This window comes from Odontesthes bonariensis, chromosome 15 (genome assembly GCF_027942865.1).
Source record: "Odontesthes bonariensis isolate fOdoBon6 chromosome 15, fOdoBon6.hap1, whole genome shotgun sequence".
NCBI classification, from domain to species: domain Eukaryota; kingdom Metazoa; phylum Chordata; class Actinopteri; order Atheriniformes; family Atherinopsidae; genus Odontesthes; species Odontesthes bonariensis.
The window spans coordinates 16782517-16910684 of NC_134520.1; the positions used below are offsets into that span (position 1 = coordinate 16782517).

Below are 128168 nucleotides of genomic sequence, written 5' to 3' on the forward strand. Positions count from 1 at the left end.
GAGTCTGCAGCACAACAACAGTGCAATCTAGAAACTAGTCATCTATTTTATCAGTCTAATCATCACTAACTCCAGTTTTTTTTTCATATTCAACAAAACTAATGATTGAACAAGTGACTGTGGGATTGTGCAATGTTGCAGTAAATGGCTAAACTGTTCAAAATATCCTGTAAACATGAATCATATCTCTGCTTAATTCATCGATGCTCCAATGATGATTACGGTCTGTGATTTGAGTGGCGTCGTAATGGTCCTCAGTCTGCGCTACTCCGGGGCTCATCATATTGATTGTGTGCAAAGCCCCTGATACGCAGACATGGACATCAGATTAAGAGGCTAACCTGATATGTCAGTGGAACGGTTTATGGAGCTTTTGAGTGAAATAGATTAGGGTTTTGGTCGCATTGTTCCGGAATCCGTTATAATACGTGCCCGCTATTTATCTAAAACACAACATCCGTGTTGATTCTGTGACACATAGTGACAACTCAATCATGATTTGTAACGTTTAAATCATAATCAACTGAATAATGGACAATAGCAAAATCCATCCATTTTCTATACCCCGCTGAATCCGTCGGTTGGGTCACGGGGGGGGGGCTGGAGCCTATCCCGGCAGTCATCGGGCGAAAGGCGGGGTACACCCTGGACAGGCCGCCTGTCCATCACAGGGCCACACAGAGACAAACAACCACACATGCTCACACTCACTCCTAAGGACAATTTTAGAGACACCAATTAACCTAACATGCATGTTTTTGGACAGTGGGAGGAAGCCAGAGTACCCGGAGAGAACCCACGCATACACAGGGAGAACATGCAAACTCCACACATAGCCCCAATAGCAAAATCACTATATGTAATTATTTACAGCATTGTATAAATCATGACAGCAGTTTTAGAATCTGGGACCTTTAAATGGCGTTTCCACACAAGTTTGTGTCATTTAGATATGATGAAATGTGTTCAGTGGTTATTTCAGGCAGATTAAGCAATCAAAATTGAAAGAGGTGATATTTGTTTGACTATTATGATATTTGAACACACATATATTCTCATAAAAAGTTTGTCCATTATCTATAAACATCAAATGACTTGAAACAACGAAAACACCTTATCTAAAACCAGTTGTAACATAGCTTTGATCTAGCTTTGATCTCCTTTTATCTCCTTTTAACCCTTTTATTTCCATTTTCTATTAGTTTTTACTAGCTTAAGATGATTGAAAGTTTTACTGGATATTTGCGAGTCAAGATGAAATTACGCGTTGTTGTTCGCCAGAATCAAACTCTGCGGTTACAAATAGGCTTTTGCTTGCAAATTGCTCAGAAGCTTTAACTTCACAGGGTTATCTTGTTAAAACTGCATTGCTGAAAGTGAACTGATAAAGAAATTGAAAACCCCACTGCTTTGGCAAGCAGTGAACAAAGACTAAAAAAAGCCCCATGCTGGTCATGGGACAATATAAACGTAATTAGGCACAGAGGAGGAGAAACAAAGGGTAAATGATGTCATTCATGTGACACAGAGATTTTAAGTCATGTTAAATAGACTGAGGCTTCTTATCCCTTTACTTCAAGACACTTTGGTGGACTGACAGCTTGCTAAGTTGATTGTCGGGATACCTGTTTGGTTTCATTATGCCGGTTCAATTGTGCACTGGTGTTTTAAGACGCAGCTTACGGGCACCCACTATTTTCATCATACGTGGCCACATAATGGCGAGGAATTTCTTGGTGAACCACAAACCGTGAAAAGGAGCAAGAGAGTTGGAAGGCAAGCTCCCGATCAGCAAAGAGAAACCGCTTTGCAAAGGGGAGCTCGAGCCACATTTCATCTTTTGTGTGCTAGATTGATGACCTATGAGATGGATGATGTTCTGTAGTGTTGTGTGGCATTGTCTTATCCCAGCCTGCACAAAGAGGCACAACACTTATCATCTCAGGCTTATGTATAGAGCAGGGGGCAGGGGTTGTCAGAGTGCTGAAGAGGGTCCAGGAGGGTGGGGGGTGGTGGAGCTCCCTCTGATAAAGCGTGATGGAGATGGGTTAATGACACTGGAGGCAGATGGAAGAGCCATCTCTGTGAGGACGCTGCCTGAGCCTCCGTCCTGAAGCTGGAGAAGGACTGTTATATGTGTGTTTACACCCAGGTGCACTTAGCATTACAGCATGTAACATGGTGTTTTAAAGCGACTTAAAACAGGTTGTTTGATAGTTTTTTTGTTGGACTTTTAGCTGCATTGTGTTTTGATAGCAGGTGGCCTTTTGGTTTGTTGAGCTTGGTTTAGGATTAGGCTTTAGGACAGTGTTTGGGGGGGAATAGGGCTGTGAAGACAAAGGGATTAGTGCAAAGGGTTGCATCTCTGACTGTGAGTTTGTGTGTGTTCTGGAGAGAGAGAAGGGGGGCGCCATCTGAAGCTGATGGATTGATGCACCAAAATGAAAAGATTTGCTTTAATGAGGCAAAGGAAATGAACTTTTAAATGAAAAACAAGGGTAATGTTATGAAAACATTAGGTAGAAATTAAAAAAGAAAAAAAATGTGATTAAAGGAATTTGGGCTGCAAATGTTTTTTTTTACTCATCTCAGATAGCATGAAAAATTTCACACAGATTATTGAGTTTGGACAAGTAATTTTTTCTGCTTGTTACTGAGAAACAACCAACAGTTCCTCCAGTTCCCACGTCCCATCCTAATGCTCAGCAGTAAAGAAAAAAAAAATCCAGCCAAAATCATCTCAATGCCTTGAACCATGTGCCACCATTAGGAACACACAAAGAAAGATCTGACAAATGGCCATTTTAATGTCCCTCTTTGACATTAATGAATTTATACGTTATCTGGCCCTAATGGAGGCTGCTGCGTAGGGGCTGGCGCGAGGCCATAACAAATGAAAAGCTCTGATTAGTGTAGAATGAGCTGAGAAAAAAAGTGCCATTCATCTTGGTTAGCATCCTCCTGTGCTCTTTTATGGGTCGCTGTTACAAGGACGGTGAAGCCGGGGGTGCTTGTCCCATTAGCGGGGCCCGCTGAGTGGTCAGCGGCGCGGCGTTGACGGAGCGTCTGCCCGCTCTGCGGTTCAAGACTGTGAATGCCTCAGTGCGGCGTGACTCCTGCATAACCTTCTGAGGTACCGGGAGCTTCACCCCTACATGACCCCGCACTCTGAACAGGGGTGTGTGTGTGTGTGTGTGTGTGTGTGTGTGTGGGGTGGGGTGGGGGGGGGGGGGTACTCAGACCAGAATGTAGGCCTACTCAGACCAGAACTCGCACTAACAATTAGGTAAACTAGTGGTTTCCTTCTATTTTGCCTATTGTTAGCTTTGATGTTAGCTGTAATGTTTCAATTGCAAGTCGCTTTGGATAAATGCATAAACATAAACATAGGTAAACACAGGGGACCCCCCCCCCCTCCCAGGAGAAAGACGACAGGAGATGAAAAACAGTGTTTTGCATTAGAAATGTTCATTTCAGTTTGAATTGGTGTAAAGCCAGGCCATATCAGATGCTTTTTTTTTTTATAAATTAAACAGATTATTAGCGGACAATTTGGGAATTGGAAATGTGGTGGGGTGCTGCAAAGGTAGCACCATCCCGATCTGAACAGACTGTGAGATTAAATGGGGCATAAATGACGATTCTTGCATCAAAATTGTAAGTTCAAAATGATTGCCACGTACATCACTGATGTGATCCTCACGTTTTCTCATTTGATGGGAACAGACGGTCATTGAAGGGAGTTGTTATGAAAAAATAAAGAGACTTGGCAAAGGCAAGCGTGTTTCTCCGTGTCACGAAAGTAACATTTTACTGTGAAAATATTGCAACACAGTGTCACTGCAGGAGAGATGTTTCGTCATGATCGCGCTGGAGCTTGATATCGACCACTGTTGTCATTGGGAGAAGCCCTGTTTTACCGCCCCCTCCCTCGCTGGGCCCCCGTGTTGAGCCGCCTTGCAGAGTTCAGTCTGGCTGGGAGAGGAATGCGCTGGGATGCGGAGCGGCACCGACTGTAGGAAATCGACGCAACAACTCGCACACTATGGACAGTAATGATCCGTATTTACACCTTAGTAAGTACGCTTTATCGATTCCTTAGCAACGCAGACCAACTGTTGGGCTTTTCGCGAAGCTGCTGCGTTTTGTTTTGACTTGGAAGTGGGGGGGGGGGAGTTGTTTCATGGCGTCTTCTCTACAGTCTGGGCTGTGCGCTAAAGTGCTGGCGGACTTAAACCACCAACTCCTGCCCGCGAATCCGGCTGTTATGTTTATCCACCAACTAATAATTTTTCAAGTGTTCGAACTGAAACGAGAGCTGTGGCCATTGCGTAAGTCAGGTGATCGCGGTTGTGCCGGTCCGGCAAGGTCAGAGGTTGGCACTTTAATTGCGCTTATGTAATTTATGGTGCTTGTCGCGCGTCTATGGCTAAACTGTTTGAGACAGAAACACAATTTATTGGTCTGGGATGGCCGTTGGATCCGAAGAGCACTGCATGTAACAGCGCGGAGGAATGGCGGATGACTGCTGATAAACAAACTTAAAGGCTCTTTGAGGTAGAGAGGAGTGCTTGACGCGCCCTGATCAGCGCTGTGACTTTACTTATGTGTAACATGATGTGATTTTTGCTCTGTAAAGCAGCCGCCAAGTCAGGCTTGTCGACTTTGCTCTTGAACAAGCCGGGGGCTTTCTCTGTTATCCTTTTTAGTGACCGCTTACAATGCGCAGAGACAGGGAAGCCCAGGAGTTTGCAACATGTGGAGCACCCAACTACATACTTTAAATGCCTGGCTGTGTTTTGTAAAGCAAATATCAAATCAAAACGGCACATGGAGTGAGTCTTAGGCTTTTTCAGCCTCACTGAGTCATACACTATATGCATGCATCACTTATCATGTGCTTTTTTTTTGCTCCCTGGATGACACACTGATTGTTAAACCACTGCAGTAAAAACTGCCTCTAAGCCAGTCCTCAGTGGGACAAATTAAAGATGATTGTGGGCTATTACTGGGGAAACAAATAAAGCCACGCTTTGAAGACAAAACGTGCTGCCCCATTGTGTTATCAAAGATATCTCGGAACTGTTTAGAGAGGCTGAAAATTGTTTCCATAATGAGTGGAGCTCCTAGGAGAGTACCAGAAACATCTGGATGGGAATGCATGTTAAGGGAGGCTTGCGGTATTCAAAAGTAACAGAGCAGACACACCAGGGCCAAACTGTCTTTCTTATCTGTCTGATTAGGCAGTAATGGCATCCCAGGATGTATGCAGATATGTTCAACTGTTCAGCTAATCTATAATAACGTATCGATATGTATATTTACTCATTGTAGATATACAAATAAAGTTCTTGTGAAATCATAGGAATTAATTTAATCTTCAAGTTTTGGCTGCTCTTTTCCTCAAAGAAAGATTAATTGGTTTTGAATGGAGACTTTCACCATCCCAAAGGGGTTCGACAGCAATGCTGCTGCAGCTCACTGAGGCTGCCACAAAAACTCACGGTCTGGGTTCAAGACTGGAATGTTTGTACTGATTTTGTATGAAAATAGTCCACAAATGTCAAAATATGAAGAAATCTCATAGTTTTTGAAAGTGGTGGTTGTAAACCAGCAGCGGTTGAATGCTGACCTTATAACCGATTTACTTTATTTCACTGAGCTCAGTGAAAGCCACAACCGCTGAAGGATCATTCCAAGCCTTGTTTTGGCTTTCCATTGGCTCACAGCTATGATTTGTGATGTGTTTTAGCATCAGCAGCCCACACACTGAAGCATGTATGAAAATGTGGCCATAAATTGTACTCATTTCTCCACTCTGAAATGGTCAGCCTTTTGTAATCTGTCGTAAGCGTGAAGCCGAGGCGTGTGGAGTCAAGAAACAAGCTGGGGATTATGTACGGATTGTTTCGTGATCCTCCTCAGCTTTTCCCAGACATGTTGTGTTTCAGCAGGTTTCATGCAGGCCTGCCCGGGGCTTAAGAGTAGAATCAGCATTTTTTTTTCTTCCCCTCAGCACTTCAGCATTTTTTATTTCCCATCAGTGGAAGTGATTCTAGATGAGCTGATGAATACCCACTTGCTACTTTTGACAGTGATAACTTTTTTTTTAGCTCTCAGACCAGGAAAGTCATGTTAGAAAGAAGAACAGGATTGGAGAGTGAAGGCGGCATAAGAAAGGGGAAGTGGAAGTGGAGGGGGGATGGGAGGTGGTCTGAACTCTCATCACTTGCCAGGGGTCACTGATTCACCTCTCAGTGCACACACAGGCAGAGACAGAAAGAGACGCACACCCGTGCGTATTCTACAAAGCTACAAATATGCAGGCTTCCAATATGCCTATTTCTTTGTACAACTGTGATAGGACCATGTGACCATGTGTCAAGAATGCGGGTAGTACTATTAGAATGTGAAGTCCCTGCAGCATTAAAACCTGCTCCCCAAAGCCGATCCCTGCACAGATCATTTCCCGCCTGCTCCCGCAGAATTAAATAAACCACAAAGGTAGAGAGGGTGTGGCTCCCGGCAGGTATTTGCTCAAGGATTCTCTAGCTTCAGACCTGCAATGCCTCAGTGCCGACAAATTACATTAGCACACAATTCAAACAATGGGTCTGTTTTGTTGTGCTTTTGATTGGGTGTGTGTATCTGTAAGCCAGTGTAAAACAGCTGGTCTTGATTGTGTGTGAGTAGGTGCTGATTGTGAGAAAAGAACGAGGGAATAGAAGGGGCGTAAGGAGGCCAGTCTCTGGGCTAATTGCCAGTAATTAGTCATTAGTGAAGAAGGTCAAAGCCTTGATTTAATTCCAGCTTTAATCAAGCAGAGAATCTTGAAAAGCCCACAGGCTGCAGCAGTACTTGGTCATGAGACACATTAAGCTATTTCTTTGCTAATTGTGCAAAAACAACATGCATGTCCACGCACGGTTACACATGTTTTCCATGCACTGAACATTTGCTTGCTTTAAGTATCACACAGCCCTCTGATCTCATCTGTTTTAAGCTTTTAATTCACTGACCAGTTCCGTTACAGTTCAATTAATAGCCCCATTTTACATGTAATGTTGAGTAGCAGCTGCAGCTACATGCACCCTGCTGCAGACCCACCTGAAAAACTATCTCCAGAGGGAACAGCACTAGTTACCAAATAAATATACCAGTGTAGAGTTTCATTGTGTCCTAATATAGCTAGAAAATGCTGGACTTACTGTAATGCTGCACGATCCTGGAAAAAAGCAACATCTGACACTGTGATATTTAGATTTACATTGCTAGATATAGAAATATAAAGAACTTGTGTTTGGAAAGACTTGGTCATCGAAATGATTGTAGAAATGTTTCTGAAGAGTGCCTAAGCAGAAACAATAGAAATTAAATAAATAAAAAGCAGGAAAGTGATGTTTTACTTTCAAGAAGGAGCAAGTATGAACCTTGCTTTCTTGTATAGAGTACTACGTAATAAACGTGTTGCTTAAAACTGTGTTTTGTATCTGCAACCATAATTTTGGGAACCGGTTCTCTGTAGTGTGTGACTGTAAGTGTAGCGTCTTCGTCTTGCATTGTTCTGCTTGCAGAAAGGCTGTGAATATTTACACTCAGGGAACCTCGCAAACCTATCTATAGACGCACGCAGACCAGCTCACATGAGTCTGGCATGCTCACAGCATGTATTCTTTTGTAATGAGAGTATCACTAAAGAAATGGGCTGCTTGCAAGGCAGAGAAGGCGTGATCTCCGGCTTCTGACGAATCAGTGTTTGTTAGAGAGTGACAGCAAACAATAAGGCGGTAGCATGGTTGCCGCGTCTGTCACGGTGGTGTCGCACCGTGACGTTAAAATGACGTTTCAGGCATGGCGCTTCCCTTGAAAAGACGGTGCAGCGCGTTGTCGTGCACCAGTCGATTTTTGTAACTTGGCGGCGCCGAGCACAACGAACCGGATGGACCGATGTGAGACCAGGCTCAGTCAGGAGGTGCGTTTGTACAGGCAGCTGTACGACACTTCTGTAAAACAGCACAGGGAGCACGTAAACTCCTAAAACTGGTGCACAGAGATGTGCAGAACTTTGGGGAAAGAGGGAGAGTTCTGTAAGAATGTGGAAGAAGCTACGGGACAGATACGTGAAGGCAAAGAAGAGGGCAGAGACTCTGTTGATGCCGGGGGCTTCAGACCTTCACCTCTTTTAACTGAATTAAAAAATTAAAATGATCCGAAAACTGCAGCAGTATCATTAATTACAGTATTCTTGCTCTTGACAGCGGCATTGTTTTCTTCTCCACTTTCCTGGTTGTAGAGTAGAGGTAACCTTCACGTAGCAGCGCCACCTCTGTGACGGAGAAAATTGCAACTACTGGCGCGCAACGACTTGCGCCACTATATAGGGTCCTATGGCGGGCACGAACTCGTGACGTCATCAACACCGCTCGCGCGAGCAGACGCGGCAACCATGCTAGAGCCTATACTCTTGGCTGTTTCATCACTGTCAGTCAGCCTTTATCACCCTCTCGGAATCAACTCATCTGGCCCTGAAAAATGGAATCCACGACTCCATAAACATGTGTCTAACGTAGCAGTGTGACAAACCTGTTCATTTATGCTACCAACATGGACTGGCTGGAGTTCATGCTTCCCGGACACCAGTTAGGTGGTAGGCTTACTTTCGCTTCATTACTTTTGTATACAAATTTTCTAGTTTTACCTTTCCTAAAAAATTCTATCTGTACTTTTAATGCTAAACTGGTTTCTACCCACTAAAGACTGGAAAAAAATGTGGCCCTCTGTGCCTCTGACTGAGGAAATTATATTTTATATTTTATTATATTATATACATTATATTTTATACTGCCAGAGCTTTTGAAAACATTTGCTTAAAGGTAAGGTTAAGGCGGGTGAGTCATCCGTTTTTGAGGTGGGCTGTGAAATACTGCACAGGCCGGAGAAACTATCGAAAAAGCCAACTGCAGAATAGGAAACCAAGAGATTCCCCATAACCACCAAAAATAATTGTGCACGAGAGAAAGGGCTGCATTTTTTTCGTGAAAGCACGTGCATCTGTATTCACAGTTGCAACAGGGGAAAAATCCCCTCAGCAGATCTCGAGAACCACAGGGCACAACAATCCAGCGAACACGCAGCAATTGAAAGAAGAGTCGAAGAGGCAGAGTGAGTTTTAAAAATAATCGTGGTTTATAAAACCCAGATATGACAGGATCACCAAAGTGTATACAGAAATACAAATACCATCAGAAAAACCATCAGGGAACATTGTTATGCTCGACATGTACAAACTACTCTGTAAAAGGGACTCATGGGAGAGGATGGTTCAGACTGTAAGACATTTTCCTTTCTCTGAAAATCACATTTAATCAAGAATTTTATCAAAGCAGTTTATTTTCTTTCCCAGAGAAAAGTTAACGGTTAAATGCATGAATTAAAAATAAATAAATAAATAAAAATCACAGGTTATAGGTCCATAGGTTGTTTTTGGAAGCTGCTATTGTGGCCCGGGTTTGTGTGGTTCAAGTATACGCAACCTTTAGTGGCCATGTCAGTAAGTGCATGTTCAATCGCTGGTGGATGCACCACCCAAGCACCCCTGAAAACAGAGCAATCTACTAAGATGTAAATATTGTGATACAAAGCATTTTTCGCTGAATCGTAATATTTTTTTCTAATCCTAAGGGGGGGGGAGCTGGAGTTTGTCTGTACAGGGAACATCCTGTACAGGTCACAATTTCTTCACGGGGCCAAGACGGAAACAAACAGTGCACGCTCACACTCACACGGTCAATTAAGGATCCCCAATTAATCAGGCACTGGGAAAACATAAACTCCACGCACTGAGGCAGAGTGATAGATGATAGCGTAAACCAACACACTACCATGTCACCACTAAAATCATCTAGTTTTGATTCCCATACCTCACCAAATTGTTTAATTTCTAAACTTAACAAAAAAAGTTGTTGGAAATAAAGACAAATTCTACAGACTAAACAAGATTTCGGAAACATGTTTCGAAAAACACGTTTCAGAAATGCTGACGTGGGTTAGGGTTTGATATCTCAGCATGGACTATTACCCTACCTTTAATCTAAATGACCATGTGTATGCTGTCATTTAGATTGAAGGACGTGTTGGATCCGTCTTTTTGACTGAGACCATGCTGCCACAGTTTTGAATCTCTGCATCATCAGCCAGTGATTTTTTTTCATTCCGTTTTGTCTCCTTTGCTCTCGGTTTAAATAGCAACACTGACTAAGTGGGTGGCATGTCAAAACTGTCTCAGTCTCTGGCATCGGCCTTTTCAGCGTGGAATTAGTTTTTTTTTTTCCATCGATGTCTAATGTGCCAAATACACAAGTGCACATTACTGTTTGAGATATTTCTATTATCTGCTTTTAAACATCCTTCTTCCACGAAGGACCAAGCATGCAGCAAAATATGTTTAGTGACTGTTTTATACCCTTCATGCTGGGCACGGAGAGAAGGAAGTAAGGAGAAACTTTTCTCCTGGGATGGCAATATGCTGATTAGATTATTAGAAACTCAGATTAAACATGTAAGGTGCACCCTAAATTTAGGAGTGCCAATTATCTTCCTACCATATGTTCACAATCCACGATACATGTATGATCGCAAAAGAGGGCTCTCGGGGTTAATTTGATGTGTTTTATGTGGGCCCTGACACACTATCACTACACAGCATGCTTTTAAGAAGGACGGCATTATTTTAATTTCTCGCCATGGGATTTGTTTAATCAAAAGGAGAAGCAAGTGTTTCTTCTCGTTCCCTGGCTTCCCTTCCTCATTTGTTGGGCTGTCGAGTCTCTTGCCAAGCTACTGTCACTTGGGGGATACGGTTACCACTGGCTCTCCTTCAAGGACTATTCGGACAGTTGATCCAGTGTCATGCAGGTGCCTTGCACAAGAAAACTCTGTTGAGTCATGTCAGTAAAATAGATGCAGACATGCCAGGGAAGGCTTGTCAAGTAGGGCAGCATTTCAGGGCATAGGATGAACATTTGATAGGTCGGCTGAGTGAATTAAAAGGAGCAGCTGCAGACTGAGAGCAGTGTCCATTTCACATTCATTTGCTTTGGTCATTTGGATTAGTAAATGGCAAATAATTTGTGCTGATTCTTTCTTTATTTCCTTAAAACATAGCTGATCTTCTTGGTTTAAAAAAAATATATATATATCATAACATGGCATTACTCTTCCTCTGAGCCTGTTCTGATACTGCACGTCCTTAAACAAGGACCGTACTGCACACTGCTGCTCCTGTGGTTTATTTAGGTTCCCTCAGGATTTGTCAGGTATTGTTCGTCGTTGCCTTTAGGGTATATTTTTGGCCTCTGTTTGCATCTGGGTTTTCACTTTGCTATGTTTTCTTGGCTATCCATACAGCATCTACAAAAAGACAATTCCTGGCATCCTGGAGAAGCTTAGCGCTCGTTAAACACACAAAACATGCGAATACGGCACACGAGCAACCCAACATGTCATTACCAATGCCATTCAGCATGCACGCTGTAGCGTTTATTTCTTTGTATGAGGGGGGATTACGGATGCTTGGGGGAAGATAAAAGAGATTTCTTTAGTCCGTCCCACCCAGCTTTGCAAATACTTTCTCGTCTCACATCCCATTAATACCGTCTGCCCCAAAAAAAAAAGAAAAAAGTGGAAAAAAATGTCATTGACATATGTAAACCACTGGGGGCCACATCAGTATTTACATTATCCATTTATCCATTGTCGTCAGTCTTCATCCGTTGTACGAGGAAGGAATCAGGAGCTTCTGGTTGTTCTGCACTTTTTTTAAGTGTCCCCCCCCCACCACCACCATAACCCACCCCACGCCCTGTATGCCCGACACTCTGGTTGTGCCGCTACAACAGGTGTCTCTGTGCAGATACAGAAGGATACACAGAGAGAGAGAGAGAGAGACACGAGCTGAGTGGGCGGTGGAAGAGCTGATTTGTGCAGCAGTCGGACAGCAAACTGTTCTTGTGGGATTGATCTCCGAGGAAGGATAATCTAGGTAATCCTATAACCAGTGGACTCCGCCTCTTTTGCTCTTCATTGACACCCCCCCCCCCCCTCACCCCCCCTCCCTCTCTACACCGACCCTTCCATGCCCGTCCTCTCCTGAAAAGTGGTTCATTGAGTATCCACTGAGTCAACACTTGAGTTTGACTTCTAGTCCCCAGTGAATGGCGTTCTGCCAGCACCACACTTGAAACTGAAGGCATGTGGTTCCCCGTGACATCACCTGCAACTGGAGGCAGCCCTGCGAGGGAGATAAGTTTTGGTCACTGTGAGTAGCTTGGTTTTGTCTTATCTCTATGTGTGTGCCTCTTGTTTGGAATGGAGCTGGCCGACTGCAACAGTGTTGTTCTGAGATTTTCCACAGAAGTGAGGCTTGAGCATGAAAGCCTTGTGCTGCACAGATGCATGGCTGTAATGCCTCTGATCCCTGTTCATTCTTTGATCAAGTTACATTCATCATATTTATCCATGGGCCGTCTTTGAATCTGCATTGTTCCATATGGAAGTTTGATCATCCCTGTGATACATTTCTAAATGTCAAGGCTTTATGCTGCAAGGGGCTGCAACTCTAAGTCCAGATAGTCATCATTCCTACATGTAACGGCTCAGTAATGGCTTTTAAAATCATTGCATCATTTTAACCGGCTGTGACAGGTACAAGGCTTTGCTGTTTCGCGTTAGAACTGAGAGCTTGTGACTCACTTGAAGTCTCAGATGTGTTCAGCAGGGACGCCACTCAACCTAAAAGGATGCTTCCAGCTCTCTCTGCCTCGTCCTTCACTATCTGTTTGACACTCAACACTTGTCCCTTCTTATTAGCCCTCTCCATCCCGCTTTCCCTCTCTGTTTGTCTCTGCTGTCTGTCACCCTGCATCCTTACGTCCACTGATGAGCTACTGTCTTTTCCTCCTTTCTGAGGAGGAGTGGGAAGTGTTAATGTGAGCTCACTTGAATGAATGCTTCAGCCAGCCTATTAAGGGGCTTCGCTGTGCGTGAATGTGTGGCATTATTTCTGTGTTAAGAGTAGATAATAGAGCAGTGTTGTATTCTCTAGTGTCCTTGAGAGTAATGTGTGTAGCTCTCCTGTTTACAAGTGGAGTTTGTCCTCTCTGAAAGCCACAAGGATGTTCAGCCAGGGTTGAAAAAAGAATTGAAAACAGTGGAAGTAGCTCTTGTATCGCTCCAAGAGCGCCATTCACGGCAAACAGTGTTGAGGTAGATGATGGGAGGGCAGCTTGTTCGGTCCAGTAAGAGCACAGCTGGACATTTGACACAGCTATTTAATCCATAGTATTCTGAGCTCCAGCAATATGGATGAGAGGAAATCTACCTGTGAGTTAATATTGAGTAATCTGAAAAATGACGGTATGTTTGCAGTTGCAAATGATCAATTTTCTTTCTTTGTCCCTGTTGAAATTCACTCCATTAAAAAACAAAAATGTGCCAGCAAATTACAAATTGAAATAAAAAAGACAAAGGTAAGGCAAGTAAGTTGCTCATTCATATGTGATGCGTCAGCAGTGGAGATGAGGACACAGTTGCCGTTAAATGCCGATGAATCCTCTGCATTTCAGCCACGCTCATCTGAGGATGAACGTGATGAAACTTTGAATCACGGGTCGCAGTTTTATGACCTTTGTGACAATCTCAAACAGGGGAAAGGTGACTGCCATGCTTATGTAAAGTTTACTTTATCTATCAAACAATGTGGTGATAATGACATACAGTACAATGCCAGCTGCATGGCATGTGCAATGCTAGAGTGGAGGGGGGTGGGTTCTAAGCAAAAAGTACACTGATAAAACATTTATTGGTCATCGTGCTCACATCAGCAGCATATGCTTGTCATTGGTTCAGTGTGTCGACAATATGTCACAGAAATTATGATGAAGATGATGATTTTCTTTTGATTTTGTCAGTTGTCATTCGAGGGGGTATTTGTTCCTATATTACTGTATAGCTGTAGGTGTAGCAGAAACCGGATGGGTTGAAAGAAGTTAAATATAATTTTTTTTGGCGATTATTTCTCACTACTTGAGCGAGGATTCAAATTTCCTGTGACAGCTGCACGTTTACGACCGGTCGACTCTACAGTCTTCACTTTTTGAATCCCGCTGGATTTCGAAACCACCTCTCTAACCCAAGGGTGAAAAACAAAGAAGGGAACTGCGTAACATTTAACTAAACACATTTTGACTAAGTTTATCCTTCTTTTCTTCCGAATACAGTTTTTACTCATGTCTTTTACCTTGAGTACCACTGTGAGAATTCCTTTGCAGTATTAACACGACTCTTCACCGCTCTTAAACAGACAGTAGTGTAAAAGTCTTGGTGTAAAAGTTTAAAGCCTTCTATTTTTATAATGTCAAATTATTTACTCATGGGATATTTTTAACATTCTCTGAAAAGTATTAAATCTATTGATGAGATCATGATTTGACAGCAGCGGATTTATCATTAGGCAACATGTGCATCATATCTCTCCTTTAAACCACAGCAGTGTCTTCTTGGTTATTGGGGGCAGCTTAAAAAAATGAAAAACCGCTCAGAAAAAATGGAGTTTTCTGTCTGTCTTTTGTCTGTTTTAAAGCGATGCGTCCTTGTACCAGCAGATGTTTTTTCCCTCCGTTTCAGAGATAAGCTCCTCCCTTATTTCTTTTCACCAAGGACAAGATTCAAGTTGGGTGTTTAAAAAGTCACCCTGACTGCACATTGGCTTCACCTCTGCCCATCACTTATTTTAGAAGTATTAACACTAGTTTGGAAATGTTTATTGAACAACACAAGGACTTGCAGCCAACTCCAACTCTTCACCGTGCAGTGAAGTTGCCTTTTCTGTTGACTCAACCCGCTGCTCGTGGTGTTGTCATATTTAAGTTGGCACGAGTTTTGTTTTTTTATTAATTATTTATAGCAAATTATTTTCTAGACTTTGGTCTGTTGCTAATTCAGTTAGTTTTGTTAATATGATATCAATGTTCTTCACAAGATAGAATCCTTAAAATGCTTGCAAACAGCATTGAAATACAATGTTATATTCTTTTTTTTCAGTTTAGCGGCAAATGTCAGCTGGCATTCAACAGATTTTCTCCTGACTTTATACGGCAGACCAAGCGCTGAATGTAGTGGTGGAAGTAAATCATTTATGTGCTGATGATGATGTGCAACATCAGTACTGCAAATCGCATGTACAAGCAATTTGCTGCCATGTAAATTTTAAATGTGCAAAGATTATGTCAGATAACCCTTTTAAAGTCTCCTGCACTCTACTTTATGCAGATGGTTTTTACTGATGCACTTAGAATCTTGGCCAATCTCCTTAGAGGGACAAAAGCAAGACATATGTTTGTAAATAATAATATTCCCATGTCACGCTGAGTTGAAAAACAATTCCTCTTGTTTTGTTTTGTTTTTTAAAAATTCCTGTATTTTGCTTGAAGTTGTCTTTCTTATGATGATATAAACCTATTTGTCTGAATGAAACACATCTAGAAATGCATATTTCTACTTTCTGTCCTTCTGTCTGTTCAAGGTTGGTAGCAATGGTGATCACTATGTCTGATTCAAGCATTCATTTTAAAGCACAAGCTCAGAAAGCTAGATCGGCTTTTTTTTCCCCCATCCGCATTGTACGGCTATATTCAGCCTCGCTCTAATAACTTATTTGTCCAGTAGGGGGGTTTCCATTGTATTCACTATCTTGTACTTGGTCCTTTTTTTTTTTTTTTTTAGCAACATCTTGGTCAAGGTTCCAGATGAGCAAAGCTGATACTAACAAGTGACTCGAAAACATTGCAAGACACTGATTAGTCAGAGAGAATCAGATCAAAAATGTCTCTGCAGAAGTGCTTAACTCTGGCCAACACTGTTATCTCTTGTTCTCTGAAAAGGAAGCTGCTCTCAAATCGGTGCACATGGACTTCAAATCTGTGGATTTGCTAAGATTTGCGATCCACAGCACTCTGATTTATGAACCAAGAGTAAGGCTTTACACGTGGTGCGTATTCTTTTTTCTCTCAGCTGACCTAAAGTGAGCTTCATAGCACACAGTTGTTAATGCTTACTCAGAAAAGAAGCTGTTGCTATGCTTACACCTGGTCACAACACTCCGCAGTGCAGTTGTCAAACACACACACACACACACACACACACACACACACACACACACACACACAAACACACACACACACTCAAATTATTTGTGTGTTGTGTCTCTGTAATGGCAGTTTATTTTTGCGATGCTTTCATATCCAGATCATTCTGGTACCGTCGCCCTAGAAAATGAAGTCAAGAAAAGTATCTGGTTCCACAGACGGGTGGAGTGAAATTGAGCCATATCATGCCCTTTAATAACACCGTTTGTCTTGTTACTGCCTCAGACATTGTCTGTTTATTGCTTCTCATTTCCACTTTGGTCCTAATTCTGATGAAAAATGTTTTTAATTTCTCAAATTTTACAGTAGCCCAGAACTAAGGGCCAGGAAATTAAGCTGGTTGTAAAGCCTGGCTGTTTTTCCATGGTCTGAGTCCAGCAGTCAGGTTGCCCTGGTCACACTCAGTGGGTCACTGCATGGGATGAGGTTTTTATCAGTATAACCCCCCCCTCCTCACCTTAACATGGAAAGACTACTTCCAGGAACCAAGATGAGTTGCCTCATCAGGCAGAGCCAAAAGGGTGGATGCCTCGATTTGCTTTGGGGCCTTTCTGTCCAGCTGTGTGTTTGCTTTCCAGGACTGCTTGGTCAGCCTGTTCTGTGTTAGCTCTTGTTGTTTAAGCTCCAAATTTTTTTATCACTTGCAAAACACATTTTATCTTGTCCCTGTCTCAGTCCTGGCCTCCCCATCGATCGTATCTGCCGCTGTGAAAAAGTCTCCCTCGGGAAGGTTTGCATTTGTAGATTTAATGATGCGGGTGTCCTACATGTGGAAAAATACGATATGCGCTTTATATGAACAGATGAAACTGTTTATTTCTCTTGTTTGAATCTCAGCTGTAGACAAGTGGGGTGGGGGCAGGGGTTCATTCCTCTTTTTTTCAGGGGAACATGTGTGTGAGTTCGCCAAAGGGCGAATTTTAGGGTCAGGGGAGTTCACAAGCTAGACTCCTTGTGTTTTCACAGCCGTATCCATTTATGGAGAAACCTTTTTTTTTTTAATGTTTTCAACAGGAGACTTATGATACACAACTTTATTTTCTGTTCAATCGGTAGTGTGAGCAACATTCCGTTTGGCTGCTAAACTCAGACAAAGGATTCCAACAATGGAACAGGTGTCCCCATAACTGCTTTGAACAGTTTGCTGTTTATGTAACAATATAGAAAATCCTCATTTTGATCTCCTAAATCACAGCTGCAAAGAAAAAAAAACGATGACTCCTCTCAATTATGATCTCGATGAGTTTAAGTTTTCAACCAGTCAGAGATTATAAGTGCATGGTGGTGGGGATCACGTGAGCGTGGGGAGGGGAAGCGGGACAGTGCCCTCCTCCATCCAGCCATCCACGGTCCCTTCCTTTCTTTTTGCATCTGTTCAGCTCTCCGTCCCCTCATCTCTGGCCTCCCACCTTCTTGACAGCTGGCCTGCTGAGCTGTAGATACTTAGCCGGGGGTTAAGAGGATTTGGTGACACAATTGATCAAACATCAACCTCATTTAGCAAAAAAAGAGAAAAAAATCATGTTTAAAGGGTGGTGATTTTGTGCTAATGTACACTGAGGAATTGTATGCTTTTTTTCTCGTTTCATGCGGGGTTGTCTGTGTGCATGCAGGCAGTGTACGTGAGCGCTCAGAGCCAGCACTATGGAACTGGACTGGCAGTGAGGAGATTTCTTAATTACATGTCTGCTGCATCTAATGAGCTCCGCAGGCTGTCCGTCTGATTACTTTAGGAAGCGCTCTGTTCTTTGTCATTTGGTTGCAACGCTGTCAGCTGCAGACATGAACAATAGAGCATGCGCCCATTTTGCAAAAGCACACCGAGTCGACTCTGAATGCAGATACCCTCATAAGTTTGTCTAATACCTGCAGGACGGGTATCAAACAAACTTGCGCATGCCAACGGTTATTGGTCGTCATAGGGGCTGATCTCAAATGCATTGAGGCTTGTTCAAGAGTAGATTTGCTGCTCCCCACCCCTGTCACTCCACACTCCCTGCTCACTCCCACAAATATACACTCCCAGAGAGAGATATTATTGATGCCTTGAGAACTGTGGTGGTTATTATTGTGCAGGCGCTGTTTACTGCCTTGATTTTACACGCCCAAGTCGGACTCCCAGAGGAATGGCGTGACAATTTCGCATGTTCCGGTCCTCACTCCTGTCGCTGTCGGAATTATTACGTCGTCATATCGAGGGGCAGTCCACTGTCATGCGATCACCTGTCAGTGTGCTCAAAAAAGTTGCGTGCACACTTTATTATTTAGCTGACGAGGGCAGATTGCGCAAAACAGCAAATGCATTTGGGTTGTCAAGACAGGTGAAAACGCAGATGTTCGGTTATGTGTGGAAGGTGTTTTTTTCGAAAACGAGGTAATGTGGATACAAATTATTTTATAAACGGAGGGGGGGAAATATTCTGTTTTAAAAATACCCGGCTACGTGTGTACATAGCCTTAGTCTGTAGCTGGCAATAATTTTCAATATGATCTACTGATCTGTTAAGTTGGTTAGTCTATAAATGACCAGGAATTAAGGAGAAATGGCAAGCAGCTTCCCAAAGATAAAGACTTTAAGTGGTACGTATTGTTTACGCCTGAGGCCAAATCCCATTAATCCAAAGCAGAAAAGGCAGCACATTGTGAAAAATGAAGTGAAGCCGGTTTGATTTAAACAATTGTTCAAATAATTGTTTTTTTTTTAATATAGTTTCATATTGCTATAGACATTTCATGTTAGGACTGAGTAATAAATCAAATCAATCAAACTAGCAGTTATTATTATTATGTACTGCTGCACTACATTCAACATAAATCCAACTATCTAACAATACAATAAGGAATGTGTAAAACGACAAGCACGTCAAAGGCCAGTCAACCACAAAATACTCCTGTAAATGAAAAAAAAAGCCTGCATTTGTTATTTGCTTTATGATGTCACTGGCTGGTCCCCTGGTGCTGTCATTTCTGGGAACGATCAGCGCAACAAGGCTGCTGCGGGTAGAAAACTTTGTTGAACTTGGTTCAGGAGTTTGGCAACAGGCGACCTTTGACTGGCGACGCCAGCGGTCAAAGGTGCCCTTCACTGCTCTGTCTGTTTGTTTGCTCCCGGATAGATGCTTCAATTCCTGAAGCAGTGCATTGGTTTAAACAAAGACAGACGGAAAACATCGTGTGACTTGCGCTTGTTTCTCATGGTAATGTTTATATTAGTGATTGGCAATTGAGGACTTTTCCCTTCTTGCTAACATTCCTCTATCGTGAAATATGTGGCAGGCTTGAGTAATTGTTATTTTGTGTTAACTGGCATCAGATTATCATTTCATCGGGGCCTGTAAACAATGACAGTGTCGCAGCTATGGGCTGTTTTTGATTACCAGTCAAAATCTTTTTAAATGATACATTTTTAAAGTCTGAAATAAGCGCAATGCTTTCAGAGTGCATATTAAAGTGTGCTCTTACCACTTCCATATATTCCCAGTCCTCTTTTGGAGGTGATTTACATTTCATGATGATGGAAGAGCCTTTTGGGGCAGGTCAGTCGAGGAAATGCTTCTTTGAGGTGCACTGGACCAATTTTTGCTTCCTCGCCCCTTCTTTAACGTGTACATACTCAGACACACACACACACACACACACACACACACACACACACACGCACACACACACACACACACACACACACACACACACACACACACACACACACACACACACACACACACAGACACATTCCCTTCAAAAAGCATGCTCACCTCTCTGGTTATTTCCTTACAGGCATCTCATCAGGTGACCATCCATATGTTTCTGTTCCACCCTGTGCATGGCTGCCTTGAGGACTGCCAGTATTTGTCTTTGATGTTGCTTCCAACATTCAGGTTGTGTTTTAGGCAGGTACTTACTTTAGTCGTACAGGAAATTTAAACATTCCTCTTGCAAAGAGGACTGCAACATGTTTGATGTGTGTGCATTAATTATTCTAAACAGGGCTTTTAGCGCTGGTTGGGAGAGTCCGATTGTCTTGATGCGAAGATTATTATTAAGTCAGAAATTGTTGACAAATTCCTTTGTAGTATTTAGTTTGAAGTAGGACGTAGATATCATGAGGTTGAGAGCAGGATTGTGCTGCCAAGGAGAGGCTGTTTATTTGCAGCTTAAAAGCATGCAGGCAGCCAGTGAAAGTGTCAGTCAGTAGTCCATAGTCTTGCAACCAAAGAGAAGTTTTAAAAGTTAAATGTGATACAAAGTCTCAGTGCAATCAAATAAACCCAGACACAGAGGAGGGGTTGTGCGAAAACACGATGTTGTCTTGCACAAGAACAATTCGACAGGTGGTCCAGGGAAGCCGGGGATTGAACCACCTACCTTCTGATTGACAAACAATTGCTCTTCCTCACGACTTACCATCCCTGCCAGATTTCGTAAGAGGTTTTGAGTTCGGCCAACCTAAACGGTTACACAACAGCCATGGGAGAAAAATAACAGGCTCGTCGCTTCGTGTCTGTAGCTAACCACAGAAAGAGTTAGCATCTGGATTTTTTTTTCACATTTTTAAAAGGATATTTTATGTTGATGCAGACTTGTTTGTGGAAGGACATGTTGAGTAATATTGGCTGGAGATTACATTTGGGACATGTCTATTCAATATGTTGAGTAGCTATGTACTCGTCTTTGGGCTGCTAATGCTCATTAGTGCTGAGAGGTTAGTGCTTAGTTACATTTAGATGTGGACAAAAATGGTAATAGTATAGTAGCAAAGTATAGCAAAATGTGTGACATATTTTGTTAATCCTTCCTGTAAGGCTGTTAACCAGCTGAGTAAATCACCATCCTTAGATCTCGTTGTCCAAAGTTTAAAATGCAAAAAAATTATGTAGGTTTAATTTACATTTTCCCTATTTTATTACCAATTAATTATTCTTTATTAGGTCTATGTGCATTATTAAACTATTATCAGGTTTATAAATTAGCCCAATGAAAAAAATAATGAAATCATTAATTGCAGGTGATTTTATTACAATAAATATGAACTGAAATATTGCGATAGCCCCAATTCATCTCTGGCAACCTGACTTGACGACTATTACACCAACCTGTCATGTCCTTTTTGATACCCTCAACATTTCAACATGTAGGTCTCGATGTCTACATAAGCATGCTGCCAACCTCTTGGTGTGACGATAGCCCCATCAGCCAACTCAGCACTAGTATAAATCTTTAGGAAACTCAAAGGAAGTTTGCTTTGCATTTAAAGAAAGGGATCAGTGCCAGAATCAGAGAGTACATGGTGTACAGAGGTCATTTCTTACACAAACTTGTTCACTGGACAAGCATGCACTCCAAAAACTTTGGGAACACTCCGACTTTTGTTCAGTTCAAATCTTGGTAGCACCTTAAATTCAGTTTGGGCCTGTGTACAGTTGTACAGTTTGAAATGTTGAATAATTTTAGGCTGTATTTTAATTAAGTCCAGTCAGCTCTATGGGACAGAGAGGGAGGCCCCGATACATTTTTTGCCTGCGAGGGATCACACAAAGTGGGCTTGGAGAGTGGGAGGGCAAAAAGGGGGTGGGGGCTAAAGTCTCATTGCTAAACAGGAAGTTGCACAAGATCTGTTCCTTGGCATACAGAGCTGGACTGAATGTCCAGCTGTGTTTTCAAGTGTCATGCAGAAAGTGCTCTATACAGACTGGCAGACAGTATGACATTCCTCACTGTTTGCCTATCATTAGAAAACTGAACACAACTGTTATGACTAGATGTTTCCTTTTCAAAGAATTTCCTTTAAAGACAGTTTATGCCTGTGATAGCAAGTGATGTAGAAATAGCGTTGGCTGCAGTGCTGTCAGAGGTTAAGTATCAGAGCAACATGTTCAAACTATTGTACAATTTTTAGCAAGATCGTCTGTATGATTCTCAGAAAGCCTGAACACTGAAGTCACCTTGACACTTGGCATTTTAAACTGTCCAAACACTGTTTGTGAACATTTCTCAGAAATGCACAAAGAAGAAACACATCTTTGTAAGTGGTTCCTGTGTCAACTGCTGCCTCTGGGTGAGAGAAGATCATTATTTAATGATTTAACTATTTAATGGTAGCATGTAGCACTTTCCACAGATGAAATAAAAATAAGTATCTTATTTTAGGTCATAATGAAAAAGTGAGAAAAAGCACCCAAAGCAATTAGCATATAATAACTATTTTAAATGAAAAAAAGTAATTGCCAACAATACAAGAAAATTAGAAACAGTTATGGGCCACTGACCCCCCATTACACTCACAGCATGCTCTGATCTATAAGAATGATCGACTCCTAGTCAAATTTCACAATGATGGTGCAGATATTGGTGAAGTAGCTGGAAGGACAGTTTGGCCTTTAGGATTATGGTTAATGTTAAGGGGGTTAGGGTTAGAGTTGTCTTAACAGAAGATCCATCCATCTATTTTCTATACCCTATTATTCCAATTCAGGGGCGCGGGGGGGGGGCTGGAGCCTATCCCAGCTGTCATTGGGCAAGAGGCAGGGTACACCCTGGACAGGCCGCCAGTACATCACAGGGCCACACAGAGACAAACGAGACAAACATTAACAAAAGATAATGATCAAAATGATCACCAAACAGATCGAATCTGGAAACCATAAAGTAAACTACCCTGGAGCTATACAATGGAAAAAAAAAAAACACGTTTTCTTGATAGTGCTTACAATTACAGAGATAGTTTGCCAAAGAGCCTGCTATACCTTTGTCTATGTTTCAGATAATATGCAATGATAACAAACATCAAGAGCAAGGTGATACCTAAGTTATGGTATTAACACACAATATAGACTGAATCGGGTCAGCTGTGTTATTTTGGCGACTGTAAGCGAGGAGCTAGAGTGGTTGTCCTTCAGTCAAAAGGCTGTTCCTTAGATCATCAACTTCCTCAATCAAGATGTCAAAATATGCTTGAACTATATACCGAACTCCACATTGACCCCTATGTGTGTTCCTAAAGTGTAAGTCACTTTGGATAAAGGCATATGCTAAATGACTGTGAATGTTTCTGGTGTGATTTGGGTCTTGTTCCTCACTGAAAGAGAACAGTCACTGCATATCTATACAAAGTTTTTCAAGCGATCCCCTTTTTTTCCTCCATTCAGAATGAAGTTTTTTTAAGGGGCTGTGAATTCTACGCCTAATTTGTTCCACCTGATTTGGCCGAACTTGTTAGACGGCATTCTCCACAACTGTAATCAAAACACCAAATGATGAAATATCTATGGGAAAAAACGGTGTTCCATCCTGGCACTGAAATGGGTTGGCGACCTGTCCATGTTGTACCCTTCGTCAAGGACAATGACAGCTGGGATAGGCCCCAGAACCAGTCAGCTCAGACAATGTTTTCAGATGCGTTATTTGTTTGACCAACATGCTTAAATCCAAAGGTATTGAGCTAACTTTTATTTAGAAAAAAGAAAATTAGCAAAACCTCACATTTAAGAAGTTGGACCCTGACAATTATTGTCAACTATGCATAATAAAAGTTGCTTAGATATATGTAGCCGACGGAGAAAAACTACTGCCATAAAGTCACGCTCTTATTAAACTTGTTAGGTCAATGAAACCTTTGTGAATTTTTTTTGATTAAATGTTCCTCTACAGCAGCAATTCAGATTTGATGGCAAGTTATTCTTTGAATATATGTTTGTATGTTCAAGGGAGACAAAGAATTTCATTATTCCTTCTCGAAAAAGGCAAGAATCTTCCGTACAAAAACAAGATAATGAATTCGTTGTGGTGCATCTCTCAGAGCCTGTAGAAGTCATGTGACGTGGTCTGTAGCAGCAGAAAGAAAAAGCAAAGATGGTTGCAGATTATGATAAATCTAAACGTAGAACATCTTTCCACCTACACACACACACACACACACACACACACACACACACACACATAGAATGGAGGAATCTGACATTTAACTTAGACCTGTGGCACTGTGCCCAGTTTCACACTGCGTATGTGTGTAATTGTGATTTTGCGGGGGTGCAGCGGAAGCTTCTACAGGCTGATCCAAATGTTTATATGCCTACGGTAACCTATGTCACTGTTCATCAGTAACATTTTGCTCAAGAGGACACAGTTTTATTAATTTCTTAGAGTCAACAACATCAGCCCGGAGAGGCAATATCAGAGCAATGTGATAGCCTGTGGGACTTGTACGTGTGCAGCACATATCGGTTGTAGTATGTACATCCTGTTCTTGCGGGGCGGTGTTTGCTAAAATTTATGTTGTTCATAGCTACAACACATGCATGAAATTACACACCATGCCCTGTTACCCAGCTGACAGACGGTTTTTCTAAGTAGGTCATCTATGTAAATGCCAGCCTGTCAGTTTGCATCAATAGATGCAAAGCAAAGTCAGCACCCTGTGACCAAAATCAGATGGGCTTCATACTGTGTAGCCGTCGCTACCCGACACTGAGAGCAAAAAAAAAATTCTGCATTATTTGTCAACGTTGTATTCTCAGGTGGGCGGTGATCCTGGTTGGATCCTCTTAGCTGTGCTTATAGTTAAGGCTTATAGCTGACCTTTGCAGTTGTTTGTTTTCACCTGTTGGACTACCACCATTCCAAAATATGATTATATGGTACTTTTTCCTATATTTAACGCTTTCAGGAAACCCTTGTAAGTTGTCAGCAATGTCACTAGAAGGCAATCATTCAGCATCAGTCAGCATCCTGTTCATCTTTGAGTACATTTTGGCTGCATGTGTTTGATGAATGAGTAAATAAGTGAATAAATCTTTGCCAACTTCTTAAATGTTACCTCTCTCACAGTCTTCACAATGACACACTGTGTGCAATAGGTGCTTTTGCTTGTTTAAGTGTACCGAAGCAGCCCAAAACTCTTTTTTTTTCTTTACTTCTTCTTTTTCTTTTCAACACAACATTTCTTTCTCTTGCAGACTCTACAGGGCAGATTAATGCAGCCCACACTCATCCGCCTTCTATGGGTGGCATGGTGGGCCACCCGTCAGTCATCAGCACCTCCAGGCCTATGCCGTCCCCCATGTCCACCTTAGGCTCGCCGATGAATGGCCTGGCATCGCCCTATCCTGTCATCACATCGTCTCTGGGATCGCCCTCTCTATCGCTGCAGTCTACTCCTAACATGAACTTTGGACCACTCGGCAGTCCACAGGTGAGAAAACGTCTGGGTGGATGAAGGTTGTGAGAAAATAGCACTGTCCAAAATCTTCTTTTTCCACAAAGTGGCTTAAATGTACTTTCCTTTCTGTTAATAGTGATAAAAATGTTCAGAAATAGTCTTTTCGTGTGTTCTTCAACATGCCTTCCTTAAAGCTACCTGTTCTGTATGTGAAAACTGCTCAGAATGGAGAATGGAGAACTGCTCAGAATAATTTAAGGAGGTTTAAAGCGACTGTATCCGGTTCTAATTTGAGCTGGAACAACTAGAAAATGTAGTCCAGAAGGTTGATGTGATAATCTACAGAAAGGAATTGAACTAAATACAACTTCTTCTTTCAGCAAGTTTCACGCACAATGACCTTTTATGGTCTTTTGGTTGATCATGTGCTTTTTATTCTTGTAATCTCTTATAGCAGACAGGGCGATTGAGGGCTAGACTGATCTAATGTGATTGGATGGCATACCTTGGCTTTCTTGTCTCTCCCCTACCCTTCTGTTGACCTTTAAACTTCTCGCCTTAAAGGTCACCTCTGAGTTCCGAATTTCTACTGTCATGCCAGGGGACATGGAACTCAGCCCCACTATCAGCCCTTTAATGGATAACTGGAAGACAGGGAAAACACAGAGAGCAACCCAGTTTTCCCTGGTTTCTCCTTTTAACTGCTCATCTGGCCGGGCTTATTTTGTGGCCATTATCCCAGAGCTGTGCGTGATCCTAATGTAACTACCTTTCTTTGTAAGGTTCCATATTTTCATGTTCAGGAGTGCCAACTTACACATGACTGCACTGTTATTCATGTGGCCCAGTTGACCAGTAAAAAGAGATTGCTAATGGAGATGTCTTCTTTAAGAGGTCAATGACATGAACCACAAACCCCACAAGTGCTTTGACAATCAGACGCCCTTACAGAAACGCACATGCTCAAATGCATGGCTTAATTGAGGCCAGAGCTGCTGGGTACCGCAGTCAGTGATATAAGGCTTCAGTCATGGTATGGATTTAGGCCTTAAGGGACAGTCTGGGTTGATGGGTTGATGGGTTTATGTGGCGTAATAATCTTTTCTCTGTTTGTCAAAAGCATGGTGGCTAAGATACCGACCATATCATCATGTCATGTAACATCTCGTATGTTTTTTTTCAATGGGTGAAATGGAGTTGAAGTGGGCTGAAAGCAACAACACAACCTTGCTGTGGGGCAGAAGCCTCAAAACCTGGCACAGTTTTTACATTTTCTCGGATTATTTAATGCTGTTGGTCACCTATTACATCTGTGAGTGGATTTTACAAGTCTTCAACAAAAAGAAAAATATCAGCAGAAGCTTGACCATGTGAATCCCTTTGATCCTGAAACTGTTGGCAGCTGCTCAACCTTGAAAGAAGTACTGAACACAGCAGAGCTGGATAACAATGGCAATGTTGTCCCATTTGAGGATGCCGTGTCACCTACTTTTTTTTTGAGGAAGAGAAATACCTTTGGACAAACAAGTTTTGTCACAGCAACTATAAGCAAATCAAATGTTTCACCATATAAACTGCCCAATTATAATTTTTAAAACATCTTTTGCAAGTTAGAAGTGAAATGACCGGTCCAGACTTTTGTGTGGGACTATATTTGCACAGCGAATGACTGCGACTCATAGAATGAGCTGGTTTATTGTTTCCTAAACCACTGACATGACCATTTTACTGATGCATTTGGATTTCAGTAAAAAAAATAGCAACACGAAGCACGTCACCGTGGCATGTGAAAAAGTAAATTAATTCAGGTATGAAAAGAAAGGATCTATTGTTTATTGCTCTAAAATTGACCAGAAATAATTGCATTATAGTAAGCTTTTAAAAAAATTATTTAAGCTTAACATCTTTTAATATCTATCGTTTGTCCTCTATGTATGCACCACACTATTATGCACCACAGTGAACAAATTCTGAGAGTTATCTGAGGAACTCAGAAAGAGAATTAAAGATCAGGATGTGAAATGTAAGGGCTATCAGGCCATCTACAAGGTCAGGATGTGGCTGCAAGAGGAAATGCAACCCCAGGATAAAAAAATAAAAAAGGACGAATGATTTTTTTTTTAAATAATATAAAATAAATATAAAAATAAAAATACACCTAAATGACCCTTTTAAGGGGTGGTTTTCATCCAGTCGAACATCTACGGAAAGATTTGAAAATAGCAGTGTGGAGGAGGCAGCCTTCTAATCTGGGACAGTTCGTGTAGTTTGCTCAGGATGAGTGGGCCACAAAATACCTGTTAGCAGATACAGAAATCTCATTGACAGAGCTGCAGAGCTCGTGTCGTAGCAGTGATTTCAGCATAAGATTGTGCATGAAATGCTAAGTGAAGAGCACCATTCGTTTTGTCCATGCAATTTTCATTAGTTTTTATCAGAATATTCAGTTAGACTAAGAATCAGAGCAAAGTCCGACTTTTGTCTGACACCAAATAAATGATGATGGGTATAATTTACTTTACAATATTTTTAGGTTAGGTTTTATTAATTTATATATTGATTTATTTTTTTGTGGAAGGGTGCAAGCAAATTTATCCAGGTCTGCATGTATAATTTACAACTTCACTTTGATTAACGGCTCATTAAACCCTTTAATCAGCTGCTATGAGTTTTTAAATGGGGAGAACCTCCTATTTGTTTCCCCTCGCGGCTGCAACTAATGATTAATTTCATCAACAATTGATTAGTCAGTGATTTTCACGGATTAATTCATTAATTATCACAGTTCCCTTAAAGCCCAACAAATGATTCCTCCAGCTCTGTTTTCCTTTAAGGTCACAGTTTGTGCTTCTAACGCTGTATATTGTGCTCAAAAAAGTGAACTGTGTTGAAAAGGAGATTTGCACTACTCTGCGGAGCTCGGTAAAGGCTCAAATAAACCTTGCATTTAAGAAGCAGTATGCGGTTCCTACCATGTGCTGAATAAAGAATGTATGACACATCAATAATCTATACGTAGTGCTTGTAGCCCTTTTTTCTACAGCAGTTTGTCTTTCTGTCCAAAGCGGCATCTCATCTTAGCAACAGTTTGAAAATACTTACTTTTTTTTAGTTCATATGAAATTAATAATTTGTGACAACAGTAGTGGAGAGGAATCGCTGCTAACCACTGACTCACAGATGAGTGAGTACGTAGAGGCTGATGTTTCATTTAAGTGTGACTGCACCGCCTCCAGGGCATCTACCGTAGGAGAGGGTGGCAGCGGCGTAGAAAAACCGGCGCACTCGGAGAAAACGAGGGAAAACTTAGAAGAAGGAAACCTCTTATATCTTCTCCTCGGCCATAATTTCCAAATTGAGCCTGCCATCCGAGGATATACTCAGCGCACGTAGTAAATAAGTGATAGAAAGAGCCTGAGGTGACTCTGGGGAGGATGTTCTGAATGCCAAGCTGCATCAAATGTAGGTCTCCCTTCTCTCCAGTTGTTTTGCAACAAACATAAAAGCAGGACGCAAATATGCAGTCCGCTGGGTTCTCATCAGTGGGAGAGGGTCAAAGGACAGGATGATGATAAGAGACAGAAAATATGCACGAGTCACAGGAGATCTGACATGTCGCTCATTCTTTAACGCAAGTCAGTCCTCTTCTAAGAGGCTTCATGCCTGGGTGGGTGGGAGTCTCAGTTAAACTGAGTGAGAAAAACTTTGATGTCTTCTGGGGCTCATTGGAACTAGTCATCAGTAAATGTTTTTTGAGAACTCACCTAAATGTAAATAAATTGTAAATAGCTGATAAGATTTCTCGTAACATACCTGGCAAATGAAACAAGTTTCACATGAATCAGAAGTCTCAGTATCTTATTGGAAATGCAAATTTCCTTTACAGTCAGTGCATGTGAAACTCTAAATGATCGCCCTCTGCTGTTAGCTTTGAGAACTTCACTGGCAGTACATGTGTTTCTTCTTCTACGCCTCCCTTGTCAACAAACATGAAGACATTTTTTTTTCAAATGTATGTCAAGACTCAGACATAGTCCCTCCCACTGGCTGAGCATGTGATCACGTGCTGAGACACTTTCACAACAAAGTGTGTGGGTGGGGAGAAAAAATAATATGATCAAGCGGAAGACAAAATGAGAAAATAGGGGAAGGGAGAGAGTGTCATGAGACTGCTTAACACTTTTAACTTCCTCTGTGCTTCCTCCTCTGCTCCATTCTGCTCAGCTCTGGCCACCTCAGCTTCAACTCTTTGTTCTCTCTTCTGTCTCCCCGCCATCCTCAGATGAACTCAATGAACAGCGTTAGCAGCTCGGAGGACATCAAGCCTCCACCGGGCCTACAGAATCTAGGAAACATCAACTACCAGTGTACGAGTCCAGGGGGGATGTCAAAGCATATCTGCGCCATTTGCGGGGATCGCTCCTCAGGTAATGTTGGAGGGTAAGGATGGAGGATAAAGACAGGCAGACAAATTTTTCACCCCCATTCGCCACAAACACAAAGCATTGTAAGGCATTTAGCCAGGTTTTGTACCATTATTTTCCTGCTGCAAAGATCTCAACTTTTTTTTTCTGTCTGTATATTTATCAATATATATTATCAATCCACAGATGTATCCAAAATTAGATTTACAGGTCACACTGCGGGCCTCATGCTGCATGATCTGTGTGGCACATGCAGGTTGGTGGTTCAAAGCAGGGCTGATTGTTGTGGGCTTATGTTCCACAGGAAAGCACTATGGCGTGTACAGCTGTGAAGGCTGCAAAGGCTTCTTCAAGAGGACCGTCCGTAAAGATCTCACCTACACATGTCGAGACAACAAGGAGTGCCTGATTGACAAGCGCCAGCGAAATCGCTGCCAGTACTGTCGCTACCAGAAGTGCCTGGCCATGGGCATGAAGAGAGAAGGTGTGTGTAAGAGAAGACAGTCATTCAAGCTTAAGGAAAAGAGTGAGATTCTTATTCACTTATTCACTCTTATTCGTCTTTTTAAGTTAAGAAATGTGAATAAAAACCTACACGGAGACAGTGTATATGTATCAGTTACATTAAGTATTGATCACGTGCTCTTTTGCTGCGTAGGGTTATGGACGGTAGATTGTACACACTGTGACCCAGCCACGGCTATTCAGAGACAACACGGGAAGCCGGACAGCCTCTCCCTTCTCTGGCGAAATTGCTACATCTTCAATGTTAAATTGACGATAAAACAGTTATTCACAAAATCAAAGATATGCCCAGTACTGCATTTACTTTCATAACTACAACATGTTGTCCTGTAGCTTAATGAAGTGATTTGTTCTGAAATCGCCGCCGTTCACTGAGGAAATCATGTTATGAAGCCGCCACTAACAGCCAGGCTTCCGAGCCGAGGGCTGCCCGGCTTCAGGAGGGGGCGGGAGAGTCAAGTTTTTTTCTACAATTCTAGGTCATCATTGGCTAAATCGACAAAAACTCATCACTTCCGAGGCAGCCCGGCGTCTCTGGGGGTAGATTAGACGTGGGCGTGTCAATATGAGGGGCTGTGTCGTGATGATTGGAGTCAGTGTTTGTCCATCATGAGAGATTATGTGGCAGCCGAATTTATAAGCGGGGAGAAGCACGCTGGAACTTCAGTCCCAAAGCGGATACAAAAGAGACTGGTTGTCTGTGAAAGTGCTGTCGGAGTTTCACTCATACTTTTAGTTGTTTCTTTCCAGAATTCATGCTGCCCATTCACAAATGTTACCTTTTTTAAGAATACTTACCACCACCATCAAACTCTAAGTATTCATTATGACAGGGAAAAATGCCCAACAGATTCTGATCCAGCCACAGATCCAGCCATTTACAGGCCTTAGATTCGATCATACTTGATTTTGGCCTTGCTGTGTGAATTTTCAAAGTCTATACCTTCTTTCTGTGTATTTGCTGGGCATACTTGTCATACTAGACACAGCTATGTTATAACTAATTCGTTTTAACTTTGCTATCTTCTGCTTTGGGATGGCACAAGCCACTACAACCCTGAATGCGTAATATGGGCTTCCCCTGTTTTAAAAGTCAGCAGCCGTCACTGCTGTGACCCCCACACATTCAAATTTGCGAAGACATGAAACAGCTCAGGTCTGAGCTTTGTGGCTTCACAGATTCCCGTCTGGTGGACTCAATGACTGGTCCACCGTTCTTCCGTGTGCATGAAAATAAAACCAAAGTACAATTTCACTGTTGACTGATGGAGGTGGAGCCCCATTAGCACATACAGTATCAGACTGCAAATAACAATTCTTCTCCATGTAACTGATCATTTCCTAAATGAATTGGCTTATTGTTTGGTGTGTAAAAAGCAAGAAAATAGACTCAGAACTTAAAGAGAAACCCTCACAAAATTTTCTTTGTCTGAACATGAAAATTCTCTGATGAAATAGTTGGTAAATTGCACGGTTAAATGATAATTAACATGCAAAAGATTAGCAGTTCATTTTCAGGGAGTCAACCAAGTGTTTGGGCCGTCTTTTCTGTGTACAGTTTAAAATCGATAACGATAACGAGCTTTTCACACATTCTTTATGAATAAATTTCTTTGTAATAACCTATAAAGTGGCTAACTCTCTGATGAACCGAGCGTGGACTGCAAAGTTTTGTGAGTAGAATAATGAAGTATCAAAAGTTAGAAATCCTTGTAAAACACTCATCCCTCGGTTTTATTATTTAGTGCAGCGCATAAATATAAATAACATCTACAGGCTCACCACATACTCAAGAGAAGATTCTATTAAATGACTTACTTTAAAAAAAAAAGAGAAGAAAAAGATTAAAAAAAGGAGCATGCCACCAACCTTTACAGATTTCACAGGCTCACATACTAAATGCACTCTCTGCCACCAGCTGTCAGCGGTGAGGGTGTTTCCAGACAAACTGTAGAGCTGAGATTTTTTTTTACACGAGAGTCAACGCTGCTGATTTTTGCTGACGCTCAGTAAATTATGTTGAACACAAGTTGTTTGACCTTAAATATTTGTGTGTGTGTGTTTGTGTGCGTGTAGCTGTGCAGGAAGAGAGGCAGCGTGGGAAGGAGCGTGGGGAGAACGAGGTGGAATCTACCAGCAGTTTCAATGAGGACATGCCTGTGGACAAGATTCTGGATGCTGAGCTGGCTGTGGAGCCCAAAACGGAGACGTACAGCGACGGCAGCCCCGGGAACTCTGTAAGGACCACAGTCACTTAGCTTGGTTTGGCTTTCGAGAGTTAACCCTAACCCAAATTTACATGGGATTACTCAGACTTAAAAGCATTTCAAAATTCAAAACTAACACTCACCAGACACCGATGAGGCAGTTTATTGCTTAAACCACAGACTGCGCCAGAAAAGTGATAGTTTGTCTCATAAGTCATTTGTAAGGCAACATTTGAGTTTGCATTTATACAGTGAGATACTTACAACGCTCTGGCCTCTCTGTCTGTCCGTATGTGAAATTCAAGACTGTTTTAACTTTCAGAAGTCACCAGGGAAAATTGCTGGTGACAAAGTATCCAAAAATAGCCCCCAGCTACACCTGCTTATTGAATCTTGAGTGGAACTTTCAATGTCACTGAGAGAGTTTCGCAGCAGTCGTGACAGTACTGTTTTGCCATTTTCCTTTTTCTGCTCCTCTCCAGACCAATGACCCTGTCACCAATATCTGCCAAGCAGCAGATAAGCAGCTCTTCACTTTGGTAGAGTGGGCCAAAAGAATCCCGCACTTCTCCGAACTCCCCTTAGATGACCAGGTCATCCTATTACGAGCAGGTAGGCACACAAACCCAAGCTCCTGCGTGCAGCAAACGTATAGGTTCAGAGCCACATGTACATGGAAAAGCTATTCACTTAAACACACGCAAACACACACAGATCAGTATCCTCCAACAGCCCTTTATGTAACCCTTTGTCCTTGTGGCCATGTAGTATTTCTTCAGAGCACTTCATTCCATCCGGCTATTTAAGTCTTTTACATTTGCTCAACACATTTTTGCCATCTAGTTTAATGGAGCAGTGAAACCAAATATAACTGGACTATTTGCCAAGTCCCAACAGTGCAGCTTGCAGTCGCACCAGCGCTGACCTCTGCTGGTGAGACATTTCGCACACTCGCCCGGATGAGAGACTTTGTGGGCGAAAACAGGCAAGATTGACAAATCCCAGCAAATATTAGATGGATAATTTTGCAATTTGTCTTTTATCTTTTCAGGCTGGAACGAGCTGCTCATCGCCTCTTTTTCACATCGCTCAGTCACGGTTAAAGACGGCATACTGTTGGCAACAGGTCTTCACGTCCACAGAAGCAGCGCCCACAGTGCAGGGGTGGGATCCATCTTCGACAGGTAGGAAGCGACAAACACGAGCCAAGAGTCACTACACTCACTGGGGTTAGACCCTGTCATTCAGTTTTGCAACCTTGTGCTGTGTAATGATGAATAAGTTGAATATTGATCTTGAATCGAAAAAAATTGAAAAGGTTTCCTCCAGCTGATGTGGTGCTGATCTTGATTTTCTGCAGAGTCCTGACAGAGTTAGTTTCTAAAATGAAAGATATGCAGATGGACAAGACAGAACTTGGCTGCCTGCGAGCTATCGTCCTCTTCAACCCAGGTCAGTCTGGCCTTCACTCAAAAAGAACACACTTTGCAGCCCAATTCTCACATACTAATGTCAAGGTCAAAATGTACCGACGTCATGACCCGACTTTTTGTTTGTTTCAGATGCAAAAGGTTTGTCGAACCCATCAGAGGTGGAGGGACTAAGAGAAAAGGTCTACGCTTCGCTGGAGGCGTATACAAAACAAAAATACCCAGACCAGCCCGGCAGGTGGGAAATGTATTACTTTACACCACTTTACTATGCAGCTCATGAGCATTACATTCATTAGGCTTTAGGAGGACAGGGTTTGTTCCAGATGATGGTAGCAATAAATGACACCATATAAACATGAAAATACACTATATACCGTAGTGTGTCATTTTTGTAGTTATTTAAGGTGTTAAGGTAGTTAAACTGTTTTCTACTGTGTTCCACTTGGTGTAACGGCTTTATGTTGTTCAGGTGGGGCTGCACATTTAATATTGTTCAGTAAGATGTGAGATAAAGGAATGGATCTAACAGTTTCAGCTCATTCAGATGTCACTGCTTGCATGTGTTGTCATAAAAAAAACATCAACACTGAAGTAAAATAGTAACCACAAATAAGTAAAACAAAGAGTCACTTACAGTAAGTTTTTTGATGACAAAATGTTTTAGACTTTTAAGTTGGGTTTTGAGGGGTAAACGGTGACGCTGTTATGACAAATTTGAGGACATTTTGGAAACGAGTTTGAGGCTCAGTTTGCAATGACGTGCACTTGGATGATTAGCGCCCCTCTCAATATTTTTAGGTTTGCCAAACTGCTGCTCCGCCTGCCTGCCCTGCGCTCCATTGGCCTCAAGTGTCTGGAGCATCTGTTCTTCTTCAAGCTAATAGGGGACACGCCCATTGACACCTTCCTGATGGAGATGCTGGAGGCTCCACATCAGATCACATGACACCAGTTTTCCCCTCCCCCCTGTATATACTCCCACTTTGTGAGCGATGTGAAGATGGAATGAAAAGATTTGATTGAAATTGTAAAAGCAGATATTTTGTACTAAGCACAAAAATATATGATTGAAATAAGAAAAAGTGTATTTTGTGGTTTTGGGGAGAGTCCGCTGTCAAAATGAATTCTAATAGAGTTGTTAACAGATTTTGTAAATAGATAATTTCAGGTGTTTGTTTTAAAAGCAACCCAATGCAATTTGAAAAGGAATCATATTTTATTCAAAGAGGAATTGTATAAAGACAGAAACCATCCTGACATTTCATTAAAAAAAAAAAACGCATTTAAGAATTCTTACAGAATAAAGTTATTTAAAATGTAACTATGTTTGTTTTGTGATTTTGCTGATCTGTGGCGACTGTGCCTTTACTGTCGCTGAAAAGTTTAGAGGTGACTTTGTTTGTCCCTCCTTGCGTTTTCACTTTTTGTCCACCAGATGGCGGCACTAGAGCATCACTGACAGAAAGACAGACCTTACCTTCCCCACAGCGTGTTGGACATCCATTTACTGCCGATTCCTGTATCCTCCTCATTGACATTGACACTTGGCAACTCATGACACAGAAGTTTTGTGAAGACTGTGGATGGCAGTTATGTTACACAGGGAAAGAAATTCACAGAGAACTACAAATGAGTAACATCCTAAAGGAATAAAACAACATAAAGCGACATTGTAAGTTGTTGGCTGCCACCACAACACATTCAATGTGCCATGGCGTTGATTATACAAGTCTCTAGATCTTTAGTAAGGGAAAATAATATTGTTCCTACTTCAGCTGGTGTTTTGATGAACACTGTCCAACACGCCGGCCCAAAATCTCCCATTGGGGTTAATCTGGCTTGAGATTCGGTGACTGAGGGCCGTAACGTAATTTACATCATTTTAAATACTCATCAAACCAGTCAGTGAAACTTTGTTCCCCTTGGATAGAGGTACTATCATCCTAGAGACAACACTTATTCATTTATGTCTCTGTCATACGTTTTGCAGAAGTAGACCCAAAAGCAGGAATGAGAAGGAGGCGAAGACAATCTGATGGCCTCTGAGGCTTTAATTAACTAAACTAAGGCATGAAAAAAACAACAAAGAATCCACTGGGGAACAGAACAACATGCGAAGATCCAGCAAGGAGAAAACAAAAGCCAGGAGGACACGTATACGCTAAGGGCGTGATGAGAGAATTGACAACAGGTGAGAGCGAATCAGTTTTTTTTCCCTAAATATGTCTGTATTCATCAGCCATAACATTATGTGAAGTAAGTAGCATTCAACATCCTTTTCAAATGCAGTGTTCTGCTGGGAAACATTGGTTCCAGACATGCACGTGAATGTCAATTTGACACTTATTACCCATTTAAAGATTGCTGCAGAGCAAACACCCCGCCGCATGGCAACACAGCAGAGGCTTTTCTGACAACAGCAACCTGCCCCAAACAGGACAACATTGCATCCACACCTGCGAAAAATGAAAGATGCTGATCTGGTCTCCAAACTCTGAGCAGCTGGAACATAAACTGAGAGGCCCAACCCAGTGAGCGAAATCGCCTTAAAGATCTGCTGCCATCATCCTGGAGTCAGACACCAAAGAACATCTGTACAGCTTCTGTGTCAGCGCCCTAATAGGTCTGATCCGTTTGCCCAAAAAGAGGTACTCACACAATGTTAGACCTATGGTAATAAAGTGGTTGATCTATGTGGAAGCAATGATGATACTGACACACCTGAGTTTGGGATACATCAGAATCAGTGGGGCCAAAATACAGATAAAAACTAAACAAAAAAACAGTGATATGATGCTGTAAAAATATACAGTATATAATTTTTTGATATATATTCATGATATGAATATATTGTATAAAAAATGAAATTAAGTATTATTGCTTGAGTATAAATTGCATAATACTTGTACAAACTGATAACATGATTTGATTGAATAAAATGATTTGAATACCTTACTCAAAATCAAACACATATTACACCTACAAATAAAGAATATCCCAAACGGGTCCCATGTCCCAAACAAATACTCCTTTATCTCTTTAAACGTCTCAAAACGTTTTTTGAGGATGCGTCTATATTCCATGGAATGCGTGATGCTGTTCTGCAGAAACTTGCTCTCATAATGTAGGTCTAAATCACAGAAACAAGAAAGAAATTAGAAGTGAAGAGAAACAACTCTATCTATCTATCTATCTATCTATCTATCTATCTATCTATCTATCTATCTATCTATCTATCACTTCAAACCCTGAACTTTTAACCTTCCTTTCACCTCGTAAACGCTAAAAAAACAAAAGGCAGCGTGCGGCTGCATTTGTATCATTCCGCGTAGAGAGACAGACAGTCAGACGCACGGAGGAGGAGAGAAAGTGGCAGAGGGAGGGGGGAGACTGAGAGAGGTAACTTGCACCTGCACATGAAGGAAGTCCCCCTGGCTCTTTCTCCTTCCCGTCGACTCCTTAAAGGATACTTGATGGACAGCCTGATAAGTCCATAAGTGTGCACTCTGAGAGGTCGTCGGAAGCACCGGGGAGAAACTTTTATGCGCTGCTCCGATCCAAACAGCAACTTGCGGCAGGACTTTGAGCGCCGGAGATGCTCTGAGAAGAATCACCAAAATACTTTTGTGGCGTTGTTGGAATCTCGCATTGTCCCGGTAAGCGTTTCATCAGCTTAAAAAAATGACAAAGTTAAAGATGAAAAAAAAAAGCTCGTCTAAAATGCTTCCGGTGCTTTAACTTTGGTCAAACAATATTTTGCTGTGTGTTTTTTTTCAGACGGTTGCAATGAATATTCCGGCTATATCTTTAGGTGAGTGAAAATGTGCGCTGATATCACTTTTGTAACATTTGGAAACAATGTTTATTTTTCTAAAAACTTAATTCTAATTGCAGAAGCTGATTTGTAGCATTGCCTCTCGCTCAGCTGTCATCAAAGTGTTATTGTCAGGGTAAATGTGAAATAAAATGCAGTAGTATGTGGTAATCCCTTTAAAGTATGACAAACTGTGCAAGCAAATATTTGTGAATATTATAAAGAGATCAAGTTTGATATTAAAGACTTAAGTTAAGCCCAACTCAGCTCCACTCACAGCCAAATTAGCCATTTTTTACTAATTTCATTATTTGTCCACAATGCAGATGTGGATCGGAGAGCAGTGTGCGTCGGGTGCCACCGGCCGATCAGAGACAGATTCCTGCTCAGAGTCAATGACGGCCTCTGGCATGAGGAGTGTGTGCGGTGCGCGGCGTGCGGGGACTCGCTCAGCAACTCCTGCTTTCTGCGGGACCGCAAACTTTACTGCAAGCGGGACTATGCTGAGTGAGTGCACATGTCTAACTCATGGCTGTATCACTGTTTAGAAATAATGCAATTTAAGTCATATTAAGTCATACCCATATTTAGGTAGATATTTCTTCAACTTATTCTTTGTCAAAAAAAAAAAAGAAAAATCTTTTTAGTTGGCCAAGTTAAACGTTGTAGTGCAATGCCTAGTTTCTTATAGAGCGAGTGGCATCTAAGTCCAGGTTGCCGAAAACATCTTGTGGCACCATGACGCACTTTCAGTTATACACGACTTAACATTCGCCCGTTTTTTTTTCTTTGACTCATTTCATTGTAGGCTACGTTTTGGCTCTGTGATGAAAAATATTTGTGTATTATTAATCCAGTTTTTACAACAGAGGCCTTGTCCACATTTGACCTTGACTAAGAATGTGTGTGTTTGTGTGTGTGTGACAGACAGAGAGAGAGAGAGAGAGAGAGAGAGAGAGTCAAAGACACACAGATATATTTTTATAAATGGCAATGCACAGTAAATGTATCGCTAAGGCTGTACACACAGGTGCATTTCAGGCAACTCTTGTGTACAAACTTTATGCGCCTATATGGTGCACACCATATAGGAAGTTATCCAGGAAATTTGGCACAGTGCACTAAAGGAGCAAGGTGACTGTAGGAGGAAGGGGTGGCGAGGGAGCTGGAATGTCAGAAAACTATTGTATGATGTTCATCCACAAACACACGCGCACACACGCACAATAACACGGTCCCACCTTCATGCACAACCAGGGGTAGAGCTCAACTGACACATTGTCAAAATGTGTTAAAATGCTGAGGCCCATTGGCGTGGCAACTGCAAGCTGGGCACAACATATGGTACCCCCCCCCCCCCCCCCCCCCCTCCTTAAAAAAAAAACAACAAACAACCAAAAAAATAATCACTGACACCCCCCCATTTACCCACCTTCTCATCCTCGCATTCTTTCTCCAAAAAAACGCTCTCACCTCAACAAGAGCCAAGATTAGACCCACACACCCTAAAAGGAAACAGCTCACATTATTTCTGAACAATTTAGTGATGGTTAATCTGCCAAGCAGGCAAGGAAGCAAGATTTGTTACATCATGTACCTTGTCAAATTTATTACTCTGGAGCCCCATGCATGTTGGAATTTGACACTCCAATTTGAAAGATTTTAAACAGATTTAGCTCTCGTATCGCTTTCTTTTCCAAACTGACATTTCAAACGATAAACAGATATCCCAGTTCATTCTTGTAAATACAAAAATTCCATCGTGCTCATGTGATCAGCAGAGATAACAACACCATCAGGCCAAAGCGCAGAATAAAGAGCAGGACTGAGAAGTAATTAGGAGAGTAGAGCCATATGTCAGAAGGTCTGGTGCATCCCTACCAGGGAGATGGTGAGGATGGTGTGAACTTATTTTGTGGGACACTGCGCTCCATGAGCCCTGGCGTTATGTGCAGTGGCATCTGGAAAGCTCTTCTCACAGCAGCACAGGGGCTGCGATGGGACAACGCCCAGCCAACCGTGAGATATCTGACTTGACCAATTAGCAGGAGGCCTGCTGCCAAGGCTCCGCCTCTGAGCCTCACCGCCTTCCCCTCTTTCCCCCCACTGTCTTGTCTGGGTGGGTTCTGACACACCAATCACACGCAGGCTTCACTTTTGTTTTAAAACTGTGCCAGAATATTTTTTCTCACCAACCAAATTACGTTCCGCTCCCCCCTTTCTTTTGAAGCAGAACTGGTGTGATTATTCCATACTGCGACAACATTTGTCTCTTACCACACGCTGTATCGTCTGTCTGGATTTCGCCTTGTTTTTATGTTTGCTTGTGTGGTCGACTGCCAGCCAGACCACCGGGTTTGGCCTCCTCGTGGAGTTACAAAACAACAATGCCAGCAGTTTCTGAAGTCAGTGTTTTTCAGTGCTGATGTCTCATCTGAGAAGCTCCAGCACCAAATGCTGCAACACAAGAAGCAAAAGCCTTCATTTTCTTATTGTTCACTCATCATATCAAAATGTTTGATAAATAATGTATAGTTTGATGCCAGAATACGCGGGCATGGTTCGTGAGGAAAAGACAAAAGAAAGACTAACATATAAATATGGGTTCAATGAGTAAAAAAAATAAAAACTTGAAATAAACTTGAGACCACAAACTTCGTTTAAAAAACTTCAGGTGCATTATACAAAAAAAGAAAGAAGAAAAAAGTTTTGAACAGCATCCATTATGGGGCCTTGACATACCTTATGAAGTAGTTGTCACTGTTAATCATTACAGGTGAAATGTTTTCTAAAAGTATTTACAATTTTAGAAACACTTCACAAATCTCTGAATTTTTTAAGTGTAATTTAAGAAATTATACCTTCATACGGCACAGTGTCAGACTGAAAACTTTAGAGAAAAGGGCAAATAAGTGAGTTAAGACATACTTTGATATGCCGTTCTTTTTAATGTCACAATCTTTTGTCACTTCTTTTTGAAGCACGATTGAATTTTAATCTTAATGAGTTAAATTTGAACTCACTCAGAAGTATAGGTGATTATTGAAGTAATTATCACTATCCATATAATTAGTGTATATACAGTATATATATACTTACATCTCAAAGATAGTCTTTGAGTTTTAACTCTTTGTATATTTAGTGGTGTGGTAGTCAATATTACTGTTGGTTTTAATTGGCCTCTATGGGACATTCTCAGTAAATCATGGATTTTTCTTTGAATGTTTCCCATCCAAATCTGTATTTTGAAAAATAATCCTTTTTCAATCTTCAACCAAAGATTCTGTGGTTGTCACAAACTAAACTTTGAGAGTAAAGGTTGTTTCCTCTATCATTTTAGATGCCTACGAGTATGTGTGGCATAATTGGATTATTTTAGTGTCTCGGTTATTATTTTGCACATTTAAATATATTCTACATCCTTGATTAGGTCAGTTTTAAGAAAACCTGGATCTGCTGCCTGAAATATGCAGATAGAAACTGATATACTGTGGTTGTAACCACCTTACACTTTTTGAACATTTTCTGCTCCTAAGGATAACGGAGATAAAGATAACTTTGACATCACTATGCAGACATTAGTAGAATGTTTTAATGAGGATGCATACAGACACACAAACAACCAGTTCCAAGCAAACACCAAATCCAGACTTTAATCAAAACTGGGAAACTAACTTGATTAATGTTAATGATTGATAAATATTTTGGGATGTGGTATATGTGAACTTTTTTGGCCTCTGAAGCCAGAAAATGTTTGAGAAACCTCAGTAACTGTCAAGAAAATAAATATTTTTGTACCTGCCTCAGTCACTAAATAGGCCACATTCAGCTGGCTGTTGTGTCACATTATAAAGCAGTGTGCAGATTCCTGTTAGACCATGTGATATGTTGGGCTGGTCGGACTGTCAGTAGATTTAGATTGGCAAAACGGTTCAGTTGGCAGGTGGACCGGACAGCAGATTGGACGTCAGATCAGCACGGTGACTAGTGGGGCACTTGACCCGAAGATGTGTATCCGATATGCAGCCTCCGCTGGTTTGTGTGTGTTCAGCAAAAGGATCCACGTTAACCTGATCCAGAAACAGGATCTGTCTCTCTGCTTGTCCACCAGACCAGCAGTCTGTTTGTCTTCACTGCCATAGGTCAACTCTGAAGTCAGAGCAAGAACAATGAGGATGGGGGGCTGTGAGGAAAAGTCTGTGCTCGTGTGTGTACGTTTCTGCACTCTGCACAACACTCATCTTATTATACAGTGCATCCACTTCAAGAGTGCTCCATCTGCACCACGTCAGTGTAGAATAGTGCAATATTTTGCTGACTTATTTCTCCATAAGGATCCTGTCGCTAATTGCCGTGTCTAAATCCAGCGTGACGGAGTGTTCCCGCTCTTCGAGGCTAAGACTCTTGGCCAATCGTGTAAGCGGAAACTCTGAAATATTAAACACCTTAAGCTGCTCCATAAGTATTGGAGGTACTCTTACCTTTGCATTAACGACTCTTAAGAGACTCTTCGCTAATAAGGCGAAAAGGACAAGGCGTGTAATGGAATAGGGATTCTCGAAACATGAATGATCTCAAACCGTTAATGGCCATAGTTCGTCCTCCACTGACATGTGGCATTAGCATCATATGGAGACATCAAATAAAGTACTTTGCTGTATGACAGAGACCCGCAAACATTCCGGGCATTTCTTCGACCACACTTCCTTTGAAATATTTGGTAGATGCATCTTGTGTTGCCATGGCAATGCGCATACCACTGACGGTATGCATGCCATATTAAAGCACATACCAATGAGGCCGTGGGGTAGATGACTGTGATGGGTCAAGTGGTCCGACCGACCCTCATGAGATTCTGGGAATGGGCTTTGCCGTTTCCATAGTGACCACAGAGTGCCAGTAAGAGGTCTCAGCAATGTTTGGCTTTAGGATGTTGCACCTCCGGACCTCTTAACAGGAATATCTCCACAGGGGTGTTTGTTTTATGTTTCATTTGAGTATTGTTGGTTCGTAAAAACTGTGCTAAAAATTCAAATGTGAAATTATTCAAAAAGGAGTCAAACAGAATTCATTGGTTTATTTGAAGGAATGTACATTTGCCTAAATCATTATCAAATATGACTTTCTATTATTTTTTTGCTTTTCGTGGGATTTTTATTTTTTTAGTCTGGACGATACCTTTTACTGTTAACAAATAGAGGTCACTAAAACGATAAGGAGAAAATATGTGTTAATGAACAGTTAAAAGTGACAATATGGATTTTGTGTGGGATTTTTCGGATGAAACTCAATCACTGTGGTTCAGAATATCTGTAGTTGATCACATAGATGGCCAATTATTATAAATTTCTGTAATTGTCTCTGCATTGTTGCATTCTTACAGAAAATTTCACATCACTGACATTGTTTACTATAGCCTCTCATACCTCTATTTTATTTTTAAAGATTAGAGAAAAAACATCAAGAAAATACTTAAATTAGTGATGAACATGGGCTCTATGCGGTATTTTTAAGGTAAAGACGAAAAAGCTGTCACTTTCTCATGGTTCTGTGTTGACTGCTCTGGTGACCCAGTCAGATCTGGAGACAAACAGCAGCTCCAGAATGATGACGCATCATCCTGCATGACAGACCCAAAATGTGGTGGTGCCAGCCAGAGGACAATGGTCCTGCTGCTTGGGGGGCGGCTCTATCTTTGTCCAACTCTGGTTAAGCAGACTTAAGGATAATTCCACGGATAATTCCTGGGACCAGTAGCTCAGTCTCTCCCACCAGGAGATCTGATTCCCCCCCTCCGCCTGGAGCCATGGCCTGCCGAGAACCTTTCTCCTGCGTCCCCAGGAGCACGGCCTCGGACACGGTAGTCGGAGCCACGGCAACAGTCTCTGGGACTAAGCCCACCAGTCCTGGTTGCCAGGCGCTAAGATACACACCAGACACGCTGAGGGTATGTGCCTGAGTGGTTGGGTCAGTCGGAGGAGGAGGAGGAAAGGGGAGAAGTCAGGCTGGCCCTGGTTTTGAGTGACAGCTCGAGTCAGCAACGTTACCCAAATCTACCAAGCGTTTTTTTCTCTCTCATGAAGCCCCATTTTACTGAGACGTGAGGGGTCCGCCAGAACCCAGACAAAACAAAAGCTTTTTTCTATGAATTCTCACATTATCTCTTTGTGCCTACCGTCCTCTCCAGTCTGTTTGCAGTGCGTTGTGGAGGCTGTGCAGAGGCCGTCTCTCCTGCAGAGCTGGTGATGCGTGCAGGGGCCGCTGTGTTCCACCTGCGCTGCTTCACCTGCAGCGTTTGTTCCTGCCGCCTGCAGACTGGAGACCGCTGCGTCCTCAGGGAGGGACAGCTACTATGTGCTAGAGAGGCCTACCACCAGTGTCTGGCTAGTCCTACGTCTTCTGACACAGGTACACACTGATTGTTGTTGATTTATGTGTGCTTTGAAGTTTTTAAATGCTTTGTTCAGTATTGTCGTATGAGGTCCCAAATTTTAGTACTATATATTACCATGAGTATAACCTTGATGGAGGCTGGCAAGGCCTCAGCTCGGAGAAGTAGACAGCCTGGGGACTCTTAATAATGAGGAAAAAAAACATATACTTAAAGCTCAGAAATTATTCATGGTGATTGAATAGATGAATTAACGCAGGATTCTTTATAGACTCTTGTTGCTCACCATTAACAAATGATTAAGTCATTATGTCTTACCACGTTTAATTCATTCTTGATAGGTGATTTCACCAACATTAATTCATACATACATCATTAATGAATCAATGTGAAATCAAGTTGGCAGCATTTCGGTAATATTAAAGTTTTTTTTATTTTTCCTAACATATATATCTACTGTATTATGTAATATTGCATCTGATCCATCTGATTGGATTGGATTTTGATTCATGAAGATAAATGTTGTATAGTATTCTTTAGCTGATTATCTATTTGTGTCTTGATTGTTTGCTAAAAGTGAGTGACAGACATTCATGATACATGCTGTATGAATTCACGTATAAATTCATCATGAGTCATGCATTGCTTAAGCATAAAGTATTTTACTGACACCCATATCACAGACCAAAATTTCACCCAATTTAATGTGAGTCATTTTGGCAAATTAGCTTTGGAATGGACAAAATCATATGATGATTATGGCGAAAAGGACAACTTGCTTTTTCCAGAAACTCAAAATAAAGTGCAAGTGGATAGACTGGCATTCTGTCACGTTAGGCTGCTAAAAGGATTCTGGGAAATAGTAGAGTTAAACACAAACTGATGCCAAAATCAGTTTTTGGCATCAGCTGAAGGAAAGAGGTGAGATCTTTAAAAACCCTTAAAAAATTACTTTCATAAAGGACCACATGAATTCAACATCTCAGATTAAAGGTAGGGTAGGAGATCCTGGATTTTGAGTCCAGCGAAGCTGCATTTTGAAAATACACAGGTAAAAAGTCCCAACCCTTTTCTTCACTTTCCCACCGAAGGCACGCCTCTAGAGTACATGAACGCGCACGAGCACGAAGGTGCACGAGCGCTGTTCTGACAGCAAGCATCGATCGTTGCCGTATTTAGTATTTAGTATTTAGTTTATGCTAACTATACGTTTAATAATGCTAGGTGCTAGCCAAGCTGGCTCTAGTTTAGCTTCCTGCCAAGCTTCGTTCACGGAGCAGGGTACGCGCACGGCGCACAGGGGGAAGGAGGGGGAAGGAGGGGGAGGGGGAGGGAGGAGCAGATTGCAGTTTGATAGACGGCATCAGAATCCAATCATTGTGAACGGTCCGTTCACAATGATTGGATACTGTTTTTCCTAGATTGTACGTTCTAGAGGCCACTAAAACTTTTCATATTTGTGTCAAAACTTTTAATTAATTGGTTGCAATGGGGGTGTGAAGAGTATTTAAAGCAATATGTAAAAAAATGTTCCAGAAAAAGATCCCCTACCCTGCCTTTAATGCCAGGAATATTTTGCTTTGGTGGAAGTTTCTGACCCCCCCCCCCCATTTTTACATCAATGTTTCTCTAATCATGTGTACCCACCAGGTAAAAGTGATGATGATGATGCTGAAGAGGAAGATGACGAGTCTGTAAGGGCCACAGGCAGGCGAGGTAGAGCAGATGATCGAGAGAGCAAACGTCCCAAAAGACCTCGCACTATTCTGACCACTCAGCAAAGACGCACCTTTAAAGCATCCTTTGAGGTCTCATCCAAACCTTGCCGAAAGGTACGGAGAGACATGCCTTGGAAATTGTCACACAACACCCTGAAAAACTTCCTTTTTTTATTTTGAAAAGATAATAGCTTAATTCATATTTTTTTTCCCTTTAATGACTATGGCAAACATTTAACTAGCAATTACAACAGGAAACAAACAGAAGACCATTGTTCATGTCACTATAACAGGATCCATGATGAAAGAATTCCTCGACGCAAAAAAATTAATTTAAAGTCACCAGAAGTGTGATAGAATTTCACATCTATGCCATATATTCTAGTAATTTCTAAATTCCTCACAAAACCAACCCGACTTTAAGAATCCAAAAGTGCTGCCACAGTAATCTGTTCTCACGATATTTTCCTTTTTTTTGTGGGAGATTGATCATAAGGAATGGGTTTCGTAACCTTCAAATGACTTCTCCTACTCTCAGTTTTCCTTGTTTAACCCTCCCTTTCTGTCTTTCTCCTGCCCTCCTGAATCTTAATCCAAGGTGAGAGAGACCTTGGCAGCAGAGACCGGTCTGAGTGTCCGGGTTGTGCAGGTCTGGTTCCAGAACCAAAGAGCCAAAGTAATGTTCATTACATACACACATACACACACACACACACACACACGCACACACACACACACACACACACACACACACACACACACACACACACACATGCACACACACACACACACACGCACACACACACACACACACACACACAAGCACACACACCCACACACACACACACACACACACACACACACACACACACACACGCACATATACACAAAGTCACATGTGCAGCTAATAAAAGCACTCTTTCTGCACTGTTTGTAAGCCAGAGTGAAAATCAGCCTGGTTATCTCTTCATACAGGAAGCTGATGACATCCCACTGAGAGATCACTGTAGATTAAACCCAATATTTCCTCACAAAGTGGGCTCATGTGTGGTTTCCCTCCTACACTGACAGATGCCCTTTACTCCACTGTTAATACTTTGCAATCGAGTGAACACACTCGCATGCCTGGGTGGCAGACAGACTGAGAAGAAAGAACAAATATTTTTTAACATTTTTTACACTAAACCGATATGTACACATAGCCTTGAACCGCATATCAATGTGTGCTGTTTAGATGAAGAAACTGGCCAGGAGACAGCAGCAGCAGGAGCAGCAGCAGACTCAGGAGCAGTGTGAACACTCAGCTCATCACACAGGTAGAGTCATGTTTGGGGACCCGAAGATCACGGGCATCCAATGAAAATGATCTGTCGTGTCCCTTAAACACCAATCTGTCTCTAGATTCTCTGAATCTTTTGATGATATTATGTACTGTGAATGATGGAATTTTCACAATTTTACACTGAGAAACATTGATACTGTGTTTTGCAGATTACTTAAACTTTACTTTTAAGAGATTCTGCCTCTCAGGTGCCCATTTTTTTACCCAAACTTGTCACTGACTTGTTGCCAATTAAGCTAATTAGTTTCACCAGCTGTTTCTTTTTAGTACTACTTAGATTTCCAGCCTTTTGTTGTCCCTGCCTTTTTGAGATGAGCTGCTGCCATCAAATTCAGGATGAGCTCATCAGGAAGTTCTAAAATGTCTCTCTTACTTTCTTTTACTGTAGTGGTTTATAAAAGTTATGCAAATGATTGCATAATCTTTTTATTTGCATTATTCCCAGTATCCCATTTTTATTTTTGGAACTGGGTGTGTACAAATCATGCTTTCAAAGAGATCAACGTTGTCTCAAAATTCAAAATTTAGAGGTGCAAAAATGTGCTTCAAATACTTCTATGTTTTAGCAAAATGGCAACAAAGTCAAACGACTAGAAAGGCAGGAGATTCTGATGTAAATCGATGGAATCATTTTTGACACAAAGTGTGACTTTGTGGAGTCAATTAATAGAGCTCCTAAAGGGCTGAATGGATAAGATGACACTATTAGAACAAAGCTCACCGAGGTACATTATCAGACCGCTTCAAGTGTGATCTCCTGGTATCCTGTGTTCCACAGCGCCCTCCCATGGTAGTTTGACTTCTGAGATAAAGCACCTCGGGCACCCTTATGCCCATATTGAGCCGCCGCCGCAGCAGCAGCAGCAGATGGGACTCACCACACTAGAGCAGCAAGACTGGGACACAGACCCCTTCAGACAGGGCCTGACCCCGCCTCAGATGCCAGGCGATCACATGCACCCTTACGGTAAAAGACTTCAGGGCGGTCGAGCCATGATGGGCAATTCCCTCTTCAATTTATTGTAACCTTTTTGTGAAATGTAAAATAAGGACAAAATAAGTAATGACCACCGATTAACATGCACTCTTACTGCTTTGAAAGGTTAACCCGATTATTTTAAAGTGGCAAAAGTAGATTGGTGATGTCATTCCAATTTAGTTTCTACACTGTATCTCCTTTAGTGTGCAGCTGTTTGATGCTTCACAACAAAACAACCAAACATAATATATTTTCTTAAATATATTATGATAATGCAAATTATGATGACTACCACAATCAGAATCTTTCTACTTCAGTTTTTTTTTTAAATTATTACCATCATCGTTATCATTATTTTTGTTATTGTTGGCCACTTTAAATAGCCTTTATTTTACCTATGAGTTATTTTACTAAGGCAGGTACACAGGATTTATAAAGGGAAATTGGCAATGCAGACCCTAAGATATTCTGACTTTCACTCCTCAGTGTGGAATGAACTCAGAAACGTAATATCCTCCATTCCCCGTGCTAAAAACTGTCATCCTCTGATAACATTGGCAGGATTTTAGAATTTTAAACTTTGAAAAGCACAGACTTACTCCATAAACCACACCTGTACTCCAAATGTTGAATAAATAAAACTTTCTGTGTGAAATGTGTGAAGTGATTCCACTGATGATCATTGATGATTTTTCCTGATTTTGTTAAAAAAATGTTTTCCCAGATTTTAAAGGCTTGTATGGGAACATGGAGAGGGATGCTCTGTATCATGTGGCTGACAGCGACTGCCTCTCTCTGGGTGACTCCTCTCCACTGACTCCTATTGACCGCCTCTACTCCATGCAGGACTCATACTTCACCTCCTGAAGGTAGAGATCGGACTCGGTGAGAAGCTGTGCACCTCCCTCACTCTGCAATGCACTCTGGAAACCTCTTTTATCTCCAAAGTGCTTTGGTAGTTAATAAATTGGATGGTAAACTATGGTTAAGGGACGTGGGTACACTGTGATGCCATGCAATATACCATATTCACCTCTTAAAAAAACTATATTACACTACTGCCTCTGTTGCTTTACAGTTCCTCTGTACAGCACGAGCTATTACAAGTGTGTAAAATGTGCATGCATGATTCTGCCGGACCTCTCCAGATGATGAGAGTATTACTGCATCTGTTCATGTAAGTAGCTGTTTGGGTGTGTATTTATATTTATTCCAACAATGTGTGTATGCTGTTAATTTTGAATGACTCAAGAGTGATGAAAATAAAAAAAATGAACCTGTGAATTGAGTTCATAGCACAGACTGGTTTGTCAGTAAGACCCTGTGTTATTCCTGCTTTGGGTTAGAAGCAGGTCAAGTCCATCCTCAGTTCATATCGGTCCCATCTAGGTGACAGGTCAGTGTGACATCTTCCCCTGGTCGTTGGGTGGATCATAAGATTGTATAATGCCGGGCTATGACAGCCGTATGGGTCAGCTGCAGATAAGCATCACATCCACACCGCCTTCATCAACGCTCACATTGTGCCTCCTGCATTTTTCTGTCTTTTCCTTCCTCCACTCAAAGAAGACTGGGGGGAGAGAGGCGACCACCCAGGCACTGTGCCCGGCTGGAATGCACCAGTCCTGGGATGGGAGGGCGAGAAAACCCAGGGAGGGGGCCTCCACACAACGGAGGGGCTGAAAGCTGTGTCAGGGAAGAATGCCCAGGGTGACACCGAGATATGAAGCCCCACTGTACGGAGTGCCTCCTTGCCCCAGCCATGAACCCTCCCCAAGACCCATCTCCTATTTCCCACTATGAAATCAAACCTTGCAGAGCAGAGAGCGCAAGTCAATGGTCAGGAACAATCTAACTGTCTGTCACCGTAGTGCGCTACAGCCAACCAGAGCTTAGATGTGTGTAGCAGAGAATACCTGTGTGTGTGTTTCTGTGAGTCCCTTTGTGTCTGTATCTGCTGGCACGCGCATGTATGTATGCTCATGTGATGGGAGGAACAACATCCTCTGCTGTATCAAAATGCATTTCCTTGTATCTTTAGATACTGTAGTTGAAGGGATGAAAAAGCAGACTTAAATTTTAGGAAATCAAGCCACGGTAGTCACCTGGGGGGCTTTTTCCCCTCATATGTGTGTGCGCTCTTGGCACACACACATATGAGTGGGATGAGACAAATAATCAAACTGTGATCATACGGTCACAGCAGGCAGCAATAACCTCATTATTATTCCGATGGTAGCCAAACGGTTTCCTGTCAACAGTCGGTTATTTATTGCACCCCTCATGCCAAGCACAGGCCACAAACCCTCTGTCTTTTAACTGCTTTAATTGGCTTCATGCTGTTGCAGCACCAAGACAGATGCACATGCGTTGCTGAAGATATTCCAAAGGGCCTTTTGCAACACATAAAGAAGGTGTAGTGGTATGCTATAAGTGCAGATAGACAAGAAAGATTACATACAGAAAATACAGCTATTAAATGTTAATTCATTTAAGAGTATGGATTTAAACCTCTTTAATGGCAAGAAATTCACAATATGAAACCAAGTTAATATGTAACATGTGGTAGTAAATCAGAAATCAGAGCCCAGTGTGACACATTGAGTTGAGACTGATAATAGTTTATATAATATTTAACCAATATTTGACAAGAGCTGCCTGATCACTAAATATGTGAAACTGACACTTTGTGGCAATTTAGCAAATGAGAGATTATCTGCCTCATCTCCATCTGACCGCACACTGTTTGCATGTCAAATTTGACTTAATAGAGCTGCTGTTGAGGGGAGTCACCTGCAAGAAAGGGTCACCCTGTGTTGTTCTGTATGTCACAGGACAATGTTGAAAGAATGCTGAATAAATGCTTGATTTTTTACTTTGATCGAGTCAGCCATGAATGAAACAAAAAAGATGACAAAGAAAATCAATGGATTATTCACATTTATGCACAATAGACACTAATACAAGCTAAAGCTACACACAAACTTCAAGTATCATGCATGAATGGTTTTTACATACGATAACAATTGGGTGGAAACTGAAAAGCACCATGTTTAACTACCGAGCTTCTTGTTAAGATTAGAACAGCAAACGTGAACCAAAGTTCCAGAAAAGAGAAAAATCTCAAAATTCAAATGCAGGATTCTTCCTGTCTTCCCATAATAGATCATCAGACATGATCATTTCTCCTGCAAAAATCAAAATTTTGGATTAGAAGTGCACTCAACTATGTTGTCGTATGTATATGTGTAGATCAGCATCATCAGAGTTGTTCTCACCTCTTTTCCTAAACGATTTCATTAACAAAAAAGCCAGTCCAATTAAGCCAAGTATTGCAACAGCAGATGCTGCCCCGGAACCAGCGTACAGCAGCCACATCGTCCCCATTGACATACCTTCCACACAAACAATCATATGCAGGTCCCTGTCAACTCAAGTATTTTCTGTGTTGTTTTCAATATTGCTGCAGATGTAATTTTTTCCCCTCATTAGGTAGAACATATAGTAGAGAAAGACAGTAAAAATGTTTCCATTTGTTTCTGTATGTTTTTATAGCCCAGTTTCTGTAGTATAGTATAATAATGTTTCTGTAGCCTAGGTGGGAAAACACAACATTAGATTATATTAGAGACCAATAAAAGAAGAGGGATGGTATTTATTTTATTTTTACATCGGTAAAGTTTAAAATTCCTGTTGCATTTGAATGCACCGCACAGTTCGTATGACCCCACGTGGGAAGTGCCTCAACAGCCAATCAGGGGCTACGCAGGTCACGTTCAGCCTCTCAGCTCGGAGGCGCTATTTTTGCATCCCTTTATATCAATGCGTTCAGCCACCTAGCGATAGCCGCACCTGTTACGGTGTTTACTGCTCGGAAGCAGGGGATTGCTCGGTCTGCTCTTCGGTCTGCACAGTTTACACAGCACGCAGTGATACGAAGGGAGAGAGAAATAGCGCCAAGCGATTGTGAGGTCTGACTTTTTCTGGAGGGACGATTTTGTGATGCAAATGTATTACTCTTTTGAACGCATATTGTTTTGAGAAGCAAGACACTTTATTTTCGGGACCCTAGCAAACTAGCCGGACTACCTTTGTCAACGCCAAAACGAGGCTGGAACTCGGCTCACAGGACGCAGGGGGGTAAGTCAATGTTCATAAATGATATTGCTAATATGGGATGTCATACAGCTTCATGTCAAAATAGGCAAACTATCCCTTTAAAGCAGCTCAGAGGGTAATTTTTGGTTCAATTTCTCTCCATTAGTAGGCCGCTATTGCAGGAGTAATTAAGCACACTTCTTTGACACCTCTGGACAAACTCAATGTGTACTGTTATTGTATTTGCACATGGTTTTGATATGTTTATGATTTATATTTTGAATGATAATGGTTACCTACCATAAGTGTTATTGAAACACTGTTCACATGAACAGTTAAACATGTGAGTTCTTGAATGTTTAGTCCTCATATTTGATATACTTGAACATTGAATGTTGTACAACTAAAACTAAAGATTTGATAAGATTTAAGTGAGGTTTGATGCAATATTCTGCATTTTAGACATTTAAACCTTAAACGATGCATCAGAGAGTAGAGTGTAATAAATATGACCTTGTTTATAGGCCAGGTTTTTGAGAGGACGGTGAAAATCCGGATCAGGACGAGATTCCAGTTGAGACTGGTGGCGAGCCAAGACTTGCGACGGAGATACACATTTACACACTCACACACACATACATTCCCATGAACCTTTTAAAGAAACAGGTGCACCTGCAACGATTTCTTATTTTTTAAGGGCCCCAACGGACAATTTTATTTCATCTTAGTGTGCACACTATTTTATTTTGGTCATTCATATATGGTTTTTTTATAACTTGAACATTTTTCTTGATTCTCTGTGAAAAATACAAGAGTGGCTACTCAACGTTTATTCCTCTGCCTGATTCATTATTGTTGCTCAACACATTGGCTCCTAGCGAATTTGGTGTGTTCTGATTCTGGCCAGAGTCTTATTAATAGTCTAACTTGTTGTTATACTGTAATTCACTTCTAAATTGGTTACATTTCCATCTCAAAAACAAAATGAAAATGTACAATAATTTCATAATAATGATCTTCTGGTTAATGTTTAATATTTATAACTGGTTAGTATATGTTTTGTATATGGTAATGGTTAGTATACACAAATGATTTACCTATGCAGTCGGGCACACTGTCACTCCAATGCCCAGTGGGGGAGCAGAGCAGCAATGCAGAGCCATTCAGGGAAAATTCGTCTTCACAGGTGAAAAGACACTGAGATCCAAAGTTGAATTTCCCCAGTGGATGAGAGCAATTCATAGACAGTGGTAAGGACAAAACGTGCAAGTCCTCACACTGTACAGCTGAAAAGGACAGAAAATGTAACGATTTCTTAGGATCAGCTCTTCAATTACAGATATTGCGATGCAAATCTTGTGAACTAAAGGATATGCTGGGAACTCACGCTGGCATGTGGGCAGATCCTGACTCCAGTGGCCTGATTTGTTGCATGCCACTGCTGATGTTCCTTTAAGCCAGAAACCTTCAATGCATTCAAAGTCACAGTATGAGCCATAACTGAAAGGGGAGTTCAGATGGATACAGTTCATCTTTCCACGCTGTGGTGCTCTGTCCAGTAGGGGGCATGGACGTGCTGCAGATAACATCAAATCATCAGAGTTTAGTTCAGCTCCCCTTTCCATGAGAGTGAAGGACATTTCTTGCAAAACTTGCCCATTGATTAAAAAATGAATGACTGACACGCTTTGATTATTATACGTATTGACACATAGAAGAATGGTATGAATAAAATGAGCTCTCTCATGTTTTGATTTATTACCCTGACATTGAGGCATTTCTCTGCTCCATGAGCCTGCAGAGGTGCACTCGGTTTCAGCCGCCCCAATCTGGAGAAAACCGTCCTCACAGGTTGAAGTGCAATAAGCACCATAACTAAATTCTCCATGAGGACCCGAGCAGACTAAGAACCCATGAGATGGAGAGCTAAGAGTGGGACATCTCTTAGCTGGAAGAAAGAGGGAGAGAAAAAGCCATTCAGAAACCCAAATTGGTAAAAAAGTACAGATCACTGGAAAACAATGGCAAAATTGTTTTTACCCAGGCAGTTTGGGACAGCTTTGCTCCAAGTTCCCAGAGAGGTGCAGTCTGTGTTCGCTGTCCCGTTCAGGACAAAACCATCCTCACAGGTTGATCGGCACCGAGAGCCAAAACTGAACTCTTTGTAGGGATCAGAGCAGACTAAAGAACCATGAGAGGGCGAGGTGAGACGGGGACATTTTTTAGCTGGAAAAGCAAAGAGAAAAGCAGAAGTTTCATTCTGTCAAAATTCAAGTATTGAACAATATATGAACATTGAAATGACAAACTCTGTGTTGCTCCAGACAACTAGATTTGGATGAAGATACTGAGGCGTTTCTCTACCCAGGCATTGCGGGATGTTGGGGCTCCATGTGCTCCCAGCAGTGCACTCAATGTCAGTTGTCCCATTCAGGACAAAACCCTCCTTACAGGTTGTTGTGCAGCGAGAACCAAAACTGAACTCTCCGTGTGGACCAGAACAAAATGAAGAACCATCAGGGGGGGATTTGAGAGTGGGGCACCTCTTTGCTGCAATGGAAATAGAAAAAGAAGAATTTCTTGGTAAAGATTTAAAGTTAAGTCATATAAACTATCAAAGTAAGAGCTTATGTTCTGATTTCTGATCAGTAACCTAAAATACAGGGATTTATACTGTCATTTACCCAAGCAAACTGGAATGTCGATATTCCATGTGCCTGCAGAGGTGCACTCTGTGTCAGCTGTCCCATTCAGGAAAAAGCCGTCCTCACAGTCTGCCGTACAACGAGAACCAAAACTGAACGCTCCATGAGGATCAGAGCAGAATATGGAGCCGTGATGGGGAGAATTCAGAGTAGCGCATCTCTGAGCTGGAGAGGAAAAAAAGAGATGAATAGACAAACAAAATGAGTGGGATAAGGATGAAATCATAAGCTCTTTTGCCAATTTTAATTTACAAATAAGGATGCAGAAATTTAGCATTTTCCTTACCCAGGCAGTGAGGAATGTCTGTGCTCCACACACCCAGAGAGGTGCAGTCAATTCGTGCTGTCCCATTCAATAAAAACCCCTCATCACAGGTTACTGAGCACCTCGAACCAAAACTTAAGGGACCATTTGGGTCAGAACAGGACAGGGAGCCATGAAGCGGAGAAATGATTGAAGTACACCGCTTAGCTTGACGAAAGACAGATGAGGAGAGGACAATTACACTCACATTACTTAGGAAAAAATGATAAATCAATCAATCAATACATAAATAAATAAACAGAAAGAAATTCAGCTAAATGGTCAATCAGAGCAGGCGATGCTGCATTTATTCTGATTTATATTTTAGTACTTAGTCCTGTGGGCTCATACCCTTGCAAACAGGAAGTGCATGACTCCAGTTGCCCTGTGAGGAACATGTTGTCACATTTGTTCCAATCTGGTCAAATCCTTCCTCACATTGCACAGTGCATGTTGAGCCATAGCTATGCTGCCTTACTGGGTCCTGGCATTGAATAAAGGCATGAAGTGGAGCCTGTAGACCAGTACACTGTACCACTAAAAATGAGCAGACATCATTGTTCAGCATGATACTGTGTTCACTCAGAAAGTGTATGTTGCAGTAACTCATCCAAAAGAACCAAAGGAAAACTTCTAATAAGATTAACTTGTGACCCACCTGCGCATGTAGGTGTAGGTTTGCTCCATTGTTCTGAGGCCAAACACGTGAGTGTGTTGTCTCCACTGCGGTAGTAGCCCTCCTGGCAGGTAAAGTCACACTCTGAGCCAAAGGAGGAAGGCTCCACCGTGTCCACACATGTCATGCTTCCCGCAACGGGAGAGACAATGGTGGGGCACTTTTTCACTGTGATGGGACACAGATATCTATCACACAAAGGTCCCACGATGCAGATCAATGCTCTTATGAAACACGTCACCTTTGACTCGTGAGGTCTGAACACGAGGTGGGGGTATGAATAATTATGATGACATCATTTATGTTCAAGGAAAACACCACCGCCCACCCTTGTTAAATCATAATGTTGTTTGTCCAATGCAGACATAAATGCGTGTGAGGTGAAGGAATGACGGTTGTAAGCCGAAACTGATATGCTGAATGGTCCAGACAGGATGTGACTGCATACTCAGTGCTATGGCAGTCAATCTATTATCAAGGTTCAAGTTACAAAAAAATAAAGTCCCGTGAAAAGTTCCACTAGCCTGCACAGAATGCCACAGATGAAGTTTAAAAACACATTTGGTCAAACATATTTTACTGCCACGGCAGTCACTTCACCTGTACATATTGGCACACTTGCTGTCCACTGGCCGGAGTGGTCGCACTGTATCTGGCCCTGTCCAATGAGCTTATAGCCCTCATTACACCTGAACTCGCAGGTGGAGTTGTAGCTGTGTGTGGAGATGGGGTGGCTGCAGTTCATGCTACCCCTGCTGAAGTCTGTGTGGTTCAGAGCTGGACACTGTTCAACTGTAAGAGACAATGATAAATATATTTCTTTGGAACTTTTACATCTGAAATTAAATATTGTTTTCATATGTTTATCATCTTGTTGCCATATACCATGACACAGAGGAACAGGGTGATTCCAATCTCCACTGGCTTGGCATTGGAGGTTGGGTGTGCCTATCAATCGAAAGCCAAGTTCACACTTAAAATGGCAGGAAGAGTTGAAACGACTGGACCCATAGGGATGGATACAGAGGTGAGAACCTTGTTCGGGATTTTGCAATGGTTTGCATGGGATCGCTGTAGCAAAAGCAAATGAAACAAGAAACCATTTCACAAAATATTGGAAGTGTGACAAAATTAGAAGTTGAAAATGAGAATATGTTCTCTGGGAATTGATCAGGGTAAGTGGGCACAAGTAACAGAAAAAAATGATGTATTAACTCACGGTACACAAAGAGAGAAACTCCCGATAGAATGATGAGCAACTTTGTGTCTGACTATGTAGACATTGCATGCTGCTCATCTACAGATTCACACTTCACAACTCGTATATTATCAGTCTTCGTCCTGGTTTGTTTCCTCATTGATTCCACAGCAACTACTCACATTTTCACTCTTCATTGCTAAGTCCTACAGACAATATTGCTCACCTTCTGCACAGCGAGGACCGATGAAACCGGGATAGCACTTGCAGGTGTGACTCCCCACAGTTTCCACACAGTCTGCATGAGCACTGCAAGAGTCTTTTGTGCAAGACGCTGCAGATAAACAGAGTGAGTTCTTACATGCTGTGATGGATTTAAAGAGTCAGATGACTCCATCAAAAAAAAAAAGTAAAGTCTTTTTACCAGTGTAGCAGAGGGCTCCCTTCTGCTTTTGACACTTTTCATTATTCCACTTGGCAGTGTCTCTCTCCCTCTTGATGTAAATCTCTACACAGTCCTGGTCTACTGAGTCATCTGGTTCTCCTGATGCCCAGTTTTGAGCCTCTGTAGGAATATTCTTATTGGTTCTCACCCAGGTCCACTCTCCAGCCACTTTGTGAACACCTATCCAGTAATATTTTGGGTTGCGTGGCAGCAGGTTGTTGAGAAATTCTGCCTCCTCCTGGCTCTGGATGGCCACCATGTCGGTGAAGTGCTTCTGGCACCACTGCCGGGCCTCGTGCCATTGCTGGTTTGGACCTCTGCTGTAGTTGTACATCCATGCCTGTGCTCCACCAATGCTGCTTAGGTCTAAGATTTGACATATATTAATAATAATAACAATCATATTTATGATTGTTATTCTTCTTTCTATTATTATTACTAATATCAGTATCATTATTGTTGTTGTTATTTGCATTGGTCTTCATTAGCTTTTCCTTGATTTAAAGGTCCTTTATATTACCTCTGAGTTATGCTTTACTGAAGCAGGTACTACAGATGGATTTATAAAGGGAAACTGGCAAAGCAAGAGCTACGATATTCTGACCCTGACTCCTCACTGGGAGCCAAAGACCTTTAAAACATCACAATCCCCATTTCCCACACTAAGAACTGTCATCATCTCATAAAATCGGCAGTATTTTAGAATCCCAAACTTTGCAAAACACAGACTTAGTCCATAAAACAAAGCTGTACTCGGAATGTTGAACAAACAAAACTTGTGCGTGTGAAATCTGTGAAGTGCAGTTATAATGATCATTGATGTTTTTCCTGATTTATGAACAACGAATAACTGATGAGTGATAATTCCCTAATTATTATTGTTATCATTCTTATCATAACACAAAGGTTGAGTTGGATGGTGCACACTTACTTCTGGCAAACAGAATCAGTGCTGCTGTCAGCACCCAGTGATGCAGAGAGTTTCTTATGCCAACCGACATCTGAAATTTTAGAAATGTCACTCAGAGAGTGAGGTGCACATATTTTTTGAATGAGCAACCCCTTTCGCCGATAAATCACAGGTCTTACCGTTTCTTCTGTCTTCAGTAGCTCGTTTTCATCTTTGTGTTTTCTCAACAGCAAAATGGAATCATCTGCACCTCGGGGAGTGAGTCAATAACCAGTTTTGTAATATTACTTCTTCCATTGCTTCCTGTGAGGAAGGGTGGGACTTAACCAATCAAATACTATTTGAACACGCGCACAGACACGCTCACAATAACTTGGAACTTATTTCAATTTAATCACATTTATTTAGAAATAAAATCTACACTGATGAAACTCCAGTGCTTAAGTTTACATGCACTTTTTCATGACAAAATATTACATACATTTTTGAATTTCCCCCACTGGGGGATGAATAAAGTATTTTTCTAGTCTAGTCTATTCTATTCTATTCTATACACAAACATAATTTCCATCTATGACCTAATGTAGCCTTTATCATACAGCATACTTGATAAAGCTAAATAAAATATATTTAGTCAAATGGCAGATAGGGTTATTTTTTACTTATCAAACAGTGTACGAAATATGTGCATACAATTAGGATTCTTATAGATATTATGATAAGACATTTGTGAGGTCCTCTTGTCGCTCATCCGTTCACATCACTGGGTGGACTTGTTGCATCTTCTGGCTGCCTATGAATGACAAGCAATATCTTTCTTCTTTTTTTCTTAATTGTTTAAATTTGCAAGAAGCCTGACTGAGTATGGAAGGGTGGAGTTATTTTGCACAAATGTTGAATTTCATCACTGACCTTTCTTGGGTAATTTTCTTTCCTGAGTGAAAAGAATAGAACAACGGATCAAATATGTGGCAATGAGAACGCAAAGCATATTCGATTTCTGCAAAGCATGATTGAGAAACACCCACTTTTCCTGTGTTTTATACAGCAGAAACAGATGCAGAAGAAGGAAGATAAAGCTCCACACCCAGCTACAGCCAACAGAGCCTGTTTATAGCCTGAGAAAATGAAATGCAACAAACTTTATTCTGCAGTTACACAGACTTTAACAGGATGGATTGCTTCCTATGATAATAATAATTTAGAATATGTCATTAGCAGTAGAATCCATGCAGAGAGACAGCACATTACATGGCTGGCTGAAGTTTAAAGCAATGGTTATTCTAAACTCTGATTAAACTTTAACATCACACATCACATATTTACTTGCACAAACAGGTCTGGGGCCACTCCATTCCCCGGTAGCCCCGCAGGTCACCTCTGATGAACCAATAACAAGGAAACCATGGCATTTAAATTGACATGTTGTGTTGAATGTCCCACTTCCTTGTGAACAGATAAGGTATCCATCATCAGGCTGATACAGAGGAGGGCATTTCACAGCTGGGGCAAGAAGGTTAAACATAAATAAAGTTATGTAACATCTTACAATGTCCTTTTGTTGTAGAAAACAACTTAAAAGCATATGCAAGCTCATTCAGGTTTTTTTTTAAGTGATGCTCAGTCAGATCTCAGGAAATAAAGGAAACAGATGCAGGGTCTAATGTTCTGAAGAGGAGCAGCTTGATTTTGTGAACAATGTAGAGGATAGTGTGTGGTAAAAGATAGCAAATAGGCCAGACATATTTATTTGTAATGAGATCTACTACAGTTTGGCTTTTTTCCATCTTTCAACTTTAACAATTTAAATCTGACCGTGCTGAGCAATTTCCCCTACATATAATCCACTGTCTCACAAATCACTAAGGTAAATCTGTCCCTTGTGCTTTACACAGTTTACCATTGTGGTTCTGATTGTGATATTGTAAAGAGCTCTCTCCTCACGTGTTTGGCACCTGTCACCCTCAAATCCAGGCTCACAGAGGCAGGCTGTGCTGTTTATGGCCTCCTGGCATCTTCCCCTTTCACATGACGTCGCCTTGCATTGTGCTGGAAAGAAAAATCCTCTATCACTTTTGAAACTACAGCCCTTTTACTTGTTTTTCTTTGGACAAACAACCAGAGGACTAAGCAAAACAATTAGCTTCGCACACCTTCATAACAAACTGCGTATTTTTCATTGGAACATTTCTCATCATTCCACTGCCCCCGATTTGAGTTTGTGTTGACGTAGATCTCTACACAAAACTCTGTGCTGTGATTGTTGTTGGGCTCATTTGGGGCCCATGAACGATTACCGATCCATGTGCTGTTATTTCCAATCCATGTCCAAGGATCATTTGGGTGTTCTTTGGTGATTCCAATCCAGTAATATGGGGTGCCAGTTCTGTTTGGGAGCCAGGAGACCAGATAGTCATTTTCCCTCTGGTCTCGGATCACCACCATGTCCGTGAAATTTGTCTGGCACCACTCTCTGGCCTTTTTCCAGTTCAGCGTTTTCTGCGAGCGATGGTAAGTCCAGCCCATGGTAGTCTCAGCTACAGAGCAACCTAAAATGTTCAGGAGACAAAACTGCGATAATTCATACATACGCCGTGTCGGCTAATCATCAGCCAGCAATTGCAGATTTTGCCACTGTGTTAAAAGTAAGACCCACCAAGGATAATAATTACAGCCCACTTCATCTTCAGTGAGCAACTTGTTGCCTGTTTTAAGAAAAACTGTTGCAATAGTTAGTATGTAGGACTATCATCTAGCAAAAATGATAATATATAAGAAAATAATATATTTCTTACTTACCGACAATTCAGTTTCAAAATCTTTCCTTCTCTAAACGTGCCAAACATCAAACATTATACCACAGCAGTCTGAAATGAATGCATTTTAGTTTGGTGCAACAAGGGATCAGTGTGTTTTATAGTGTCTCTCCGGCAAGTTTGTCCAACACTATCATAGAATACTTGGATGTTTATGATGCAAACTGAATAGAGGTGATGAAAGATTTGCTGGGCGATTGTAGGACATGATTCACTGGTGTAAAACTTCAGGGAAATTCCAACCGTTTCTGGTAAAGGTGGATTCAGAGGTCCTGAATCTGCTTTATCAGATCTGCTACTGGCTGCAATGTAAGCCCCAAAGGCTTTACAGGAAGGCTTTGCTCTTTTTACAAAATTCTGGAACCTTCTTTCATCCAAACACTTTTGGTGATTGCAGCCTGAAAGGTTCAATTTCGTCTTCATTAGTTTGCAGATGAGTTCCATAATCCACCAGGATACTGTAGATGCTCGTTGGCAAACCTTTGTGAAGATTTTTATCTTATGGCTCTTTCATGAAGTTTACGTTTGTGAAGATGTGGCTGCACGGTAGAACAGTGCATCAGGGGTTTAATTTACCTCTTTAACAATGAGCAGTTCTGCCAGAAAATGTTCTTCAACTCAACCTACACTGTTTTTAGTAACTACCAGTTCTTGCCAATTACTGGGCTTCAGTTATTTCAGTTTTTAGAATGTTTAGCAGCTGCTTAGATGACACTTGATTTGTAAATGTTAGGACAATGTATGAGGAGTCAAGTCTTTAAAAAGACAAGTTATATAGAGACAAAGCTTGTGCTCTCTCCTTTAGTCTTACATAAGATCATTTTTCTGGTCCCATGAAAGAGCTGACAAAGAAGACACCAACTTCCTTTATAGAAATAGGGTTTACGACCTGTAGTAGAGATTATCACAGCAATACACTTCTTCATCCCTTGCATACTTCCCATTGTTCATGCGCTGTGCTCTGTTCTGACCTTTATAACTATTGGGTGAAAAAAGCAGGCAAGATGTATGGGCTATTTTAGAAAAAGGTTCCACTCTTTTTTGCAGTGTCAGGAAAAATGTCAGCTGAAAGTGTGGGAATATGGTCATCAAGTGTGGCTGAACCTTGTTGGTTGTACTTTTGGGGTTATTGTGGTGACACAACTGGCATACAGTCAAGATGCAGTGTTGTGAATGATAATTAAAAGCGCAGCTAGAAATTTGAATCTGTGGCATGCATAGATACAGACACGCGTGATGAGTCAAGGAGGTGTTTTGAGTAAAAGAATTATCTGTCTGTTAAAAGAATTGGAGATAAATCCTGTTGCCAAAATAATAATCATTATTCACAGTTCTTAGGTGACACAGTTATCCAACCACAAGGTTATGTAACATTTACAGTCGCATGAACAGTGCCACCTTTCCAGCACGTTTACAAAGCCATAAAACGATATGTTCGATATATAAAACTCCCACTGGGAGGAAATGCATGTGTGAAACAATCCTTTCACATGACAGTTCTGATATATCAGGTGAACCTACTTTATACAGTTGACAGTTGCGTTGCCCGCATTGCATGAATCTTGCTAAAATTAGCTCAGTCTTTTCAAATTAGTGCTGCATTTTGTCTCTAAAGTAGGCTGTCAGTGCTGTTTTTGTAGACCTGTGGAGGCTCCGATTTGTACGTGTTGATGTAAAAAGCAAAACATGGAACAAGGTGAGCTCGGCTGTTTTAGAAAAAAAGTTGAAGGTTTGACCTGTTCAGCTCAAAGCTGGAACGCTTTCTTCCTCTGTTGTTTCATGATCCACATAATCAAAGACAAACCAGATGACAGAGCAGTGCAACCTTCTGCCACAGGAGAGGTAAGGATGGTAGCAGAAAAGAGCTGTGGAAAGATGAGTGAAAATGTAAACAATTAAGCTTTCACTGTAAATGTACTTTGTAAACCATTATGTTTCAATTTCTTCTCACATTTGGTATTTACTGCTTGTTCGTTTTACTTTGAACAGTGGATTTCTTTCCATTGGTGGTTTAATTGAATAACTATTTCATGTCACGCTTCTGATTCTTATTCATATTTTCTCAGGTGCTCTCTCCTTACTTGTTTGGCACCTGTCTCTCTCAAAGCCTCATGGTCCTCTGGCATGATTCTCCTACATGAGACACGAAAGAGGGACGTGCCAGTTGTCATTCCCTGGCCCTGTGTTTACATAGATCTCTACGCAAAACTGTGCCGTGACTGTAGTTGGGTCCTTTTGGAGCTCATGAATGATTACCAATCCATGTGCAGTCATTTGATAATCGAGGATCCTCAAATAGTTTATTTTTTTGTGATTCCAATCCAGCAATGCAGGTTTTGAACTATGTTTGGCAGCAGAATGAACACACAAATGAACCGCCATGTCTGTGAATTTGGGGTTGGCACCACTCTCTGGCCTGGGTCCAGTTCAATGTTTCCTTTGAATAGTGATATGTCCAGCCCAAAGTAGCCTCAGATAAGGAGCAGGCTAAAATAATAAAATCAGGACGTCACACTTGTGTTAATGATACATTCATGTCCAATGTCAACTAGTGACCTTTACTCTTCATTTTTACTACAATTTGTCAAATTATACTACAAACAGAGGAAACATCAACCTGAAAAAGCTTTTGTTCATGGGAATCATTTCAGACAACTAGGCAGCTGCTTGAAGGAGTAGTGTATGACTAATTGCTATTACAAAGAGTCAAGGTAATTACAATATAAAGCTGGAAATCTGCACCGTGTAACATTTCCTACTGATTACTGTGGACAACCCCTAATACTTACTTGAAAATGAAGGTGTGAGACATTGACTAAACTTCATTGGGAGCTCAAAATGCTTTGGGAGACTTTTCCCCTTTTCTTTCTCTGTTGTCAGAACAAAAATAATACTTTGATATTGTTAAAAATGTTGAAAAGAATATATCATCTTGAGCTACATGTCTTTTGGAGATCGTCTGATCTACTCTCTCAGATTTTCTGCTTAGAATTGACTCCACGTATTATACGTCTTATCTTGCCAAAAATGGGCAGCCTGCTTCACACAGCATGAGATAAAATATTTCACGTGTAGCTGGGATAAGTTTCTTACAGTATTGCTAATGTTTAGTAGCGTGCTATTCTGTTCAAGTGGAGTTAAATTTTTTAAATGGCGAGTTTTAAAGACACAAAGCCTGCGCTTTCACCTTTAGCCCGACGCAAGATCTTAATCTGGTCCCACAAAAGTGCTGACACACACAACACCAACTTGGCTTAAACAAACAACGTTGATGACCTGCGAAAGAGATTATCACAGCAATACACTTCTTCAACCCTTGCATACTTTGTTCTGACCTTTCTAACAATCAGGTTAAAAAAGGCAGACAAGGGATATGGGCTATTTTAGAAAAATGTCCATCTTAAACTTCTGAAAAAGCACACTGTTTTGCAGTGTCAGGAAAAATGTCACAGCTGAAAGCGTGGGAATAGGTTGGTGTTGTTTGAGGGTCGATGTCTGAGCCATTAAAGGCGGCTGAACCTTCTTGGTTGAACTTTTGTACTTATTGTGGTGACACAACTGGCATATTTCAATGTTACGATGCTACAACATAAATAACGACTAAATGACAGCTCACACTTTTTATCTAGCAATGTTTATTAGTTTTTGTTTGCATACATAAACATGTACAGTTGCAGATCAATCTGATTAATTGAGTTATTTGGAGTAAAGTCAACACTGCTTTAAACATTAGCTGTTTCATGAATAAATATGAGATAAATACTACAGTCAAAATTATTTTTCACAGTAATTCAGAGATACAGTTATGCACCTACAGCATTATACAACATTGACAGTAACCAGCATGAACTGTAGAACAATGTGTTCAATACAAAACTCCCACTGGGAGGAAATATTCATTTGGCGAAAAAAAACAAAAACGAAAGTAATCTTGGAGCACGTTTTTTTGTGACATTTAGAAAAACATTAAAAACATCAAATGCAAATTTTCCTCTCACACGATTCACATACATGGCACACATTAATATTGCACGCATCCTGCAGAAATGAGTCCTGTCTTTTATTTGTCCTGTTCGTCTATACGAGGCTGTCTGTGCTGGTTTTGTAGACCTGTGGAGGATTCTCTATGTCTGAGTTGCTGCAACAAACCAAAAACAGAAGAAGGTGAGCACTGCAGTTTTACCAAACTTAAAAAGTTGATTTTAAAATGATGATCATGAAATAAATGTTTAGCATACCTGTTCAACTCAAACTTAGATGATTTATTCCTCAATCTTTTCAAGATCCACAAAGCCACAGACAAACCAGAGGCCAAGGCTGTGGCACTTGCTGTCACACTGGTGGTAATGGCAGCAGAAGAAGACGAAGGAGCTGTAGAAAGATTATGAAATGATCTTTTAACTCAAATTTGTATTTTACACATTAGACTCTTGTGTTTAAAGTTCTCCTCACATTTGGTACTTTTTGTTTGTTTGCTTCTTTTACCTTGACAGGTGGGTTTCTTTCCAGACCAGCTGCCATTACGATCACAGGTCAGCAGTTCGTGTCCATCTAGTGAATAATCTTGATCACATGTGAAGGAGCACTGAGTGTTGAAAACATGCTCACTGTTTGAGCAGTTGACACGGCCGTTTTCAGGATCCTGAAGCAGCAGGCATCTCACAGCTGTTGGAAAGGATAATGTGACATCACATATCAAAGAAGAGATCTTTCTTCAGTGGTGATAAATGACTGTGAGCTTTTCATCAGGGAAATAAAGCACTACGACACAAAAAGTTCCCGTTAAATGGATTTTCCATACCTTTGCAGGTGGGTATGGCCTCATTCCACTGGCCGCCCTCAGAACACTTTGTGGCAGTCGATCCCTGCAGTTCAAAGCCTGCTTCACAGCTGAAGCTGCAGGTGGAGTTTGGTCGCAGCTCAGTCAAGGGTTTGCTGCAGTCGGTGATGAGGTGGCCTTCTCCTTCCGGATTCTGACAAGTGATGGCTGCAACAGAAACATTTTAAATGCACAATGAGTGAAGAGTATTCTTTTTGCATGCAAGGTGGCTTGACTATACTTAAAGTGTTCTCTCACCTTCACAGCGTGGCATCTGCTCACTCCACTCAGCTGCTGATGAGCATGAGACACTGCTTGGTCCCACCAGACGGTAACCAGAAACACAGCTGAAGCTGCAGTTGTTCCCATAGCTGAACCTCAATTCTGTGTCACTGTCACAGCTAACAACACCATTCTCTAGTTCTTGGAGAGCAGGGCACTGGACAGCTGCAGAGCAGAGAGCAGCAAAAGAGGTCAAGAGAAACGTTTTTTTTTGTTTACTTTCATCAAGCTATTTCTTTCATCAAGCTATTATGTAAATGTCCCCCCTTACAACACCCTCATACAAAATAGCTTTATTATGATGGAGGATATAAGACCCAGCAATGAGAAAGCATAAGGTAAGAAAAAAAACCTAAGATGAATTAGAAGTTATTGTGTAGCACATAGGTGCAAATACACAATGGGGAAAGTGAAAGGCGGAGTAAACAGTGAAAGGACAAACTGATGTAAAAATAGGCTTCCATACCTTTGCAGGTGGGTATGGCCTCATTCCACTGGCCGCCCTCAGAACACTTAGTGGCAGTAGATCCCTGCAGTTCAAAGCCTGCTTCACAGCTGAAGCTGCAGGTAGAGTTTGGTCGCAGCTCAGTCAAGGGTTTGCTGCAGTCGGTGATGAGGTGGCCTTCTCCTTCTGGATTCTGACAAGTGATGGCTGCAACAGAAACATTTTAAATGCACAATGAGTGAAGAGTATTCTTTTTGCATGCAAGGTGGCTTGACTATACTTAAAGTGTTCTCTCACCTTCACAGCGTGGCATCTGCTCACTCCACTCAGCTGCTGATGAGCATGAGACACTGCTTGGTCCCACCAGACGGTAACCAGAAACACAGCTGAAGCTGCAGGTCTTCCCATAGCTGAACCTCAATTCTGTGTCACTGTCACAGCTAACAACACCATTCTCTAGTTCTTGGAGAGCAGGGCACTGGACAGCTGCAGAGCAAAAAGCAGCAAAATTAAATGAAAATGAAATTGAATGAAAATGAAAATGAAAATTTTTTTATTTTTTCCAACAAACAAAAGAGGTCAACAGAAGCATTTCATTCAGTCACAGTCTTTAAGAGCAAAAACAAAATAAGTGGCCTTACCGACGCAAGATGGCTGTGAGGCATTCCAGTTTCCTGATGATTCACATCGCAGAGTATTAGACGGGAAACTATCAAGCTCATATCCTTCATCACAGGTGAAGACACAGGTTGAGCGGTAGCTGAAGGGGTCCGGAGGATTAGAGTACTTCAGAGATCCTTTAAGAGGACGGGACAGCTGCTGACACTGAACCACTGTAGAAAATGGGACAAAATATAAGATGAAACAAGACTCATCAGTGTGATGATACATTTTGGTGGCTTAGAGTGTGAGCACTTGAAATCACAATAATATTAGTCATTGTAACATCTTTTCATCTACTGAGTTAAAACTCACATTCACATGCAGGAGGCTGCTCCGACCAATTTCCCGTGGCGGTGCATCTCAGAGGACTTGGTGTACTTGGCTTGTATCCTTCCTCGCAGGAATATTGGCACAAGGAGTCATAGGAGAAATTTCCATATGTATGAGTGCAATTTACACTTCCTTTATCTGGGATGATCACCTCTTCTTTGCTGCATTTAACAACTGCAAAGAAAACAGGACGCACTTAGATGTAAAGCCTTGTACGTACAAAATAATATTCATTTAGATTGGCAATATGTTAATATTTTCTTACCTTGCTCGCACTTCTCTCCATAAAAACCTGGAGTGCAGACACACTTGTGGCTGTTGATGGTTTCGACGCATTCCCCATAGAGGCAAGAGTCATTTTTACAGGCAGCTGTAAAAATGACGTACGGTCAAATCAGCTTATCGACAAATTCTTCAACTTGTAAGATCAGGGGATTATGTGACAATTAACAAAGACAAGTAAACTTGGACAGTTAGAATTTCTCACCCGAGTAGCACAGGGCGGTCTTCGGTTTCTCGCACCACTCATCATTCCACTTTCCTGTCTGCTGAGTCCTTTTAATGTACATCTCCACACAATCCTCAGATTTTCCTACGCTTTGTCCGTTGTGGCCATTGTTTGGTTCGTGTTTTGCCCAGTTGGTTGCTTCTTGTGTCAGAGTCTTGTTGGTTCCCACCCAGGTCCAGACACCATTGATCTTGCGGATCCCAATCCAGTAGTAGCCTTGTTTAAAGGGCAGCCAGGCGTTCAGATGCTCAATCTCCTCCTTGTTCTGAATTGCAACCATGTCTGTGTAGTTCTCCCTGCACCAGGTTCTAGCTTGTTGCCAGTTCATCCTGGTGTCTGAGTGGAAGTAAGACCAGCACTCTACACTTGTCCACATGCAAAGCACTGAAGATAGAGGACACAGATGCATATTAGATGGTGGATCAGTAGGAATGGATTTAAATATTCCATTTAGTTCTAAATGTTAAAAGTGACACATTTGATTCTGTTTGTAATAGATTTACATACATGAGCAAAGAAGGATCCACGAGGTAGATATCTTATGTCCGTCGGCCTAAAATCAACCCAAAGCAGAATTCCAATAAAAATCATAATCAAAGACAGATTGATGGTACCATAATCTAAAACTGAATAGAAATGTATTTAAAAATGACGCTTCGACACTCACCATTTTAAGAGTTAGGTGCGATGAGCTGCAAGAGACTTGTAGTTTTTTAGTCACAGCGTCTGTGTGTAAGGACGAAATGATTCTGAGTTCTTTGTGCTGACTGGGCTGCTTTTATACACTTCTCTGATCCGTTCCAAGATTCCAGGAAGCTCTCATCACACTTTGGCATTTCAGTGGAATTTCCCACTCAACATCCCCTCCCCAACAGCCCCACATCACAGAGGCGCTTCCAGACGTTTTCCTACTTTTTCTCTCAATTTAAGGAAATGTTGCTTTTGGCAGCATTGGCTGTTAACATAACTGTCGTTGTCCGCAGTATCAGTATTTTTCACAACTGCTCAAGCATTCTATTTTTTTCAGTTTCAACTCTCTTTTGGTTCAGATGTAAATATAGCTTGTTTTCTCAACACAAAATGCTATATCAGTTATTCATTTGACCATTTTAATCGCAGGTTTCAAGATGTTTTCTTTTTGGAAACACTTTGATATCTGCAATGCCATCCAAATCATTTTATCAAATCATAGAATCAAAAAATCAAATCAAATCAAATTTATTTATATAGCACATTTCATGTACAAACAATTCAAAGTGCTTTACATAAAATAAAAGCATTGCAGCAGGGAGTGAAAGAAGCATTAAAAATACATAAAAGAATATAAAGAGAAACAAATAAAATCATTTAAATAAATTTAAAAACAAGCAACAGTCTAGATAAGTTAAAAGATATTTCATGCATAGACACATGAGAACAGAAATGTCTTTAACCTGGATTTAAAAATGTCTACATTTGGTGAAAGTTTAATCTCCACTGGCAGTTTGTTCCGCAGTTTGTTCTAGAAAATAAAATCCTTTGAGTTTTAGACAAACTCACTATACATTACACAATACAGTAATAAGACCAATTAAATACATTCTGACACAAGGAAGGAAGGAAGCTGGAGTACCAGGAGAGAACCTACGCATACACGGGGAGAACATGCAAACTCCACACAGAAAGGCACCAGCCGGGATTCAAACCAGGAACCCTCTTGCTGGGAGGCGATGGTTCTAACCACATGCCAAAATGAAAGGGAAATTAGTTTTAAAAGCTTTGAAATAATAATGAGAGCTGATGAGACGTTATCTGACCTTTCAGAACTTGGCTTGTAGATTTATTTCAAACAACTGAAATCAAAGAACATAACTGTTCTTGGCACTGATGGAAGCCTTTTGTCTGTTTTTCAAGCATTTTGGAACAGTTTTAGTTTCAACTTCCTGACAGTGGGATCAATGGCCAAGACATATTAGTTGTGCAAAATGTGCAAAAGTTGTGGAAAAAAATTAATTGACATATCCCAACATTAAGGTGTGATCCTCTCAAGGAGACAAAATAAGTAATGTAATGTGACAGGAAATGTGTGATGCGGTACAGTGGCAGAGGCGCCTGCTGGCCGCCTTTTTTTAACAGTTACATTTCATATCCTTCCTCTCTGGCCCAATGCACCGGACACAAGCTACTGCTTCTTGACACTTTGCAACCTCCACCGCTTCCGCTGAAAAACAATATAAACTCTAATTAACTGATACAAAGAAGGAAACCCAGTTTCGGCTTTGAAAAGAATATCCTGAACTCAACTGAGATCCAATAGAAAACAACTTTACATCAGTAACATCAGTACTTCGGTTACTTACTATATATAACTATACTATACTAACTATAACATCACCAATGCTGCCATTTATTGTATCGTGCAGGAGTCTTGAGCAATGCCTCATTCCTTTATATATTGCCAGGTAAACAGAAAACTGATACATGTGCAGACACAAATTGAATTACAGTAAATAAAGTAAGGACAGAGACTGTACTATTTAATTTGAAAGTCAATATTTGGTATGAGCACCTTTATTCTTCAACACAGCCTGAACCCTCTTAGAGAAGATTTCTTCCAATTTCTTTAAGTAGTCTTCAGGAATAGCTCGCCTGGCTTCCTGAAAGACATTTCAAAGCTCTTCTTTGGATGTCGGCTGCCTTTTGTTCCGTTCTCTGTCAAGATGATCCCACACTGCTTCAGCAATGTGGATTTTAGGACTCTGTGGAGGATTCATGGTTCCATAAGAGCTGCCTCCATTGATTTTTAGTCCAGTTTTTTTTTTTTTTAAACTTCTTTTCAGCTTCACTATTCCAGTTTTTTTCCACACTGCACACATCATGCTAAGGTATGCCAAGATTTTAGCTAACAACTCTTTGGGAAATAACCTTACTGGTGCAAAAATGCTTCTTTATTCCCCTCAAACTGTGCTATCTTTGTCATTTTTTTTGCAGATGCAACCAAAGCGGTGGGAGTAAAGTTTGTCTTTGCAACAGGCTGCCAGTAACAAAATGTCCAACAGTAAAACTTAAAATAGTTTTTATTTTATTTATATGCTTGAATGACTCTTAAAAAACTCAAAAAAAATAAAATGCTTCTTTATTCCCCTCAAACTGTGCTATCTTTGTCATTTTTTTTGCAGATGCAACCAAAGCGGTGGGAGTAAAGTTTGTCTTTGCAACAGGCTGCCAGTAACAAAATGTCCAACAGTAAAACTTAAAATAGTTTTTATTTTATTTAAATGCTTGAATGACTCTTAAAAAACTCAAAAAAAATAAAATGCTTCTTTATTCCCCTCAAACTGTGCTATCTTTGTCATTTTTTTGCAGATGCAACCAAAGCGGTGGGAGTAAAGTTTGTCTTTGCAGCAGGCTGCCAGTAACAAAGTGTCCAACGGTAAAACTTAAAATAGTTTTTATTTTATTTATATGCTTGAAAGACTCATGTTAATCGTGTTAAGTAGTTAAAAAGTCTTCTGAAAATGGTCAAGTTCGAGGACTGGACTGAAGATGGGTAAAAATGGAGCCAATCTCCATCAAGAAAAGACATTCAGAAAGCCTGGAGAACTGTTGCTTAAGACCACTTTAAAAGGTTGCAAGAAAGTCTGAATCTTTGGAGGCAAATTATAAAGAAATGACTGGGGGCTAAAGACTTTTGCATAGTACTATTTAAATTAATAATAAAACAAAAACTCAATACAGATTACACTTTGTTTCGAGCTTTGATTAATGAACATAGACAATATTTCAGGACAATATAAGTAAAGATCAGAAACACTTATTCAATGTTGCTGGCTTATCTTGCATGATAGCACAGGTTTCTCCCTCTTCCGAAGGGATCTCCCTATTTTGCAAACATCAACTTACTTTGATAGCAGTCAAGGCTGCAGGAGAGATAAAAGTTTAAGACCAGTATAAGACCATCCAGCAAAGAGGTCTAAGTAGTCAGGGCTAAAACATCTTTCCTGTTGTCCGAGGAAGTGGTGTTGGGCCAAAAACTACCTTTGTATGCTAAGATCTTGACCTCTGACATGGTGATGGTCAAATAGTTGTCAGGCAGCAGGAAATGTCAAATAAATCAGAAATATGAGCTAAAAAGAAGAAAGGAAAAAAAAAACATTGACATTTTAGCACGCTTTTATACAGACGTTATGGAATACAGAATAGTCGAGGGGGAATATATGGAAGTTTTTCTGTGCCATCAGAGTTTGAATACGAATTTCTAATATTGAATTTTTACAGCATCAAAATCAGACTTTTAATTTGAAAAACCAACAGTGTAAAAAAAAAAAATCAATTTCTAAAATCAAAAATTAGTGTCAATCAATTCAACTTAAGAAAATTCAACTTCAGAAAATTCAGTGGAAAAAAATTCAACTTCAAAAAATTCAGTGGAAAAAGAACCAGACTCAACATCCGGGTAAACAGGGAGAGGCAATCGATCCCTGTCTCAATTCATCCAATGGCAGCCAATCAAGTTACGCTCCATTGATTTTTTTGAAGTTGAATTTTTTTCCACTAAATTTTTTTTTAGATGTTGAATTTTTTTACATAGATTTTTGTTTTTAGAAATTATTATTAATTTTTTTTTACACTGTTGGTTTTTCAAATTCAAAGTCTGATTTTGATGCTGTAAAAATTCAATATTAGAAATTCGTATTCAAACTGATGGCACAGAAAAAACTTCCACAGAGATAAAGCCTCCTCTCATAGCCGAAATGGAAAACTATTTCCCTCTCACTGCCATGCGGGGTCACCAGCGTGCGAGAGCAGCGTTATTCTGCACACTTCTGCTGACAAGCCTGCAAATGGGTTGTCACTTTTAAGGCAGGAAACAGAAGCCCTGATCCAAATAAGGCCCGTTAGTCGGAGCGGTTGGCAGATCTCCGAACCCTCTGACAGTCTCCGGCAGTTTGCGCGAAGCTACAGTCGCGATGGCCGACGCTCTGGCTAAAGTCCCCGATGTTGAGATTGATCCCGAGGGAACTTTCAAATACATTCTGGTCAGGGTGAAAGCGAAAGACGGCGATGCGCATAAAGACATAGTGCGAGGCACAAAAAGTGCAGAGTACCACAGTAAGTTCTTATCTGTAGTTCACTGCAATATAGGAGCGTCAAGTGAGCCAGTTGAGCTCGAAATGACGTGCAGAACGAGACATTAACTGAACTGCAGTGTGCACAAGTGCAGCTCATGTCAGGGATATGAAAAACACCGTCTTATGATATGCTTTTAGGGCCTAATAAGAATGCTTCAGGAGCTCAGAGATGGAGCTAACGATGCCATTGTTAATTGCGGTATTTCCAAAGTACTTGAGATTGTTGCTTAATTGATTTTAGTCCTGCCCTAGTTTAAAAGTATTGATTTGAATGATCTCAATCATTTGCAGATCATATATTTGAGAAGGTCAACCCGGCTCTGGAGGCCTTGGGGATGGAGTGTAAATGCCTCGGTGGAGGGAAGATAGAGCACAACAGCAAGGAGAAGAAACTGAGGGTGTTTGGAGAATCAACTGTAAGTTCATCTGAACGGAGGGGCATCAAAGACCGAATCCTCTCAGATGTTTCATGTGCTAATGGCAGTGCTTTGTTGCTCATTTTCAGGCCTTTGGGAAAGCAGACCATTCAGTGTCTGTGGAAAAGCTGAAGACTGTCTTCAGTGACTATGAGGTCACCTGGTCTGACGACAAAAAATAAGACCGTAAACCTTCATGTCATCTCAAATGTCTGCCTTTATATATCAATCCTTATGTGTAAAAAGGCTTGATAATGCTTTAACCGTCTGTACAATGATCATTTGATTCAAATGCAGCACTTCTGCATTTCACAGTTTGCGCTGACTCTGTAAAAGCATAATTTGATCAGACATAAAAAGTGTTTACTTCAAGCTCATCACTTGTTTTAAGGGTGTATTTGACTATTTTCACTGATCTGGAAAATTTACAGTTGTAGTCTGCCCTAATTTAATATGCTCTTAGAATAGAATTATTTATTTTTTCTTTTTTTTGGCATGCCCTCCTATGAATTGGAGCCAGTTTGCCAAGCGTAAAGTCCATACAGGAAGAGGTGAGCAAGCTGGAATCACTGTAATATCCTGTTGCCCTGAGGGAAAGTTTATTGTTTAAAAAACATTCAACAGATAACAGGGACTTTTTCTTTCCTGGCATGTTCATACACTTTCATTTGAGTGTGACTCTTAAGTGATAATCATCAAGCTCAATTCCCCAGCAGAGTCCAGAGAATTTAAGAATAACTAAAAATGAAAAACAGGCTGGCTGAGATAAGCTTTCACATTAAATACACACAGTTTTGCAAAGTCTTGATCTTTTAGTTTCACTTCTTTCTTCTCTACGATACAAAGTTTTGAAGTATCATCTTCTTAGTTAAGCACGAAATCCATTCACTCGAAAATATGTGTGAATTAGAGTGAGGTAAAATTCGAGGTACACCAAACTTGATTTTTGTTTCAATTTTGGGAAGCTTTGTAGCTTTGTACATTTAACTTTTTACTCCACTGCATTTAACAACTTTAACTCTCCTCAGGTGAATGCCGTATTCAGATCTGGTGGTTGTGGATTACATTTTTATATTTTTTTAATATATTTTTTATTAACTTGGAAGAATATGTGTTAGTTTTTCCCACTTCCAATGATATGTACTGTAAAAGAAAAAAAAACAACCTGTGATGTCAACGGAGGCTGAATGCTTCTTCCACCCGTTGGGATGGAACCATCAGCTGAGGCTAATAGGAAAAGAAAAGACCAATTGAAATTCTAATCTGGTGCTGGAAGAAAATGTACATGATCCTTCCTATTACTGCTGAAACTACAAATGTGAGCCTCATAGTAGAATAAAAGCGAAAGCCCGGGGTTAATCGAATTTATTGGATCTGATACTTGGGAACCGTGGACACGCGTTGTAATTTGTGCTGATGTATAAAACAAATTAACCGTGTTACATATATTGTTGAGATAATTCAGGAAACTATTATAGATACTATTATATATAAACTATTATTATCAAGCATTATTATAGAGACATTATCAATGTCATAGTCTTATTTTTAACATTTTTTTAGAGTTCCACTTCTACCTAAAATATATTCTAAACTTGAGGTCAGAGAGGCAATATTCTCTAATATTATATCTAGATATAATATTACAATATCTAATTATTACAATATCTAATTATACCTCTAAAGGGAAGAACAAAGCTGCTGTTTTAATACAATGTTCACATGTTTTTCATTTGGTATGGTAATATATGTTAAAGGTATGAAGACGAAACTTCTGAAACTAAACAAGTCGATTCTCACAAAATCTCAGTGTCTGCTTGCAGCAGTTCAGATCCTTTTCCTCATAAATTTGACGGTGTACATGTTGTTTCTGATGCACTTTTTTCACAGAGTTTTCTTTATTCCTTCGAACTCATAATGGGACAGTGGCATGTGCACCACTTTGCAGACTGGAACACAATTAGTTCCTTTTAACACATTGAACTGTGCTTTGTTCTCACCATCATCAGCAGACTTAACATAGACACTAATGTTTAAAAAAACAACACAAGGCATCCTCATTCCAGCTTCCATTCCCAATCCAGCGCCAGTTTCCTGCAAACATAACCTTCCCATTATCTATAAAGAGGGAGGTCAGCGTGGGAGGGAGAGTTTTTAAACTATTTAAGACTCCACCTTCTTCTTGGAAGACACGTGGGTTACAGTAAAGGTATTATGTGATTAATGTTTTTCCACACTTATGTGTAGCCAAGCTATATTAAGCATGTGTCGTCATGTCTGAATGAACAAATTCTATCAGCTGAACACTGGTTGCACTGTGCTTGTGAAAGCAAGAAGATTCCTGGTTGGATTCTCAGCAGGTTGAGTGTCTGGGGTGAAGATGCAAACTCCACACTGGGAATTTAACCAGGAACCTTGCTGTGAGGCGGCAAGGCAAGGTGCGGCAAGGCAAGGTGCGGCAAGGCAAGGCAAGGCGCGGCAAGGCAAGGCGCGGCAAGGCAAGGCATCTTTATTTATATAGCGCATTTCATACCACAGGCAACTCAATGTGCTTTACATAAAGACAAGGCATTTAAAAGAACAGCATAAAGCAGCAAAATAGAATAAAAATTAAAAACACAGTTAAAAGCAATCAAAGAAGAGGGGAAAAAGAAAGATATAAACTCAACCATACGCACACCGAAAGAGAAATGTTTTTAACCTGGATTTAAAAGTGCTTACAGTTGGGGCTGATTTCAGTTCTGCTGGTAGTTTGTTCCAGTTGTGTGCAGCATTACAGCTAAAAGCTGCTTCACCGTGTCTAGTTTGAACTCTGGGCTCCACTATCTGAGCTGAGTCAGCAGATCTCAGAGCTCTACTGGGTTTATACTCTGCTAGCATGTCATTCATGTATTCTGGACCTAAACCATTCCGCGATTTGTAGACGAGTAGTAGAACTTTAAAATCTATTCTGTATCTGTAGCCAATGTAAAGACTTGAGAACTGGGGTGATGTGATCTGATCTCTTTGTTCTGGTTAAAACTCGGGCTGCAGCTGTTTGAGACTCTTTTGGGGGAGTCCATTTAGAAGACTGTTACAGTAGTCAAGTCTGCTGGAGATGAAAACATGAATCAGCTTCTCCTGATCTGTTTGGGACATGAAACCCTTAATTCTAGATATGTTCTTAAGTTGATAAAAGGCTGATTTGGTGACTGATTTGATATGATTGTTGAAGGTCAGGTCTGAGTCTATCAGCACGCCGAGGTTCCAGACTTGTTCTTTAGTTTCTAGAGACAGTGACTCAAGGTGTTTGCTGACAGCTGACCTCTTCTCTTTGTTGCCAAACACAATGACCTCAGTTTTTTCTTGATTTAACTGAAGGAAATTTTGGTTCATCCACTTTTTGACTTGCTCTAAGCAGTCGCACAATGACTCTATAGGACTGCAGCCTCCATCTTTCTGCCAAAACATGCACAGCGTTAGGTGTGCATGTGCGTGTGCATGCTCATTTGTGTTTGTGGACTGGCAACATGGATTTTCATTTTTTTAAACTTTAGACTGCCGCATACCCCCCTTGAAGCTTGTTATCCTGCTGTATGCATGATGTGGGCTATATGTGTTATGGGTGCATTGCTTCATCTTTTTACCTGGCAAATGTCGAAGTTTGATCGAACTGTTGTCAGTTCATGACTATTTGTGTGGCATGGAATAAGCAACACCTGCTTTCTTTCTGACAAGCTTTTTTTTTTTTTCATATGCATTTACCCGAATCTATGTGAGACGCTTCCATTGTAATACAGAATTAGAATTAACAGAATTAAAGGTTTCCTCTCCCAAAAAGACCAGGAGAAACTCATCCATGCATTCATCTCCAGTAGACTCGATTACTGTAACGCTCTTTTAACTGGACTTCCCAAAAAGAGCATTAAACATCTGCAGCTCATCCAGAACGCTGCTGCTAGAGTTTTAACCCTGACTAAGAGATCTGAACACATCACACCAGTTTTAAAATCTTTACTCTGGCTTCCAGTCAGTCACAGAATAGATTTTAAAAGCCTGCTGATGGTTTACAAATCCCAGAATGGTTTAGGCCCAAAATACATCTGTGATATGTTCAGAGAATATAAACCCAGCAGAGCTCTTAGATCCAAAGACTCAGGTCAGCTGGTCCAGTCCAGAGTCCAGACTAAACATGGAGAAGCAGCATTTAGCTGTTATGCTGCAAACAAGTGGAACAAACTGCCACTGGAGATTAAACTTTCACCAAATGTAGACATTTTTAAATCCAGGTTAAAAACATTTCTTTTCTCATGTGTCTATGCATGAAATATCTTTTAACTTATCTAGACTGTTGCCTGATTTTAATTAATTTAAATGATTTTATTTGTTTCTCTTTATATTATTTTATGTATTTTTAATGCTTCTTGCACTCCCTGCTGCAATGCTTTTATTTTATGTAAAGCACTTTGAACTGTTTGTACATGAAATGTGCTATACAAATAAATTTGATTTGATTTGATTTGATAATAAGTCCGAACGGCTTTGTTTTGACAGACATTACAAAAAACTCTGTCCCAGACAATTTTCCTCCCAGAAGGAAGTATCCATTGTCACATCCTGCCAAGGAAGACAGAAACCTAAGGTGCCTAATGTTAAGTCCTATTTCCCAAACGAGAAATCAGTCACTTCCTGCAGCAGCCACTCACACCTCAGGCTGTTGGAAAAGAAAGCGGCATCAAGGAGCAGCGGGATTTATGCTACTGCTTAACAATAGCCAACCAGGTGAGGTCACTCAGATCACAATCAGCTTGAATCAATAAGATGCTTAATGGTCAAATTCTTCTAATAACTTTATAAATACTTTGTGTAAATTCCTAAACGTCCCAGTCACATATACAGTACTTGTTTGGTTTTAATTGGTCATTTTAATATGACAATTTTTTTCTTAAGTAACAAATTTGTTCTGAAGAACTGTTTGTGAATGAGGCCCGTTGTTCCAGAGGTACAGACCTAAGCAACGCAACATGCTTTTGTGGAGAGGCTTTCTCAAGGCTGCCCTGCCAATCATCCCACACTTGTTCCTTTTTCTTAGTTTTCTGTCATGAACTTTAACATTTAATGTACCAATTGGGATCTGTATAATTTAAGCTGTAAATTATAATTACTTTTTTTCAATTTCTCAGAATACTGCAGGTCTGACCTTAGAGGGAACTTGCTGGAACATATACTCCTGAGAAGACTGCCAACTGTATTAAGGATTTATTCTTCCTTGTTGTAGAATACTTACCTCCTAATTGTTTGGAAATTACCTTATTACCCTTTCAAGTTGATGGGCAGCAACAACTGCTCCTCTAAAATCATTGCTGATGTCTCTCGTTATTTATGTTGTGTTAACAACCACTCGAATAGCCTACTCCATACCAGCAAACTGCCAAAACGTCTTTTATTTACAGGGGTGGTCACACTTGCTCATGTAAGTGCGTTTGATCAGCAGCATCTTGCAGCTATATTAATCCCTGGAAGCACAAGGGTACTCTTAGTTTTTCACACACTGCTTCTGCATTTTGGCTATTTTTTGTGAGAGAAAAAACAAATTAATTACGTATAATATGTCATGACTTGTTGATTCTTGTTGTGCCTATATCATCATGTGGTATTAACATTTGAATCGCATTTTCTAACAAAATAAATGCATTGGCCACTGTCACAGAACTGACATAATAGCTTTATATTTATGATATTTACAAATATATAATAACTGCTTTTGAAGCCTACTCTGCAAGTTGCTATATGCAGCGCTCCGCACCAGTCCGCTTTTCTTATTGGATTAATGTTCTGGTGTTCAACCAATCAGCGTAAGGATATGAGTCGCGTCTGACAACACGTCATATCCGACTCAAACAACGGCGCGCGGTCTGTTTCTCTCAAGTTAACCGTTTACTGTTCTTATTAGCTGTCTTTGACGTTTCAGTGGTAAACAGAGTAAAAATGGTCACATTTGCAGACGCTAAGTTATAGGAACACGAACGTACTTGTATGCCTCTGAACAGAAGGTTTCTCGCATATATGGTAGGAGACTTGGCGTACCATCAACGCTAAGTGTTACCTTTAGCTAAACATTCGTCTTGGTTCGTCTAGCTGTAAATGACCTGTTGATACCACCAGCTTGTTAGGCAAACACTGATAATTATGAACAGAACTCCTTTCAGTGACTCACAGACAAAGTGACTGTCTTATGATTCCTGTCATTTGGGAAGCGCTGACCTTCGCCGGTGTCTTGATTTCATCATGTCCCAGACCAACACTTCTCTCCTGGATGAGGTGGTGCAGTGGAGCCAGGAAACCTGTCGCCAGGAGCTAAAGTCTGTCCTCCCAAAACTCACTATATCCTCTCAAACTAACTGTCTGCTCTTGCCAATTACATTGTCTTGAGCTCATGGCGCACAGCTTCAATTCGTCAATGTTACTATTATTATAGTTATTGTTGTTATTTTTATTGGAGAGTGTAGTGATAGCCGATTTATCTGCCGTTGTAGAATAACAAGCCTATGTTTAATTGCTGATGGGAGACATAATACACAATTTTAGTAGTCCTGCTTACCATCGGAATGATTAAATATTAACTTGTTGAAAATGTGTAGCAGTTTTTGTTTCCCCGTGCATATTTGTCTTACTTTTTGCGCTGTTGTTGCAGTTCCAACATGGTTGTTAGTGGGTATAAATTTCACAGGACTACTGTGCTTTTCCTTGACTGTGTGCACTCTTTGCATCATGAGTCAGACAGTTGGGATGATCACATACGTAAGTTTTTATTTGCCCTTTTTTTAAATTGACAAACGGCTTTGTGCCTTCTACAGTGTTGGTGATCTTACTATAAACTGTCTGTGAAATACCACATCTTCACAGGTATACTGAAGATAATTACAGAGCTGTTCCTCCCACATATTGGTTTGTCAGAGCTGGAAGATGAGTGCTTCTCTAAGATCTTACCGAAGGTAAACATGGAAGTACTTTGATTTGAGGATTCAGTATGGGAGTGCCTTTTATGAGTATATATCATATACAACTAAATGGCTGCTACTATAACATAAGATTACCCAAACTCAAGTTTATTACTTACTTAATAAATGTACTTAATATCTTAGTAATTGTTGCTTTCTTTATCTGACATAAATGTCTGCAGGCTGTGACGATGTTTAACGGCATGATGAAAGAAATCATGGATCAAGTTGGGGGGCTTTCAAGTCAAAATACTGAACTGTGTTCCTTTCTGAGGAACATTCTACAGGTATTATGACATGGTGTGATTCAAAATGGCTGCTCTAAAGCTCTCCGTGCATATTTTTCTCTTTTTTATTTTTCTCTGTTTGTCTGTTTCAGGCAATGATGCAGATAATTGACGCGTTGTCCAATTGCGTGCGTCATGTCGGCTCATTTGAAGAAGCCCCCGACCTTGACGTTATCCGCTCGCTACCAACTTGTATCCTTAAAGTCCTGAGGGAAACGTTTCAGCATTGCAAGGTTGGCTTGTTCACTTTACTGTTGGCTGTTATGATACGATCTTTTCGTTGTGTAAAAAAAGAAAAAGTACATTGCCGGAAGATATTTGACTTCTAAGACATATTTAGTGAAGCAACCATTTGATCCTCTCTTAAATAGTGCCTGCAATAGAGAAAAATGAGCATTATGATCATCTGTGTAACAAAAATATTAGTGGATGTTATATTTGTACTTTGGCAAAGTGAGTACATCCTTGACTTCAGAAGGTAGTATTTAACCTTTTAGGTTAAATAAGAGTCTGAAATATTTGGCCATCACCAGTCCTCAATGAATTTGCTCGTGTGCTTGAGATCATTATCTTATTGAAGTTGCAGTTAAATTTCAACTTTGTAAAAAATGGCCTTATTCTCTTGAAGCATCCTTTTATATGTTGTTGAATTCATCGTAGAAAGCATCACATATCCACTGCAACGCCTCACAGTTGGTAGTTTTTCTCCAGAAAAGCTGCCTTTGGTCTGCATCGAACTTGTCTGCTATACCTGTGCCCATTTAAAAAAAACAAACAAAAAACAATATATATAGTTTTGCTGTAATATACTTTTTGGACAGCACACTTTCCAAGCAGGTCAAATATTTGCAATCTTGTTGTGCATCTTTTGGATTTTCTGTTTTTTTAGAAACAGGAATTAAAAAAATTGATTTTATAGTTGATTATTGTTGTTTAAAATCCTCCAGTCGAAATAGAAATTCAGAGCTTTTTTTCTTTTTTTGTGGTCAAACGGTGCAAAATGAAACTAAGAATATGGTTTGAGTTTCTTTCTTCTTCTTTTTTTTTTTTTAACACATACTTTGAGACTGATTATTGGAAAAAAGACCACAGAGCCAGAAAGAGAACATTTACAAGAAAAATCTGTTTTGATATCGCATTTTATCACATTAAGCCAGCAAAATGGAATTCCCCTGCACCTCATAGTCATTCTGTCCACAAGAAATAAATAGAAAAACAGAGTAAGCAGAGCAGCTTTCACTCTCTCCAACATGCACGCTAGTGGAGGCTGGATGCCTCCTAATTAGGCAAAAACCCCTCTGAAAATAGGCTGCTGCCCCACGATGCCCTCTCAATAAAACTTTGTTTCCTCAAATTAAGGACAGGGAGTTGCCCTGAAAACATATTTCATGAATTCCTGGAGGATCTGAAATGAAAATCTTGATATAGGTGGAAAACAAATTTGAAACGCAGTGATTGCAAATTACAACCATCCCATGTTTCTTCTCTTCGTCTAGTGTAATAAATCATCTTAATTTTGCAGAGACCACTTAAAGATGCAAAGAAACATGAAAGCAGCTGCTGTTCATTTTTAACTGCTCTGCTTCATTTAAAGAGGTAGTGAAACAGATTAAGGATTGAAATAAATTCAAGCATACGGCGTATGTTGTTGACAGGATAGTGAGGTGGTTTACTGTGGCCGTCTGTCCCTGGTGGCAGACCTGCTGCAGGGGCTCTTCAAGGAGGCGTATTCCCTGCAGAAGAGTCTATTGGAGATCCTGGACAGGGTCTCTCTGGACAGCAGCGCTTCAGAGGAGGAGGTCTCGGACATTGTTACAGGTTTGTTGTGTGACGTGTGTGCACTGGTATCCTATTTGCCTTTGATCGGCGCGTTGTTCATTGTGAAGCCCTTCCCTGTTACGCTTGTGCACATTTCACGATGTCCTCTACTAATTCAAAGTTTTTCGTCTCTCGCAGTGATTCACAGTCTTCTGGATATCTGCTCTGTTATCTCCAACCTGGACATAGCACTCCATGCAAACACGTGGAAGTTCCTCATCAAGTAAATCCTGTTACTGATCGTGCTATGTTACTGTGGAAAATGACGAGTTCGGCTTGTATTCTCATAACTAGATGACTTAATTCAAGTTCTTACATTTTTATTTTTTTTCTCCTCATTATTATTTTTCTTTTTGTTGATTGCAGACAGAGCCTGAAATACCAGTCGTTGGTAGAGGAACGTCTACATCACGATGACATCAGCAACCGCCTGTGTGACAACCTGCTGGCCTCCTTCCACAACTGCGTTGAGCTGGCTGAGGAGATTAAGCTTGCTGATTTACAGGTAGGACAGCTCTGATTGGTTGTCTTTTGATATAACTACTGTTACTTGATTAGTGCTGCTGACATATCGTACTTATTTCTCAAATTACGTTCCTTTTCTTGATGGTGTTATGGCATAAACGTTTTGTTTTCCATGCAGCCTTCTTCGTTCATTAGTGAATTAATGTAATCTTAATTTGCTGTTGCTGTCAAACATTTGGACACAACCACTCAAAATGAATGGGTATGTCCTGAGCTCTTCATTTATTTAAAGGCGGCAGCCCAGTGTACTGCGCTTTTGCCTTGACTGAGTGGATAATATCTGGTGTTATCCCTATGGCAGCTCTTCCTGTAACAGTTGATATTAACGTCTGCCTTACATAGATGACAGATTTTTCTTATTTCCTGTGATTTGATGCCTTGTCCTTCTGTTTTTATAACGGTGCAAGATCAAAGGCAGACTTGACCTGACTCTCCCTTCTGTGTTAATGCTCCGTTTCCCTTTCACAGGAGTCCACTCAAAGCACGGAATACAAGCTGTTCCAGAAAACTGCGAAGATGTGCAGATTTTTCGCCAACACTTTGGTTCATTACATAAAGGTTTTGGAACTTGGGATGATTTTGCAACTCCTCGTAACAGATGTTAATGTCATAACATAAGAAGACAAATTAACCTAAATGTTTTTCCTCATTCTGACCTTTTTTTAACAGGAATTTAAATTTTTTCTAACAAAGAGCTGTAACAACTTTCACCAAATCTACCTCCAGATAATCAAGTACGTGTGGTTTGCCTGTTTACAAGTCAACCTCAGACCACACCTTATCCTCTGATTTATGTTGTGTGTCTGATTGTAATAATGAGCCTGATATCTTTCAGCAAGTTCCCTCCCAGCTTGGGTGCCGCATCCCTTCCCGTGGCTCTCTCTGGGGAGCTGAATGCTGCAGCTCGAGTTCCCATGGATGCCTTCCTGCTCCAGCTGTTGCCTTTACAGGCCTTTGCTGAAGTTGTCCTCAAGCAGGACCTGTGTGAGTTTAGAACGAGTTTTAAACTAGTTTGATGGATGTTTCCCAGCTTCCTTATTTTTTTTAGTGGAAGCATGGTTTTGGAAAAAGTATATTAGTACATCTAGTATATTGCATCAGAGCATTATTGATATACTGTTTTTGCATCTCACAAGCCGTTTTCACACTGGCCTATTTCCACAGTTGCTATTCACACAAGCACATCGTAGAAGGAGGCTTTATGTTGGGGATTCGATTTCCCGGCTGCAAATGTGACGGGAGGGGGGGGGCACGTGATTCAGAAATGATGCTGTGTGAAAAAAGAGGCAATTTCTGGATTATTCTTTTTAATAAAGACGGAAGACGACACCATGCGACTTCAACCCAAGCATTTTAGTACGAGAAAGCTGCTCGGGTTGAAACGGAGCAGATGCGTGATTGTCTTTAGCTCGTGTCCAAGAGCTCATGTCAAAAACTTGCGTGTCCATGTTTGTACGCATCGACAATAGTGGAGAGTGAGATTAAAGCAGCACACGCGTCAGCAGAAAGGACAAACTCTCACCAGCACAAACACATGCTTACTACCACAGCAGCCACAAATGCTCCAAAGTATTTGCTGACATGTTCTTCCATTGGCTTTTCCGCAGAGTTTCTGGTGGTTTTAGTTGGAGGGGCTCGGCGGAAAAATTCCAGATAGAAGTCCGACGCGAATGTTGCTGACACTTGCGTTCTCACGGGCCGCCACTCTGGCTATATGCTGCCGTAAATGAGACGAGAGGTCTTGAGTTTGCCTCCACCTAAATACTGGGCGTCTCGAAATGTGTACAGTTCGAAAATAGTGGTTTCTTAAACATTAGTCAAAGGATGTTGACACTGTGGGTCTAGCTGTTGGTTTTTCTACTTGTTCAGTAAAACCTTCAACATACCGCCTGCAGGTTTGAGTCCTGAACACGAGCTCCCTCAGTGTCTCCTGCTGGTGAGCATCATGGGTCAGCTGGCCTGCCAACCTGAAGAAGTGCTACAGCTTTGGTACGCTGGCAGTCAGTTCAGCGAGGAGACACCCAGGTGATGAAGGTTTCTATCGTTAATGTAACCGGCAAGATTTTGATTATTGACGTGTTTGATCGCAGGGCTCAACTGTTGTGGGGTCGAGGGTTGTTGGGTTTTTTGTTTGTTTTATTTGATAGTTTTTTCTCATTCTCATGCAGTCAAAATGTTTAAGCGACTTTGATACTTTTATTTATATAGTTGTATTTTTACTGAGCGTGATTGGCCTAATTGGAAAATGATTATATGCTGAGAAGTTAAAGAGTGTATCACTTGATGGTTTTTACTTTTACTTTTGCCTTCTCCTTTTTTCCACTGTAGACTTCCTCTCTACCAAGCTATCTTAATGAGTTTCCGACAATGCTTAACTGAGCGAAGGGTACCAGTGCTGTTGCCAGGGGTGATGCTGAAGGGTCAGGCCCAGCTTGAAGTCACGCTGCATCACCATATCTGTGTGCAGCTCTGTGCCAGTGTGGCTGTGCTCCCCCCTGTGTACTTCCCTGTCCTGGTGAGACACACACAGTCACATCTGCCAGATTGTGTGTAATCTATTGTTATAGTATGTAAAAGAGATTTTTAATCTCCGTGGGGTTTTATTTTTCTTGGAACCAGGTTGGACTCTATCATGCTCTGAGTTCTCATGCTGATGATGACGACGAGGATGTTGTTTTTGTTGGTCAAACCTATAATAAGTAGAGCCTTAATGATACAATATAAGTTGATCCAAAATGCTTTTTATTCATATTGCAGAGTATGCAGATGTTTTTTTTTTTTTTTTTTTTTTTTTTAAATGATACCGCATTTGATTAAGTTACTTAAAAACTAACATCCACCTCATACTGAATTTTAGATCTTGGTCTTCACATTAGTGTTCAGAAGTAAAAATATCAGGACAACAATCCCAAATATTCCTTCAAAACCTGCCGATTTAAAGTCTGTTGAAACAAAAAAAACTGGGATCCTTGTCTAAGAAGCTTATATTCAGCATATTATAAACAAACATTTTCCATTGTAATCATTGGATTTTTACGTGGAAACCTTGATCTAAAATTCAGTATGAAGTAGATACTAATTTGACGTCATGTTTTTTTTCTTTTTCTCTTCTTTTTTGGGAGGTGTGGGGGTGGGATGTGTTTACAGTGCAATGGGGTTGTTAGCTGGGATTCATTTAATTTGCTGGGATTCATTTAATTCACTGCAAGTGTTCCTTTCACTTTCATTATGAGGGTCTTTGAGGCGTTTTCTGCTGTTTTCCCCCCCTTTTATCTGACTTCCTTCCACCTTTTTATCTCGCCCTCTCAGGAACGTTGTTTGGTTGATGCTGTACTGCAGCCAGACACTCCCACAGCAATGCTGGCAACAGATGTGTGGTGCTTTTCAGCACGGTGAGAATGAGCATAATGTTTTCATGTGGACCAATCAGGGAATTGATTTTTCTTTTCGTTAGGGTAACTTTTAAAGAAACAGTTTATCAAAACCTGAAGGACTCCCAGGATTTCTGCAAAGATTAAACCCAAAATGAAATAGAACCTTAATTTAAGTCACAAAAAATAAAACTAACAATAATAAATGGTTGTATTTCTTATGTATTTGTAACCCCCTTTTTATTAGGTAAGTATGACTACAACGAACAAAATAGTTTACAAAACTCAAACAGACCAGTACTAGAATATCTAGGTTTTCACTCTTGGTCCAGGGACTGAATGCCAATATTGAGACGGAGACACACACGCGCACACGCACACACACAGTTTAGTTTGCAGATAACATCTATTTCTATATTTTCTTCCAAACCAGAAACATAGCTATAATTATTCAATGCAAAATAACAAAATAACAAAGCAAAACAAATTGACCCAAATGTTTTTCCTCATTCTGTCCTTTTTGTCCTAACAAAGCAAACAGCGCGCATAAAAAACAAAATGTATCCTCTGTCGTTTTGGGTTGAGTCTTCATTTATGAGCTCAGTGTCAGTTTGTTGGGGCCCTTTAATATGTGTGAGGATCCATATACCCTACCACACCACAGGTACGGAAGGAACGTTCCATTCTGTCTCTCAACCTGGCTCGCCATGCAATAAATTAGATTCTCTTCCACGGGTGTTCCTCAAGAAGCAGCAGTGCTGCTCATTCCAACTCGGTCCTCCGGTGATGTCAGCCTTGGTCACAACGTCTTTTCTCTTATCCTCAAATCCTCATCAAATCGTAATCTGATTTTTATATATATAAAATTAAATAAAAACCTGACCTGTTGAACAGGCCATATTAAAATAAATATCAATAAACATTCCTTTATATAGGCCATAACCTCTCAGTTGGTGTAAAATCACAACACAAATACAACCTATATACATCAACAGATCTGCTGTGCAACCAAAAATAATAAATCTTAACTTCTCATCTGTTGTAACAATTGTCACTGCACTACCTCAACATTAAAAAAAATAACTGCTTTTCGCAAAAATAAACTTAAATTAGGTCTTTTTCCTCTCTCACACACATGCACAATGATGCTAACTCCTTAGCTTGAGTCAATGAGAATTTACAGTGGCGAAATTAGCATAACTATTAGCATAATTTGCACTTAACACTACACTAATATCCAGCTCTATGAAGCCTGGGCTACATATTGATGGAGAACACTGAATAAACACTGACAGCGCTGGGTGGAAGAAAACAGTCCTTCATTTAAGAATGCATGCATTCTTTTTTCAGAGATATTTGCTTCATTGCTTATGAGCCTTACACAACGATTAAAAGGATGTTTTACTTTTTTTTTTTTTTAAACCATTACTCAGCAGAAAACCGTTACAGTTCATCCACGTTTCTGTGATGTCTTTATTTACACATTTTTGGTTGGTAGTTCTTGTAACCGGAAGCAAACTCCTGGAAGGAAAAAGACAAAACAACTGCAGTGGACATCCAAAAGATAAAGATGGCGCAAGCTCTTCTTCAGGAATTACTTTCATGTCTTTCAGTGCTTGCTTTCAGAACTATCCTATCTGGGAAGATGCTGATAGGCTCATGAGTTTGTTTTCCACATTTATTCCTCAAAAAAAAAAAAAAGAAAAAAAGTGTCTCCTGGACCTACAGAGTACTTGGCTCAGGACAGTTTATTTGCTAAACTGAGTTGTCCAGCAGTTTCACGAGCATGGCTTTGAGAATTGCACGTTGTCATTTTGCTGCAATTTTCATTTTGCCTCCACTCTTTGGGAGAGTCATTTAATCATTAGTTAGATTGTATCTTAGATGAAGAGGAGTGATAGATCCAGGTAGTTCCAGAAGGTTCACAAACTCTCTTGCAACATGTATAAACAAACAGTTTTTTTCTTCAGATATGAGTAATTTGCATCAGTCTAAAAATGTCTCCATCTACACTGTTGTTCCATGTAGGTCAGGGCTGCTGCTTCTGCGGCCACGTTTAGATGTGTTATAGCTACGGTTTCACCAAAGGCTGGTTATGAGCATTTATCTATTTTTTATATTTTTCTTCATGCACTAAAACAAATCAACTGCTGATTTTGTGTATGCTCACAGATATGGAACCGCAGAACTTTGCCTACATCACGTCCTTCTCATCGCTCAGCTGGTGGGTAGAGCCTACACAAAGATGCAATGTTGTGTTATTGCTTCATTTTGGTTTGAAACTTGAAACATAAAGATGCTCAATAGACCTTCATGCCGCAGACTTGCAATTTTTAAATTTTTTTTTATTGCAGACCTGTATGTTGTCTAAATCTGGATCTAAATATCACACATCTAAAAAACACTTAATCTCTTTAGGTAGGGTTATGGATCGGTTTGCGTTTCAGTCCTCTGTGCCTTCTCAACAGATTTGACAGTCAGAGACTGACACATCTTCATAACTAGAGACTTTATTACATCAACCAAATTATCTGCATCCTAAACCTCTTACCAACCTCTTACGCAGTTCTCAGCCTTTTTGAATGCTGTGTGTCCTGATGCCTTTTCCTCTTCTGAGCCTTTTTTTAAACGGTCCCCTCTGATTCTCCCTCCTCTAGGTGAAAGCATGCCCCTCTGAGTGTCACCAGTTGTTTCACCTGGGTGTGCTGCTGAAACGCATGGTTTTCCTTATGACCCCAAGCCACCAGGTGAGAAATCGTAAGAGTTGAAATGAGTGTCATTATATTTGATTCTTTGCAGCTTTGTATTAAAATTCAGATGCATCTCATCAATTTATCATCGGTTGAGTTTTTTCTGCTCAGGTTTATTGCATAATTTTTTTTTTTATTTGCACCAGCCAACAGGGTAAATGTTTTTTTTTTATGATGATGCTGATGTTTATTGTCCGTAAAAACAAAACGTACTGAATTGTAGAGGATCCCTTTTTTTTTTTTTTTAATTCATCGGAAGCATTTGCTTTCCCAGATGGAGCTGGTGGAGCAGCTCCCGCCGTCTGAGGTGGAGAACCATGCAGTATGGCATCACATCCTTCTCCGAGCGCTTTCACAGGACGCTCGTCGCCGTGCCGAGACGGAAATGATTAGCCTCACTCAAAAGGTTCTGGCCGACTGGCAGAATGGAGGGTACAAGCTGGGACAAGTTGAAAGAGTGGTGAGGACAACCTACAAAATGTGTAGGAATCTCACATAATCACAACCTGCCAGACTTTTTATTTTATTTTTTATTTTTACCGATGCTTTGCATAGCATAACTCGGTGTCTTTGTACTTGAGTGACGGCGTCAAGACATATTGCCGAGGACTAAATGTGATAAAGCCGAAATGAGCTCATGTGTCTCCCCCCCTTCCTGTTATTAACTTGTATATTCTGAGAAAGTGACCAATATTAAATAAAATTTCAGTTTCATTGTGAAGAGCAAGATAAACTTTTTGCCAGCTGTTGACAATGGATGACTCGTTAAGACCGATAACAACAAGTCATGCTCGTCTATGATCTCGGTGCTTTCATGAGATTAGTTCTCAAGCTCCGATGACTAGTATTCTGTAGAAGTCGCTTGTGGGCTTTATCTTTTTTTCAAGAGAGATTGCTTCTGGCCAAGAAAAACAAAGAAAAGGATGGAGGGTTGAGAAATCATGATGGAAACTCTGTATTTTTGTATTTAGCGAGTCCTTTCTGTTCCCAGAATGTGTTGCTGCGATCTTTGCTGACGGTGGTTCGAGGGCAGACATCTCCAGAGGAACAGTGTGTGTTGTCTGCAGTGAGGATAGTCACACAACTCTGGTTAAGAATGAGTTCTGATCAGGTGAGAGCAAAGTATACGCTCACAAAAAACCCGCCAAAAAACTATCAACAAAGCGAGACTCGTATCTTTGTAACTTGTCATACTGCAGTTGCAGACCCATGCAGTCCTCCAGCGTACTCTGCAGCTGCTCTTGTTGGCAACAGCCATTGTAGTGAAAAACGTTGAGCCACAAGTCATTTGTCAGGTACGCTCCAGTTTTCACATTCCACATTAAGCAGCAGAAGAATGGAGGATGGTGCTGTTGACTGCTGGGTATCATTTCAGGCTCTGTTGTGTCTGGATGCTGTGGTTTCTCCCAGTTGTGAGGATCAGCTGCTGCTGGCTGCCCTGGAGTTCCTCTCTTCTTTGGGGAAGATATTTGTCCCTCCGGACAGCCAGGTAATCAAACCAGCACATAACGAATGATGATTTTATTTTCTTCTTCCACGCCGTCTTCACACAAGATATCAACAGAAAGTTTGATGACTGATTCTTGCACAGTTTAAAAAATTGTTTTATTTGCTCTTTTACATTTTTAGAACTTGACATTATAGGTTTTTTTAAAATGTTTTTCTGATCCCTTTTTTTTTTTTTTTTTTTTTTTTTTTTACATTTTTGGGTCCCACAGAGCCAGATTCTTCCCAGGCTGAGTAGCCTGTTCGGAGTCATTTTAGCTGACAAATCATGGCTGCTGCATCAGCATGCCCTAGAGGCTTTTTCCCATTTTGCAGAGGTATGGCAAGTACTCAACTGATGCTAATGTTCAAAATGGAAGTGATTGAAACCTAAACTGAACCTTGATGTGTCCCTCTGGTGATTAAGAACACAAACCACGAAGAGGTTATTTCCCAGAGTTTATGTGTGGAAAGCACGAAGACCAAAGTGGTCAATTATCTTAGCAAGGTAAGCCATGTCAAAATATAGTGCGACAAAGATCTGCTAAGATACAACACATGGTTTTAAATGAGAGTGCCGTGTTTTGCTGTAGGTGCCGAATGCGCAAGAAGATGTGGAGTCACGGCTAGAGAGGCTCAAACAAGAGACAACAGTCATTCAGCAGCACAACAAGAATCTGGAAAACAAAGAAACCGTTTCCAACAAACTGGTTGCTGAAGCTGTGGCCGATTCTGAGGTTTGTAGCCATGTTTGTAATAACTTTGGACTATTATATTGCTGTTAATATATCCATAACAGATACGGAACACGGAGACCAACTTTCACACGTCTGCCCTTCTTTATTGCCGTTCTCAGACAACGCACAACCAGTTAACTTCAGGGTATTACCAAATGACCACTAGATGGCGGTGGTTAAACATAAACTAAGCTAAGCAGTTATAGTATCAATATACTACAATGTTAAAGGGGAACTCCGGGGCATTTGAAGCGCATTTCCATTGCTAGAGGTTGTCAAATACTGACGGTAGGACACAGACCGGTGCAAATCGGCGCTCCCTGTGTGGAGATAGCGCTGTTTGCGTAGCCTGTCATGCTAACCAAATACGTGGTGGCTAGGGGCAAGAGCTAAATCTTCCACGTAAAACAATAACTTGCACACTGCAGAAACGTCACACCACTTTATAAACCATCCGACAATAAAGTCACAAGCCTTACCATCAAAACCATATGCATGGTTCTCACATTACTGGCATGGGGACGTTACAAAACAACTTTATAAACAGCATGTAGCAGAGGTGAAGGAGAAGTGGAGAAGTGGTCCGATATTAAAGTGGACGTCAAGCGTAGAATGGCTGCTCACCGCCAAAGTGTGGCCAAAACATGTGAGGGGACAGGAGAAGAGGGGCCCACCCTGTTTGAACAGAGAGTCGGCGCAATTATGGGTGACACTGCTCTCTCAGGGGTGGTGGGAGCACAAGTGGGTGACTGATTACCCCCAAGGTAAATATGTACCCATGTATTTGTGTAACTCACAACAAACGTGATCATACAGTAACTTAGTGCAGAAGTGCGCCGGGGTAAAGGTGAGCGTGATTAAGGTATTTCACACTTTACGTACGGGGTTATTAACATTTGCCCACAGAGACGATCAGGGGCTTGTTAGAAAGATCTTAAGCTGAAGTTTAACCAGCAAAAAACATCAAGCCACTAACTTTAACCACCGACTAGTAATGATGCTGTGAAGATGGGATAGAAATTGGGGGCGCACATGCTCAATGCACGTAACGGGGAATAATATTAGGACAATTACGCGAATAAAGTTACTCACCAAGAAGCCGCCCATCGCGCACAGTGCCACCCTGTAAGTCTGTTCCCAACAATGCTGTTACTCTGAATGTATGAATCGTGCGTTGAACCAGGCCACCTCGCCACAATGTTGGTTAATTGCATTTGCGCGTCACATATGATCTGTATATTGATCGAATGAAAATGTTTCCTGTTGACATACAAATTCATCATGTGATGGCGCTTTTACAGCAATGTGTGTGCAGTCGATAGCTCCGATTATATTAGGAAAACCAGCTCTCACTGCAAATTGCGCTTTAATGTTGGCCTGCATTGTATGAAATTTGATATACCTGGCTGAGATGCAGATTATTCTATCCCACACGGCTGGCATGGCTCGGCTTGGCTCAGGGTATACTGGCACAGTCCCAGCTCCCTCTGGAATGCCCCGGTTGCTGGGAACCCCAATGAGGTCATCACCTGTATGGGCCGAGGCAGTGCATGGCTGTGTTGCGCTCCAGCGCCGGCCGCAGCGCTGCGCACAGTTCCAGGATTGCCCTTGGGAACCTAAAGCGGCTGATGAGCCAGTTGCCATCATGTGCTAGCAAATCCTCTCTGTCTCTGAACACACACTCTCTTCGAATTGCACCATTTGCAATGTCTTCTAACACCGCTAAAGCAGCCATTGTTTTTAATGGTATGCATAGCACCACTCGTGTAATTGCAGACACATGGGTGTGTTAATTGTTCATGCGTCTAAAATGTGCACATCACTCCGTCTGAGGACTAATTGTTTTCACATTTTTTATTGTAAGTTTCCCAACATCACCTCTAAGTGTCGCCAAAGAATCAACAGCTGTAGAAACGTGCGTACGCCAGCCATGAAGTTGGCGTGAGGCACCACACATTTCCACTGTCATTTTACTCGATACATCTGAACTTTGCCGTGAAAAAGAGCGTAAGCCACGTTTTTTGTGCGTACGCGCCCTTTGTACACGAGGCCCCTGCTCTGTGGTTTATACTTCCCAGATATTTGCTTATAATTATTTAAATGCAAGTATGTGCTATTAAACTTTACTTAGCCAAATATAGTGATCAATTGATTTACAAGATCTGCTTTTTTTTCCCCTCCGTAATTGCTTCTTCCCTCTCAGCCGTGCCCAAAGAGAGCGCGGCAGGAGACCAGCGCAGAAGAGGAGTACAGCCTCTACATCCAGACAGCCGAGAGCGCTTTGAAAGCCCTTCAGGGTCTCATTGAGGGTAAAGCCAACAGTACAACACCACCGCCACTGTGGCTGGAGTCCAGGCTACAGGGGCTGCAGGCCCTCATAACTCGGATCACTTCAGTCAGACACACAACATAGCAGGTCTGCCCTAATTTCCAGCCTCACGCGACATTTTTCCTGTACCGAAAAAAACTTGCATTTAATCCCTGTTGAAGTCTACCTACCTTTTTTCTTTTTTTTGCTGTTAAATTTTCTTCAAGTTACTGTTTATTAAATATTTGAATACCAAAAATATTTTTCTTCTTTTAGCAGAAACATTATCTTCACAAACTCAGATTTACTTTAAAGTGAGACAGCGATCCATTTTATACAGTAAAATGTTTTATTTCACCAGCAACCAACAAGCTCAAATAAATTATGTCTCTACTGTTTCACATTCATTCATAGTGCAAGCTTTCAGTAAATCAAACCTTACTCATTCTGGAAACATTTCCTACCAAGAGGTTATCTTGAGCTTAATGCCAAAAGTCGAATTGGCACATAAAAAAAAAAAAAAACTACCCCCCCAAAAAAACAAAAATGTTAAGAGCGAATGAAAACAGGGTGACATTCACCTCCGTTTAGGACCTAAATCATCTTGAGGTGATTAATGTCAGTTGGCAAACAATTATCAATGGCTTCTTTTGTCCATGTTTAGCACCATCTGACAGGCAGCCAATCCTTCCTGTTCAAAGCCACTTCTAGAAATAAACACACTGAAGATAAATGTCAGAATCAGCAGAACAAGATCCAGCCTCTCCCTGTCATTATCATTCTTACTGCATCGTGTTAAATGAGAAGCTACTTCCAGTTTACTGCCCCAGATGTGGCCCCAGATGTGGTGTGTGGATTTAAGTTCTCCAGTGGTTAAATGTTTTGCTCCAGACGGAGTTTGTGTGTCAGATGCCTTCACCAGGAATTCTCATCCTCCCAGTTCAGGTCATCTCCATCTCCCCAGCCATCTGTTTCCATCTGAGGGGAGAGGAAGAAGGGAAAATGATAAATCATTAAGCGGTACATTTGACGATGAAGAAAAAAATATTTAAGGATATAAATACAATACATTAACAACACTCAAGCATAGATTGTCGAGCTGAATGCAGACGTGTCTGTTTTTTAGCTTTGATTGTGAGAACTGTGGCATCCTATCACTGACCCCCTTATCTTAAGACAAAGAATATGAATGATACTTTCCACGACAATACTAAGAGGTATAGTTTAAATATAAGAACTAAATTCTTCCAGTTTAAACTCAACATGCCTTAAGACGATAGGTTGGACATGCAGCGTGTCGTTTGCAGGAGATATTCAGTGCTCTCGGTCCCCAAAAGTTTTAAAAACCATTTACTAAATGAAGAGTCTCACAAAGAGACAGTGAAACAGACGGGAGTGCCATCCTGTCCGATAGAGATGTGACCCAATTCACCAGTACCCCCAGCGGCTTGCACCCCCCCTTTAGTTCCACTCTGTAGGGCTGACTCCTGCGTCCAGTCAAAATGACAAACAACTTTTGTCACAATGTTAAGTTTAAAAGAAATTGTGATCCAAAACGCAGAAGGATAGTTCAAGGTCCATTGCTGATGTTCAAATGCTTGTTCGTGGCAGTGGTAATGATGGGTACCAGTCCAGCACAATGAGTGACACCAGCCAATAGGATGCTGCCTCAGCCAATAGGAATTCATTTAACTGGCTTGTTTTAGCAGGTACATCTGTGATTTAAAAAATCTCAGCATATCTGCGGACATTTTGTGTGAAGGGGTGATGTTGATACTTGATGTCAGCGAATAAAAGATTTAGTAAGAACTATCAGCATCTTATACTGTCTGTAAAGACTACTGTCAAGCTGTGTGTGTATATATATATATATATATATATATATATATAAAAAATCTGACCAAATAAAAATTTCAGCGATTAAAATCTGAAGAAAAAAAAAAACACTCACCTCTGAGAGGTTGGCTGCTGCAAACTTAGCAGTGAGTGTTAAAGTGTCAACAGGTGAGTCAACCAGCAAAGATGGAGTGTTTGGTGAAGAGGCTGCAGACAGCCTACTTCCCTCCTCTAGTGGCAGCACAGCTGGAGAGGACAACTTGATATCCGGTACCATGTCTGCAAACAAATCCAACTCTGGGTCTTGCTCTACCTTTTTCTTCACTTTGATGGTGAACTCCTCACCCAGACCTCCGATTCCACCAATCTTTAGTGGCACAGTAGCTTTGGGTTCTTGATTTGATGGGCTGTGTGTTTTCTGGGAGTCTGTATCCTCTTGCACCCAGGCATTGTCCCAAGAGGAAATGTTCTTGTTCTGTGCGGACTGGCGCAGCGTTGTGGTCAGTTTAAGGGGTTTGGAGGAATCCAGTCTTAATGGTGCGGGAGAAGGTTTCGCGGATGTAGTCGAAGTGCTCTCCCCGGGTGGTGTAAGAACAACTGAATCTGAAAAGGGAGCTGTAGGGGAGAGATCTGAGGTAGGTTCAGCGTCCTCAAAGTCATCCCACGGCTCCTCTTCAGTGTTTCGACGTGCGTGTTGGCTGCTAACTGAATCGACTCTCTTTGCGGCCTGAATGTGGATCTGGACAGAGTGTCCATCTCTACTTTCACCATCCTCGTGGTCACTCCAGTCAGGCCAGTCTTCCACGGCACCCACTCGTCTGTCAGTCTGCTCTGGGCTGTACGACTGTGGCTCCACCCCACCGTCCTGATGAAAGCCATTCAAGGGGAGAGACATCTGTCTACTGACATCTGGAACACACAATAGAGAACACATGGACAGAGTTTCAGCTGCAAGCTGCAATAAAGCAGGTTAATGGGGATCATTAGTATTAAGGGAGCCTACCTGATGTAGGTACAACAACGCTTGGCGTCTTCAGAGCATCTGCTAATTTACCCATGTGACCGAGAACCACGCCGTCACTTTCTGACGGTCTGGGGAACAAATTCAGAGCTTTCGAAGGCTGGGCTATCTGAGGGTGGGAAGCTCCAACGATATGGACAGGTGAGGCTGAAGAATACCAACAAAATAAGATGAGTATTATTGTACTGCAGATGGTCCAAGTTACTGCTGCTACTTCTTGCTTGGAAACAGTTAAGTTTCCATGCATGTCACTACACTGATTCATTGATCATTTCTTTACTGAGGGAGAAATTTGAGTTTTTGTTTTGGAGACTGGTTTTAAAATAGTTTTACCCTTCCAGGAATTAACAGTCAAATGAAAGACTTGAGATCATGCTGAGCTGAAACATTTTCCAAAAGAACCACATTAGCTAAGGCAGCTCAACACTGGCACACAGACTGGACACAGCTTCCTTTTACGCATTTACGTCACATTTATTTTTATCAAGCTTAACCTTGCTTACTTTCAGGGGTGACCTCTGTAGACTTTGTAAAGCTGGGTGTGGTGCGTTTAAAGACCTTGGTTCTTTCTCCACCAACAACCACTTGAGCTCCCAGCAAGGGCACCAACACCGCCAGACTCTGCAGCGTCATGGCAACCAAAGAATCATTCGTGTCTCTCATTCCCAGCAAAACCTGCCGCCAGCAAAAAAAAGAGTTATACAAGTGAAAGAAAATAGCATAATAGCAATGACACCCCCCCTGACTTCTAGCTCCTTTAAGTGGGTAAGAGTGTCTCTATGCTTGCAGCAGTTACACTGTGTGCTTCCCTTGAATTATTTCAGGCCTTGTGAAATACGCTGAGCATAAAAAAAAAACACAAACAGAACTAATGGTAACGTGGCTCAATCTTCTTCAGTTCGAAGTTGTGTAAGCAGTCTGCAATTTCTTTCCATTCAAATGTTTGCTGAAAACAGAAAACAAGATGGACGCCACATTTTGTAACATACCGGGAAAAAAAGAAAGATTTTGGTCTGGTGGGAATTTTCATTAGCCACCAGGCACTAAATTGAACAAATCTTCTGACATGACAATCAATTTTCTCATCCATTCAGCATTTTCCAAAACATTTTCCTCAATTTCGACCCTCATCGACGCCGTGCTTCGACGTTGACACTTCACCTGAGGTAGGATCTGGTTTTTGAGTTCATCTTGCGAGAAGAACTCGGCATACATGTGAATGTGAGCCAGGAGCACAATCCGGACGTGTTCCTCGTTGACTTTGTAGAGTTTGAGGAGCTGAGGAATCACGTGTTTACGGTAAAGGGACACGGGCAGAAGGCAATCTTCACCACTTCCACCGCGGCTGGGATCTGTCCACATAGGTGAAATAAAGAAGAGTCTGAGCACCAACTAAAGAGGTTTCTCATTTCAGTGATTCGCTAAAACAAGGAGTGTGCTAAAATGCCACATTACCCTTCTTCGGCCGTAGAAGATGTGGCAAGAAGCTCTTGACAGCCATTGGTTCTGCAAACACGAGAGAGTTGAGGAGTTTGAGGACGAGGCGTGTAGCTATCAGCTCTTCAGGAAGGTTCTGAACCCGGTCCAGAAGAAACCTACAAATACACAAGCAGCACATTATGGGGTGCTGTAAAAAGTAAGCAGTAGTTCGATTAAAGATAAAGTGTAGATTGGCGTGGAAAAAAACACTGGATACAAAATGGAAAATAAATTCCTTACTTGAAAAATTCATTTTTTTCCTCCTCCGTCTTCAGAGTGAGGCTCTTCAGAAAATTCATCACTTCCAGGAAGTCATTCCTATTCACACAATAATTAGAGAGTTTGAAAGAAGATGATTCTCATGCCAAATTGAGAACAACAAAAGCAAAAAAATAAAAAAATTCACCACACAAACCTGAAAAAGTCATGACTCAGCAAGGAGCTCAGTGAAGGACGAGCCAAGGGATCGGAATTCAGCAACCCTGCCTGTAGGGTTTTTTTCAGGCTGTCAGACAGGTCCTGCGACACTGGAAGTGAACAAAGCAAATATGTGAGGACGTAGGGGAAATCTGACGTATGCAACGTGATTTTAATCGATCGTTTATGCCAACCGTAATCATTCAGGAGAGGGATAAGCGCCTCCACCATCATTCCAAAAGAGTAACAGTCCCGAGCATGAGCTTGTTTGTCCGGAAGGATTTTAAAGCCCTCAACCTGTCAACAAATTGCCTCTTTAAAACTTGTGAATAGGGCGGAAAGTTATGATACTTGTTCATCTTGACCTTTAACCTGCTCACCTGCTCTTCTGGAGGAACACAGCTGGCCTCCCTTGCATTGCAAATGCTTTTGAGAAACTGCAGGGTTGAATGATGCGCATAATCAAAACCAGTAAACTGATATGAGCCCATACTTGTCTGCCCCCTCACATTTCTTTCTTAAAAATAACAGGGTGATACACCCACAGACTGTTGGCGATAAATTTGATTATCCCTCTTACCTCAGGAGTCGCTTCAGAGAACTTGCAGACGGTGTCCATCCCTCCCAGTTTCCAGTGACCGTCTTCACTGACAAACACAGACGAAATACAGACGTTGTTATGGCTCGATTTGCCCTGGAGGAGGAGATAGATGCTCGTTTAACACCGGCAGAAAAACGAACACCACGGCATGTTCAGGACCTGTTTATTGTTCTTTTATTTACTCCGTGCACTGAGATAACCGTACAATAGTTATTAGCAAGCAAGGGGAGCACGCCGTTCTTCTTCTGGCTCACCCTTTCATGCAGAAAGACGAGTGCCTGCAGAAGGTCATAGATGCCTGCGCAGATTTCCTCTGGGGAGAGACTGTCCAGCAACAGCTCAAGGGGTTGCACATGTTCAGTTACCAGATGAATGCCTCCATCTTGGACTGAGCAGGACAGGAAGCGCAGCAGACACGGATGCCTGAGTGTCTTCAGATGCTGCAGGAAATTAAAGGTTAATTAAGAGAGGGCATGTATGATGTTTCTATAAAACGTGAATCTCGTGCAGTTTGAATGAAAAGATAAAACACACAACTGTATTCTAACGATAAACCGTAGAGGGACCAGCTTACAAAAATATGAGTCATTTTGGCATATTGATAGTGCATCAAAGCTGGATCTTCATAACACAAAGTGGATCATGGCACAAAAAGATCTCTGAGGACGTCAGCGCGGCAGACAAAAAGAACAAAGTGTGTGAGGTCACAAAGTGACCCAGGGAAACTTAAGGCCTACCTCACTTTTACTCATGTTATTGTTTGTGGCTTCATCATCAGAAGAAAATGAGACGACAACGTCCAGTGTGCATAGCCGGGCTGCAAACGGAAAACCAAAGCACTTTTCCACTATCTGTAATTTGCTACAGATCATGTGGACAAGCCGTTGGGTTGTTGGGGGAGATAAATATCTTGAGAACAACTGCCACAAAACCATAGCTTTTTGGCATAGATGAGAGGTGCTGTGTCTAAAGAAAGGAAAACGCACTGCATTCCAGTCCAAGAACCCATCTGTGAGACATGGTTTTAGCTTGGTTAGCTGCATCCAGTCCAAGATGGCTTACCAAAGTCCTCATTTGCTGATGAGACATGGAATCAGGAGGTGATCTTATATTGGAAAAAAAAAAGAGCAAATACCTACTTTTTCCAACTGGAGTAGCTCACATGGTTTACGTTGACTAAGATATTTCTAAAGAACGAAATGTGTCTTGACTACTACTCACAGATAAGCCAACATCTGGAGAGAAAACTAGTTTTGTCACCTCAACTGCAAAAGTCAACGTTCAGGAACAGTATTTAGGCGCCATGTGTGGAGACGAAATCTACTTGTTAATGTGAGGAAAAGCTTTTAAACAACAATAAAATTCAGCCCAGCGTGTCACATTGTGAAGGAAGACTTGCAATTAATGGGTTACAGCTCATTGTTAAAAGATAATAGAGAGACTCTGAGAAACTAGACTGCATATGCACAGTTCACTGGCAGTTACATTGATGTGTCAACCAGTTAACAGAGATCCTATGTATTATGTCTGTTACCTACTCTTTTGTACAGCACTTTGGTCCACCGTGGTTACTTTGAAGTGCTTTATAAATAAAGCTGGATTGGATCGGATCATGCAGCTGGTACGAACCATGCTTCACTAAGTTTCAGGTAGGAGCAACACACTTTTAGTGAAAAGAAAAAAAAAAAAAAACAGTGTTGAGCCCTGACGTGGGCGATTCAGAACGGATAACTAAGCCCTAAGCACACCGATTGTTTAGGAAGAAAGTTTTCTATATCTCTTTCAGAACTTACGATGATTTAGGTGTTTAATGTTGAACTGCTGTTGGTCTAACGAACACCATGCCAAGCAAAAGCAAAGATTTTTTTTTTTTTTACTTTTTTGAGTGTCACAACAGCCAATACTTAATTTCGAGGTGAAGCTTCAATGAGGCAAAAGTTCTGCCCTGATCATGTTAAAAGCCAACAGCTGTCTGAGCTCAGTGTTTATGGAAAAGCAAGTCATACATGAAAATTGTCATAAATGACCACATCATGTATGGATGAGATGAAGCGTTTTTTGTTAGGGCAATCTTTTTCATGGCAGATTTACTGTTCAATTTGAGAGAGGCGGAGAAAGCAAAAGTGTATACAGATTGTTGCATGTAGATTTTTGTCCTTAGCTGTTGAATAAGTACTGTAGTGTTTAATATGGACTCGTAGGCTGCACGCACTCGGACGAGGCCTCACTATGCACACCTTGGCAGCTTTGTTGACTTTGTCTTCATTGCCACGCTTGTGAACAAACACAGAGGCAGGCTTTCCATCCTGATGAATCGCAGAGTACATGGTGAGTCCGGAAGGCAGAGTCAGGAGTGGTTCCTCCAGCAGAGTACAGCCCCGCACCGCGCTGCTCTCCGCACCCATGACCGCGCTTCTTCCTGGACCTGCAGGGTCGACGTGGGGGCAACGGGAGATAAACTAGTACACTTATCGTCAAACATAAATCTATGAACACCTGTTACAGAGTGAAGCGAACATACCTGAATCTCTGCACTGGATGTACCAACCGCTGTATGTGGAGTTAGCAGGTGCTGTTAGTTGCCTTGCTGGCTAACTTCGTCGCTACGTTAGCCAGCTTGTCATTGCTACGCTTGTCGATAGCTCTGTCTCCTCCAAAAAGGCATGTTAGTCGCAGCGTTCCGCTAATTTAACTAAGTGAATGAACAGAATATCAAACTGTTGGAAAAACACCAACTAATTCAAGTTAGCTGCTTGTCAAATCAGCGATGCTAATGTGGAGCGAAAGCTGAGCTGTTGTAAACAGACACATACTCTTCCGGTAAAAGACTAAACCAAAGAGCGTAGGCAGTGTCACAGGCAAGAATACTAGACATTAGTTACAAGCACGGATTTAGATTTAGAATTTAGTGAGTTTGGTTTTATTATTAAAAAAATGAACATATCTTTGGCATAAAGTTCTATAATTATTCATCTAATTGTATTTTACTTGCACATATAACCACTATCACCCCCATTTTAAAACTGATGGTTGCAACTAAAGTGGTGCGAGATAACTCAGGTGACTACCATATGGCGCTGAAAATGGAAATAGAAACTCTCCCAGTACATCAAACTGAAGTTCTGAAAAGCCACTGTTGTTAATTTGGTCTCATGAAAGCGGTGTCTATGGACTATTGTGTGTTTAACTAAGGTAAAAAAATATATAATTAAAAGGCTGTTTAAACCCCAACTGTGCTTACTTAGTTCCTATCTAACTTAACAATACAATTAAGCACAACATGCTTAAGTATTTCCAATATTCTATACTATTTGCTTCAATGACTCCACATCTCAGGAGAAAATAATGTCTTTACTCATCTTAACTACTGTAGATGCTTTGCATATTAAGCTTATGAAATCTTGTCATTCATTAGATTTTATCAAGTCAGTGGAGCTGAAACGCTTGGCTGATTAATCGAATCTGATCAGACATAATTCTAATAAACATTTAATTCATCCATACCAAAGTTTCATCATTCTTGCTTGCCCCTGTAAATCATTTTGATCATTTAGAGACTTGGACTATTGACCATTGGACTATGAGTCTATACTCTGGTCTTTTAGAAACAAGCAGTTAATGGAGATTACCAGATGAATCCATCTGCTCCAATGTGACACACATTATCGATATGGAAACAATTTAAAGGAAACAAGAATTAACTTAAAGACTTATTGTATAACATTTCAGAGAAATTTAGTTTCCCTATAAAACAGCTAAAATGTACATGAAGCTCATTCTGACTTGATGACTATTTTTTTATTTTGCTTTACGGTCAGGAGCAAACATTTCACCCAGATCTCATTTTAGATTAGAATTGTAACTCGTGTAAAACTGAAGCACTACCTCACTGGCCCATTTTCTTATCTCATAACATTAGATATTGTACCAGCTCAGAATATGTGAATCTGTTGCTTGTTGTTAGCCAACAGAGGATGCATCTGAATTTCAAATTCAGATGCATCCTCTGTTGGCTGGACAAAGCAGTCATGGCAATGGTATTGCTTTAAGCTTTGGGACAATTTGTTGTATCTTAACGACAAGTTGATCGAGGAAATCATCAGCACTTTAGTTTTAGATTGAAATCATCCTTAGTTGCAGCCTGATTATTATAATGTTTAATATAATCTTGATATTCAATTATGAAAACACTGCTTAAAATATTACGCCATGATTAATGATATTGCTCATTTTCTGCCGTAAAAGCCATTGCTTTAGTACTTTTATGGAAGTTTTTCTTTTTATTCTTTTTGTTTAGTAACACTTTAAACAAACTTTCAGCCACTTGAAATACACAGTCCAATTCAAGTCAATTATAATCCAGTTAATTGTAATGCATTCCCAATTCAATCAAATCAAATGAGTCAAAATACAAATGAGTCCAATTGATATGATGGTAATTAAAAAAAAAAAGAAAAAAGTTGCCGAGCTAAGGAAACCAAAAGATTGCATTGAATCTTCTCTTCGATTCAATCCCCGTCCTGAGCATAAACAAGGCGACTATGGAAAGAAAAAACTTCTTTTTAACAAGAGGAAACCTCCAGCAGAGCCAGCCTCAGGAAGGGTGGCCACCTGCCTCGACCGGTTGGGGGTGTGAGAGGACAGAAAAAAGGGGCCGGCAGGCAGCATAATGCTGTCACTGGACATTATGCGGCACATATATGGGACTCAGTATACGTAAAAGGCAGTAAAATATCCCAGGTGAAGAGACGAGCAGGGACAATTTAAAGCTTATTTACTTTCGTTCTGGATTAATCAATCAAATGATGTGCACAGTATTTTATTTTTTATTTTTTAAAACACTGATCAAGCTCATATCATCAAATTGATAAAGTGAACCTATGCTAGAAGTACTACTCTTGTATTCACAGCAAATTAATTAGCAGTGAGGAGGTGCTGCAAAACAATGTGTACTGAACTGTTTTAGATTTTATTAAACAGCAAATGATTAGCTTTTCTCTTTGTGTTTTTGCTGTTTGACATGTACAACATACATTAATCTGTCCTTGCAAACAAGTCTGGCCTTAAAATGATGAAAAAAGATACTACCCGTACACACGGTTTGCAAAACGTTGCAGGTTTCCTCTTTAACAGGAAACAGCAAACACTTCTACTTACTTTGGGTAGGTCTTTATACCGTAACAAGCGAAACAAACCTTCCCCAGAGGAAGTGATGATTTCGTCCTGATTAGAAAAAGGCTGGTTACCCCAGAGACAAACCAACAGAACACACACACTGTGCTGAGTGCAGGAACTGACATGGATGAGCTCGGTAAGACGACTGTCTGTCATGTTTTTCAGCGTTGATGTAATCAGACTCAAATTGATCAAATATGCGGCTTCAGGGACATACAAAACTGATTGTTGAGTAAGATCACTGGGAGACATTTGTGCTGCATATGATAACCATACTGATTTATATGTTTCATTTGAAGTTATTTGCATAAGCAATTCATTGTTTCCGCTGTTTTTCCACTTTTCTCATTGTGTTGATTAATAGTAATAATTTACCTTGATGTTTTACTCACAACTCTTGAGAAATCTTGACCTTTTGACAATCACCGTAGGAATTAAGGCATAAAACAAGAATCACACGAAAGAAAAGTCTATCGATCATCTGGGTACATGAAACATTTGTCTCTCAGGAAAAAGTGTTTCTGAACCTCAAGCTGAACAATTTTCTTGTCTTGTCAGCAGCCATGTTTTCCTTGTTCTTTATACTTGGTCAACTGTTATTTCTATGTCATATGCTGTGAATGACTAATTTATTCATGTCTTCCCTTGCCATCAGCATCTATAATAACTCCTTGATTTAATTACCGTATCTTATTGTAAGTCGCTTTGATTAAAAGCGTCTGCAAAATGACCGTAATGTAATGTAATGTAATTGAGTTACATCAACATTTAATTTCCCTCTGGGATAAATAAAGTATTTTTGAATTGAATTGAATTTTTCCAAACCATGTGAGGGGGAGAGTAGAGTTGGCTGTAACATTTGTTTCCCGATTCTTGCGACATTATAACAAGTTTCACTTCTGCAACACGGCATGTCATCATTTCCTGATTCAGCTGTACCTCAGTCCGTCAGCACCTAGATCTGAATATCAGTATGCACGCAGCCATACTCTACAGGAAATATTTTACTCTGCACAAATCATACGCAGACTGATTAACATCAAACACTAAGGAACAACAATCAGTGTGACAGAGAAATGGTTTTAGCTCTTGTATGAATGCTGTACTATACGTATATATGACTGCATATGAGCTAAGGTGTGCTCATGTGAAAATTCATGGTTCTGTTTCCTGACACAGATTTGCTGTTGGAGGAGCTGGCCCTGAATCCGGCAGGTTCAGGCTGCACACAAGAAAACAGAAACGATGATACGGCTGCTGGAGAGGTAACAACAGAAGCGCAAAGATTATCTCTGGAACTTAATGAAAGCCATGTCTTTCAACAAACTGTGTGATCACATTAACCTGTAATCTTACTACTTAATTCACAGAATACCCAGAAGGAACTGCTGTCTCCGGGGGTTCCAGGAGCAGATTTAGCTGGACTTTCTCAAAAAGAGAAAAACAGCTCACTCTGCACAAATGTCTACAGGTGAGGCTCAAGCTTGGGACCTCTGTTTGTCCATTGTCTTAACAGTGCAGGGAAAAAAGTGGAATTATTTGAAATACAGTATTTCACACTCTAGATTTTAGAATTCAGTTCTTTCATTATAAAGCTGAAACACCATTGTTACTGGCTTTATGGCCTCCTTTCAACAGAGCAGAATGATAACAGTTACTCCTTCCCAAAGTCTCATTGAGTTCCATTTAGACTTATACAACCATCTTTCCAAAAATGTTGTATATAATGTAAAAGAAATGATTTAAACTTGATATTGATTTAAAGATTGCAAGATGTCATACAATTTGTTTATTTTCATTTTCATGCAAGCATTACATTTTCAGAAAAGTTGGGACAGGGGAAAATAATCAGAAAAGCCGTTGGAACATCTCACGACTAACGAGGTTGAATGAGAAAAAGTCGAGCTGAGGCTGAATCTTTGTGAAGTAAAGATGGGGAAGAATCCCAGAAATCTGTGAAGGACTGTGTGGCCAGTTAGTGGGGATTTCTTCATCTTTAGTACATAATATGAAAAATGAAATGACATATTCTGGAGAAATTTCTTTATGTAAAGGGAAAAACAAAATACAATATCTTTGGGCTCTGAGGCAGTACATCGAAAACAAACATGATTGAGTGGTGGGAATCAATGCAGAACATGAAAACAACACATTGCATAAGTGCATCCACAAAGACACATACAGGTATAAGTGAGATAACTTTCATGCAAAGAAAATACATATATCAACAATAATCAGAAATGTCTCGGTCCTCTCTGAGTTGGACTTTTTTTTCATTTCCTTTGGGCAATAATAATCAGAATCAGAGTTTTTTTTTTAAACATATCTATTCATTCATTTATCTTTGCAAATGGTTGGTGTGACACTGTATAGTAAAAAGTATAAAGATTTGAAAAAAGTGATTGCATAATATATTTTCTTTTGGAATGACATGCCTAAAGATAGCCGAGAGATGGTTCAAGTGGGTTCAATAAAAGGTCACTAAAAATGTGGTCTAACAAAAGGTAGAGCAAGACATTTAAGGGTAAATTAAAGGGTATCCTGCATGCATAAAAATGTCGTAAAATAGATGATTTCAACAGGTTGTTTTGATGTCTCATCGCATAACAGGTTTTTATCTTTGTACTATTGGTGATCAAAAATTGTGTTGAAATAATTTGTAAATGATTGATGATGACTCATTCCATTTATATTTACACACCAGCCCCGCTTTTCTTCAGAAACAGGGCTGTGCTATTTGTGCTTCATGTGGGTTTTTTCATGAAATTTATATGGTTGATAAATGCATGGTGGTAAAGCATCTTTCAGGATACCGGATTATATGGAGAAACAAAATTTAGTCAGATAAATGATCACTTTGAAAACTGAACCATGTCCCATTCGAACTTGAAGCTCCCTCTAAACTTGGGCACTGATAAGATGCATCAGTCAGGCTAGTAATAATCATGAGGTTGTGTTAAAGGAGGTTGCCTTTAGAGTTTTCAATATTAAAATCTAATTAGTCTCTGTCTTTAATGCAGTGATCTGCCAGCTCCTGTGGCCGCTTCCCAGACTCCTGACTCACCCACACTGGAGCTCGAGTCTATCCTGCAAGATCTCATGGGTCTAGCACAAGGGGTCAGTACAATGTCTGCAGGTTCATGTACCAAACTGATTTATAATCATTTTTTTGTGTTCATTAAAGACAGAGTTTTTCTAATCAAAGTACTGATGTTGCACATGGAAGAATGATTCTTTAAAAGTACAGATGAACATGGTTGGAGATAACAGTGAAGTTATTAGTTTTAGACGTGAGTGAAATTCACTCGGTTCAACAACAGAGGGCAGCATCGTACTAATGTCAACACTTCACAGTGTCTGATAAAGATGTTGGTCTTGGGGCATTGCTGAGCATGGACCTTTACTAAATACTTTAAGAAATATAGAGCTAGAAAAATGGAACTGATATTTGTGCATATGCTTATCTTTCTTTAGGATCCAGCACCTTCATCAACCCCACCGCTGCTAACACAAAAGCAGTCTGTGAAAAAGAAAAAAGAGGATGAGCAAGAGAGAAAAGAGGGCAGCAGCAGCAGCACTCCAGTAGACTCCAGAGATGGAACCGCCTCAACCCAGAGACAGAAAACAGATGCTATCGATGACCTGCTGGGAGGCCTCAGCTCCGACTTGGAGAAGATAGGTGTACGCACCACTGCTAAGGGCCACTGCGCTGCCTGCAATAAAGGCATTGTGGGAAAGGTACAGTATGGGACCCAAAGAGGAGACTTTTGCACCCTGGTGCTCACTTCTGGAAATCGGTTCGTCTTTCTTTCTTCAGATAATCACAGCACTGGGGGAAGTGTGGCATCCCGAACACTTTGTTTGTGTGGTGTGTAAGATGGAGCTGAGCACAAGAGGCTTCTTTGAAAGAGAGGGACAGCCATACTGTGACAAAGACTACCATCAGCTCTTCTCTCCACGTTGTGCTTATTGCAAGGGGCCCATTATGCAGGTAAGAAAGCAGCATAGAAAGACAAATTAAAATCCAAGTTAAATACCGTATCTACATAAAGACTCAAATTTGACTGAAAATGTACAACACGTCTTATTTGTGAGTAGTATTACATAATGTGGTCAATACAATATGTGGAGCCTAAAGCCAACACTTTTTTAATTCAAGCAATCCTTTCGTTTTCGGATTTGCTCTGTCAGATTTTACGAGGCTTTATAATCTTTTGAAGATTGGATGATGACATATTGCAGTTATTTTTTCATGACATATCCAACTTGTCATCGTAATTAAAAAAAGGCAGAACCAAGGTTGGGTTCTTTGGCCTGGGCATGATGTGAGCACAGGCTGCTGACAGTAATCATAACCAAAGACATTAATCAGAAACTAATGCAACGTCTTCCACAATTTTCTTTTTCTGGTCTACGATCCACACTTTAGTGTTATTTCCTGACATTTGAACACGCCAGATGAGGTAAACCTTACTAATCCTTAAAGGAAGTCAAATGGAGGCGTAACATCTCTGGCTGGTTTTGCAGAACATCCTGACAGCCATGGACCAGAACTGGCACCCAGAGCACTTCTTCTGCGCACACTGCGGAGACCTGTTTGGGCAAGAAAGTGAGAGGCTTGGGAATAAATTTCTCCCTGATGGAAATGTTCAGCACAGAGTTCAGTATATCTTCTGCCTATCCCAGATTTCATGGAGAAGGATGGGAAACCGTACTGTCACAAGGACTTCTACCACCTCTTTGCTCCCAAGTGCTCAGGCTGTGGAGAGTCTGTGAGGGAGAACTACCTGACTGCTGCCAATGGCACCTGGCATCCAGAGTGCTTCGTCTGCGCAGTGAGTCTCATACCTCAGACCACACACATGCACAGCTCTGGCTCACATACGGGCCTGAGAATGAATGGGAAAGATACCCACACATTTGCTTTATTTGCATCGTTTTGACCACGGGGCTGATGAAAACCGTATGACTGATGAAAATGTTGCGGTTAAAATGATGCAGATAAATCAAGGAAAACCATATCCCTCTGTGTGGGTATCTTTTACATTCTCTTCAAAGCTACTTCTGTGTGCAGCAGCTGGTTAAAAATGTTTCAATGTGCAGCGGCACTTCTGCTTTAATTGCCTATGTGCAGTTGTGAAATATAAACAGCTCTCAGAGATGTTCGGAATCAAGGTACAAACTGCAATGTAAGAATGTTCATTTACCGAAATAGGTCACAAACCAGAACATATGACACATAAAATCCATCACACTCAACAGCATCACAAAAAGCATCAATGACATCAATTACGCACAACCAGCAACTTACCAGCAATATCATTTACATATAGCTGAAAATAAATAGAGAACTTCATTTTTAACCTTTTACTTGTCACTGCAGCTTGTTTTTCTCAACAGTAAAGGGTTTTCTGTTGCATGGGTCATTTAGCATCCATTGGAAGCAAAGTTTTTGCTGTAGAGAGATGTTGAATCCCTCGTCACTTTACATTGATTGCAATCTGTGTGGAAAAAGTTCTAAAATGATCAAAAATAGCTGTTGTTTTTAGACATGATTGCTTTTAAGAAACAGCATAATAGACACCAAACAACACAGACCTTTCTTTTGTGGATATTTGAACTTAATGAACAATGCATGGATTTTTCCACTAGAGTTACAGGGCCCTGGAGTTTTGCTTGCTGTGTCACTACTGTGGCTTTACTAGCACATAATAAACTGAACACAGCAGCTTGCAATGTTAAGAGTTACACCTGCGTTTTTACTGCTGCAGTATGACAAGTCAAAGTGTTTGCCAAGACAAATGTCTGTAGTCCTGTTCATGACCATAGGCAGTGTCATAGCTGCACCTTCACTTTCCATTCCTCTTCTAGTACTTATTAATGGATTGGTGAAAGATGCACACCTGCAATGCTCTTTGAGTTTTCATACTCAAGGTCCATGCACTGAAAAACTGACTTTTTGGTGAAGTAAACTCTATTAGTCTATTTAACTGTCATAATTTCTACCTTGTATTTTTAAGATTCAGTAAGAACTAGAGCTTCTTAAGTAAAATTAAACATTTTATTAACGTAATACATGAATTATGGGGGAAGAGTAAGTTTTACTTAGGTTTCCTCATACAATTTAAATGTTTAATAGTTGTATGTACATAAACCTAGAAATACTACATAAACTTTACTCTGAAAGTGTATCGTTAAAATCTACTAAGTTACTTCATAACAGCAAATACTACAGATATATAAACTTTACTTAAAATTTTGAGTAAAATTATGTTCCTGCCTTAGCCTGGGAATTCCCATGCTGCTTTGCGCTCGATTTCATTCTCACTGCAAACCCATCTCATCGAGATTGTGGACGCGTCAGCCAGGCTATTCCTGCCTATGAAAAACAAGTAGTTTACTTGATTTGTTTAAGTAAATATAACTTAAAACTTAGATGTAATTAAGTAAATGTTACTTAATATTTTCAAAACTGTTATGTTTTATGGTAAGTAAAATTTACTTGATACTGGCAAGTGAGTGTTACTTGATATTGCAGCATTAAATATTACTTAAATCATTTGAGTGCAAATACTTACAAAGGGTTTTTTAAGTAAATCTTATGAGTTGTTTTTTTCAGTGTGCCATGTGATTTTGCAGCACTGCCATTATGTGTCATTATGTGTGACTAGATTTTAAAATCACAGTTTTTCTGGGCTGGCACGTACAAAAATGTGTTATGTACAAGTTCGACAAAATGAACCCTTGTGTGAACATGGACTTTTTTGTGTGTATTTGCCAAAAAATCCTCCTTATCAACCATGCAACCGTACATGAAGCAATGTTAATGAATTACATGATATTGTTGCTATGAATCAATAGCAGACATTCAAGCTGCATATTTTTATTCAGCTCAACGATATTTCCCTCCTTCTACTTTGACAGGACTGCCTGAAGCCCTTCACCGACGGCTGTTTCATGGAGATGGATGGTCGACCCCTCTGTGCACTGCACTTTCACTCCAGGCAGGGCACTCTGTGCGGCAGCTGTGGAAAGCCCATCACCGGCCGCTGCATCTCCGCTCTTGATAGCAAGTTTCACCCAGAGCACTTTGTGTGCGCCTTCTGTCTGCGGCAGCTCAGCCAGGGCATCTTCAAGGAGCAGAAGGGGAAGCCGTACTGTTCTGCTTGCTTTAACAAGCTTTTCTTGTGAGACATTTACAGCAAGTAACATATGAATTATACCAAAGACACTTTTTTCTTTGTTGAATTCATTATTTTGTCATACTAGTATAATTATCAATTAAAATGATGCATTTGCATTATCATATATTATTGAAAGAATGTAATAAACAGTGGTCTAAATCACTGTGAGCTTATAATGAGAAATTTAAAATGGAAATGCCAACATTGTAACATAATTATTAACATGGTTGTAGAGCACAAGGGCAATATTACCCTTACAGAAAACATTGGAGACACATAGCAAGCATGTGAACTTTGGATGCATCCGAAAGGTGTGTCGCTGACACTTGGTTTAAGTTTTATGAGATTTCATAAATCACCATCACGTAAAATTTAAAAATGGCGAAAGAAAAATAAAGAAGTGCTGTTTTAATCCATGGTTTCCATAAAGCTATCCTCAGTTTGCCCTAAGACTTGGCAGTCTGGAGATCCTCTCTCGCAGTTTGGAACAGTTTGTCAAGGGGTTAGTCTATGTGCCCTGATAGTTTGGATTGGCAGTGACTGGCAGTGACTCGGCATGCCAACTTGAGTTTCCTTTTTCTCTTACTGACCACTTGGCCCTTGGCAGGCATTGGATGCCTTTTAGTCTTTTACACAGGCTCCTTTATGGCAGTCTATGGAAGATTAATGAATGTGGTGAGGTTAACAAAGGTGGTTTGAAAAGGAGCTCCCTCACATTCTTTGCTTCTCTTCAGAAACTCCCTTTGACTGTTGAGGGAAGAATGAACCACAAAGCATTTTAATGCTCTGGTGGTTGTTGGCAGATTTAAACTAATTTTGTCACCAGCTGACATTTTGTAGTCCACTAATAACTAATAGGGTAGATGATATTTGAGGGTGAAACATTTGTAGCAGGATGTACGGCTGTTCTAATAGCGGAAAGGTTTATTAATTCAAATGTTAGATTTTATTCTCAGTTTGTCAGAAATAAGTCATAACAAAATTTCTATTTAGCACCTGCTGTCATTTCTACAAGTGCACTGATTGCAACAAAGTCTGAAATTCAAGTAGATATCTGTCTCTGCTCAGTCTATTGTTCTGAATTCATGAATGGATTCTATCAAGTCAGCAAAAAGAAAGTTGTTCTGAATGAATGTATTCATATGTTCTGGACATTTTATCATCAGGACACATTATGAGGCTTAACCATAGTGCTACATCCACAGGCAACGGGGAACTTGGCATTTCCAATCCCCAACAGGAAAAATCAAATACTAAGAAGAAGTTGTATTGCCTTGCCAAAGGAGGTTGAAAATGATGTGATTATGAGTTCCCACATCCCACTTCAAACACACATGTAATACAGCATAAGATCTAACCATGGCTATTGTTCTGTACGTTATCTGTATGAAACAATGCAGCACATCTGAAGACAAAAATACAAACTGGACCCATCTTATCAAATGAATACCTTCAAATCAATCTATGCCAAATTTGCTCCCAAAATTTTGCAAGTTGTTATATATGCACATCATTTGTAGCCATTACCTTAATTGTAATATTTAGTTTTCTTTTTTACCAAGAAAGTGGTTCCCAACAAGCTATTAGCTAAAAAATTGGCATATCTCAACATGATGTGCAGTATACACCAACAAAATTTGAGGAAACTAGACACATGGAGGAAAAAAGAAGCAGTGGCAGGTCTAAAAAACTATCTACAACAGATTGACAGTCTCTGAAAGGGATGTCCTTAAGAAAGAGATTGAAACAAAAACCTGATCTGATCTGCATCTGATCCTTTACTTTATCCATCTACTGTTCACTGAAGCCTAATCATAAATAATCACTATGAAAGGAGTGCTGTCAAGAAGCCATTCTTAAGGAAAGGAAACAGGGAAAAAACATTTCCTTAACATGGACCTTAACATTACTGAAGCAGTGTGGGATCACCTTGACTGAGAAAGGAACAAAAGGCAGCCAACATCCAAAGAAGAGCTTTGGAATGTCCTTCAAGAAGCCTGCAGAACTATTCCTGAAGACTACTTAAAGAAATTACATTTCTAAGACAGTTTTCGTTGTGTTGAAAAATAAAGGTGGTCACATCAAATACTGACTTTCAAACTCATTACAGTTACATAACTCTGTTTTTGCCCTCTGTTTTTTCCCTCTACATTACATAAATATGTCAGTATAAGCTCTTTAAATTCAGCACTGAGCACATGGGAGAAGTAAAGCATCCATCCCTTACAGCCTGTAACTTCTGTAAAGCACTGAAAATGGTGACCCTTTAAATGCAGTAGTAAAGGTAAACGTACCATTTTCCAAAATTGTCTCAGCACTGACATCTGTAAAATCAGTATTCTTGCCACTGCCAGACAGGGTCTTATCTTATCTTCAGATAAAAACTAACTGCTTTTGTTTGTCCTGTGGGCTGCTTAACTTAAGTTTTTTTATGCACGCCATGTGGGTTCACTGTGTGAAGCAAGTGTATGAGTGGGAATGGCGGTGTGCATTAATCATGCTGTCATCACTGTCAGACCAGGTCTCAAAAGGCTGCTGCAGAATGTGGACTTTGCATCATGGAAGAAGTCTGAGTGTATCCTGTTCAACTAGAACTCAAAATCCAAAATCGTTAAGGGTTTTATGACCTAACATACTTGTGCCCTGAGTTCTGCTGAACTCACAGACTACGATGCTAACAAACTAAACAACTTCATCTTGGATCTCGCTCTGCAGCATGGCTGTAAAATTTCACTGTACCTCTTCATATTTTTATTCTCGTGTCGTGCATTTTTTCCCCCTGGATAATAAATGACAAAACAGATTGCTAAGGTGGACCTACTTCAATCAAAACCGTCTCTCACCGGTGGCAAGACTTGGTCAATGGTATCTAAAGAGCTACCAAAGCATCACAAGAGAATTTGGCAATTTTTTGCTCTTTCCTATTCCTACAGTTGTGGGATGTACCGCCTCTGTCGTTGACAACAAACCTCCCTCAGAGCACTTTACATGCACAGCCATACATGTATATTTGCTGTCACAAAAACAAACAAACAAAATACAACCAAATACACCTCCCGAAGCCACCAAATATGTCAAGAGACAAGGTAGGGTTCTGTTACAAGACCTAACAAGAATAAGAATGGACATTTTTATGTGCTATGATGGAAGTGATGAACTGACATGCTCTAAAGGCAAAACAAAAACTACAATGTTATAGTTTATCTCTAGTACAGTACAGTAGTGCTCTTTTCGAATTTACATTTTGAAGTCAATTTCCATGCCAGTCTGAAATAGAACTGGCCAACTGGGGCTTTATTTGTGAGAAAGGAATGATAATGATTAGGTTATAACTTACATTTCAACCTCTGATAAATTACATGGATGAACACACTACTGTTGTGATGTTGTGTATCTCCTTTTAGTCATAATGCAGAGCACTACAATAAAAGTCTGGAGAATATAAACATGTTTAATCGTTTTTTTTTATCGCAGAAATCAACCACAACCTCAGTCTCTTCTGATTTACAGCCTACACAGAGCAGAGGGAGAAATGATCAGGATCATATTCTTTTCAGGATTGATAACCCACACGTCATCAACTTCACTGACAGAGCCAAGCAAATCAGACAGGACAAAAAAAGAAAGCTAACAAGTTATTACTTACTGATAGCAACAATGACTTGTGTCCTGCTCATATGCTTTATCCCATCTTCCTCGCATGGTGTACTCTTGGGTCGCTTTTTTTCTCTTGTAATGAAAATAGTGTTTGCAGACAAATTTGTCTGTAATAGCGACGTTGACTTTTTCCTTCTCATATATTTATTGAGGTTTTGAAGCGAAATGTTTTTATCTTGTTGTTGGTGCAACTAGATAAGACAATAAAAACATAATTTTTTTTAAATGAAAAAAAAAAGAAAGAAAAACTGTATTTTTTTCCTTGTCGAGTGATTTCCCTTAAGTGCATAGTACTGTAAACCAAAATGCTGTCTTGCCCGGCAGGAAACCACCAAAGTTCTGAAGTGCACAAGTTCAGCCCCCAGGCACTGCAGCACAGTTTCAGGCCTGACAATGTACATAACAAAGCTTTGTTTACTTCCAAACAAGTCAGAGGCACATACGGTAGTTTAAAAGTTCAAAACTTCTCTAGTGTTGCTTTAAAATTCAGATAAACAGTAAACACATGTGAACACTGTTCTTCGTGGGACAGTATATTTCAAGTATCAAGTGTGTCTAATGAATTACATTACAAAAAAAAAGTACGATGCAGTAAAAGACATTCTGGCGTTAAGAGAGAAAACTATGAGTTATTGTCTGGCTGAGTGAATGAGGAGGAAAAGGGCACGCAGTAAAAATGAGAAAACATGAAATGCGAGCAGGGGTCTTTTTTAAAAGAATGGTGAATAAAGGGCAGTTTGTGGAAAGCTGGGAGAGTGTAACTCAGGTGACATTTACTGCAGTGAAACAGAGTACGAACGGTCTGGGAGCTCACTGGGCCATGACATGGAGGCTGGAGCTCGATTGAAGAAGTGAGGAGTATGGAGGTCAGAGAATACTGCAACATAATGCATGCTGGTGCTCAGGGAGGCAGGGGGAGGAGGGCAGGGGGTGATGAGTGTAGCTGTAAGAGTTTCTGTTGTGTGACACTGAAACCAAATACTTACCTCCTCTCCTGTAAAACGACTGTGTCCGCTAGGCCACCCCTGATGGGGACGGCGGGGCTGCCTGGCCGGGCCATTACAGCCCCACTGTGGGTCACCCTCAACCAGCCCCACCCTTAACCATAAGTTAACATCGGCTCTGAACCTGAAACTGTCAAGAATGTCTTTGGAACATTAATCACTACATTTACTTGTTGACACATTGACACACATCCACAGAAATACCAGCTGGCAAGCAGTAAAACATGGATGGATCAGATTACTGTAACATCATTTCTGGACATATGTACTAATGAATGGAAAAGGTCACTATTTCTAAATAACTGTGTTGTACTGTATCAAATCAAATCAAATGTTATTTATATGGCACTTTTCATGCCTAAAAAGCAACACAAAGCGCCTCACAGAGGCTAAAAACAACAATGACAAAAAACAAATAAAAACAACCCTCCGTCTAACTAAAACATGTAGTTAAAAAGGTATAACTGAAATAGTATCGAAGTTTGATTGAAAGGAATAAAGGAAATCAATAAAATCAAATAAAAGCCTGATTAAAAAGGTGAGTCTTGAGCCTCTTTTTAAAAACATCAAGAGTCTCTGCGGCCCTGAGGTTCTCCGGCAGGCTGTTCCACAATCGGGGGCCATAATAACTAAAAGCCACCTCCCCGTGTGTTATGGTTAAAAGGCCGGTGCCAGAAGACCTCAGGGTCCGTGGGGGTTGATATGGTAAAAGTATGTCCGATAAATAAGAAGGCCCAAGACCGTTAAGACAAGTAAAAGAACCTTGAAATTGATCCTGAAGTGTACGGTCAGCCAATGGCGCGATTTTAAAACTGGTGTAATGTGCTCTCGCCCTCTGGTCCCAGTCAGCACTCGTTCGGCTGAATTCTGCAGTAGCTGATGATTAGAGATACTCTTTTTTGGAAGACCAGAGAGCAGGGCATTACAGTAATCTAAACCAGTGGTTTTCAAAGTGGGGGCCGCCAGGGGGCGCTAGGGGGGCCTCAGAAAATTGGAGTGAAGATAAGAAAAAAATGCAAAAATAAAAAAATAGAATTCAATTTTTTTTAAACATCATTATAAAAAATTGTCACATTTTTTAAATCAGTATTGTAAAATACAATTTATAATAATATATCATATCAAAATGTTATTTGCCATGCTTGTCTTTCTGATTGGCTACCAGTCAAAACATCGTAGACCTGGCGGTTTGCGCCTGTTCTCAAGCTGCTCTGCTCCTCAAGCTAGCATGTAGGTAGCTAGCCAAAATGGACAGATTTTTGACTTGGAAGAGACTGAAAGAACTGGCCGACTAAAATCAGAAAGTATGAGGCAGCATACATTAAGTTTGGCTTTACAGCCATACAGAAAAATGGCCATGATTGCCCGAAATGCGTCCTCTGTCTGTAGACCCTCTCCAATGAGTGTTTAAAACCTTCGAAACTTCAGCGTCACCTGATACAAAAACATCCGTCAGAGTCCGAAGAAACGGTCGACTTCTTCAGACATAAAGAAGAGCATTTAGTCAGGCTGCATTCACACGGCGAGCTACTGTCCGTGAATAAAAGAAAGAAAATACGTTCTAAAAGTTGATGTTTCTTAGCCTGGAAAACCAGCGCCAACTGCTGGACGGCAAAATGTTTTGCCTGCGGTTGGGTCTGGCCTCGATCCACTTGTCATTTTGAAAATACTGCCCTGAATCTGGCAGATGGCAACTAAACCAATCACAACGCAGAGATGTGTTTTGAATCAACGCGGGCGGGCCAGAGGGTTCTGGTGCGGGGTTTTGAGGGAGTGACGACAGAGCAGTGCGACGTTGGGCAGTGGAAGCGAACATAGACAAGCGAAAGCACAACAAGAAAGATGGCGGCGGCAATGGAACAGTGCTCGTTTGATTCAGCCTTGGCACACAGCCATTATAACGAACAGCCTTGCCACTCTGTATTAAGCCCCATTGTACCGGCTTTTTGGCTGCAGTTCCACCAGAATTCCACTGGGAGCGTCGGTGGAGACCAGAATGAATGGGGCCCAATGGAGCTAGATGCTACAAATGGTCAGTGTCACCTAAGTCTCCTCAAGAGCGTTCAGATTTGAATGTAGTTTCTGAGAGCTCAACATGGGTTTCAAGTAAAAAATCTACTGAACGAGTACATATATCCCTTTGATTTCTTACTGGTTGGCTTCTTGTTGTCCACAACGCGCTAGCATTGTGCTAATGACAGCTGGTCGACCAGCTATGTATGACGTCATATACACTTCAAATCCTTTTTTTAAGCAAATGAGTGGCTCTAAAAATCTAAAACTCAGCCATGGGTATTTTCTAAACACCCTCTTTCGAAAACAACATTCGAATTACTAGAGAAAAAATTATATCTTGAGATAAGGGCACGAAAGGGCGTATAGCTCCATAGGACTCCATTCATTCTGGTCTCCAAAATTGGGCGCCCCACGTGGAAAGAGGGTGGAACTGCAACCAAAATCGCCTCGTTGGAAACCGGAAATGCACCGTGAGTGGCGTATCTGTCCTATTATAGAATCTGTGCTTGGCATCAGTTTTGGAAGAGTCCCCTCCCACCAAAGCTTTCTGTCGCGCTTACTACGTCACAGTCAGTTGCGCTGATTGGTCAGAGCGTTGGCCTATAGGCACAGACGCGGTTTGAAAGACAACGGGTTGTGCTCATCAACAATGTTCCGTTGTATCCATTGATCGGTGCCAGACTAAATTAGACATCCAATCCATTTAGGCTGGTTTATCAGGCTAGATGTTTCTGTACATATTTTGTAGCATTGTCTGTGGTTTGCAAAGGGGGTCCCCGGCCAGAAGCTAATACTGTTTGGGGGGCCTTGGCATGGAAAAGTTTGGGAACCCCTGATCTAAACGACAGGAGATAAAGGCATGCATCAGCACCTCCGTGCTGGCCTGAGGGAGAAACGGGCGGACTCTGGCGATATTCTTAAGATGGTAAAAACCTTTGTTATGTTTTTGATATGTGGAACAAAACTAAGCTCAGATTCAAAAATCCTGCCCAGATACAGTTTTTGATGGTTTAAGATCTTGTAATTTTGTTAAAAGTTTCTCTCTCTGGCCTTTAGGACCAATGACTAATACCTCAGTTTTTTTCTGGGTGAGCTGTAGGAAATCCGCTGCCATCCATGACTTGATATCTAAAATGCAGTTAAAAAGGGCATCAAGAGGCCCTGTGTCATCAGGAGACACGGCAATGTACAGTTGCGTATTGTCAGCATAATTATGAAAGCTGATGCCGTGCCTCCTGATGACATCCCCGAGGGGAATCATGTAAAGCTTAAAAAGAATTGGACCTAAAATTCACCCCTGGGGAACCCCACACTTGATCTCATGATGCTGATGATGCTGACGCATTCACGTAAAAGGAATATTGCTCTCAGAAGCAAATGGGATCTACCTTGGAACCACAATCATGACAATGTTTCTTATGGCACATATCTGTTTGGGAAATAGATGGATGAAATATGCTAAATTAAACTTTTTGGATTACAACAAATGTGAAAACTTTGTTGAATTTTCATGTCCTCAGCTGACTGCCTCAGAAAAGAGCATACAATGGAAACAAGTAACAAAAGCCTTGCACTTGGCATTGATCCTTAAGCATCAATAAGCATCCCAACTGTGTAGACAGAAGATATTGTTAGGGTTTGTGGATTTTCTTCGTTTGGCTTTGTTTTTTCTTGTCTCATTTTTTCCTGTGGTTTTGTTTCGATTCTGTTTTCTCTTGTCTGTGTTATTCAGTCATTGGTTTAAATTATTTGAAATTCTATTTGTACTTGTTTAGTCTTCATTGGTCTTTTTGTTTATAGTTACTCCATGTTTTTTGTGTTTTTGGTCTTTTCTATGGTTTAATCATTTCTTCTTCGTCGGTTGTTTCTTTGAACTCCTTGGTTGCTTTCTGTTCTATGTTCTTAGTTGGTATTTTGTTTGAGCATATAGTTTTAGATTCTTGTTCTGGCAAATAGTCCTAGTTATCCTCAGGTTCCCTCTTTTGGTTTTCAGCTCAACTTCCACACCTGTCTCCAACTCAATCAATCTCAGCTGCAGCCACTTCCTCATTACTTCCCCCCCAGTTTAAATATACTCCTTTGTTCAGCTCAGTATTTGTCAAAGCCTTGCTATTACAACCTCCTAGTGTGCTCAGTAGTCTGTACTTGCTATCCGTTTTGTTTTTTTTGCCTTATGGTTTGTTGTTGTATTTAGGTTTTGTTTTCTCAGTATTAGAACTTGGTTATCTGCTCTGCTGCATTTTCGGTTTCTGTTTTTAAATAAATCAGAAGTCAAGTTCTCAGTCTGCTGATCTGCATTTGAGTTCTTTCCTCTCCAATGCCATGAACTGTGACAGATATAAATGTGTATGGGCTGTCCTTAGAATTTATGCAAGAGATGGGTGAAGTGATGGCAAATGAAAGGCAAAAACAATGCGCCAGTCCCCTAAAGCTAAAGGCTGTGCTGTTATGTACTGGCTAAAAAAAAAATCTCTGGCACCTGCAGACTCACTTTAAAAAACATGAACTACTTCAATGAAACAGCATTTGATTTTATGATGCCATGATGCAGTTTGCTAAATGCACCTCATGTGATCAGCATGCTGGTGGTGCTTCAGTAAATCATTCCATAGTTGTGGATATTCAGACGCAAAGAGAGGTTAATTTTGGGTAGGACAATCTAGGACAATTTATTTTTTTTTGCTTGTCCTCATCAGTTTTTGTTTCACTGTTATTCATCATGTTATACTTTGGTTAATTGAAGCAGAGCACCTTCCAGAAAATCTGATATTATTATTATTTTTTTTTGTGGTTAAACCCCAATCTCATGTCGGAATAATAGCTGTCAAAAAAAAAGAATCAAAACAAATCCAACACGTCCAAATCCAACCAATGTGATAATTGTGAAAAAAAAAAATGGATCAATCATCATCAGAATCAGTGATTCTTTTCAACTTGTTGCTATGTGTTTCAGGTACTTGTAACATTTTGAGAAACTTTTACACCCTTTTACAGACGATGAAGTTGAATTGGTCTGCTGGTATAGGCAGCAGTTTGCTGAAAATCCCTGAGTGGAGAATTTTAGTAATCTGAACTGGACACACTTGCTATGTTCAATATTATTGGCCCAACAACAACATGAAAATTTCAGCCACCTTTAAAGAGCTACTCTACCTTCATGACACAGTAATAGCTTTATGCTAGAGAGTGAATTAATCTATTTTGACAAGAAAAGGAAAAGGGATTTCTTCTAGATCTCAGAAATTGCAGTTCTTCCAAACGGAGACAAGCTGAGCAGAAGTGTAACTCCACTTCAGACTGTGTTTGTTTTGGCGTTTGGCAGATGTTGGGTGCAGGTATCACACCTGATTCATGACTGGCTCCTCTGTCCAAAGGGAACTTCTTGTTGTTGTTGGCCGAACACTGAGTTCTTCTCGCTATCTCACACTTTCTCACGTACCAGCAGGCATATAAATGTACACACACACACAAACCCAGCAATCTTGTAAATACTATTTGGGGACTTTCTTTTCATATAATTTTGGATTTAGAATGCAACATCAGACATGAGCAAACAAAACAATGCTTGAATGGAAATATTCTCCACTCGGCCACACATAGAGAATAGTAAAACAACTTGTACGTCCAAAGAAACCAATTAAAACATGTGCATACTATCTTTGGGTTTTGGTCAACAAGATCAGCCGCACACAGACGCAAAAGACCCATACATAGACATATAAATGCTCTCTGTTTGGTCTCTGGCTAAGGAAAACTTGGTCTTAGTTGACACAAAGTATATCTGTGTAAAGTGAAATTGAGGTCTCCAGTTTTATGGGTTAAATGGAGTTGGTTCCCAGGAGGGTGAGGGGTGGTAATAGTGGGAAGTTCTCGGGACATCTTCAGAATTCCTCTTCTCTTGCTCCTTTGCCACCAATCTTTGTCTCATCTCCCTTATATCTCCTGCCAAGTCTTACAGTTGCTCAACATGGAAACACTTGGAGACAGAGTGGGAGATAGAAGCATGGTGCATTTTATCTGGATCCTAATGATGACGTGGAACGGACTGGGGTTATGAGAATGATTTGTTATTCAGGGAGCTCCTTCTGTATGCGCGCCTTTAGTGTCAGGAAGATAGATGGTTTCATTATGCTTCTTCATTGTGTCCATGTGTGGGTTTAGAGAACAATGTGGTAGAGAGGCACAGTATGTGAAAAGCTTCAGGGGACACTGTTCTTTCAGTCAAAGAAGCACCTCTCGTAACCGTTTGGTTTGATGAGATGAATGGGTTAAGGCTTTTGAATGCTGACATACAGGCTTTTTAACAGGAGCTAAAATTGGGTTGTGGATGGAATTTTGACATTGGAGCTGAATTGTTGTTTGTGCCATGGTTTGTTGACCTTTAGCGCTGGAACTTTGGGAACACTTAAGGTAACAAAGCTGAGGCTGAGACAAGAGGTCAGACACTGCGCATAGCATCTTTGGTCCTGGGACAAAGCCAACTGGGGATATGGCGCTGTTCCAAATCTGCTGCCTTTGTGTCGGCCACAGCATGGATTATTATAAGATTTGTTTTGAAGAGTGATGTTTAACCGCAATATGGCCCTGTTGCCTGAAAGCCGAGTGGTGTCCCGAGTTTAGACAAGCTCGGGGAGGTTTGTTGAGGGCTGCAAAATCCCACAAGCAGTAGATCAGGGCTGTCTCGTTGATAAATCACAACTGCCGCAGTGGAAGCCCACAAGGCAGGCCTCCAGTGAAACCTCCAACCAGACTGTTGCAACAAATACTGAGAAAGTTTACAAAGCCACAAACAGTAACACACCTGAAGCCTGCAATCACGGAGCATTGGGTGTGATAACAAAAACTTTCACACACACAAACACTAATTTTCCTCCTAGAGACTCCAATTAGCTTTTTCAGTAATTTCATCAACTGGTGTCCATTTTCCAGCACTTGAGCTCTGGAGTGTTTGACAGAACATCCATTGAATTTTAGCTGAGAGGATTCAGGTTGGCGATGCAGAAGGATACATTAGCAGTGCACTGCAGCCCTCTCAGTTGAGGGAGACATTTTCCTAATCACTAATCGCCCACTACTTATGGTGACACCTTGTTCCCACTAAAGCCATTAAGATGCAATCATAAGCCCGTGTTTGAACGCAGGCCTCACCCTCAACTATGTACTGATGGAGCTGGAGTTACTCCTTTGAATAAAAATGATTTAGTGTGCAGTAATTCAACACCAAAGCATTGCTTTCATCATAAAAAATGACCTATAAATCCCTGCAATCCTCCAGCTTCAGTAATTCCGGATCATTTATCTGTAGAGGCAGCTCGGCCTTTTACAAAATGTTAATTCAGATGATACACGGCCCCGAAAATATACTGTAATAATCCCAAGATGTCATTTGTAATTCCAAAAGCTTTTTTTCCAAAAAATATTCAGTTCAGGTGGACGGAATTGACTGGAATTTCATTTAATTTGACAGTGGCCCTGCGATGCCATTCAAAGCGGCGGGTTGTTTTAGTGAAATGTTGTGATTTCTTTTTCCTTTTTCCATCACCAAATGTTGTTTTGTTGATATGTATTTTTGACTTGTGTTTTGTGCTGTTGCTTAGCCTATGGTTCAGTTAAATTTGTGATCATTTTGTTTATTTCTACCGTTTTGTGTCTTTCTCTTGTTTTGCAATACAAAACGCAAATATGCTACATTTTGCATCGCAGAGTCAAACATAAAATGCTGGATGGATTTAGAAAAAATGTGTAAATGAAAAATAAAGCTAGATTAGTTAAATGTCGCTTTAATTTTTATCTGATAACAAGTGGAGATCATTCTTTTGATTCAACCATCATTAGAAAAAGAACAGATATAAAGCTATATTTTTTCTTATCTCTGATGGAAGTTAAGATGCAAACAGAAAACAAATCTGACTTTTATATTAACATGTTTGCCTGCACAGAAAAAAAAAGTGATTTTTAACACCAAATTTTCCTCCTTTCTTCTATAAGAAACGTACTCTTTTAATTTATCTCTCTCTCTGTCACACACTCCAAAGTCACATGGCAACCAGCAAAGCCAAGAAAAACAGGAACTCTGGGATTATTAATTTTATCAACATCTTCTTCACTTCCCCTCCACATATGATGTCTGGCTTCGGAAATGTCTCCACTAAACAGTCGAGTCTCCGTAGGGGCTTAAGATGGGATTAGAGCTCAAATTACTGACTCTCTGGCTCATTTACTCTCCGAGTCCGTGGTCTTCAAAACAAAAGTTGCATGTGGACATGTCCAGTGATATGATAATAGCATGAAATGAGAAACACATTTCAAGACAGAAAACTCTTCCTGGCACCATGGAGAGGCTTTTATGTATAATGTTTGATGTTACGACACATAGAGGATGTAAAAGGCAAAAGTAAAGATGTTTTGAGCATATGACTGAACGATCATTGAAAGAAAGAGAAGCAACCGAATAAAATTAATGAGCTCAGGGAGAAAAGTAGGAAATTGCATCAATTACTCTGGCTATTAGGATTTTAATGGCGCTGGACTGAGGACAGACTAATATAACAAATGTCAATTGAAAAGAATTTTGATTATAGAGTGGTTCATTGTGAGTATTATGTTTGTTTGTTTTTTTCTATTTTAGTGACCCAGTTTTGTTGATTTATTTCCTCTGTGTAAACGGTCATTCACAGTGATATTTACTCTAAAAAGACCTGCCTTTGATCAGGTTCTATGTCAGGTAATTGCTTAATATTTATTTCTTAAAAGAAAAGAAACATCATTTAATCAACTTTCACATCTTTGGGACTTGATTAAACGATGCCGTCAAAAAATGACCAATCGAACTTTACAGTGTTTTTTTTTCTTTTTTTCTTTTCAATATCTGCTCAACGTGCTCAAATTCGGATCACCGATCAAACGAGCTAGCAACATCTGTGATTTGCTAAAGCCAGCATCAAGCTGCTATTGTTATCTTCCTTCTCCGTCTGTAACAAGCCATGTCTCATTTGCCGTCTGAAACGTTATCACTGAATGCTCCTGACAGGGACATCCTGCTGGCTGACTCTGGTTATGACCTGCTGCACAACATCCAAATAAAATGTTCCACAACGTCACTGTGGAGATATGGGTGAATTGCAAGTGAAACTCTGTGATCACATTCTTGATATCCAATATCCATGACTTTGCAACAATGAAATCAAGCCAGACAACATACAATAAACAAAAATGATTTCAATACACATCATTCTTTCGCCTGCACAGACTCCACTGCCACAGTACCAATTTCTGCAAGAATGGTGGTCTCGTTGTTTACTGGCAAGAGTGCTATCTGTACAAGGTCATGCAGAAGGTACTTAAGACAAATGTGGGTAGTCACAATAACTGTATCTTTCTGTTCTGCATCATTTAATTTCAAATGGCTTGTAAAACTCTAAATCAGTGTGTCTTACCACATGTGAATAGATGTGTATGACAGAATTGGAAGGAAAAGACAAAATGGCGGTGACCTGAGAGAAGGAAGAGAAGGAGAATTATGAGCGACAAAATTCAAAAGTGACTTCACAAAATGTGTACATGCCTGCGTCCCGTGTGCTCACATTACTCTGTTATGTTTAAACCTGTCAACTTCGTTTGTGAGCGTTCAATATCAAAACAGAACCTAGTCATCTCTGGGCGTGTGCAGCATGGTGAGTGAGAGGCCAGCACATTGGCTTAGATGTGACTTTCAATCATGGTGGTGTGCCTCAGTCCAGCAGACTGCGCTGGGCTTAGCTCCGGCTCATAAATCAACCGATCGTCTCACTTTGGCTGCAGCGTTCTGAACTCCCCACAGAGCAATGCACTGAATGTTTTAACCCTCTGCAGTCAGATCAGGCTGCTCTCATCAGGCCTGTGGTCGGCAGAATCATCAGTAGTTTCGTTTGTTGTACGGCTCGTTTCTCTACTTCAAAGGTTCAAGTACAGCAAAAAGCTACTGAATAGAGGATCATGTTCAGCACAGTACCAAAGTAAATACTGACCTTTTTCTAAAGTCTTTTTTTTTTGTCTTAATTTTTTCAAATGGCTCTGGCAATATCCATATTGATACAACAGCACTGCTCGTTGCCTGAATTTTTTCCTGGTGCATGAGACAGTGAAAGCTTTTTCTCTGGTGCTGCGATCACATTTGCACATTTGCAGCGCTGCAGCTCAACAACTCTGGAATGGATTGCCATGAAATTTGTCAGACTACACATCATAGACACTCTCTTTCACACCCTTTTTTTTGTCACTTAGCAGAATACTGACTATAAAAACTTAGATGGTGACCATAAGATCAGTTATACCTTCTAAACATCAACATTGCCATTTTGAGCATGTTAGCAAGTTTGGGAAATAGTCACATTTAATTTGTCTTCTTGAACATATTAGCCCTTTTTGGCCATGAGATATGAAAGTAAAGGAACAACTTTTAGTCGTTCAGACAGTAGTCGCATTTATGTACTTAATTAAGTTGATTAATTCAACTGTGTCTGTGCAAGTCACGGAGAAAGCCACAGTGCGCACATGGTTTCTGCCATTTGTGTGAGATTTAGACCGTTCATCAAAAGAGATGCATCTCTGACGTCCTCGCAGAATCTCTTTATTGTCACAATAACATGTCACGTAGCCATAAAAATCGATGTGAAAAAGCTGCTGAAATATCATCTATCTATATATCTAAGTTAATTTTATTATATTTTTGGGGGCTTTTTATGCCTTTAATGATAGGACAGTTGGAAAGAGACAGGAATGCAAGGGGCAGAGAGAGTGGGGGGACATGCAGCAAAGGGCTGCCCGGTGGGGGACTCGAACCGGGGCCAGCTGCAGCGAGGACTATAGCCTCCTGTACATGGGGCGGCTGCTTAACCCACTATGCCACCGACCACCCCATATCTAAGTTTATTTAACAGTAAGTCTTGTACTTGCAAAGGTTTTAAGCGCTCCTTTAGTAAATGTAAATGTTATGTATATCAAATCAAACGGAGAAGAAACAATCTGCAATACAAAAACTTCCAAGCAATTTTCTCAATGTCCCTGTCAAGTTTTTGAACTCCTAGTCTTGCACAAAATACAATAAAATGTTACCAGCTTTTTTTTTTTTTTTTACTGTATACTCCCTTTGAAAACATATCCTGAAAAGTCTTCTTTATTAAGTGGTCCAGCTCTTTAAAGAGAGATTATGCTGCAAGTTGTTTTTATCTGAATACTGTAACTGGGCAGATTTACTGAATTGTTTCAAAGGTTCCACGTACAATATATATTGAATTCTGTCCCAAATGTTTCGCGTATCACACGCATGTGCAAAAGCTTGGAGGTTTAGTGTTGGCACTGAAACAGATAGTAATGCTACACCTGTGTTATTCACTTCCCTGTTGAGGCATAAGTGTTGGAGCTCAGGCAGATTCAGCCTGTAATTCATCTTCCATGAAGCCAGGTGGAGACTGGAGGCTGTCATCACAATATTATTGATGTGCAGAACTCATACTCCCAGCTTGGTTTGTTAAAAGCACCATGCTAATCTTTGCTCGACACAATGATACTTCAATAAATAAGAGGCTTATTCTGCGAGCAAATCTAGGACGATATTTATTTAT

At 40.7% G+C, this 128168-nt stretch overlaps 8 protein-coding genes and 1 long non-coding RNA gene across 11 annotated transcripts; 5 read left to right on the forward strand and 4 right to left on the reverse strand.

The window, feature by feature from the left end:
- The first annotated feature begins 3863 nt into the window (after positions 1–3863).
- On the forward strand, positions 3864–35027 carry rxrgb (retinoid X receptor, gamma b). Of its 3 annotated transcripts, none has more exons than XM_075485247.1 (10): positions 3864–4076; positions 25154–25389; positions 29639–29783; positions 30085–30306; positions 32382–32542; positions 32995–33124; positions 33564–33696; positions 33873–33964; positions 34075–34180; positions 34744–35027. In XM_075485247.1, exons 1-10 carry the CDS (start codon positions 4046–4048, stop codon positions 34889–34891), a joined length of 1404 nt encoding a protein of 467 aa, XP_075341362.1. In that variant the 5' UTR covers positions 3864–4045; the 3' UTR covers positions 34892–35027. The 3 variants fall into 3 exon arrangements, with proteins under 3 accessions (XP_075341362.1, XP_075341361.1, XP_075341363.1); XM_075485246.1 differs by lacking the exon at positions 3864–4076 and adding an exon at positions 7641–12316; XM_075485248.1 differs by lacking the exon at positions 3864–4076 and adding an exon at positions 7644–12316 and having other exon boundaries at positions 30085–30264.
- Positions 35028–37731: 2704 nt separating this feature from the next.
- On the forward strand, positions 37732–49440 carry lmx1a (LIM homeobox transcription factor 1, alpha). Its single transcript, XM_075484538.1, has 8 exons — positions 37732–37756; positions 38086–38266; positions 43947–44167; positions 45801–45982; positions 46467–46544; positions 47103–47184; positions 47989–48177; positions 48914–49440. The coding sequence occupies exons 1-8, from the start codon at positions 37732–37734 to the stop codon at positions 49054–49056; spliced, it is 1101 nt and encodes a 366-aa protein (XP_075340653.1). The 3' UTR covers positions 49057–49440.
- A 1672-nt stretch (positions 49441–51112) lies between these two features.
- selp (selectin P) lies at positions 51113–58778 on the reverse strand. The gene is made up of 17 exons (XM_075485245.1): positions 58705–58778; positions 58547–58616; positions 57595–57981; positions 57397–57504; positions 56858–57043; positions 56573–56764; positions 55955–56140; positions 55648–55833; positions 55279–55464; positions 54972–55157; positions 54652–54837; positions 54328–54513; positions 54050–54235; positions 53675–53863; positions 53385–53573; positions 51468–51584; positions 51113–51377 (listed from the first exon to the last, which is right to left on the reverse strand). The coding sequence occupies exons 2-17, from the start codon at positions 58614–58616 to the stop codon at positions 51313–51315; spliced, it is 2805 nt and encodes a 934-aa protein (XP_075341360.1). The 5' UTR covers positions 58705–58778; the 3' UTR covers positions 51113–51312.
- A 491-nt stretch (positions 58779–59269) lies between these two features.
- On the reverse strand, positions 59270–59617 carry LOC142400894 (uncharacterized). The gene is made up of 3 exons (XR_012772993.1): positions 59554–59617; positions 59438–59459; positions 59270–59318 (listed from the first exon to the last, which is right to left on the reverse strand). It is a non-coding gene; the product is annotated as an uncharacterized LOC142400894 (long non-coding RNA).
- A 5357-nt stretch (positions 59618–64974) lies between these two features.
- On the reverse strand, positions 64975–69142 carry LOC142399800 (E-selectin-like). Its single transcript, XM_075484343.1, has 13 exons — positions 69056–69142; positions 68896–68941; positions 68368–68772; positions 68146–68250; positions 67863–68054; positions 67529–67720; positions 67185–67373; positions 66909–67094; positions 66419–66607; positions 66143–66328; positions 65827–66006; positions 65580–65712; positions 64975–65479 (listed from the first exon to the last, which is right to left on the reverse strand). Exons 1-13 carry the CDS (start codon positions 69056–69058, stop codon positions 65419–65421), a joined length of 2067 nt encoding a protein of 688 aa, XP_075340458.1. The 5' UTR covers positions 69059–69142; the 3' UTR covers positions 64975–65418.
- Positions 69143–73213: 4071 nt separating this feature from the next.
- On the forward strand, positions 73214–74292 carry LOC142400398 (14 kDa phosphohistidine phosphatase). The gene is made up of 3 exons (XM_075485249.1): positions 73214–73479; positions 73791–73915; positions 74005–74292. The coding sequence occupies exons 1-3, from the start codon at positions 73338–73340 to the stop codon at positions 74095–74097; spliced, it is 360 nt and encodes a 119-aa protein (XP_075341364.1). The 5' UTR covers positions 73214–73337; the 3' UTR covers positions 74098–74292.
- A 4132-nt stretch (positions 74293–78424) lies between these two features.
- firrm (fignl1 interacting regulator of recombination and mitosis) lies at positions 78425–94919 on the forward strand. Its single transcript, XM_075485250.1, has 24 exons — positions 78425–80278; positions 80656–80695; positions 80801–80889; positions 81078–81182; positions 81275–81415; positions 82838–83000; positions 83139–83223; positions 83367–83505; positions 83994–84083; positions 84195–84259; positions 84361–84509; positions 85421–85550; positions 85854–86040; positions 86835–86917; positions 89069–89120; positions 89554–89643; positions 89921–90106; positions 90638–90757; positions 90846–90941; positions 91022–91135; positions 91365–91469; positions 91559–91639; positions 91725–91868; positions 94072–94919. The coding sequence occupies exons 1-24, from the start codon at positions 80183–80185 to the stop codon at positions 94279–94281; spliced, it is 2760 nt and encodes a 919-aa protein (XP_075341365.1). The 5' UTR covers positions 78425–80182; the 3' UTR covers positions 94282–94919.
- Positions 94510–102347, reverse strand: scyl3 (SCY1-like, kinase-like 3). Its single transcript, XM_075485251.1, has 14 exons — positions 102052–102347; positions 101768–101955; positions 99785–99970; positions 99510–99623; positions 99310–99366; positions 99124–99226; positions 98928–99039; positions 98753–98830; positions 98489–98628; positions 98195–98385; positions 97537–97708; positions 97016–97180; positions 96128–96921; positions 94510–95154 (listed from the first exon to the last, which is right to left on the reverse strand). The coding sequence occupies exons 2-14, from the start codon at positions 101933–101935 to the stop codon at positions 95092–95094; spliced, it is 2343 nt and encodes a 780-aa protein (XP_075341366.1). The 5' UTR covers positions 101936–101955; positions 102052–102347; the 3' UTR covers positions 94510–95091.
- A 2421-nt stretch (positions 102348–104768) lies between these two features.
- Positions 104769–112303, forward strand: lpxn (leupaxin). Its single transcript, XM_075485252.1, has 9 exons — positions 104769–104841; positions 105885–105970; positions 106076–106176; positions 107726–107822; positions 108180–108443; positions 108523–108696; positions 109233–109314; positions 109392–109540; positions 111630–112303. The coding sequence occupies exons 1-9, from the start codon at positions 104829–104831 to the stop codon at positions 111894–111896; spliced, it is 1233 nt and encodes a 410-aa protein (XP_075341367.1). The 5' UTR covers positions 104769–104828; the 3' UTR covers positions 111897–112303.
- The last annotated feature ends 15865 nt before the right edge of the window (positions 112304–128168 follow it).

Coding starts and splice junctions, on each gene's coding strand:
- firrm (XM_075485250.1), top strand. CDS start 80,183: ATGTCCCAGACCAACACTTCTCTCCTGGATGAGGTGGTGCAGTGGAGC. Junction 80,279..80,655: donor CTGTCCTCCCAAAACTCACT/ATATCCTCTCAA, acceptor GACTGTGTGCAC/TCTTTGCATCATGAGTCAGA. Junction 89,644..89,920: donor TTATGACCCCAAGCCACCAG/GTGAGAAATCGT, acceptor TTGCTTTCCCAG/ATGGAGCTGGTGGAGCAGCT.
- LOC142399800 (XM_075484343.1), bottom strand. Junction 68,055..68,145: donor TGGAGAGAAGTGCGAGCAAG/GTAAGAAAATAT, acceptor TTTTCTTTGCAG/TTGTTAAATGCAGCAAAGAA. Junction 67,721..67,862: donor GCAGCCTCCTGCATGTGAAT/GTGAGTTTTAAC, acceptor CATTTTCTACAG/TGGTTCAGTGTCAGCAGCTG.
- rxrgb (XM_075485246.1), top strand. CDS start 12,250: ATGTGGTTCCCCGTGACATCACCTGCAACTGGAGGCAGCCCTGCGAGG. Junction 32,543..32,994: donor ACGGCAGCCCCGGGAACTCT/GTAAGGACCACA, acceptor GCTCCTCTCCAG/ACCAATGACCCTGTCACCAA. Junction 33,965..34,074: donor TATCGTCCTCTTCAACCCAG/GTCAGTCTGGCC, acceptor TGTTTGTTTCAG/ATGCAAAAGGTTTGTCGAAC.
- scyl3 (XM_075485251.1), bottom strand. CDS start 101,935: ATGGGTGCGGAGAGCAGCGCGGTGCGGGGCTGTACTCTGCTGGAGGAA. Junction 99,624..99,784: donor TCGTCTTTCTGCATGAAAGG/GTGAGCCAGAAG, acceptor CTCCTCCTCCAG/GGCAAATCGAGCCATAACAA. Junction 98,386..98,488: donor TCTTCTACGGCCGAAGAAGG/GTAATGTGGCAT, acceptor CTATGTGGACAG/ATCCCAGCCGCGGTGGAAGT.
- lmx1a (XM_075484538.1), top strand. CDS start 37,732: ATGAATATTCCGGCTATATCTTTAG. Junction 38,267..43,946: donor TGCAAGCGGGACTATGCTGA/GTGAGTGCACAT, acceptor CGTCCTCTCCAG/TCTGTTTGCAGTGCGTTGTG. Junction 44,168..45,800: donor TCCTACGTCTTCTGACACAG/GTACACACTGAT, acceptor TGTACCCACCAG/GTAAAAGTGATGATGATGAT.
- lpxn (XM_075485252.1), top strand. Junction 108,444..108,522: donor ATAAAGGCATTGTGGGAAAG/GTACAGTATGGG, acceptor TTCTTTCTTCAG/ATAATCACAGCACTGGGGGA. Junction 109,315..109,391: donor AGACCTGTTTGGGCAAGAAA/GTGAGAGGCTTG, acceptor TGCCTATCCCAG/ATTTCATGGAGAAGGATGGG.
- LOC142400398 (XM_075485249.1), top strand. CDS start 73,338: ATGGCCGACGCTCTGGCTAAAGTCCCCGATGTTGAGATTGATCCCGAG. Junction 73,480..73,790: donor AAAAAGTGCAGAGTACCACA/GTAAGTTCTTAT, acceptor AATCATTTGCAG/ATCATATATTTGAGAAGGTC. Junction 73,916..74,004: donor GGGTGTTTGGAGAATCAACT/GTAAGTTCATCT, acceptor GCTCATTTTCAG/GCCTTTGGGAAAGCAGACCA.
- selp (XM_075485245.1), bottom strand. CDS start 58,616: ATGTCGGTTGGCATAAGAAACTCTCTGCATCACTGGGTGCTGACAGCA. Junction 53,864..54,049: donor AGAAATGCCTCAATGTCAGG/GTAATAAATCAA, acceptor TGTTATCTGCAG/CACGTCCATGCCCCCTACTG. Junction 53,574..53,674: donor GGATCTGCCCACATGCCAGC/GTGAGTTCCCAG, acceptor TGTCCTTTTCAG/CTGTACAGTGTGAGGACTTG.